At 49.8% G+C, this 129,966-nt stretch overlaps 31 protein-coding genes across 31 annotated transcripts; 15 read left to right on the top strand and 16 right to left on the bottom strand.

The window, feature by feature from the left end:
* Positions 1-6,037: 6,037 nt before the first annotated feature.
* EsH8_V_001090 (uncharacterized protein) lies at positions 6,038-6,663 on the top strand (the record flags this gene model as incomplete). Its single annotated transcript, XM_083273606.1, has 2 exons — positions 6,038-6,307; positions 6,373-6,663. 2 exons carry the CDS (start codon positions 6,038-6,040, stop codon positions 6,661-6,663), a joined length of 561 nt encoding a protein of 186 aa, XP_083126321.1.
* Positions 6,664-9,786: 3,123 nt separating this feature from the next.
* Positions 9,787-10,709, bottom strand: EsH8_V_001089 (uncharacterized protein; the record flags this gene model as incomplete). Its single annotated transcript, XM_083273605.1, has 4 exons — positions 9,787-9,845; positions 9,908-10,033; positions 10,089-10,206; positions 10,263-10,709. The coding sequence occupies 4 exons, from the start codon at positions 10,707-10,709 to the stop codon at positions 9,787-9,789; spliced, it is 750 nt and encodes a 249-aa protein (XP_083126320.1).
* Positions 10,710-12,814: 2,105 nt separating this feature from the next.
* On the bottom strand, positions 12,815-14,573 carry EsH8_V_001088 (uncharacterized protein; the record flags this gene model as incomplete). Its single annotated transcript, XM_083273604.1, has 3 exons — positions 12,815-12,897; positions 13,179-14,264; positions 14,333-14,573. The coding sequence occupies 3 exons, from the start codon at positions 14,571-14,573 to the stop codon at positions 12,815-12,817; spliced, it is 1,410 nt and encodes a 469-aa protein (XP_083126319.1).
* A 6,113-nt stretch (positions 14,574-20,686) lies between these two features.
* EsH8_V_001087 (uncharacterized protein) lies at positions 20,687-24,986 on the top strand (the record flags this gene model as incomplete). Its single annotated transcript, XM_083273603.1, has 9 exons — positions 20,687-20,982; positions 21,031-21,480; positions 21,539-21,722; positions 21,821-21,973; positions 22,044-22,519; positions 22,619-23,243; positions 23,824-23,872; positions 24,402-24,696; positions 24,758-24,986. The coding sequence occupies 9 exons, from the start codon at positions 20,687-20,689 to the stop codon at positions 24,984-24,986; spliced, it is 2,757 nt and encodes a 918-aa protein (XP_083126318.1).
* Positions 24,987-25,498: 512 nt separating this feature from the next.
* EsH8_V_001086 (uncharacterized protein) lies at positions 25,499-26,290 on the bottom strand (the record flags this gene model as incomplete). The annotated part of the gene is made up of 1 exon (XM_083273602.1): positions 25,499-26,290. One exon carries the CDS (start codon positions 26,288-26,290, stop codon positions 25,499-25,501), a length of 792 nt encoding a protein of 263 aa, XP_083126317.1.
* Positions 26,291-28,728: 2,438 nt separating this feature from the next.
* Positions 28,729-33,274, top strand: EsH8_V_001085 (ankyrin repeat domain-containing protein; the record flags this gene model as incomplete). The annotated part of the gene is made up of 3 exons (XM_083273601.1): positions 28,729-28,838; positions 28,895-29,328; positions 29,382-33,274. The coding sequence occupies 3 exons, from the start codon at positions 28,729-28,731 to the stop codon at positions 33,272-33,274; spliced, it is 4,437 nt and encodes a 1,478-aa protein (XP_083126316.1).
* Positions 33,275-33,668: 394 nt separating this feature from the next.
* EsH8_V_001084 (uncharacterized protein) lies at positions 33,669-34,795 on the top strand (the record flags this gene model as incomplete). The annotated part of the gene is made up of 2 exons (XM_083273600.1): positions 33,669-34,106; positions 34,199-34,795. 2 exons carry the CDS (start codon positions 33,669-33,671, stop codon positions 34,793-34,795), a joined length of 1,035 nt encoding a protein of 344 aa, XP_083126315.1.
* Positions 34,796-36,510: 1,715 nt separating this feature from the next.
* On the bottom strand, positions 36,511-41,436 carry EsH8_V_001083 (uncharacterized protein; the record flags this gene model as incomplete). Its single annotated transcript, XM_083273599.1, has 1 exon — positions 36,511-41,436. The coding sequence occupies one exon, from the start codon at positions 41,434-41,436 to the stop codon at positions 36,511-36,513; it is 4,926 nt and encodes a 1,641-aa protein (XP_083126314.1).
* Positions 41,437-42,382: 946 nt separating this feature from the next.
* Positions 42,383-46,852, top strand: EsH8_V_001082 (uncharacterized protein; the record flags this gene model as incomplete). Its single annotated transcript, XM_083273598.1, has 1 exon — positions 42,383-46,852. The coding sequence occupies one exon, from the start codon at positions 42,383-42,385 to the stop codon at positions 46,850-46,852; it is 4,470 nt and encodes a 1,489-aa protein (XP_083126313.1).
* Positions 46,853-46,976: 124 nt separating this feature from the next.
* On the bottom strand, positions 46,977-48,506 carry EsH8_V_001081 (uncharacterized protein; the record flags this gene model as incomplete). The annotated part of the gene is made up of 1 exon (XM_083273597.1): positions 46,977-48,506. One exon carries the CDS (start codon positions 48,504-48,506, stop codon positions 46,977-46,979), a length of 1,530 nt encoding a protein of 509 aa, XP_083126312.1.
* A 3,227-nt stretch (positions 48,507-51,733) lies between these two features.
* Positions 51,734-52,734, bottom strand: EsH8_V_001080 (dienelactone hydrolase family protein; the record flags this gene model as incomplete). The annotated part of the gene is made up of 4 exons (XM_083273596.1): positions 51,734-51,963; positions 52,015-52,379; positions 52,427-52,535; positions 52,596-52,734. The coding sequence occupies 4 exons, from the start codon at positions 52,732-52,734 to the stop codon at positions 51,734-51,736; spliced, it is 843 nt and encodes a 280-aa protein (XP_083126311.1).
* A 1,310-nt stretch (positions 52,735-54,044) lies between these two features.
* EsH8_V_001079 (uncharacterized protein) lies at positions 54,045-54,809 on the top strand (the record flags this gene model as incomplete). The annotated part of the gene is made up of 1 exon (XM_083273595.1): positions 54,045-54,809. The coding sequence occupies one exon, from the start codon at positions 54,045-54,047 to the stop codon at positions 54,807-54,809; it is 765 nt and encodes a 254-aa protein (XP_083126310.1).
* A 2,862-nt stretch (positions 54,810-57,671) lies between these two features.
* Positions 57,672-59,108, bottom strand: EsH8_V_001078 (sodium bile acid symporter family-domain-containing protein; the record flags this gene model as incomplete). The annotated part of the gene is made up of 4 exons (XM_083273594.1): positions 57,672-58,328; positions 58,383-58,469; positions 58,536-58,678; positions 58,736-59,108. The coding sequence occupies 4 exons, from the start codon at positions 59,106-59,108 to the stop codon at positions 57,672-57,674; spliced, it is 1,260 nt and encodes a 419-aa protein (XP_083126309.1).
* A 671-nt stretch (positions 59,109-59,779) lies between these two features.
* Positions 59,780-60,401, top strand: EsH8_V_001077 (uncharacterized protein; the record flags this gene model as incomplete). Its single annotated transcript, XM_083273593.1, has 3 exons — positions 59,780-59,941; positions 60,034-60,148; positions 60,220-60,401. 3 exons carry the CDS (start codon positions 59,780-59,782, stop codon positions 60,399-60,401), a joined length of 459 nt encoding a protein of 152 aa, XP_083126308.1.
* A 393-nt stretch (positions 60,402-60,794) lies between these two features.
* On the top strand, positions 60,795-61,679 carry EsH8_V_001076 (uncharacterized protein; the record flags this gene model as incomplete). Its single annotated transcript, XM_083273592.1, has 1 exon — positions 60,795-61,679. One exon carries the CDS (start codon positions 60,795-60,797, stop codon positions 61,677-61,679), a length of 885 nt encoding a protein of 294 aa, XP_083126307.1.
* Positions 61,680-62,899: 1,220 nt separating this feature from the next.
* On the top strand, positions 62,900-63,727 carry EsH8_V_001075 (uncharacterized protein; the record flags this gene model as incomplete). The annotated part of the gene is made up of 1 exon (XM_083273591.1): positions 62,900-63,727. One exon carries the CDS (start codon positions 62,900-62,902, stop codon positions 63,725-63,727), a length of 828 nt encoding a protein of 275 aa, XP_083126306.1.
* A 3,760-nt stretch (positions 63,728-67,487) lies between these two features.
* Positions 67,488-69,357, bottom strand: EsH8_V_001074 (uncharacterized protein; the record flags this gene model as incomplete). Its single annotated transcript, XM_083273590.1, has 5 exons — positions 67,488-67,567; positions 67,633-67,651; positions 67,705-68,090; positions 68,164-69,058; positions 69,124-69,357. 5 exons carry the CDS (start codon positions 69,355-69,357, stop codon positions 67,488-67,490), a joined length of 1,614 nt encoding a protein of 537 aa, XP_083126305.1.
* A 3,130-nt stretch (positions 69,358-72,487) lies between these two features.
* Positions 72,488-74,123, bottom strand: EsH8_V_001073 (uncharacterized protein; the record flags this gene model as incomplete). Its single annotated transcript, XM_083273589.1, has 4 exons — positions 72,488-73,094; positions 73,150-73,445; positions 73,499-73,966; positions 74,025-74,123. The coding sequence occupies 4 exons, from the start codon at positions 74,121-74,123 to the stop codon at positions 72,488-72,490; spliced, it is 1,470 nt and encodes a 489-aa protein (XP_083126304.1).
* A 461-nt stretch (positions 74,124-74,584) lies between these two features.
* EsH8_V_001072 (NAD(P)/FAD-dependent oxidoreductase) lies at positions 74,585-76,010 on the bottom strand (the record flags this gene model as incomplete). The annotated part of the gene is made up of 3 exons (XM_083273588.1): positions 74,585-74,722; positions 74,800-75,099; positions 75,168-76,010. 3 exons carry the CDS (start codon positions 76,008-76,010, stop codon positions 74,585-74,587), a joined length of 1,281 nt encoding a protein of 426 aa, XP_083126303.1.
* Positions 76,011-77,586: 1,576 nt separating this feature from the next.
* EsH8_V_001071 (NADPH-dependent FMN reductase) lies at positions 77,587-78,207 on the top strand (the record flags this gene model as incomplete). Its single annotated transcript, XM_083273587.1, has 1 exon — positions 77,587-78,207. One exon carries the CDS (start codon positions 77,587-77,589, stop codon positions 78,205-78,207), a length of 621 nt encoding a protein of 206 aa, XP_083126302.1.
* Positions 78,208-82,369: 4,162 nt separating this feature from the next.
* EsH8_V_001070 (HET domain-containing protein) lies at positions 82,370-84,214 on the bottom strand (the record flags this gene model as incomplete). The annotated part of the gene is made up of 1 exon (XM_083273586.1): positions 82,370-84,214. The coding sequence occupies one exon, from the start codon at positions 84,212-84,214 to the stop codon at positions 82,370-82,372; it is 1,845 nt and encodes a 614-aa protein (XP_083126301.1).
* A 1,380-nt stretch (positions 84,215-85,594) lies between these two features.
* Positions 85,595-86,656, top strand: EsH8_V_001069 (uncharacterized protein; the record flags this gene model as incomplete). Its single annotated transcript, XM_083273585.1, has 1 exon — positions 85,595-86,656. One exon carries the CDS (start codon positions 85,595-85,597, stop codon positions 86,654-86,656), a length of 1,062 nt encoding a protein of 353 aa, XP_083126300.1.
* Positions 86,657-91,204: 4,548 nt separating this feature from the next.
* EsH8_V_001068 (uncharacterized protein) lies at positions 91,205-93,123 on the top strand (the record flags this gene model as incomplete). Its single annotated transcript, XM_083273584.1, has 3 exons — positions 91,205-91,342; positions 91,409-92,294; positions 92,354-93,123. The coding sequence occupies 3 exons, from the start codon at positions 91,205-91,207 to the stop codon at positions 93,121-93,123; spliced, it is 1,794 nt and encodes a 597-aa protein (XP_083126299.1).
* Positions 93,124-101,602: 8,479 nt separating this feature from the next.
* Positions 101,603-102,451, bottom strand: EsH8_V_001067 (uncharacterized protein; the record flags this gene model as incomplete). Its single annotated transcript, XM_083273583.1, has 3 exons — positions 101,603-101,955; positions 102,022-102,081; positions 102,271-102,451. 3 exons carry the CDS (start codon positions 102,449-102,451, stop codon positions 101,603-101,605), a joined length of 594 nt encoding a protein of 197 aa, XP_083126298.1.
* Positions 102,452-107,575: 5,124 nt separating this feature from the next.
* On the top strand, positions 107,576-108,184 carry EsH8_V_001066 (uncharacterized protein; the record flags this gene model as incomplete). The annotated part of the gene is made up of 1 exon (XM_083273582.1): positions 107,576-108,184. One exon carries the CDS (start codon positions 107,576-107,578, stop codon positions 108,182-108,184), a length of 609 nt encoding a protein of 202 aa, XP_083126297.1.
* A 1,152-nt stretch (positions 108,185-109,336) lies between these two features.
* EsH8_V_001065 (uncharacterized protein) lies at positions 109,337-110,978 on the top strand (the record flags this gene model as incomplete). The annotated part of the gene is made up of 3 exons (XM_083273581.1): positions 109,337-109,448; positions 109,667-110,268; positions 110,319-110,978. 3 exons carry the CDS (start codon positions 109,337-109,339, stop codon positions 110,976-110,978), a joined length of 1,374 nt encoding a protein of 457 aa, XP_083126296.1.
* A 2,255-nt stretch (positions 110,979-113,233) lies between these two features.
* Positions 113,234-114,086, top strand: EsH8_V_001064 (chromo domain-containing protein; the record flags this gene model as incomplete). Its single annotated transcript, XM_083273580.1, has 2 exons — positions 113,234-113,259; positions 113,324-114,086. 2 exons carry the CDS (start codon positions 113,234-113,236, stop codon positions 114,084-114,086), a joined length of 789 nt encoding a protein of 262 aa, XP_083126295.1.
* Positions 114,087-115,251: 1,165 nt separating this feature from the next.
* EsH8_V_001063 (uncharacterized protein) lies at positions 115,252-116,582 on the bottom strand (the record flags this gene model as incomplete). Its single annotated transcript, XM_083273579.1, has 3 exons — positions 115,252-115,973; positions 116,038-116,272; positions 116,337-116,582. 3 exons carry the CDS (start codon positions 116,580-116,582, stop codon positions 115,252-115,254), a joined length of 1,203 nt encoding a protein of 400 aa, XP_083126294.1.
* Positions 116,583-121,363: 4,781 nt separating this feature from the next.
* EsH8_V_001062 (uncharacterized protein) lies at positions 121,364-122,637 on the bottom strand (the record flags this gene model as incomplete). Its single annotated transcript, XM_083273578.1, has 2 exons — positions 121,364-121,962; positions 122,256-122,637. The coding sequence occupies 2 exons, from the start codon at positions 122,635-122,637 to the stop codon at positions 121,364-121,366; spliced, it is 981 nt and encodes a 326-aa protein (XP_083126293.1).
* Positions 122,638-124,214: 1,577 nt separating this feature from the next.
* Positions 124,215-124,976, bottom strand: EsH8_V_001061 (uncharacterized protein; the record flags this gene model as incomplete). Its single annotated transcript, XM_083273577.1, has 3 exons — positions 124,215-124,340; positions 124,416-124,661; positions 124,764-124,976. 3 exons carry the CDS (start codon positions 124,974-124,976, stop codon positions 124,215-124,217), a joined length of 585 nt encoding a protein of 194 aa, XP_083126292.1.
* A 2,070-nt stretch (positions 124,977-127,046) lies between these two features.
* EsH8_V_001060 (FAD-dependent oxidoreductase) lies at positions 127,047-128,510 on the bottom strand (the record flags this gene model as incomplete). The annotated part of the gene is made up of 4 exons (XM_083273576.1): positions 127,047-127,406; positions 127,454-127,544; positions 127,605-128,413; positions 128,475-128,510. 4 exons carry the CDS (start codon positions 128,508-128,510, stop codon positions 127,047-127,049), a joined length of 1,296 nt encoding a protein of 431 aa, XP_083126291.1.
* Positions 128,511-129,966: the final 1,456 nt, after the last annotated feature.

Below are 129,966 nucleotides of genomic sequence, written 5' to 3'. Positions count from 1 at the left end.
AATAACCAAAGATCAAGTTCCTGGTTCAGAAAGCCCAAGTCGTCTGAGAACTTTTCGTCTCATATTAGCTTGAGGGATGGATTCGGCCACGATTTGATATCTTACCAAAGAGGGAAAAAAGTTGATATCCTCACCAGCAGCTTGAAAAGGTGCTGGCTCGGCTGGATCTAGCACAGCGTGAGAGTGTCTAGGTCGTGTAATTAGTGGTGCGATTATGTATGTTTAGAACAGGGGAATCGAACATTGGCGAGTCTAACGCTGTCGCGGATGACCGAACGAGCGTACCGGCCCGAATAACTCTCTCTGCCGCCTGCTCGGATGACATAAAATGTGATTCCGGCCACAGCTTGGATTTAACTAGGCCGACAGCCATACAAACGACATAGTATTCGTTCAGTCCTTGAAATTGTGTTATCATCCTCTTCGCTATGATCTCCATTGCCCGCTCCGCCATGGAGAGGAATATTTCCGCAAGCTCGGGGATCGTCGACATTGACTGGCTAGGTTCTATGTAAATGTCAGTACTTGGTCAATACTTGTCACTGCGATGCGGCGGTGGCCTAGTTTACCTGGACCCGCGCAGCTGAGATATAAATCGTGACAAATGCTGAGCACAGCCAGATCTAGCCCATTCCGACACCCAGATTCGGGGACGATCTTATCATTGACTAACCGCTTGTAGTGGCTGATGATGGCGGAGGCGGCTTCCAATCGAGCGCGACGAGCTATTCCGGACCTAAACGTAGGCGGAGTTTGGATGGCCCAAGGAATGTTTAGTATCAATATGTTTTGGTACAGTATCAGGCTCAGCATTGTCTTGGCATAAAAAGTTGCCTGCTGATGTTGGAGGCTGACATGGGGGTCATCCCACATGGGGATGTCGCGAATTGCTTGTGTTAACTTGTCACCCAGCTGTAGGATCTCGTCAAATTCCACCTCCTCTCTCGATCCATTGACCAAAGCACATACTTCCAGTCTAACCGTGGCCGAGCGCTGGAGGATAGCTTGAAACGACGTGTCCGTCCACGTTGTGAGCGACTGCGGGACAGGAGGCACTGAGTTCGACTCTTGAATCGCGCTTTCATCTACATGGAGGATGGGATGCGTGCTGAATTCTCCCTTTCTGATGGTTGGGGGCATTCCACGTTCAATTGATGCCTGTAAATCCAATTCAAAAATGGTCGCCCACAGCCGCCGACGCATCTCGCGATGAAACGGCGACAGCCGTACTGTGGGTCCAAATTCACGGTGATATCCCGCGGCCATGGCCCACTTAACCAATGTCCCGGTCGCTGTCCAAAGAGCGCTCTCTTGGATATGATTTGCACGTTTTGCAATGATCAGCAGACAGTGTGTCATGAGAGATGACCAGGACTCCGGAGGCTCGTTATATGCCGAGATGAGCCATGCCTCGGCAGCATCGATCCAACGCACTACCAAAGGGCGAATCGGAGCGCAAGACAAGGCCTCCAGAGGTTCCTCGAGGTGAAAACTTGCCGCTGCAGCCATGACAAGAAGCAGCTGGGCAAGATAGGGCCCCGGTGTAAACTGAGGCTGCGACCAGTGGTTGTTGTACTTGGCCATGAACTCTGGAATATGCAGGACACGATGAGTGATCTCGAATCGGGCCATATATGTTTGTACTAAGATATCAGCAATATCACGCGAGGGAATCTGCTGCCGGAGCACTTCTTCGTGATCCCAGGCCCCAGTGTTGCTCAGTTGGAGATTTCTAGGTCGTCTTGCTGCCACGCTATGTATCTCATCACGGAGCTGATCAATGGCTGGATGGCGTGTTTTGATCTGGGCAATGTACAGCCGCAGGTCTGGAAACTATAATGAGGCGTTGATGAGCCATGCATTCGTCTCATATTTGTGCCGCGGAAGTATCTTACCTGTTGGTAGAGATTTAGATGATAACTGAATCCGTAGAATTTGGTTGTGGTCCCTTGTCCCCTGAGATGGATCATTCTCTTATTTTGGAAGGTCTGAGGGGTCTGTGCATGCGGCGAAGAGTACGATGATGGTTCCATTTGCCCAAGGGCTTCAAGTGTATGGCTCGTCTTCTCGGTCGAAACTGGTGGTCCTGCAATAACACTCGAGCCGGGCAGATCAGGCCGCGATTCGCCCCGGTAGGTGCACTCCGGCCCAAGTCCGGCTTTCATGCAACGGCTGCAGGCGGGTGATTCGCGTCCACACTTGATCTTGCGTTGATAACACTGGACACAGGCCCGTGGAGGCCGTCGCCTTTTGGCCTCCGGCCTCACAAGGCGCCGTGGTTGGCCTCGCACACGGTCCATTGGTCTCGTTGTCCGGGGCTTTGCGCAGGAGATTGTACTCTACCGCCGAGCAAATGGTTTAATTTATTATGGACTTCTTGCTTTTGTGGACTCCTTCGGCAATTTCGGTCTATTCGGCAATTTCGACTCTAGCTCCGTTGGGAGAAAATTTCATGAAAGAAAGCCATTAACTCAGCACAACCTAGGCACCCCACCTACTTTATCAGTAGCCGGGTGCCGAGATGTTCCCTGTAATACATACCGATTCCTTTTTGCACCGATCCCGCGAGACAACACACAGCCAGCTTATGCCGTATCAACACTACCGCCCCAAATCAGGAGGACTAGGCGGTGGCAGCCGGCATTGGCGACTTTGACTGGTTCAGAGTATGCTCACATGTCCAAATTTTCCGATTTCATGCAACGGTGGAAAACGTGAATGACGGAATGGTGACATGGAGGCTCCAAAACGAGGAGGGCCGTTTTTGGGCCCGATGCAAGTGATTTAGCTGGCATATCAATTCAACTGACTGTACAGCTCTTTTGGGTGTTCCATGGCAGATCTTCTGCTAGTATACAGCAGCCAGTGTGATACGGGGTATACCGTGCCGTTGCGTCAAGTTTTCGATATCGCTTCGGGTCCCACTTTGGAGGCACCTCCGGCCCGGACACGGAGAAGTGGAGATCTGAATCGGGCCGGACTTTTGAGTTCTAGGCAATCACTCCCTCTACAGATCTTGTTTTTTTAGGCAGACTGCCCACCTAGCCGCTCTTCGTCTTGTTTCCGTCTTAGTTAAAATTGATCACTTCGGTCAAGCCACGGTGCAATGATTTAATGTCACAGTTAACCCCAAATCAAACTTTTCATTCAATTACATCCTGATGGACGTTGTCTTCGATCCTTTGGAAGCCATAGCGGGACGTGCGAAGCACATCCGGACAACAATTTCTCTTGACATAAATCTACCTCCATCCACTCGTTCCCGTCCTCCTCATCCTCTTCACACTAGGACCACAAAAGATAGCCTGAGGCTCTTTGGCATTTTTCGTCTCCAAGGGGTCGCAAACAGGACCGAACGCATGCAACACCACTGGAATACCACAATCGTCACGATTATCGTTTTTCAATCAAACAACTCCAATGTCATCGAACTGAGGACAGCCAATGCCCAAGATCTCTCCACCTCGGGAAGACTGGCGAAGTCGCCGTTGGCCAAAAACGTCCCAATCATTCTTGCCGTCTGGATCGCGTCTCGGACATCCTCGGAAGCGTGGCCGATCTCATCATAGAGTTTCTCCCAAAAAAACTGACGAAGCTCGAGGTGCCTAGTATGGAAGCACATGCCGGTTGATTTCCGGACGCCTAGAATGTTCTCTAGCCCCCAGAAGTGGGTAGCGAACGGACCTACTTTAGCGTCGTGCCAGTCAACGATGCCAGTGAGGTGGCCTGTTTGTACGTCCACGTGTATGTTATTCTCAATGAGGTCCCAATGATTGATAACCATGGGGTAGCCATTTGTAAAGATAGTCGGAAGGTTGTATTTCAGCGTGTCCAGTAAAGGCGAAAAGCGATCCGGTAATTCGTTTGAAATGCGTTCAAGTCGCGACTGATAATCGCTCTGGATTGAGGCGCAACTGAACGAGGGCATTGAAGACGGCCAATTGCGCCATGCAGAGGCAGAAAATCTCCATTATAGTCAGTTTACACGGAACTTCCTTTGTCAGACTCGATGGATAGACTTACACGGCAAAGTCTTCTACAGTCTGCTTCAGAAGACGGAAATTCTCCGTACGATGCAGAGAGGTCAGTGCGAAAAGAAGTGACTCGCCGGATATATCATTCATCGTATATACGTGCAAAGGATCCAAACGCCCCTTGAGATATTGACATTTTGGTACCAGCCGTCCGTAGGTCTCCTGTGCGGCTGCTAGAAGATTGATATCAAGAGGATGATTGGGATCACGGAATTGAACGATGGAACCATTCGTACCATCGCCAACTCGAACAGTGTAGCTCTGCGAGCCTTGTGCGTGTGTAGGCTTTGCGGTCCCGCCACCAATAGTAGCAGCTTCATTGTCGCAGACCTCTTTGGAGATTTGACTAAACTGTTCAAAAAACTTTCTGATTTGATAGTTTGACAGAGCATCCATATTACCGACGTCAAAGCGGTGTCCTCGAGATCTATAGACTACCGTCAGTGGTTTTGGCACATGGTAATGCTAAGCATATACCGACGCAGAGACAAAGTGTTGGGCATTTTGGTCCTGTGAGGGAGGGGAAAGCAGAAAATTGTGGCGTGGAAAAGAGACGAGGTTGGGGAAATATAGGAATGTCCGCCACACATAACATCTACCTTGCCTAAAAGCCCACACCAAACACTTACATCGCCGGACATGTACTTGGATAGATAGATAGGCGTGCACGTAATCCGGAAATTTCTGGATATGGATCACCTGATATATCTTTTGTTTTCAAGAAACGAAATGACGAGAATAACGGATGCACAAGCGCATTGATTGCTGCAAATGCATTCCACTGTCTGCCAGTTAGTTATCAGGAACCTTTGTGGGAACTTGGAGAAGGCTGCAGCCTGGCGTCGAGCCTATCTCAAAAAAGGCAAGAATGCGGTCATTTTCTTATAACTAGATATTAGGCGGATGCACGCTTTCACTTCGCATTTCAAGACGTCAAATCAAAGCTTTTAGCCGCCGAAGAAGCTGCGCCTGTTGATTTATGATTCATCAAGTGCAGCATAGTAATAGGAAACACTGATACGCTAGTTGAAACATTGTAACCCGATGCAGACCAGCGTTCACATCACAACTCTTTCTCAACACTAGACAGCCTTCTTCGTTGGAATTTGTTCAACCCATGTCGCTCTTACCGACTCCTTGGGTCTTCGGGGTTATGACGAAGCTCCTGCGGAGACTCAGTTGCCTCCTGCACCGCGCATGATCAACCCTGCCCTCCACCCCCACCGGTCCTGTGTTCTGCTTTGAATACGGTACACACTTGCGCAGGATGCATTACTGCAGGCTTAAAGACTATCTAGAAATTTAAATCAGGCCATTTTCTTCTAGTTATATTGTTTTATGTGATCGAAAACCCCCTTATCACTTCTCACACAGGACACTTCCTTGTCCGACCAGGCGATCAATAACAAATGACTTCGCGCAGGCAACGCTTTAATTACACAACAGTTCGTCACACAGTGAAGTCGATTTGTAGTGCTGAGGTTGCGCGATTAAGCTTTTGAGATCCCCTACCTTCACAAGACCCAAGGGTATATTCGTTAGGGTTGCTGCTTGCCTGAAACACATGTCGCTGAGTGAATCATTAGCATTTCCGCTTCTGTCGGCAGCAGAGTGGGTGAAAAAAACAGGGATTATTCTTGGGTTGAAACTTGGATGCGCATGAGTGGAGTTCAGCCTAGCGAAAGTGCCTGTGAGAGGCTCTGACGAATATAGCGGTGAGTTGTCTTTCGCCACTGACGTGCCAATAGGAGCAGCTATTCACTGAAATCAGCCTGCATCCCGCTTATTCCGCGACAATCTCTTTCTTCTGCTGTTGAAAGTACCCACTTTGCCAATTGGCTTGGGCACACCGACATATAACTACTTTAGCCCGAAGAAAACAGTCACCACATAACACGACTATAAGGAAAACATCACAGGGTAAAGAGTTACTGTCCTCAACACAGAACATACAGCTCCATCTGAGTAGGACGAAGTAAACTATCATTAAAATGACGAACACAATGAACGGGTCAAGTCTCCACCTGGCGGCTCTTAAAACCAACGTCCCAAGCGAGTATGCCAGTTCAAGCAGGGTACGACAGTGGCTTCTCCAGCATCTGCAGAACCGCAATGTCGAACTTACGGATGGACCCGAGGCCTTCGTCTGCTTTTGGAACGGCGCCGAAATTCATTCCTTACACCCAAACCACATATTTGGCGCCCTCATTTCCCAAGGAATAGCACCGCAGACTGCCCACCATGTTGTTGGAGATATAATGGAATGCCTAGAGGTAAGACCTGTTCCCACCTACCCCAAGCTGTTCCCACCGAAGCCCTCTGCTGACGATGCTTGAAGGACTACCGCTCCAGACGCGCGGCTTGCGTTGCTTCTGGTCAGGTATGGTTTCCCGACCCGGAATCGGAACTACAGACAGAACGGCAGCCAGAGCCGGAGCAGCGCCAGCGTTTCAGTGATGAGGATCGTGAGGCTCTTTTGAAGAATCCTGAGGCTCCGCAGGGCTGGTATTCTTCATTAACTAGCGCTAGCGGTGTTGTGCTCGCTGCGGGACTTTCTCTTGCTGCGGGACTGGGCGTCGTGGCATGGTGGTTAACGAGCCCCCCTCCTGAGAAGAAAGAGGACAAATAGTACTCTCAACATTTGAAACATAAGTGTGGTGGGATAGGATTAAAAGGATACCGGGTCGTTCACGATACCAAGCATAAGAGGTGTTGCCGGGTGCTTATGAGTAAATTTGTTAAAGTTATAGCGAGAAATGTCACTATCAAGACGGTCTTATGAATCCAGCGCAGTGTACTAACACCTGATACTAGTGATATAAGTATGCTTGCCACCAGTTCAGCTCTAATTCCATGAAAAAGCCTGTGATATCCCACTCCAGGCTTCGCTGGATGATGCATGAAGTCTGGCGACCATCAATACATGCATCGCTTCTGATCAGTGGAAATATTCTATGATATCCTCGCAAACGCTGCCTGTTGCCTTAGTATTGCAAGTTTCTTAGATATCTGGAGTGGTTAAGCTTGGATACTAACAGGCGACCTGTTCTACAACCAATTGCAATGGTTGTGCCTGAAATGGATGATCGCCACGGCCGGTAATCCAACGGCAGACACATGATGTTCTTGTTTTCCCATGTAATCCATTCTCCTTGTGATATTCCGAATCCGCGGATGCAGGGTTGTGAGACTTTTCTAAATGTATTTGACACTCCTGATTTTGGTGATTTAGGGGAGCAAACGAGACCCGAAGTACGACCGTAATTGGACATGTCAACAGTTTCAATACAGGTTCAGAGAGAATGTTCAAATTCGAACTCCGACATTTGACCGAATAAGTAACGTGTGAAGAGAGGCCCTTGGCAGAGTAGGGCAAGCAAAAAAAGCGTCAACTAACGAGTTAATAGTGTACACGCTAGAGACAAGTACTAATAACGAACTTGGAACTCTCCATACAAGCACGCTAATGAATAGAATGAACGCTGAGAAGAGATACCACTGACAGGACTAGTACGATACACTTGCTGACGCTTAGTGATGTAGCACCGCTCTTTTTGTACTTCAGTTCCTCCCTCAGAGTAGTGTAATCAATCCATTCACAGCCTCCTCTGAAAGATTCCTTGGTGTAATTAAACTTCCTTCCCTGGGCCTTAAGTTCGTCAATCCTCTTCCCTGCTGCCTCCACTATGCAGTCCTTCCAATTCAATCCAACTTCCGTCTGGTGGGTAAAGCAGCTATAAGAGTCGCTGCCCCTGCATGTCGTGAATATGTTGCTTCCGTTCTGAATACTCGGACAGCAATGCTCAAAAGTATCAAAGTCCGCGCCGGAGCTCTCGATGTATTTGTTGGTGAGCCACGTATCACTGCCGGTGAAGCAGACAATAGGAATACCAAGATCAGGTGCTGGTCGTCCACAAGCCTCGGGGTAGTTGTGCCATATTTTTTGATGCTATGTGAGATATATAATTAAAAACAATCCTAGTTCATGGACGCAAAGAGTTGGGAGGTGCAGAGAAAAGCAACCAACAAGACATAATGTTCTTGAGGATACGGGTGTAAGGAAATAACTTACATTGGAAGGCCGGGTTTTGTTTACCAGAATGATTTGATCCATGGCAATGTACGGGCTTGTTATCGACGATTATGCAAGGTCTTTCTGTGACACTCCAACGAGCTTCAATAACATGCCATGGCACTCAGTAAAGAAACCACTCTAGTTATAACTGCTCAGGCGATTGCCAGCCTTCCCTTGTCTCATTGCGCAAGCTCTTGGCTATGACGTATTTAGCAGGCATGCAGCAAGACACTTCGCTTTGAAAACAGGTGCTAGAGCTGTGCCGCACAGCAAAGAGATATTAGGCAATATTTGACAATTCGGTTGGTTCACCTCAAATCTTCATTTCGCGGTATTGGTCCAAATCCGACAACGCCAAGCTCACGGTGACGACTGTGTTACCGGATTAGGCCAAAGAAATTTCGCTTACATTTATCCAAGTCCTTCATAGAACTTCGTTTGGATAATATGTAAATGGGGCCAATCAGAGTTTCTGTTTCGAGTCAATAGAGCCAACATCGACCTGGACCAACAGCGACCAACAGCTCATAGCTGCAGCAACCTCTCTTAATGACCCTTGCCTGGCGTCGTCAAATATATTAGCCATGTGGCGGGCCGATGGGAACATTTGTAAACATCGGATATGCGCCGAAAGATGACTTCAATACGACTCTGTACGCGGTTGGAAGACAACATTTCCAAAATAGAGACATAACGATGATTTTGTGCTCGGGTCAGATGTGAACCTAGTTACTCTTCAATCGTGAAATAACGTAGAGATCGACGCAGTAGCAAAAAACAACTTCAACTACCCTATAACACAAGTTTCAACTTAAGCAACATCAATTGTGCCGCCCAACTGTAAATTGGACCAAGCCGCCCCGGCTTTGCTATGTAGCTATGAGCTCATAATGCACCATCGTTCGATTGCTTGAGTAGGTGAGGATGAATTTAACTTGAAGGTTCTGAAAACGAAACTATCCTGCATCTTGTCACCCAAATAGCCACGGTATTGACTAACCTCTGTTATAGGTCAGCCACGCACCTTTCCTCTAGATCCCAGTCGCCAATTGAGTATCCGTGCGGTTCTTCCTGGGGAAACCTACCAACATGTGCATAAGCTCAAAAGTGTTAAGCTAGTGTATAAATATGTCCAGTTTCAGGGCGCCGCCTGAAGGATGCTGGTGATGCATGGTGGCTGGTGGTGGCTGTGCAGCCGCAGTGTGGTGTTTTGGTGTGGCGTTGTTTGCCATCACTCAAGCCATGCAGATTCGAGCCGGCAGGAGACAGTTTCAAGATGAGAAATGCAACCTCTTGTTACCGTATTTTTGAAGGGGTGAAGAAACCAATCTCTGTTATTGCTTTATTTGCAGCTTGATTACTGGTTTATTGGCTCTGTGGGCTCCGCGGTTCCCTCGCTGTGTTGGCGTTAGTTAGCGATGCTCAATCGCTAGAGTGTTGAACTGGCGTAGAAAGGTTCCACACTAAGCAAACAAGCTGAAGTTCAGTCTTTAAAGAATGTGCAATTGAATCGCAATCGATTCTCGGTAATTGAAATATTAATTGTTCATAATCATTGTGATAATTAATTGCGTTAGTCATGAAGTAGCTACCTGGTGCTACGAGGAGTATTTGAAAAAGTACGTGAACTATTTTTCCTAACCCTCCCTGGGATCACCCATCGGCATAGGAGATCACTTATGCGACCAAGCCAGCAACGAAAGCGGCCGCCGCGGGGGCATCCTGCTCGTAGTTTCCTATAGTATAATTAATACACGATCCTTCGGGAGTTTGAGAATTTATTTGAGAAGAGGCTTACGGTGGTCAGCGGTAATAATGATGCCGCCGTCGCAGATGTTGTCGCCATCGTGGCAGATAACCTTGACCTTTGAGGAAGGAATGCTGCCAACGGCCTGGCCGTCGAACGGGTCGCCAAAGATGAGCACTGCAAGATATCCCTTAGAAATTGCCAATATTCAAAGCAGCGTGTGTGAAATTACCGGCGGAGATTCGGGCGGTCTGGGCCGCAGTAAGCTTGGACGCAGCGTTGTGGACAAGCTGGCCACCCTGGCTGTAGCCGGAGAGGACGATCTTGGTGCTGGGGCACTGAGTGACGGCCTGCAACCAATGTGTCAGCTGGATGAAAACTGGGGCTCGAGACTCTCGTTACTTACGCGAGCGACCAAGTTGGCCATGGTAGTGCTGCCCGCCGAATCACCGCCGAGAAGGAAGCCAAGGATGCTTGCAGGGTAGTCGACACCTTGGACAGCCAGGTTTGCGGTTCCGACGCGGGCGGCAAGGGCGTTGAAGAAGACGGGTCCCTCAGAGCCCGCCTCGCCGACGTTGCCGGACTGAGTGGTGCCGCGGGCCCAAATCAGAGTTACCTTGCGGCAAGCAGTGCCATCGGTGAGCTGGTTGAAGGTGTCGCCGTTGTACTGGCGCTTGGAGATTGCGGGGCTAAGAGCAGCGGTCTCCTCGGGCTTGACGGAGTAGGCGGCGCTGTAGTAGGCCTCAAGCTCGGCAATGGGGAAGGATCCAATCTCGCTGCGAGCGACGGGGCGGCTGTCAAGAGGGGCGGCGAGTGCCGTGGAGGCAGCAAGGAAGAGAAGACTGGCCCTCATTGTGACGGTCTGGCGAGTCAGCTGCTTGGCGGGGGCTGGTATAGTGCTTTGGGAAGCAGAGAGGGTCTGTCGGGGCTGGACTTGGGAGCTCTGTCGATCTCTGGTGATGCTCGAAGCTGGGGAATGGAGCTACTTTATATGGACTTGGGCCGTCACATGCAACTGGACATAGCTTCGTAGGAATTAGTGGTCAGGATGTACGCGTCTTTCGCACGGAAAGTTCCTGCGCCAAGTCTTGATTCTCATTGTCTGCATCGTGTCCCGCCAGTTTGCAGTGCGCCGCGCTGCTAGAACCAGCATCAACGTTGCTCCCTCAAACGGTGCAACCGTCCGACTTGAAAGCTTGGCCCGAGCCCCATGTCAGCGATTGTATGACTTTCCGACGCCTGTCGTCCCATTGACCAGTTAAAAGTGTGCAGGACCAGGAACACCAGCCTTCGAAGAGGAAGCTAGAACGCTGAAGCAAGTTTGCTCAATTTATCCTGCAGGCCGACTAGCCCACTATAGCACTTCGGCCCGCACCGGACTCCGTTTGTGCAGCTGATAGAGTTTCCAATGGTTTGATTTATTGGTGAATCTGGTGATGGACCTGCGCAGCCTGCACGGGTGACAGCTGTAAGGGAGTTCCGGAGTTGGGGTTGATCATCACAATTCTGATAGTACCCCATGGACTAATGGTGCGACCTGATAGGCCCGGCAGTTCAGAGGGTGTGCACCAACCTGTAGTTGAGTCCCGTGGCTGCTGGGGGTTGCGCTGGCCGGCTTTTGACGGGCTAATGTGACATCGTCCCGGGGATGTCTGCCGCTTAAGGGTAAGCAAATCGGCACCTGGTCCTGAATCGTAGCAGAGTCCGCCGCTGATCGCGGGGTAATCGGGGCGTTTGTGATAGGAGGTTGGGGATTGGACATGCTGAGGAACACGTGGGTTGCGAGCCGGGATATGACCTTCCACATTAATGACGGAGTCCCGCACCCAAGGCTTTGAGGGTGGGAGCTATGAATAATGATGTGCACTCGTTGGGCGGCAAAGCGGGTGACCAAAAAGCCGCGCTTACTCGACGTCGTAACTATCTGTCTCTGGTATTTGTCCGCTAAACCTGTAGTGAGCCGTACCTCTTGGCTTTTAATAAACCCGGCTTAGTCCGGGATGTCCTACCTCAAATCAGGCTAAGAGTAGGCATAGTGTTTTGTCACCCGCCTGGGCGGTAAGGGAGCTTGGCAACAGTAATTTGTTCCCAGGATTGCTACCTTATGTGGGTCTTTGAGCCGAAGGAGAAAGATAAAGATCGGGGCCCGCCGAAAACTGAATGTGTGAGCGAAGGTAACACGATCACGAAAGTGACCAGTTGGCTCTTTCATGAGGAAGCCGGGAAATGTTTTCTTTTAATTTTACATTACCTGCGAGTCGCAGGAAGAGTCGCAGGGTGTGGTTTGTTTGGTCTTTTCAATGAATATGGAACTAGGCGAGATGTTCTCATCTTTTGACTTCATGCAGTTACCTACTTTGAATGCTCGGGAGTACATCTATACTAAAGTAACCATTTTCAGTGTCGTGACATAGGACGCAAATATTGAGCTGCCTAAACCCGGCCCAGCCACTTCGTACCTGGGGAAGGGAAGCTTTCGAGACCAAGGCCATAGGTTCAATAGGTGCAACCCGTCTTACACCTCTTCTATTTGTCCATTCTAGTTTGCGACACGACTGCCACCGATGGCTTCCATTCAATTGCTCAAGGGCGGCGACATATGGCATCTCTCGTCTCCGATACGTCCCCTTCAGAAACCCCCATGCTTGTCACGCTCGGGGCTCCTCACTTCCTGAACAAGCCATACCAGTGCTCATTTGTGACCAATGGCGCGCATAGACATTCTTTGATTATTAAATGCGCCACACAACGACAAACATTGTAGCTAGTTGTCAGAGATAGGAGATGGGATCTTGAAATATCAAGAGGCATGTCTCCTTTGCGCATGACTCAATACATTCTCCAAAACTAATGCTAGTTTTTGTGCTCCGGTGAGATAGTTGGCATTGGTGGCATTTTGCGTGTAAATCTGACCCCTGTTCGATAAAGCTTAGGCACACCTCAGTTAGAATTGAAGGTCTAGTAATATGGTTCGTCCCATCTAAGACTATCGGGAGACGTATGGATCTGCTGCGTCTCGTCAATCATCCGAAAACCCCAGTCTGGACTGACCAATCCTGTGATTCGCCCTCAAAAAGTTTCGCGGTCTCCATGTCCCCATTATTGCCCGAAGAGGACGCTGTTGACCACTCACACAGCCCCATCCGCTGCCAAACGTTGGGGGTCCCTGCATTCCCGGCTTGTGTCTGGCTAGGAACTAGTAACAGACCTAGTGGTCTCCGCCTGTTGGCATAATACCCATTCTTGTCTTGGATTCCAAGAAGCAAGACCACTGCATCTGGATTCTTGTGGCTAAATCCGATGGCTTCTTTGCGGGCTAGACCCGGCCCATGAATAGCGGTCCAATTTTCCATGCCGTCGAGATCAACAATCCCATCCCCCCACCCCGAAGCACTGTCCCAGGCGTCAACGAGCTTGCTGAAGGTGCATATCTTGCCGCTGGACTGCCCCCACGTAGCCCCGCCCAGTGTGGTGGTGGAAAGTTGCGCCTGTGGCAACATATCTTCGATGGCGCTCTTCCCCTCTCCGTAAGTCTCGTTGACAAGGCGAAGCCGACGAGTCGGCTGGGAATCCTGTGCTATCCTCCATCCTTTCCCGACCTGGGGTCGCTTTGCGAAAACGTGCATTTGACTCATAATAGGCTCGCGCTCTAAAAGCTCCTTGCCGAGTTCGTCCTCCAACTCCGGGAGCGTGAAATCGCGTTTGGGGTCACAGCCCGGTCGGGACTTTCCCAGCCTGAACCCAAATACCTGCATGATTCCGTACACGCGGTCCTCGGGGCGGCGCGTCTTTCGGTGGTGAGCTGCGCCGAGCAGCGTGATCGGCAGTTGCCAGCGAATGCCGGCCATACCACTAAGCTCAAGCGCCTGCCTCAGCTTCAGTAAGCGCCCATCGTTGCTGACGGTAGATTCCGGGCTCTGTTCTTCATAAACGACCATCCTGAGATGTTGATCGCAAAAGTCGATAAAGTCTTCAAGTAGAAACGGATCCTCGGCAGCCGTGGCGTCGTCAGATCTTGTCAGGAATTCTCCCTCTCTAGTTATGAAGATGGCGTGAGGGCAGAGATAGGCTTCTTGAAGCGTCCAGAGAGATGAGAACCAAGGATCCAGGCTCAAGTGTTCCACTTGGGCCGTGGCCATGTCCCAGCTTGACTGTTTTCGCTCCAGCGAATTGGTCGCACGAGATCGGCTGGCCTTCCCATCCTCCTCGTCCTTTTTCATCTGTGCCAAAAATCCCTGGCGGGATAGTTTTGTCAACCAGACAAAGGCCATTGTGGCTCCTTTGAAGATCTTCGCCTGACGCCCAATCTCAGCCGCCATTTCTGCGGAACCTCTTGTCTGGTTGACGCATGCTACGTCGAGCCATATGTAGTTGATGGTTGAAGGCGGTTTGCCGGGATTATTCAGCGCTGCATTTCTGTTAGTTTAGGCGAACCTAGTGAATCATGGCAGTGTGACCATGTTGGATCAAAGTAACCTTCATAGTCGTAGAACAGTTTGGCTGCTGATTCCAAGACGTTCTTAAACTCCGCTACAGAAAAGTGAACAGGGTCTACACGCGGTATTTCCCACGTGACGCCATCGACTGGCAAGGCGTCCACATTTGGAAGCTGTCCGGGCTTGAGTTTCCATCTTCCCCAAGTGTATGAAATGGCAATGTATCTGGGCTCGCAATCATTGCCATAGCAGTTGCCGTGCGTCCATGGCACCGATTTCATTGTTGGGATGTGAAGAAGCCGACGGGGCCAATCGCAGGCATCATCGAAGTTCGGGATGTTGTTCATTCCAGTAGCCATAGTTCAAATATGGAAAATAGGTGTATATAGATGATATACTCGAACGATCAGTCAGTGCATAAACAAGTCGGCCGTGTGGTTGTGACGTGGCTCAATAAAGATAGTTTCGGACGCAGAAACTTGAAAACAAATGGCGGCTCCGACCTTTTCAACTGAATCAAATAGAGACTTGGTCGCACCTCGGTTCTTCTGGTGTTTTATCCGACATGAACGGTTGTGCAACACGAGTGGTAATAACCAATCAATACATTTCCAAGCTCATTTGCGGCTGAATATAGAATTGCATTTTCGTTCTTTTAGAGAAATAAAGTAGCGGTGTGACTTAATACAGGGTAGTACTCAATACCATATTACCTAGAGACCACTCGGCGCTGTGTTAAAATGATTCAACGGTGTATAGGGAATCTTACTCCTTGGCCTCTGGCATTTTGTGGCTCCTGGTTCATTCTCGGTGTCGTTCGCGAATCACGATACTCAATCACCAGGACGGCCGCCTCGAGTTCTATTCAACCGTCGTTCAAAGCTACAGGTAGAGCTGCAAGTAATCTATTCACGAAAGCTTTATCGAGTCACACAAATCTTACTTTGTCGGAACTCAATTCAAGGTGCCTGTTGCGGCTGTCTTGGTAGCTAGTGATGCCTACTGCTGGGAAAGGGGTCTCTTGCTATTAAATTTATTTATCGTAGAACCAACATGAACAGCTATTATAACAGGCTTTTATCTTATCTACTGGCAGCAACCATAGCCTCCTTGTCAGCAGCCAACATCCTCTGTATGGCTGGCCGGTTCATGCAGCGGTCCCACCAAGCCTTCACAGCTTCGCGACTGGCGATGATATCTCCATGTCCGCATGCGAAAAGTCTTTGGATCAGTGGAATATAATAGATATCCACAAGAGTGAAGCTATCTCCAGCCATGTAGTTTCTTTGTTGCAGCAGATGTTCCGCAACATCGAAAAATGTCTCGACCGACCGCAGCGCATCTGAGACAATAGTGTCATCGGCAGGCAGCCCCATGAACTTCTTGGCAAACTTCTCGAAGGCTATTTTACCTGCAGGCTCTGCGAAGTAGAGTGTTTCTACGCATTGAGCCTGATCGAACAGTGCCGTGGCTTCGACGTCGGAGTCGGGTGGTAGAAGCGGGAAGGAATACTTCGTTGCGACGTATTTGCAAATTGCGCGACTCTCATAGAGAGTGAACCCCTCGGCGGAAGTTATTGCCGGTATTTTACCCCACGGGTGACGTTTCATGTGCTCTGTCGACTGGGCAAGACGGCGTTAGCTCCACCAGAATTGCAGGCAAGGCAACAACTATTTGAAGTGCGAGAAGAAATGTAAGGCTCGGTGCGAATCATGATTTTCTCATGTAATGAGAGGCCGCATTGTCTTCCAATAGGAATATGTCCCCCACCTTTTGCTCTCCTTTTTGAAGGTTGAGAAGAACGAGTTCGTAGTCCGTAAAGCCACCTTCAGCGAGAGTTAGGCGGACACGGTCGGTGTTGGTCGAACCGCGAGAGCCGTAAAGGGTAAAAGCGGGCATTTTCGAGATGTATAGTAGTTTCGACGCGAATTCGGAGCTATGTTTGAGTCTGGACATTCTCTAGTACTCATTTCGAGAGAGAGAGGTCGGGGGCTAAGACTCGATATATAAGTTAAACATATCCCGCCGAGAGCAGTAGCGGAGGTATCCATGGATGTCTTTCCCTCTGCCGAGACAAGTGGAACTCGGACGCAGCCGTGGTCGGCGCGTGCTGGACAAAGGACGAAGTCCATCCAACAGTATACATAGTTGGTGGGTTCGCTCTCGATGCCCAGTCGAGCTAGCGCCGACGCCTCCTTTTCGAGTCTCAATTACCTATTTATCAGCATATGCTTGATACGAAGCTAGTCTAACTCCAGCTCGTCCTGCTCATGGTTAGTCCCATCTTTAGAGTCTTACACTTTTGGTTAGGACCCACATTTACGGATGACCGATTGCCGTCATGACGCCCCACTGCCGGCTTCTACAAGAGATATGGTTGGTCGGTTCGCTTTTGCAACCTAATCGAGCTAGCGCTGACGCCTGCTCCTCGAGCCGCAACTGTTTACCAACATGCCTGACAGAAAGCGAGCCAACTCGCTCTTCTCATGGTCCCGGTGATGAATCATGCGCATCATTTGATTTGTCTCCTCGGATTTCTTGCTTGTTACGAATCGTCCTCCCGTCCAAACTGCTGCGCGACACGTTTTGTCGTCCCACCCCAAGCTAACGATGACGGGTAGCGTTGTCGACCGTAAGCGGAACGTTGAACGTCGAACCAAGGTAAAAACTGGCTGTACAACCTGCAGGTAAGTCATAGCGGGATCTTATTACCAGTCTACACCTCAAAACTGTGAATTTACATGGGGGTCAGCTCTGGAGTGACTATGCTGAATCAGCAACAGAATTAGGAAGGTCAAATGCGACGAGAATAAGCCGTTTTGCCAAAAGTGTGTCAAGACTGGTCGTATTTGCAATGGCTACGAGTCCCCTTTTAGGATTGTTACTAGTCAACCCATCAGCAAGGCTCATCATGGCGGCATCAAGTCAGACGTTGCTTTACAAGCCATTCGGCCAAGCTTTCTTGAGATCACCCCTCAAGACATCGACCTTCTCAGTCGTTACTTCTCAACTAAAACCCTGTTTAACGTGAAGCTGGGCTGTAACGAAGAAGCCAAGCAGGTTATCCAGGCCAGCTTGACTGACCCACCTATACGACACGCTGTCTTGTCTCTCAGAGCTCTTCGGGAAGATCTCGAGACGTCCGGAGACGATCCCGCATCTACCGCGCAACAGACCCCGGGCTATCAATTTGGCCTCCAACAATACAGTATGGCTTTGCGGGGTCTTGCGTCAAACCTATCATCTCCGAGCTCCAACGGGTTGAAGTCGGCATTGCTTTGCTGTCAGATCTTCATCAGCATTGAGCAAGTCTGGAAGAATTACGCTGCCATGGCCCAGCATATCATCCGAGGACTAAGAATCATGCACGAGTACCGTGCAAGGCCAGAACTTGATGCGGCGAACAAATTAGTGCCAGCACACTATGCCCAGTTGCCTTTGCTGGATGTATTCATCATTAAGCTATTTGTTGCACCTTGTCATTTTGCGGAGCCTCCAGCAGCGTCCGACGTAAACGGGTCGACGTTGTCTCGGTGTTTAATTTCACCTCAGGAACAGTCTGTGAAGCCCCGCAGTCTTCGTACGATTGCACCAGACATGCGGACAAGACTTGTAAAGATCGCCACATCAACGCTGGAATTCCTCGATAAAGTGTCGCAAGTCGAATCGGTAGGAATCGCGCTTCGACTTCTATCCGAGAAAGGAACTCTACTGGGCTCACTTGAATCGTGGCTCGTCGATCTTGAACTCATTCGAATAGAGGGCGGATCTCCTGGCCCTGAGCCTATTTCAGTGTCCTTCTTGCGCCTCTTCCACATAATACTGAAAACCGTTCTCTTGGGAGCACTGGAATCTTCACCAGATCTTAATGCGAAGCTGCGGACTGAAAACGACCGACTGCAGGACCTAGCCAACAACGTTGGTGAAAGAGTTAGGACTTATGTAACGTGCAGTGGGGTTAGTGCAACGAACTAGCATGATGACTCTGTTGCTAGCAAGTCGAGAGGGAAAAACCGACAGCGCTATCAAATGCGGCCTAGTGCAATTCAAGGCAGAATGAGAAGGGAAACGAATCGGATGGTGTGTGCGCGTAAGACTGCATATGGCTTCCCATTTCAGTATGCGGACCGAACAAGCCAATCAGCGATTGAATCCGCCTCTCACACGGCAATACGTTACTGGTTATGTTTGTCGACACTGGAAAACCGGTCAACTTCATAAAGGGATCAGTAGCCCCGTCGCCATTATATAACGAAGAATATATGCTTCATCATCCCCCAAGTTCTATCAGACTAGTGCTCAACAACACCTCTCATCATCGATAACCATGCATTTTCTCCTCTTCGGTGCCAGCGGACGGACCGGCCAGCACGTCGTATCCGAACTACTCTCTCAGAATCACACAGCGGTAGCTCTCGTGCGTACCTCTGGCAGTCTCGCCCCTCGTCCTGGTCTCACCATCGTCACTGGCTCGCCGCTATCAAAAACCGACATACACAGCGCGCTCCTCGCCGCGTCTCCTCTATCACCATCCGCAGCGATAATCACACTGAACACAGTCCGCGAGTCCGACAGCCCTTTTGCGGCCCAAGTCTCACCACCTCGCTTCCTGGCCGACTCATGTGCCAATGTATGCGAGGTCTTGGAGCATGCTGGCGTTCGTCGCATTGTAGTGATGTCGACAGCAGGTGCCGGGGATTCATGGGGCAACTTACCGTTGTTGAGCAAGGCATTCATGGGCTGGACCAATGTCAAATACGCGCTAGAAGATCACGGCCTCGTAGACAAGGAGATCCGGCTGACATAGATGGACTGGACACTTGTGAGGGCCGTAAGGCTGCAATTCAACGATCAAAAACCAACCGACACGAAAAGGGACGTAAAGACGCTGGGTAGCAAGGGCGATGGAATGAGTTTGACCGATAGCGTTCGTGTTACAAGTGTGGCGAGTTTTCTGGTCAAGGTTGCGGTAGAAGGACTCTTCGTCCAAAGTGCAGTAGTTGTGACCGATTAACGTGGCCGAGGAAGTCGTAGACTTTATTAATGTCGCCCTATTATGCAGGAAGGCTTCTTGAACGAGATTTCTTTGTTTCTTTGTGCATTTCCAGATAATACAATTGGGTTCCAGACAAATAACGTCTCCATGATTGCCAAGAAAGAGCATAGGATTGTACCTGCTGAGCCTCGCTGTTAAATATAGCCACCGCATGTTCTGAGAATGGACATAAGGCAGGCACCATTTTGTACTTTGTTTACTCTTTAGCAGTTTGTTTTACGAAGATGGTGCTCTCCAGGTAGCACTTAGCTAGCATCCGGTGCTTAATACACGCCATCACTCAAGGCCAGACGTAAGAGCTTAAGGGGGGCCAAATTCTCCCTCACACGTACACAAATGATGGCGCACTGTTCACCATCCAGCCGCAACGGCCATGGTCTGTATTGGCCAACTGCAATCCCGGCTAGCTCACCCTTCTAAACTCGTGGTGCAAGACGTGGGGCAACAACGGCAGCTTCAGTGTGAAGGACCACACCGTTTTAGAGCTTGATCGCAGGCGTAGGGGCTCCACGACCCGTGCCGGTGGGAGAGCCAGCTGATCCCAACGGGTTCTCTAAGCATCCCGCGCGGAAAAGGACTAGAAAGTTTCCTGTCGGTTATAGTGTATATGTTTCAAAAGCCTGGGCAATAGATATTGGTTGGCATCTCGGAACGATGGTTGTGGATCCGAAATGACTCGTACCTCAGCATTCTCAGACCATCGCCTTTAATTGACTCTCGGAATGTCCACCGCCGTTTCATCGCTATCGTCATCATCATCATCGCCATCCTCATTCCCGCACAAAAGCCGCCGGTGCGAACAAAAAGTGGACAGGAGTGGGAATAGACAAGTATACATCAGTTCCGCAAGACACACTACTGGTAACACACTACAAGCAACATCACATTTCTGAACGGACTATGTAAGCTAATTTGCGGATGACATACAGGTCGTACAGAAACCGGTTATTGAACGGTGGCGCGACTTTCACTACAATCATAGTTTCTTTTGCTTGTGGTCTTTACTGGAAGCGGAGTATCATGTATATCTTTTCCACAATAGTTTATACACTGTCTGGTGGGGCAGCGCAACGATTAACTGATTCAATACCGGTGTGGAGTACACAAACTCAGGTTTGTGTTGAGGCGGAACCTACAAGTACCCGAGCCCGGTGACGGGTGACGGGACCGATGATCTTCCCGTGAGCGGCCCACAGAAAGTAACAACGCATCTAGATAGGACAATATGAATAAGTCTCACAACCCGGAACTTCACTCGATGAAGACGTACTATCCCAATATTTCGTACAGTTGTACGACAAACCTCCTGAATTTCTTCGAAACTCGACAACTCTCGCTATGGCTTTCAAGATCATCATCGTGGGAGGCAGCGTTGCCGGGTTGGCACTGGCCAACATGCTTGAGAAATTCAACATTGACTATGTAGTTCTTGAAGCCTATCCAGAGATTGCTCCCCAAGTTGGAGCCAGTATTGGTCTGCTGCCCAACGGACTTCGCATTCTTGATCAGCTTGGCTGCTACGAAGCGTATCGGGCCAAGGCTGAGGATCAGATATACCAGCACGCATACCTGAGAGAACCGACCGGTAAGGCTTTCGGGTATCAGCATGATCTCATGGATATGTGGGAGAGAATGTGGGTTAAGGTCCATTTCAAACGTCCTGGCAACTGACATTAGGACAGGCTGGGGTATCCAATGATTTTCGTAGACAGACAGATGCTCATTCAAGTGCTGTACGAAAACTTGAAGCATAAGGAGAGAGTACTCACCTCGAAAAGGGTCATATCTGTTGATGTTGCCAGCTCCGGAGCTAGCGTCACCACTCAAGACAAGAAAACATTCAGCGGAGACATCGTCGTAGGAGCCGACGGAATCCACAGCACTGTCAGAAAAGAAATGTGGCGCAACGCTCCGACAGGATACTTTCCTCCCGATGAATACTCCAAACTTCCGGCTTCCACAATGTGTATTTTCGGCATCTCTGAGCGGCCTAAGACCTATCCTGGAGCTAGCCAGCATAACACCATGTTCTCCGGACATAGCTATTTCGTTATGGCTGCGCCCAAGAATCGCGTTTATTGGTTCCTATTTATGGAGCTGAAAGACACACTCTACGGCCACGATATTCCGAGGTGCGTTTTTTGGCCCAAAGAACATGCAATATTTTGGAGACTGAACTTTATTTCCTAGATATACAAAGGCCGATGAGGAGGTGATTGTGAATCAGCATTTACAAGACCGCATTCTGGAAAACATGACTTTCAGCGATCTGTATGAAAACCGCATTGTGACTACGCTGGCGCCAATCCAGACGTACGTCTTCGAAAAGTGGCATTATCAAAGAATCATTACCATCGGAGACTCTGCTCACAAGGTTAGTACCACTCGAACTATTACTAATTTGGAGAAGGAGCATATGATCTGTAAAATTGGAGATGAAAGAGCATTACTGACATAAAGCGTCTTTCATAGGTCGACCCTGTGACGGGCCAGGGCGGCAACGGTGCTATAGAATCGGGGGCGTTGTTGGTAAATGCGCTTCTGCGGAGCTTGGACCAGAACCCAGACGGTCTTAGCAACAAAAAGGTGGAAAAGGTACTCGCAGAGGTGCACACTAGCCGTTATGTAAGTGATGAACGAAGCCGGCTCATCGACGATTGAAGACGTGAATGAGAGCTAAGAGTTACCCAAATAGGAGCGAGCCCAAGACGTTGTTATGCAAGGTCACTGGCTTCAAGACGCCTTTACGCAACGTTCTAGAATGGGAAAACTCATCGCACGCTACTTTATGCCTGCACTGGGTTCGTTCGGCGTCGTTTACAGGGGTGTCGAATTCTGCGCGCCAGCAACGAGCTTGCATAGGCTCAGGATTCCTCCACGCCCCCGAGCTGTGCCGTTTGAGGATGAGTTGCCTGCGAAACCGCTCAAAATTGTGGGCCAAGCGAACAAACTTGTATCTGTCGCGGCGACCGCCCTACTTTGTGGTGCAGCCGTGGGACTGCTGCGTATGCCCATGAAGATCGAGTTTTTACTTGACGTGTTGTGCTCTACCGGATCAGAGACCACGTCAATGTTACCAGCCGTCGCTTTTCTCACCAACACAGCCTCCCTTTTGGCAATGGCTCTTGTTGAATCGAACCGCGTTGGCAACCAAATCACGTCCCTGGTTCTGTAAGTTGACCCCTTGTGTTCGAAATGCCGGCTTCCATCTCCAGCATTATCAAGCATAACCACCAGTAAGCGTTGATTAATGGCTAACCAATCACCTAGTATCGGTATTTTTGCTGCCGTCAATAGCAGTTTTGGCCCAGGAGCGCTGGCGCCTATCGCTTGCCTTTTTGCTCACTGGACATGCGGCTCCATTGTTGGAAGACACGTACCAGTCGAGGCCGCCAAAATGGTGCTGCCCATAGTCGCCGCAGGCTATGTGGTCCCAGCTGCAACTGCTTTGTATCGGCTGGACGCAAGCTCGATCACGGTGTGGCGCAATGCCCCCATCCTCTGCTTCATGCTGGCCAGGAGTCTTTCCGTACTCGGGAATGGTTCCGGATCAGGAGAAGCCCAGGACGAGAAATCCAAATTGCAGATCACTCGGGAGCGATCTCGCAACATGTTCGCCAAGGCGGATTTGCCATGGGTGGGGCTCGTCCACCATTCTGCGCTCGCCGTCTCTGCGGCAATCCATCTTGCCAACGTTTACTTCCACGGCATTCGGCTCAGTCTGGTGTTTGGTGGCAGCGATGCAGCTCAGGCGGCTCTGGGTTTGTACAAGTATGAGGGCTTGGTCTTCACGTTGTCCTCGTTATTGCTTGCGCTTGGTGCTGCCCCTTGGAACCTGCGGCTGTGTGGGTACATTACCACGGCGCAAGCTCTGAGGTCTGCTTCGGCGATAATTGTGAGTATATTTGCACTTGGTCCTGCAGCGACATTGGCTGGCATGGCTAGCTATCGGGAGGGCGTTCTCGCCAGCTTCGGCCGATAAGAAACAGACTACTGCGGAACCAGCGGTTATATTGCCCCAGATGAGACTGGCAAAATAGATCCGGGGGCGGTGGTGAAATTGTTTAAGCGGAGGTAAGGAAATTGTTAGCAAAGATTATTGAGCAATGGTCTTGCACATTTTGTGGTTTGGGATTTACTGTGAACTCCAGAGATCTGGTTCTGGTCCGAGCAGTGTTTACATTTCAAGGGATGACAATATAGTCATGGCACACCACTTGTTTAAATAAGACGGACAATGAACTGCTTCAGCCGTCAGGCGACAATTCGGTAGTGGTCTTGAAAAGGACTAGAAATCTTGACGCAAGTTATGGTTCATCAAGATAACAATTTTTTGTCCTCAAGCGGCACGGCGAGGCCTCACACGGCACGGCATGTTCCATTAGATATCAGATAGGGATAGTTTCTGCTAGGACGCCGAGGTTGATACTTTAAACAGTAGTCATACGTGATACATGGTATGCTGATAGTTCTAGGCTTCAGAGGATATAATGGTGATCCGCTATATTCTTAACATGATTGTGGGTAAGTGATATCACTAATGAAAGACATTGAGAGTTACGAAGAATGAGTTCAAAATTAATTGCTGAGAAGCTAGAAGGTATTATGAGTTGATATTGTCTTGAGATTTCTACTTGTTGGTTACTTTTGTCTGCTAGTGTACCCTTTGGTTATTAGTCTAACATCTTGATACTAATTTTTATTTAAACGATTAATTGATCACTGATTGATAAGTGGGTGTGTAGAGTGACCAGCTTATCTTATCTGCACATGACTACCTAGTGGTTTATCGTCCTGTAGGAGATATGTTTACCCTCCCTGGGCCTTCTTGCTGCCAGGTGCCTGTGAGGGGCCTCCTGGTTCACGCCTAATGGGTCATAACACGGCCTCACTACAGAGCACAGGCGACAACAACATACTGCTTCAATCCTCAATCCAACAACCATCGCATTAGAGTTCTTCAGGTGAATTAAATCTGGTGGGTACATCTAATCAAACAGATAAACTAAGGCATACAGTTTTCTGATTGTAAGCGTCACCGCCGTCGATCCAGCCCACACCGCCCCATTCCACGCCCTCGGGCCCCTCTCCAACTCGTCGGAATCTGGCGTATACACCGACCTCGCCAAGTTCGTCGGCGTCAGGACCACCGACGGCCCGTGCCAAAATACCGGCGCCAACAACCCGCGCTTCCCCATCTACCTCGAGACCTACAACACCACCGCCCAGAAGCTCGCCTTTGATTTCTTCGCCAGCAGCATTGTGACCAACTCGGCGCTCAGTACCTCATTGGTCACCTTTGATGACTATCCCATGGGAAGGGGACAAGGCCAAGGCAGACGATTCGAGTGCGTATGGGCACCGCGCTCAGAATGTGTTGGCCGGGCCGTTGTTGCAGTACATGCCCAGGGACGCGGCGCTGGGCGAGGAGGTTGCGAGGCTAGGGAAAGACTTCCGCCAGAGTCTCCACGAAGGCACAGGACGTGATTTTGTTCCCGTGTATCTGAACTATGCGTTTGGAAATGAGGGGCCGGAGCAGTGGTATGGGCATGAGGAGTGGCGGATGACTCGCCTGCAGGAAGTGAAGGCGGCGTATGATCCCAATGGCTTGTTTAGCTTTTATGGACCTATTGCTTAGATGAGTTGAGGTGGGGGGAATGTTAGATTATGCATAGCGCTTTGGCGGTGAGCTTGGATTCTTTTCGCTTTGCAGGACGAGTACACTACTTATTTCGGCTCGGAGGGTTTGGTTAATTCAATGTTAAGACTATGAACTTGCTCGAAACACCACGCGCTTTGCCTCGGAAAAAGTACGAGGATAATCTCGCAGATATGAGTCTGCTCGAAGACTACTGACTTTGGAGTAATGAGAAAGGTGCCTGACTATTTGAACATGATGTGGGACATTATAGAAACCAACGCCCAACTCTTTTTTTTTTTTTTGGGGGGGGGGGGGGGGGGGGGTTTGGCATATGCTGACCTAGAAACTCGTCATATGAACCACTAGTAGGAAAGTGAAATACAACTGTCATATTCGCGGAAAGATTCTCATCCTAGCCTTGAGATGGTCATAACAAACGAAGACGGAATTGAGAACAGACGTCCTATTTCCACTCGCAAAAGACAGTGATCTATCGACCATCGGCGCCCTCACGCAGAACCCGGCAGCTTCAGTCCCGTAAAGTCCTCCAAAGCCTTCACCACCGCCTCCTGCAAGCCTACGTCTTCAGTAGCAGGCAACGGCTCGCCCTTTTGCTTCTTCGGGTCAAAGTACCGACCCGTCTCTCCACTCACATCGTATTCGCCCTCGGCCAGCATGACATACGTCTCCAGCCCGTCTTCCATCTTGTCAGGCGCCTCGAACTTTGTGAGCTTGGTGGGCACGTAGCCCGGGTGCATCGCCACCACCGACGTGCCCTTGCCCTGCATCCTCCTCGCGGCCGCATTCACGAGGCACATGACGTGAAACTTGGAGCTGCAGTACGCTTCGAAGTCGTTCCACCCCTTCTCGCCCCTCCCGAGCCAGAAGATGTCCTCGACCTCCGGCTTGGCCTCGCGATGCAGCACCGACGCCACGAACACGATCCGTTTCGGCGGCGTCAACAGGCAGGCGAAGATGTACGGCGACACCAAGTTGACAAAGACCTGGGCGGGCACGCCCGACTCGGTCTCGCGGAAGGGCCCGTACAGCAAGCCGGCGTTGAGGACGACGGCGTCGAACTGCCCGACTGCGTTGGCCTGCTCGGCGAGGGAGCGAGTCTCGGACGTGCTGGTGAGGTCGGCGACGAAGACGCCCGCGGCGCCGGGGACGAGGTTCTTGGCCTCTTCGGCGCGGGCCGCGTTGCGCGCGTGCAGATAGACGGTGTGTTTGCGCTCGACGAGTTGACGGGCGGCGCCGAGGCCGAAGCCGTCGGTGGATCCGGTGATGAGGATGCGGCCCATCTTTCACTCGGGTGACTTGCGATGGTTTGCGGGGGTGGAATTGATGCTGTGTTGGGATGGTGTGATTTTGACGACCAGGAGCTTAAGAGAAATGAGGGAGGGTTTTGTAGGGACCGATGCTATGTGGAAGACAGCGGGAGAGATGTGTGAGGTCCTCACGACTTCAGGGAGTGGAGTTGGGAAATTGGGAAATTCAATCGCGGCGGAAGCAAGAAAAATCCTTGATGGTAAAGTGGATCTGTTCTGTAGCAATGATTGCAAGAGGCATTATGCGCATCATCGGCTTGGATCGGGGTGGAAGGGAAGTTCAAGTCTGCGTGGATATCATCATATTATGCAGCCAAGGGTGGCTTGGCTTCTTCTTTTTTCTTTCTTTCTCCATAGCCTTGCTGTTCCATCTCCGGCAGGCAACGTGAAGTGAGGGGTTTGCCGTGGGGCACCTGGTGGGAACCGGCGGGGTTAGGCTGACAGCCCCGCTGAGCTGCGGATGGCCCGGGCAGAGCCCCGGCGTCGCGTTCGGGCACCGGCCCGTGACACGCGGCGCCACATCGCATCCAGGGCATTGCGTACGACTCATTACGCTTAAAATGCTTTCCCAAGCTCCACGGCACGGCCCATCGTTCGGCCGTACCCGTTCATCCGCACCTATGCCCCGTCCGAGTACGATCTGGTGATTCTGACAGGAGGACCATTCAACCTGTTGAAACACACCGAGGAGAACGAGAGACCGGAGTGGGTGCGGCGAACACTTGGCTGGATCCAGGAGACTGTGAAAATCCACGAAGCAAGTGGGCTCAATGAGCCAGGTAGTAAGAAGAAGGCCAAGTTACTGGGTATCTGCTGGGGTCATCAAGCCATTGCCTTGGCTCTTGGAGGGCGGTTGGGACAGGTGCTGCAGGAGAGAGGCGGGCAATTAATCGGTGTTGAGACCGTCCCTCCCACTTCTCAAGGCGCTGTTTTCTTCAAACTAAATCGCTTGTATGGACCCACCTACCCGATACCCTCCCAATTTTCCTACAAACCAACAGAAAAACTAACATGTGCCTCTATCTTTACCATAGGATATTCAAAAAAATCACGCCCCTGTTGTAACCCACCCCGGGCCATATCTTACACCTGTCGCTTCTGGCTCATCTTGTTCTCAAAACGAGGTTCTCCTCTCCCACAGCCCTCCTATTCTCACCTTCCAAGGCCACCCGGAGATGGACGCCGCTTTGCAAGACTATTTGCCGGATTTGCGACGGGAGGCGCGTCGGACCGTGCAGACTGGATTCAGTTGGAAGGGCTGAAAGGTATCGACGACGTACATGATGGGGAGGCGATCTTGAGAAGGGTGGTGGCGTGGGCGGGCGAGTAGAGGAAACAAGCGAGGCTGAATCGGGGTCTGCTGAGGGTCATATTAGTGGACGAACGTGTCGGACGAAGGATCCACCTTTCTGCCCAGAATCGGTGAGGGATCCAGTTCTTCTGACTGGCATTGATATCCTAGCTATTACGACATAGTAGTGTGTGTGTGCGCCCATGCGTTCCGCATTCGGCATCGACCTAATAGCTACGACAGTTCTCAGACCTGTAACTAACTTATTATTTAAACGATCAGTTGCTGTGCTTCACTGATCACTAAATCGACAAGTGGGTCCTACACAGTAGCTAGCTTATCTTATCACACGTGAATCAGTAGATCTGGTTGTCCTCTATAGGCCGCGTACAATGGCCTTCTTGCCGCCAGGGGCCTGTGGGGCGCCTCCTGTGCACTGCGCCTTCCGGGCTATAACATGGCCTCAGTGTGCAGCACAGGTGACAACAACATACCCTTCAATCCTCAATCCAACAACCATTGCGTTAGAGTTCTTCAGGTGAATTAAATATGGTGGGTACATCTAATCAAACAGAAAAACTAAGGCCCAACTAAGCCAGCCTACGGTTTTCTGATCGTAAGTACCAAGATTACTGAGATATAACAAACAAATCCGAGATGGATTCACAAGACTCAGCTGGTGAGGCATTCTACTTTTACAGTCTCCAAACAGGTTCAAATGATTCGGTCCTCATTTTGCCTTTTGCACATAAGCAGGCTCCACAAACCCACCGAAACACCAATGGAATCCTTGTAGCACCAACACCACCTGTAAGGCCCGCGGTTAATCATGCAGGTGACGTTTCGGGCTTGGTGAGCAGCCTGGCTGCCCTCTATTTTCTGGCGACGCGATTGGCCGTTTCTGACATATTTCTAGAGAAGCCAAGCACTGCAGGCAGCTGAACTATTAAAGCAAGGTTCCCACCCCTCCAGCTGTAGGTAATTAACACAATCAGGCTTACCATCCTCATACATTAGACGAGACTCACACGATGGCTTTCAACGGCATCCAGTGACATTTCCGAAGAAAATTGTCTGCTTTTAGTAGCCTACACATGCTTTCAGGCTTTCGAGTTACAACATGGCAGTCATGAAGAGCCTTACATTCATCTTCGCGATGTCGTTGGCTGTAGGTGCGGTCGCAGATGGTGGAGACGACTTCTCCAACAATTTATTTTCCGACCTAGCGCCGTACGTTTACTTCCTATCCTGTTTCGACTGATGTACTGACAAGCTTTTCCGGCCAGAATTCTGGCTCTCTTTGGGGAACGTTTCACGATGCAATTCATAAGTCAGTCGACGGGCTGGGCCGACAACATTATACTGGCAATGGCCCCCCTAGGTATAATCACTATTATCGTTAGTGCGATCAGGGTTGGCGGCCCCTCATGGCTCAAGGCTATTATCGGAAGAGCTAGGGAGAACCTGGCTGCTGCTGAACAGGATGTAATGTCGTCCACCTCAACGGAAGTCTGTGAGCTCTGGAATGGCAGGGAGGTGGTGAAATGTATGGGATCAGCATCCATTGCAGAGTTCATCTTTTTGTTGCCCAGCAATCGACCCACAAACGGAAACAGGCGACATGGCGATTCAGAAACAGTCGTTCCAGAGGTAGCGGTAGTGACAATGACACTGCAACAAGCGTTGGAAAACGGGCACATTAAGATGGATGACTTTAATGGTTAGTAGCTTCGCCTGATGGATTGGTTGGACCTAGCCTCACATCTCTCCTAGGGTCGAGCAACCAAGACAGCCACGTTGGGAAGCATACTTCTCAAACTACCCCCAACGACTCGACTGTAGAAAAAGGAGAAGCACCGGCGACTTCTTCGACATCGGACATCATCATCGTACGAAATGTAACTACCAATGCGCCGAACATATCGCTCAATTCCCAGCGCCAGGACAGCAAGGCAGAGTTATGGGCGGTGGCGGTCATAGGGACCATCCTCCAGCTAGGTGTTGTTGCTTTTGCTGGATTCGCCACCTACTACCCGACGCTGAAGTTTTTGAAGGACGACCGTCCCATTGTAGGTTATGCCTTTCCCTGCAATGCAATCGGCACACTTGTCTTGGTCGCCGGCATGCTACAATGCGCCCACATTGTAGACAGTAGGACAGAGGAAAAGCGGTATCGACCAGCACAGGGGAAGGATACTCGGTTGGTTTGGCTGCAGCGGACCAAAACCGTCAGCGATCAGGTTTTTGCTTCTTTTGCGCTGTTTGCAAGGGACAAGCGGGATTTGATCACCACGTCTTACCGAGAAAACAGCCATCCCCACGTCGTGGAGCTGAAGACTATCGTTGCGACGGTTGTCGGCCTTTGCGGATTCATTGTGCAGTTTATCGGTCTACGTGCGATGCACTGGTCCGCTTCGGTCGCTCAGCTAGGTGCAATCGTTGTGATGACGTGCTTTAGGGCATGGGTTCGTCGCGAACTTTCAAAGCCTCTCCAGTTCCAGGGTCTCGATTCGGAATTCGAGCTGGATTGGTTTTCTATATGGCTGAGAGATGTAGGGAACGCCCGTTGGGGAGATATGGGAAAACCCACCATAGCGGACTGGAGCCTCGAGAGTCCTAGGATGCAACACGAGAAATTAAACAACGAGCCAAGCGAATCAATCAATCAAATAGCTTCGAATGCGCACAGAATTATGAAGATAAGGCGAGACCTGGGTAAGCTAGCGGGTTGGCCTGGGCCGGCTTCCGCAGAAGCCATTTCTGTTGCAAGGGCAATGGAGATCACGATGGATGCTCTCTTTGGTTCTTACGACAAAAGCTTTACTTGGTCTATCAGATCAACTGATGCACAAACCGTTAAGTTCCGTCTAACACGAAAAGACAAAAGATGGAAAGCCCACTCAGACGAAATCGAAGCAGCGTTGTCATTATGGCTTTACACTGTTCACCGGCACGAGCACGACGAAGAGGGGGAATCTACAAAGGCGCCTGCTGCAAGGAACTCGGACTCTGAGGATGATGATACGTGGCTGCGTGAAAAAGGTCCGGCTGCAGAGTCTAGTTTGCGGCTTCTTGGCCCGGATACCGAAGCTCTTCGTCAAGATCTTAAGTGGTGGATGCCTACCGAGGCTTCCCGAATCATGACGGTTTCGGAATGCGATGACGGCGAAGGATTGGAAGTGAGGAATAACAGAATCATTGGCCATGGGAATCTTTCCCGCTCGACTAAGGAGTCGGGCCCGCACGCTACAAGTCGTTTTATGACTGGCGAGCTGGCAAAGCCCAGCGTGGATTCTGGCAACCATGTTGGCGGGGAACAAAATGCAAGATCATTTCTGGCCACAGAATCACACAAGCCCCTAAAGTTGCTATACGCCCAAGACATGTTTTCAGCTTTCATGTGGGCTGTGGCAAAGACGCAGAGCGAACCTATCGAGGGCAGTGCCGACTTGCGGCCCGATGACTCGAGCGACTCCAACGCCTGGCAGTCCTTCACACTCCGAAATGATAGGCTGTCGGCGATGGCTCAGGATATCAAAAGCACCGGACTTGGCAGCCTGGAAGAAATTTACTTGAATATTATTCCGCCTCTCAGCGGGCAGCAAAAGCTTCCTCAAGTTGATACCCCCATTGTCGAATGGGCACGGAAACACGCTAAGCGATACGAGCAGTTCGGAGATTGGAAAGAGGCCGGCGACGCATACCTTTGGCTCTTCCGGACAGCCGGGACATCCGGCAAAAAAGCCTTTATCGTCAAGGCCACAGCCGTATTGATGGAATGTTTGAGACAAGTTACCTTGGCCGTCGAATTGAGTAAATCTCAACAAGAAATAAATAGATTCGAGCAGCTAGAGAGGCTACAATCAACTCTCGTATACAAACTGAAATCCACAGACCAGGAGACATTATCGAACCTCATGGGTTTGTATGAGAAACAGGGCCGGAAATGGGAATGCCCCCCTGCACTGGAACTTAGGTCTTCCCGCCTGGAAGAAGACATTTGCTCCAGGTTGTTTAACTTCACAAGACTTCATGAAGCTACGTATTCGGACGGGCTTATTACTACCCATGGCGGAGAGAATGTTAATGTGAAGGACATTCATGGTTGGACGCCGCTTCACTATGCTGTCATCAATACTTGGAATCACATGTACAAGCGGTACAATATCGAAAAACTATTAGAGGGGCAAGCAGATTGCAATGCATGGGACCTACTCGAATGGACACCACTACATTACGCTTGTCAGCGCGACGATCCTCTCATCGTTCGGATTTTACTCCAAAAAGGCGCAGATGTTAATGCCCAGGGCAGAAATGGAGTAGCACCGCTTCACTGCGCAGCAAGAACGTGTTCTCTGAATGTGGTGACCGCGTTGGTTGAGGCAGGGGCTACTATTGATATTCTGGACGCATCAGGAAACACACCTCTACTCTGGGCTGCATACATGGGGCACAAAGACGTTGTCGCCTATCTTTGGGAAGACGCTAACAGGAAGCTGCGAAACAAGAACGGCAGGACTACCATGCATCTAGCAGCCGTAGCGGGAAAGGAAGAGATGATAAAGTGGCTACACAATCAGTCTCTTGCCGACAACAACGTCAAGAACGCCGAAGCCGCCTTGGACACCAAGGACAGTGATGGGAGGACACCGCTGCACTTGGCATCTGCGAATGGGCATGATCATGTCGTAAGGCTGCTTATCGAGCTAGGTGCCGATAAGGAGGCCAAGGATAATGATGGCCAAACACCGCTGCACTTGGCATCTGCGAATGGGCATGATCATGTCGTAAGGCTGCTTATCGAGCTAGGTGCCAACAAGGAGGCCAAGGATAATCATGGCCAAACACCACTACACCAGACTTCCAGAGAAGGAAAGGAGGCTACTACAAGGCTTCTTATCGAGCTAGGTGCTGACAAGGAGGCCAAGGATAAGAATGGCCGAACCCCACTACACTGGGCTGCTATTGCATATGGAGGGGAGACTACTACAAGGCTGCTTATTGAGCTAGGTGCTGACAAGGAGGCCAAGGATAATGATGGCCAAACACCGCTGCACTTGGCATCTGCGAATGGGCATGATCATGTCGTAAGGCTGCTTATCGAGCTAGGTGCCGATAAGGAGGCCAAGGATAATTATGGCCAAACACCACTACACCAGGCTTCTAGAGAAGGAAAGGAGGCTACTACATGGCTGCTTATCGAGCTAGGTGCTGATAAAGATGCCATGGATAATAATGGCCGAACCCCACTACACTATGCTGCTACAGAAGGAGAGGAGACCACTCTAAAGCTGCTTGTTGAGCTAGGTGCCGATATAGAGGTCAAGGATAATATAGGCCTAACTGCACTATACTGGGCTGTCATGGCAAGTAAGGACACCACTATAAAGCTACTTATCAAGCTAGGTGCCGACATGGAGGCCAAGGATAATGATGGCCGAACCCTACTACACGGGGCTGCTATTGCATATGGAGGGGAGACTACTACAAGGCTGCTTATTGAGCTAGGTGCTGACAAGGAGGCCAAGGATAATGATGGCCAAACACCGCTGCACTTGGCATCTGCGAATGGGCATGATCATGTCGTAAGGCTGCTTATCGAGCTAGGTGCCGACAAGGAGGCAAAGGATAATGCGGGAAGGACGCCGACTTTGAACTGGCTGTGACACAGAAGTATGATACTTGAGTAAAACTACTTGGGGTTTGTAACCCACCAAGATTGTTGTAATTCTTTTTCTTCAGATATCCCTCTATATTCGTCACACCTACAGAGTCTTTGTTACACGGCATATCGCCGCTGACGCCATCATCCCCGGCTAGCTCATCTTTACCGCCCCAGAAAATTATAATTCTGCAAGCTTTACCATGTATCTTCAAAGATTGTTTGCACGGTTGACCGACCGCCTTCGCAACTAAACCGTGATTCTCCCCTTTGTAACTTGCGGGCTTTGAGTATCACATATTTACGACCTGAGAAGATACGGGTGTAAGATGACCCACCGTCCAACTGATCATAACCGCCAAGAGCGGCGAGCATTCGCAGGACCCACACCTTACCGAATGTGGGAGTTGTTTGCTTACGAAACCGCGTCATGCAGGAGGAGGGCTGACAAAGGCGATGGCACCCAAATATCTGGCCATCGGGATGAGACGCTGTGGAAGCGGGCAACGAGAACGACGAGCCTCCCCCGCGAGAGCAACGATGGGCGGCTTTGGCGCCGATCCACTGCACCGTCCCACCCGCCACCATTTCGCCCGCCTCCTACGACCATCGGCCTCGTGGTAATGGCGATAATGAAGCGCCTACGGGTCGAGAATCCAGAGCCGCCATCCGCTCTGGCCGCGGAGTCCAGCGCCGACCCTGCCTTGCCCCTCGACCCCCGCTTTTACGACGTCAACACGGATCCGGGAACGCGCGCGAGGAAGACGTCCGCCTCGGCCTCGTCGAGGGGCTGGGGTTCGTCGTACGGCAGAATGTCTCCAGCGGCACGGGCTTGGGTAAGTCAATTGCCCGCCGATGGGGTGGGGGGGGAGTGGAGGTTACTCGTATCTTGTTTCGTCTCACGAAGCTAACCGTCGGGGTAAGATAGGTTGACCTCAGCAAGCACGCGGGCGACACAACAGCTCTACGTTCATTCCTATCTACGCGACAAGAAAGCCTCGAGGGCGTCAGGCGGGAACTCCAGATGCTATCGAGCCTCGTCCCGCCCCAACCCGGCGACCTGCCGCCCAGCGTGATTGCCCAACACCTGTGCGTCGTAGCGCAGGTCCACATCGAAGCGACCGAACTCCGGTGGATGATATGCCAGGTCGAGCTGGCAAGCAAGGCCGACCAACAAATCAAGCGGATGGGGTTTTCCAAGGACCTGGATCCGGCCGCGACGTTCCTGCAGTGGCAGATGGACAAGAAGAAGAAGCAGACCGAGAGAGGCGCGAAGTGGGCGCTGAGGGAGCTGTGCACGTGCTTCGCGGCGCTGTCCAGGGTGTTTTCTGCCGCACCGGGCGAGTATTCCCTCGACTCTACCCTCAACCAAGCGGTTCCCTTTGACGGCTGCAGGTGGCAGGGCCCTTTGGCGCAGGCGGTCCCCAGCCAATTCCCCGCGGAAATCGGGCATTCCGCGGTTGACTTGGCCCTGCGCAAGCTGACTTTGGCGGAAGGCTTTGTACGCAACGTCTTGGACCTGTGAAAATTGGCCAACCCGTCCGCAGAGAAGTGTTTACTTGCTCGAGTGAAAAGAGCAGGAACTGTTGCATACCAGAGACGTGCACATGGGAGAAGCGGGAAACAGTAAAAAAATGAAATAAATGTGAACATTGACGACCAAGAGTAAAGCGCCGAGCCTCTGGGTAGAATGTTTCCTCGAGCACTCCTGATGCACAACTAAGCTGATGCACGTTCTACTTATTCATGCTTTTTCGCACTGAAAATATGAGACTGCAGGTTATCGCCTCCAAGACTTGTATCGCCAACGAGATGAATGCGCAGCTCCCAAATGTCAACTCGACCAAGTCCGCCTCACCATCTTTTTTGCATCATCTGCGACGACCACAGGGGCTGCAAATACCCCGTCGTCAAAGTAGAGTCATCTGCCAGTGCTAGCGTTATAAAAATCAATAGTTTGTCGGATGAATCATGAAGCAGACAAATCTCAGACGCAGATTGTCGGCTCGTCCCGGCGTTGTCATCCAAAGTTAGGGCGCCACCGTATCCACTCTACACATGGTGTTCAGGGAACATCCTTGGAAGGTAGAAGTTTATTACGAAGGAGGGTTCAATGGTATCGTCGACTTTCCAAGCCAGCCAGCCAGCCTGATGATTTGCGACAGGAAAGCAATGGGAGATAGCAGCGCTTTCCCCTGCGGATATCCGCAAAACGCTTTGCGCCCAGCACCTGCAAAGCGAAATGGTCCATCACGAGAAGGCGGGTAGATTATGCATGTATGCGGGCCGATCCGGGCAGCGCTGACGAGGCACTCGTTCGGACATAGAGGGTGCTGGCACCGCCGCGCTTGCGCCCATGCTGCTGCTGCTGGGCGAGTCCCGCGGTCCCTCTCCACTGCTTGTCCTATTTGACTTGCTCAGTGAGTTGATGGCCGTTCCGGGGGATTTCACTTCATCCTTGGCAGCCCGGGCAACGGCGATAAGCGACGGCCACGTGGCAACAAGTTGTCGGGCTGACATGGCATGGTTTTGCCGGTAGATAAGCCCCTCACAGCGCCAAGTTTTGTTCGGCTGCGAAACCCAGCCAGTCGGGGGAATCCATCGGTGCGCCACGCGGGAAGATCCGGTGCTAACAATTGCATGGACCCGCGATATCGAAGCCACAGCGACGCCACACCCGAGACTGTATCCGGACATCGACGGTGATACTGGTCACATTTTGTGCCCATTTACATGGCCAAATTGCCTGTTTCCATGTATTACTCGAGTAGGCTGACTATCAGCCGCTTACTGGAAGCATTGTAAGTTTACCACGCGTCTTCTAACGATCGGACAGTGTGTATTGTATCTGGTTGATCAGGACACCCCATAGGGTAGTCTGCAGCAATAAAAGATGGGGAATTCAATGGTGTTATGGTACAATACGATTGAAAAAATTAGCAAAGCTTTCGTGAGCCAGTAAACCCTGTTTTACTCGAAGAAAAATAGACTACGATACATTAGTTAAGTCATTCAAAACATGATACATACATATAGCTTGTTTCGCCTGTTATCCAAGGTAGCTGGGTTGGCTAGTTTTTTACAGTCATCCAAATTATTAATATTCAGGTACGATACTAGTAGTGCCGAAGCACAATGATAACTCTATCTTAACATGCAAGCCTGTTAATACAAGTTTTTTTTGGTCCGAAAGCAAAACAGGCTGCAGGCTACATCTCTCTTCAATCCCGACTCACACCATCAGGCCGTTGGCGTAGCCGTCTCAGAGGCAGTGGAAGACTCTGACAACGACGACGACACCTCAGGTCTTGCCAACGGGTCCGCCCTCGCAGCATAGATGTGCGTGGCCGCCGAGCCACCGCAGTTCATGTTTGCACGTCCCGTGCACACCACATTGCAGTCTGTGTCGGGGTCCAAGGCCGTCGCGGCACCATCCATGCCCGTTCCGCAGTGGCAGATGTCGCCGTTGGCCACTCCAAAGTACGGGTACGTCGGCAGACAGAACGACGCACAGTTACTGACGGTGTTGTTGGTCGCCCACGTGGCGCTGGGCCCGGCCCCGGTGACGAGGGCCGCGTTGGCGAAGCATCCGACGTCGGTGAACTGGAAGGTGAGTGTTGAGTCCTCCGAGAGGCCGTACAGAGAGACGGTGCTGTTCTGGCTGGTGTCGCAGGCCGAGGTGGAGAGCTGGACCGAGTTGATCGACACCTGGTCGCCGCACAGACACGTGGCGGAGCCGCTGAGGCTGGCAAAGTTGTATCCGTCCGTGAAGCAGGCGTTGGCGCAGGTGTCGAGGGTCATGGCATCATCGGTCCAGATCGGGCCTAACAAGACCTGTGACGAGTTGTCGAGGTTGGACCAGCACCCGAATTCTTTGGTGGTGTACGTGAGATTGCTGGAATCAGCATAGGGGTTGAAGACGGGGGACATGCAATACGCGTAGCCGGGCAAGACGGAGGCTGAGCAGCCGCCCGAGGTTTTGGCGTCGATGGAGGGGTTCATCTTGGCGAACAGCGAGAGGCCGATGGAGTAGGTCATGGTAATATAGGCACACGTATCGCCTTGCTGGGCAACGTACCAGAGGCCGCATTCTGTGGTAGTCTTGTTTGCGACCTTGGCGCCAGTGGGGGGATCCACGGCGACGGAGCTGTAGTTGGCGATGCCGCCGCCGGGAATGCCCGAGGTGTTGGTTGCTGTGCCGGGGATGTAGGTGCCGCCGAGCGGCGAGGTGCAGAGGACGGAACCCAGCGTGGCGTTGGCCTCGTGGAGGTTGTCGCAGCCGTCGTCGATCCACGAGTTATACAACGCGATGTCGTCGATGCCGGCGGTGGCCGAGGCGGCGAAGCAGTCGTCGGTGGACTTGACAAGATACGTCGAGCAGGTAAGCGGCAGGCAGATGGTCAGGCCTGCGGAGAGGTCACTGCAGCCGCCGGTGGCTCCAGCCGCCGTGGCCGCGTAGAAGACGTTGGCCGATGAGACTTCGTTTGCCAGGGCGATGGAGTTGCAGGTATCCCCAGCCTGGGTGGTGTAGTATTTGTCCGACACGCAAAAGGGCTCGGGCGTGGGAATCACAATCAGGGGGTCCGGTATTTCCGTCGACACCTGCAGCGAGCACCGCGTCTGGATCTCCTCGAGGGCCATTTGGTACCAGGGAACCGTGTTGTAGACCGAGTAGGTGCTCGCCTGCATCATGCGGACGCGGGTGGTGAAGCATCCGGAGCAGAGCTCGTTGTCGGGCATGTCATCGAGGGTCTCGGTCTCGCTGAACAGGTCAATGATATCGTTGCAGTACTGGCCGGTGCTGGTGTCGGTGAGGCAGCTCTCGTTGTATCCGTACCAGATGTACCCTCCCGCCATCTCCAACGGGGCACCTGAGTTCCACGTGTAGTCGGAGCAGCTGGCAGCGACACCCTGGTACCACGACGAGAGCGAGGTGCGGCAGCCCACATCACACACCTCGTCCTGCAGGGTAGTGTTGCCCAGCGAGCCGCGGTAGCCTGGCGAGGTCCACTGCATTGTCTGGTTGACGCAGGCAATGGTGGCCGTCAGCGCCGTCTTGCACTGCTCTGAAAAACTGTAACTGGCCACGTCGTCCCGCGTATAGAGCGTGTATCCAGTAATGTTCCTGCCGCCCACCGTCTGGTTGGCGCCGCCGAGCCACGCCACGATGGACGAGGCAAAGCCGTTGCGGTTGTTCACGGCGGTGACGGGCTGTCCATTGAGTGGCGTGACCATCTGGACGGCGCCGATGGTGATGAGGTTGTAGATCCAGACATCGTAGCTCTGCTCGACATAAAAAGTGCTCAGCTGGCAATCATTGGCGCCGCTGTTGACACAGTCCTGCGAGTAGTCCTGGAACCACGTGTACAGGCCGCCGCTGATGACATAGACGTTTGTGGAATCAATCATGCGCAGCGACCATGCCATCGCGCAGGTCTGGGAGTTGGCAGGGCAATCTGCAAAGGTCGGGTCGTCTTTGAAGACGAGCCCATTCTCAAAGGGAGCCGGTGCTTTGGGCGAAGACTGGAAGTAGGGCCCCTCCGTCTGGATCAGACCCATGACGACCTGCTTGGCACCGGAAAGCTGGTACTGGTAGAGCACGGAATGCTCGGCCGCGGTGCCCCATAGCCACGTCGGGCCCTGGGATTCGATGAGGATGCCGCGAGCTGAATACACATTGATCTGGATCTGATCGGCATCTTCCATATCGTGGTCGGCCACCCACATCCACACGTTCTCGAGATAGCCGGACGACTTCTCCGTCATGTGCATCAACATGGACGCGGCAATGCAAGCCTTGTTCTGCGCCGTCTTGGGACACTCGGCGCTTTGCAGATCGCTGCCCTTGGCACCTCCCACGCGCATGTGCGAGTCCCAGAGACCGGCAGACCCCTGAGTGGACTCGTGGACGTTCCACTCGACAAGCACAGCGCCGGCGGTAGGACCCCTGACAGTGAACATCATGCACTGGATCTCCATGACGCCGGTGGACCCGACGGCGCCGACACGCACGGCGGCCCGCGGGTTCGCCATGTCTTGGAAATTGGTGCCGGTGGCCATGATCTGCGGCCAGGCCTGGCCGATAATGCGCGAGCCCACGGGCACCTCGAGCGTGTCCTTGATGATGTAGATGCCGTGCGGGAAGTAAACGATGCCCGACACGTTGGCGGCCACGTCGAGGATGTGGTTGAGGATGGCCGTGTCGTCGGCGGAGCCGTCACCCTTGGCGCCGAGCGCCTTGACGTCAAAGACCTGGCTGTTGCCCGGGTCTGCATAGCTGGGCCGCGTGCGGTGGAAGAACTTGGCGCGCGGGTGGATGTCATCCGTGACGAGGAGCGACGCTGGGTACTCAGGAACCGGCATATCGGCGCCGTTCACAAAGCCCGTTTCGCCGCTCGGGTCGGCCACCTTGCCGAAACCCCACGACATGACGTCGGTCTGGCCGGCGGCATTGCCGGGGTAGAGCACGGTGCCGGCCTGGCTGTCGAGGACGATGGTGTCGCAGTTTGTGAAACCACCGTTGTCGATATGCAGCGCCGTCGAGTTGTCAGCGAAGAGGGACGTCTCGACGGCAACGGGCACACCATACATGTGGACATCGACCAGGGACAGGGACCCCACGCCCTGGCCGGTGCTGAAAGGCCCACCAGCGCCGCCGACAATGACGATGCCCTTTTCGCAGTTGTAAAACTCCGTGTCCTGCATGGTCCACCCCCAGTCCCAGTGGATCTGCAGCCCCGTGCGGGAGCTGTCAAAGAGCAGGCCGCTGGTGGTGAACTGCTGGTTACCAAAGTAGGCGCCAAAGTTGCCGCCCACAAATACAAGGTCGCTCATGAAGCCACCGCTGCCGTTCTCCATGTAGATGCCCTGGTGCGTCGTGTTCTCGTACTCGGACGGCTTGGTCGAGATGAAGGCAATGTTCTCGAGCGACGTGCCCTGGGCCACCTGCCAGTGAATGCCGCACACGTACGCCCACTGCGGCGTCGGGCGGATGTCCACGACGAAGTTGCGCACGCTGCGGAGGAAGTTGTTCTGGTTGAGGTACCACGTCACGTCGTCATCAATGTAGACGTCCGACGTGATGACGCCCAGACCGCTGAAGCTCTCGGACGCCCGGATAACGGGCGGGTTGAACGGGTCGCCGAGCATCTCGGTGTTGTAGAACTGGATGATGGGGCTGCTAACGAGGTAGGTGCCCGCGGGGAAGTAGACGGTGGCAGGGAACAGCGTGCTGGACGGGCAGCCCGCACCGCAACGGCCGCCATCCGAGATGGCCAGGTTGATGGCGGCCGTATCATCGTGGATGCCGTCGCCGTAAGCGCCATAGTCTTTGACGTTACGCCACACTTCGTAGCCCGCCGGCGCATACGGCGCGCTGCCCCGCTGCGTCATGGTCTCCATCCAAAACGTCGTGGCCGCTCGTTTGGCGAGTTTGGCGCTCGCATCGGCCTCATCAGCGTCTTTCAGACTGTCATTTGGATGCTCGGGGCCTGCCACCTGGGTGCCGTTTTGGACCGTGATGGCCAGTTCCGGCGCAGCCACGTACTCAACGAGTCCCGAGGGCCGTTGGATCTTTTGCGGCATAATGTTGGTGTCATTGAAGTGCACCTTGCGCTTGGCCATCCGCGCCCGGACATCGGAAAGAAGAGCATCGTAGTCAACAGGGGGCAGCGGGTTCGCCTCGGCCAAGACGCGTGCTGCTTCGGCCACATCGGCCGGGACCGTGTAGGACTCCCTGGTGAAGGTGGTGCTGTTGCTGCCAGGGCCCGAGGTTTCGTTGGAGGCTCTCCGGAAGACAGTCCCGTTGGCGTGCTTTTGGAAGTCTCCCGAGTAGTCTAGCGGCTTCGCCTTTGTCCTCTTGCGCCGACGCGTCGTCGAGTTCTGGACCTCGGGGACATTCACCTTGGGAGCCTCGAGAATAGCCTGGTTGGCAACAGCCATGGCCTGCTGGAACCGGGCAATGATGTCCTTGGCCGATCCCGGGACTGCAGCCGCGGTGCCGTTGCTTGCCTGAGAGGATTCATCGGACCTCGCATGATGTTCATGAATGAGTTGGTGGGCCTTCTCATGAGAGCGGTGGTTGTGCGAGTGAGCCACCAGCGGCTGGGCGACAAACAGAAAAGTGACAAGGAAAAAAACTAAAAGTTGCTGAAGAGCGAGCGCCATGATGGCGATGGATGTCCCAAGTGTGTGGACGTCCCGGGAAAAAACGAGTGGACGCACTTGTTGCTGCGGAAGGTTGAGTTGGACGATGCACTCAACCCGTACGGGGGGTGGGGGAGGCAAAGATACTAGTAATGGCGAGTCTCTCCGCGATGCCGAACTGCCGGTCCCGGAGAGAAAACTACATGAGATGTTCAGGGCTCATTCATTCGGGCCGCCGAGGTCCACCGGCATCTCCCATCAGTCGCCGTCTGCCTAGACTTGATAAAGCAACTAGCTGAATTGCCGCTATTGCGAACAGCAAGGATGTAGCTCCTACGCGTGTGACTTGATTGTCCTAACCGCTAGCGGTGCTAGTCAGCAGGAGTAATTTAACTTTTAAGGGTTTAACTACTTTATAAAGTTAGCCTTAAGAGTTGGACCGGGGCAGGGTTCAACACTCCACCCACCCTACAGCATGTAAGCAGTAGGGCCACTTTACCACTATCTGCAGCAACAATTAAGTAGATATTGCCTCGCGTTAGAGTCCAATTAGTCTAGTCAGCATGTCCAAGTGGATTAAACAGTCCAGACCGTTGCATTCCCGTGTAGCGAGACCGAGGTATAGAGTGAGTGTACGCGGCCAAACGACCCGTTCCCTGTGTAGTGTGTAGTCTAGACCGAGTCGGACGGAATCGGGATACCAAGACGGCTCCATATCTTGGCAATGAGCTTATGTGCTCATCTCCCGGCCGCATGTAAGTCCCATATATGCAGGGGGGGCTGGAGATGTTGCCTCCCACGTTTGTTCGAGTCGGGTTTACCATGTCGAGAAAATATCATAATCACTCAACGCCCGCGCGCAGACGCAGAAACCAGGTCGAGGGGCACAACCACCTTACCTTTAGTCACTCACTCTTTTCATAATTGGTCCGCCAGCACCAGAAGCTCGGCAAACGACGCAGTGACGATGCGTTCCACCACCCTCCTTATTTTTCTCCTTTCACTCCTCTTGGCCGTCCTGCCGGTGGCGGCTCAGGAGTGCAGCGCCACGAAGAAGTGCGCAACGGGCTGCTGCTCCAAGTTCGGCTTCTGCGGCACCGGCGACGACCACTGCGGCGACGGCTGCCTGAGCACCTGCGACTTTAAGCTGGGATGTGATGCCAGCAACCCGTGTGCCGACGGCACATGCTGCTCCAAGTTCGGCTTCTGCGGGTTCGGCAAGGACTTCTGCTCGCCCGAGAACTGCGTGGCCGGCTGCAAGGCCAAGGCCCAGTGCGACCCGGGCACGTACGGCGCCGACTACGTGGAGCTCCAGAAGTGCCCCCTGAACGTCTGCTGTTCCAAATGGGGGTACTGCGGTGCCACGGCCGAGTTCTGCGGCGACAAGAAGGTCAACCGGCCCTCGTGCACCGTCGACAGCACCAAGTCGGTCAAGCGCGTGGTCGGCTACTACGAGGGCTGGGCGGCACGCCGCAGCTGCCAGGCCTTCATGCCTGAGGACGTGCCCCTGGGCGTGTACACGCATCTCAACTTCGCCTTTGCCAGCATCGACCCCAACTCGTACAAGGTTGTGCCGGCCCAGGCCGAGGACATTGCCCTCTACTCGCGTCTGACGGCGCTGAAGAAGTCCGACTCGGCGCTCAAGGTGTTCATCGCCATCGGCGGGTGGACGTTCAACGACGACGGCCCGACCTTCCACACCTTTTCTGAGCTGGCGGCCGATGAGTCCAAGCAAAAGGTCTTCTTCGCGTCGCTCATCAGCTTCATGAACACGTACAACTTTGACGGCGTCGATCTCGACTGGGAGTACCCCGTCGACAAGGACCGCGGCGGCAGCGATGCCGACTTTGCCAACTATCCCAGCTTCGTGAAGAACCTCAAGGCGGCCCTCGACGCCAGCAGCGGCGGGCGCAACGGCATCTCCATCACGCTCCCTGTGTCCTTCTGGTACCTGCAGAACTTTGACATTGTCGAGCTCGAGAAGTGGGTGGACTTCTTCAATGTCATGTCCTACGACCTGCACGGCCTGTGGGACAAGGGCAACAAGTGGCTGGGGGCCTTCCTCAACTCGCACACCAACATGACCGAGATCACCGAGTATCTGGACCTGTTCTGGCGCAACGACATCAAGCCGGAGAAGGTCACGCTGGGGCTCGCATTTTACTCGCGCACTTTCTTGGCCGCCGACAAGGGATGCACCAAGGCGCAGTGCATGTTCGACTCCGTGGGCGAGGCCGGGCCGTGCAGCAAAGACGACATCGGCGGCACTCTGACCAACGCCGAGCTGACGGACCAGATCCGCGCGGCGGGCGTGACGCCGACCCTCGACAAGGACGCCATGGTCAAGGTGGCCGTCGTCGGGCGCAAGTGGATCACGTATGATGACGAGGACACGTTCAAGCTCAAGGTGGACGCGGCCCGCAAGCTGTGCCTCGGCGGCGTCATGGTCTGGGCCGTCAGCCAGGACTACACGGACAAGACGGCCTCGGTGGCGGCCGCCGTCGGGAAGAAGCGCGCCGACTCGGGGCTCTTTGACACGCGGTACTCGGCGCAGCTGCAGTCTGCCACGCTGTACAAGTCTATGAAGGCCGTAACGGTCCACGGCGACACGGCTGACGTCGAGGAGCCATCGCCCAGCATCATCCGCAACCAGTGCTACTGGTCCAACTGCGGCGCCGGGTGCGACAGCGGCTACAAGACGGTGCCCCGGCTCGACACTGACGGCCACAAGAACGAGGTCATGCAGGACAGCTCCTACTGCCAGGGCGGGACGCTGCGCCACTTCTGCTGCCCCAACTCCAAGACCATCCCCAAGTGCGGCTGGTTCGACTTCTTCAACGGCAAGTGCGGCAAGCGCGGCGGGTGTCCGGCCGGCAGCGAGGACATCGTAGCCCCGTCGGACCAGCAGCGAGAGGTCGGCTCGACCCAGGTCGCCTGCAACAACGGCAAGGCCCAGGTCGCGTGTTGCCAGACCGAGACCGATTCAAGCCAGACGCTTGACTCCATGATGGGCTACGACATGTGCAAGTGGTACGGCACCACGAGCGACAAGTGCGATGCCATCGGCGCCACCGACAACGACCCCGACGTCCCGCGTAGTGACGCGTGCAAGCTCAAGGACAGCGACCGCTCGTACTACATGATTGAGAGTTTCTGGGGCAGCGGCGCCACGTACTGTCGCAATCCCAACTTCTACAAGGACACTGACCAGTACCGCCCGCTGTGCTGCAAGTTCCCCCAAGGCGACGTGCAGTGGCGTAGCTGCACCATGGTGTTCGCCGACCGCAAGGATGGCAACTTTTGCCAGGCCACCTGCCCGGCCGGCACCATCCGCATGGCCATGGACAAGCCCCAGGCGTACCAGAACTGCAAGGGCGGCGCCAACGCCATCTGCTGCGAGCCGCGCTTCCTTACCGAGGCCAACAACGCCGACGAGGTCCATCACGGCTACGTCCTCGCCCTCGAGAACGTGCTCCAGAACCCGGACCAGTGCAAGTGGGGCGACGTCGACAAGGACTCGCTCCAGGCGCGTGGTGTCATCGACTACGTGGCCGACTGCAAGATCGCCCTGCAGGGCACCTTGAACATGCTGGGGTCCTCGGACGTTGGCATCCGGCAGAAGTACAGCAACGACTGGAATCTCGCCGCCAACCAGGCCGGCATGTACGGCATCCCGGCCTCGACCATGGTATCGCAGCCGGAAGGCTACGCTTATAGCACCGCCTCCTCGGGCCCCATCCAGACCGACATTGCGGAGGGCCTGCTCAACTCGGCCAAGGATCTAAACACCAAAAAGACAAAGCCCACAAAGTACCAGTGGAACTGCCCCGTCCAATGGATCTGGGATGCCAGTCTCGATATCCGAGTGGATCCGGACGATGGCGGCTGGGAAGTGATTGAGCCGGATCTCCAAGGTGTACATATCCAGCTTCGCCGTCGCGATCATCTTGATCTTGACGCCCCGGTGTCGACTATTGAGGAGGAGGACGAAGATGAAGCACCGTCCGACACTCCCTCCGACTCCGACTCCGATTCCGAGTCGACTAGCTATCCAAGACGTGTGAACTGGCTCGAAGGGATCAAGAATCTGCGCCGCTTTCATCTAAAGGACGAGGACAAGCTCAAGGATGAGGACAAAACGGCCGATGAACCTAGCAATACGAAGCACCATCGTCGTGGCGCTGACAGCTGTGAGCAGAGCTTCCGGTGCCGCGCCCAGATGCTGGGCTTCGATCTCTCCAAAAGGGAGGATAGACTGGCCTATTTCAATGTCACGCTCGCCGAGGCCGAAGATAAGCCCAAGCGCTATGCCGAGGCGTTGGACCGTCGGAACCGATGGAAGAACGGGACTCTGGAGAAGCGCCAATTTTACCAGATGGGTCAGCCGAGAGCGTACACGGTCAGGTCGTCGCGGTACTCGGCCGGGCAGTGGCCCGGCGACATCATCGAGTCGTCGCAGTATCCCAACGGTAACCAGGGAGACGACCTCATAATGCTCAACAGCGACACGTCCCGCTACGTCGTCAAGTCGACCGGCTGCGGGCCGCAGGACTACGTGCTCAAGACGCAGGCGGCCAAGAACGAGGTCAATGGCATCTGGGTCACGGAGCACATCCTCGAGCTGAACAGCATTGGCCGCTTCATGACGGCCTCGCTCGACGGCGGCCTCGGCGGTCTCGGCGCGCCCAGCCACTTGCCCGGTTACTACTTTGGCGAGGCGGCCTCCCTCCACCAGGTCCAGATGTTTGCCTACAACTTTGTCGAGTGGAGCAAGCACACGGCCCTCACACCCGCCGACACGTGCCTGCTCAAGCTGGGTTCCATGGAAGACCGTTCCGGACTGGTCGTGTGCGACTCGAGTCTCAACCTGATGAAGACAAAGATCTATAAGCTGCAGAACCCCATCGGCGAGACCACGTGGCTGGCTTATTGCATCGCGCCCCTTCCCGTGAGTCTGCAGCGAGCGCTGGCCTACATCCAGACCATCATGGCCGTGTTCGACTACTACGACGACGTCAACGTCAAGAACCGGCACGCGACGGCCTACCAGTCCGTCCTGGAAGAGATGGCCTACTTTGAGATCTCGTACGACCACCAGTTCGGCATCGACATTTACGGCGAGTGGCAGCAGCGCTGGAAGGAGTTCATGACCGCGCACTTCCTTCGCGTCACCACCAACACGCGCGTCTGGCTCCTGGGGAAGCTCAATGACCTCTACACCATCTGGCACACCGCGCTTCAGGGGTGCGCTGTGGGCGGCTTCGACATGTGCGCGTATTGCATCGCTGCCGTGGTGCTCATTAACAGCCACTTCCAGGCCGTTTCCCAGGGCCAAAAGATTGTCTTTGACAGCAGTATCTTTGAGGATCTGCTTACGGACATTCCGGGGGGTTCATCGGACAGTGGCGATGATATGGACACGTCTTGGAAGTTTTAATCCTCGCAGATGTCTTCATGTACCCTCCATATCTGAATTTATACAAGTTACTTAGCTATTAGACAGTATTAGAATAATCACTTGCCCAGTTCCCAGCGCTTTCGCATCATGCCGATCTTCGGATCTAAAAGCTTCTCCCCTGCCGATACGCAGACCGGGCAGCGGCATTAGCTGCTGCGGCCCTCGCCGCATACGCCTCCCTCTGCCCCTCGGCCAAGGCCTCCCATCTTCTTAATACCTCTTGGAACTCCATCCCCGCTCCCAACTCGTCGCGAAACACTTTGAGTCCTGTGATAATAGTCGGCATCCCCGGCACCCCAGGCATTCTCTCCCCGCCGCTCTGCAATCCTGCTAAATTCCCTGGGCGCGGCTGCTGCTGCCCTCTCTCCTCTCTCCTGGGAAGGGCAAAAGGTGATGTACCCTCAGCCAGGGCTGTCTCGTGCGCTGTCCAGGCCTCGCGACGGAGCATCTCAGACCGGGCGCGGTAGGCTTCCTTTTGGTCTTCAGGAAGGGCAGACCACCCAGGCATGACGTTGAAGCCCGAGAGGTTCGAGTGGTCGCGGAAGAGGCCGATGGGATCGCGCGGTTTGGCGGCGGGTGGCCAGGGGCCGGATCCGTAGAGGTCGTTGCGCGACGGAGGGGGAGGTGCCGCAGGCCACGGCACGGGTTGAAATGGTAGTGTTGATGGGAAGCCAGAGAAGCCGGTGGGAGCCATCATAGGGGGGGCAGGGTAGGCAAGTCGGGACTGGGAGGAGGCGGTTTGAAGGGCAGCGAGATACTCCCTGTTGCGGGCGGCAGCCTCTTCTTCTGTCACGTTACCGAGCTCAAGCTGTTGATGGAGAGAGGACATGGCGCCGATAATGTTGTTGATAGGCTGCTGTCCTTGCCCGAACTGACCCTGCGGTGCTGCCACAGGAGCAAATCCAAGTCCTGGCGTCGGGAAAGAAGGCACATTAGCAAATCCGGGGCCAGGACCGGGGAACGCCGGCGCCATTTGCTGCATTTGTTGCATCTGTCGCACCTGGCGCAGCGCAGCAGCCCGAAAGACTGCAAGGTCCAGTCCCAGCCGGTTCGAAAGCAGCGCCATGGCCTGCCCGGTCCCCGGCGCACCAAACGCCCCCATTCTTGGTCCTGCGGAGAAGTTTCCGTCGTCAATGGCGTGGAAGCTGCGCGCCAGCAGCGTAATCTCGTTTTCGTTGAGCATCGTCTCCAACTGGCCGCGGTCCATTGCGTCCTTAGCCTTGGCATATAGCTCACTGGGCGTGCTGAGCCTCCCGCCTGTGGCTCGTTGAATGTTGGCGCGCACCACGTCCGGCGGCGGCCAGAGGAGGACTTGGTGCATCTCGTCGGCAGTGAGGGAATCGGGATTAGCGAGCGCCTTGCCCACAACATCGCCGCGACTGAGGAGGAGACGGCGCTCCTCCTCTGTAAGCTGGTCTTGGTGGTTTTCTGCCTTGTCATAGAGGGCTTGCGGGATAGTGTCATGCGCCGACCGCTGGTGTCTTTGCTGGATGGAGCGCTCAATGGTCGCGTGCATAGCGGCATCGGCACGTCGCATGGCTTCGGCGCCTTCCTCGGTGTCGGAATCCACGTCGACCTCGGGCCAGTCCTCCTCTCTCGTTCCGAAGGTTTCCATGTTGCGCGAGTCTGCCATCTCGAATGTGACCGGTACTTGTACGTGGGTGGAAGAGAAGTTATCCGGGATGGAAATAATGCTGCATTGAGTTGCAATGAGGGGCAGCTTAAAAGAGAAGAAGGCAAGCAATTAAAAGTTTACGGACTAAAAATGCGGAATAGCGTCGGTTATGAGTTAAAATCGGGTTCGATTGAGTGTATTAACCAGATGTGTGCCTGTGAAGCTGCTGACGAAGCGCAAAGGCTAGCAGGGATAGGATGCCCGTTAGGGCGAAGTGCCTGAGGCACAGATGGCAGCGCCAATCATATGTAAAGCTGGTTATTTATTCCCTAGTATCTCCCAAGGTTACTTGCTTATAAGCTGATAAGAACGTAAGATTATGAAATACGGAAATAGTGAAAGATTTCTGACGTTGTCAGTTTTAATAAACATTTTGGCAATCTCCCTAAGAGAATACTTTGTTCTGTACTGTCGCTGTTGTGAGGGTGAACTTGCATGCTGTACATCTTGAAGCCAATTATTCGTCTTAGTTGCGGGCAAAGCTAGACTTTACCCTCGGTATCTTAAAGGCTGGTAATCTTATCAAGAGAATGGAAAATGGCTTTGGCGAAAGAAACAGAGAGGGTGTGTACGGGGTTCATGTTGGGGCAAGATTTGGGGCATAGTTGAGAGTCGGTGGTCGTAACTCATTGCTGCATGCACGGCGACACTCAGCGTGAGAGTCAAGAAGAGTCATATTGAGTGCGAGTACAGTTTCACTGACCGGTAAATCTCGACGCAGAGTTCAAGACTGACTGAGTGGTAGTGGTCACAACTAACTTCAATCCGAGTCAGATCGCGCTGACATATTCTCTACCTTGTGCCTCGTCTCCGTACCACTTACGCCTACTATAGACTTGTTATAAGACACATCAACTGAAATTACCTGTGTCATGACTTTTAGAGCTTTATGCACCAGTGTTTCACTTATTCTTTTTGACGTGGCACGTCTCTCCAACCGGTTCAATGACCCAAATCCATGTTAATAAGGTATAGTTGACTGCTACAAGCCTCCATCAACTTCGGCCAAATACTCCAGCTTTTCTCTAAATGCCTGCATTTGTGTTGGCTTCACTGCAGCAAGATTTTCCATCAAAACCTCGCATTTCATTGTAAAGTGATATCAGCTATTACGTCTTATGCATGCATCTGTGTACTTCCACATTGATTACGGACACAACTAGTGATGTAAGGGCTATCGTGAAATAAATGGCCAAAATCTAGTCCCCGTCCACATCTACTCATTATTGCGAAATAGATAGGGAGTGAGGCGTACCTTGCAATCTTCGTTCCACTCCTGGTTTTGTACAGCTTGAACGGCTGGAGCGATATTTGCAGAGAGATACACCACGAGTAGTATCAGAGCATAGGAGAGAAACACAACGGGGCCCTGCCACGCCAACACAACAACCCAGCGTATGTCGAAGACTGGATACCTTTCACACCCAACAATAACAGTCACATCGTCCGTCAGAACGCCTGAGATTTGGTTAGTAACAGCCTTGCCTGGATTAATCGATTCCATACGCGTATCCAATAGAAGCAACCGAAGGTTGTCGATCAACAGGGCACTAGTAGCGCGTCAGCAACAGCGAATTCATAACATTTTCATTTTCATTCCGACTAACCTCCCTCTGGCAGCGTGAGTTGCATGTCCAGTGATCATCGCTTGAGCAGTTTGCAGGCTAGTAATGGTCAATTCTGGAATAAAATGGAAAGTTGCCAAAACTCACACCCCATTGACTAATTGGCGGCCGATTGTTGCACAGCATCCGAGCAATTGAAGCGGATGCGATACTGTTCAGCATCAGAACGGAGGCGACAACGGTTAACTTCATGTTTGTGACGTGTGCTAATGATCTTCAATGTAATATCATATATGAGAGTAAAACAGGTTTCTTACGGCCTGGACATGCTTCAATTTATACCCAAGCTTCAAGGTGTTTTATTCCTGTTATAAATGGCTACAATGTCAAGGACCCACAAGCGTAATATCTAAAGTCCCAAGCATGATTGAAGTTAAGCACCGATTGAAATGTGAGCCCCCTTTAAGGTTTAGAAAAGGTTTGGCGTCTATATCATTCAGTGACAAGATTGTCTTGGCATATGATTCAATAGTGGACCTTGAAAATAGTAAGGAGGAAGCCATGTCTAAGCACAGCACTAGTCTGTCACGCGCCTGGATTTCCGCCTCAAGTGCACCTGTTACGCAAGCCACCGCTATTCCCAGTCAAAATCTCTACATGCTCCACCTCGTCAACACTAGGAAACTGGGCAGCTATTTCTTAGCCTCTCGGTTTCGCATTTCAAAACCCTTGGAACGGAGTATTGCTAAAGCACCTAAATCTAAGCTCCACACATCTAAATGCATGGGGCAACTTGTTCATCAAGCGTCGAAATGAGGGCCCATTTTAACTTGCGCTCATTCTGACAAGTAATGGTTAAACTTGGTCATGTTCCGGACTATCCTTACCGCGATTGTAATTTCCCTCAAATATTCGATGTTGACCGCTCCATTGAGCTTCTTACATAGGAGTCGAGTAGAAGCAACAGAACCTTATTCAACGCATTCAAACTTGTGTTTGAGTCAGATCAATGGGCGAGTAAGTCCGTAATATCAGTAAGGGAGCTTAACAAGTACCAAGAAGAAAGCGTTCTGCCGAGTGATAGCTGGCTGGCGGCTTAGCACCGCAGGACACATCTTGAAGTACTATTAGTACAAGGTCAAGAGTCATGAAATTGTGCGAATTCATTTAAGAAGAGAAAATAATTTAACCAATCAAGTACCCGCATTTCAAACTGATTGCTAATTATTCTATGATGTATCACTGGACATGGATTGTACTCAGGTTCTGGAATTGGTCGGATGTTGTTGCTGGTCCGGCACGATTGTAAGCCCCACATGGTGAACTCCGCGGAGCTCCGAGCTCCGTGAGCCGTCTAAATATCCGTATCCGTACAACTTAAGCTTTAAGCCTAACAGGTATTCGATACACAAGCTCCTCAGCATGCCAAGAAACTATGAAATAAGATAAACTAATGAGTGAAATGTACTGGTTTATAAGCATTTAGATACTTTCAACGCTCATTGTCGTGTTCACGTCCGGAATGGTCGCAAACCAGAAACCGAACTGATGGCAGATCACACCAGATAAATTACACAGCGATGCCGCGCAACGATACTAGGATGCATATTCTATATGAACTCATATCACAATGCTATCGGTCTCGGTTTTTGCCCAATTGTTAAAGAAACGAACGGCTTGGAGAAAAGCCTCCTCCTTGCCAAACTTCTGCCTGGGGTCTGAGATGTTTGCGCGAACTCCGAAACCGTGCGAAGTACCACCATACAGGGTAAGCGAGAAGGGTTGACCACTCTGCCCGAGAAGAGATTCGACTTCGGCACGGCGACCAGGAGGCATAAGGCTGTCATTCTCTGCATAGCTATTAACACATGTTCAAGTCAGTTGATGATTTATGCGCTTACCAGCAGCAGCCACACTCGCAGGGCCCGTAATGGCTTTGATCTCATCGTCGGTAACCAAACTTGGGTGCGCAGCAAAAGCGACATCGACACCCTTGCCCTCTGCGAGGACACGGAATGAGTAGCGGCCGCCGAAGCAGTATCCTGTGGCGGCGATCTTCGTCACGCCTAGCTCATTGCGCAGGTAGTCAATCGAGTTGGCAATGATAGGGTCAATATAGCTGGCGTTATGCTGCTCGATGAATTGCGTTGCGTTGAATTCTGGGACGTCGGGGCTGCCGAGTTCTATGTCGGCAGGGGCCGGGCTGCCATTGAAAAGGTCCGGGGCGACAGACACGAAGCCAGCGCGAGCGAAACTATCAGCGAGCCTAAACTTGCATTAGCGTATCAATCCATAAAATATGCCCAAACCTACAATCTATTCTGCGGCAGCTGAATGCCGTAGACATCGGTGAGATAGAGTACGCCGACGGTCGGCTTGCCGCGTGATTTCCCGCCCTTGGGCTTAGAAACATACTGAGTCACTGCGTACAAGTAACCTGAGCGTATATTCACATAAGTTCCAGGACTGTGATTTGACTTACGCCCATTAAAAGAGACCTCCTCGCCGAACGAGTTGCCCGTATGGGCGATGATGGAAGCATCTGAAATAGGGCCCTTGTTCGCAGCAATGACCAGGGAGGCAAGGCCCAAAAGGTTGGTGATGGCTGTCTTGCTAAGCATATTGTCGGGCTTTGTCCTGAGGTTTTCAAATATTTACTTCAGAAGATAAGTTCGGATGAGGTGAAGCTAGGAATAAGCTGTCGACAAGCCAATGGACTTATGTACCAAATCTTTTTCAAGCTCACAACCGCCCAACGCTTACATGAGGCCTACAATGAGCCTGATTTCAAATCATGGAGACTTTTCCATTTCATTCACGGAAAATCGGACGGTGATAAGACTTATTGCCGTCAAGATGTCTTCACCCCAGTCGGGACTTGGGGACCCTAGAAATGAGTCGGTAAGGGCGGGTGCAAGGTTGCAGGCCAGCCTAGGATGGACATAGAAGTCCTTCTCCGCCTACATACAGGGGTTCGTGACTGTCTTCGATGGCTTTATTCGGACGGCTTGTTCTTTCCATTCTCCTGAATTAAGGTTTAGATGTCAATTACCTCGGCGACTGTAAAGATCCTTGCACCTAGGAGAAATGGCCATCGCGCGATTATTGCGTGACTAACTAATCGGGGATTCGCTGCCGATTCGGCAATGATTCACTTGTTCTATTTTAGTAGGCAATTCTCTAATTGCACCAAGCGCAGTCGTTATATCTGGCTGAAATTTCCATCTTCACGTTTCTAGGTGTATCATGCCTGTGCTTTATTCTGTTTTTCCTCCTTTTTAGGTATGTCATCTGTCGTATGCAGCTGGCTGTTCACGATGGTTTGGTGTTTGCAAAAGCCAACGCAATGTCTATTTAAATGTCATAGCACTAAATCTGATATATACATTGATAGCCAAAAACCAGGCTTGTTCGCACGAGTTAGATTTAGATGTTGACGAGGGATATGGTGGCATCCTCAGACTTCGGGACCTTGTCCCCGGGAGCGGTTGTCTGTGAGCAACTATCCAGCCCAGCGTTCCAGGTAAATGTAGCTCTTGCTCCGGCAGAATGATAGAGACTTGATTAAACCCTTCCGGAGAGTTCCACCGCTATGTGATGCAGACTGTGGCTCGAAGCTGTAAGTAGTGAAGGCGAAAGGTGATTATGCCCAAGGAATTAATTCGTGGCTGCACAGGTGAGGCTGATGACTTAGGCACCGCCACATCTTAGACCCGTCAGTACGTCATTTCAAGCCCCCAGAGCTCGCTTAACCAATCATATCGGAAGTTTGTAATTATGCAGCTTTAGATTTGCGGGCTTATGCATACCACGGTGTCTGAGACAGCCTGCACATCCCCAATTATGCAATCACTGGCGCCATGCACCCGAAAATTCGGGTCCATCATCAACCGAATCCGCGAAGCGAACTTTGAGCGCATATTTGCCCGTCATGATGAACCACGAAAGTACCGACCCTTCGACTCCCCAGCGCCCGCTGCCGGCCCCCCTCGACGAGACCGTCGTCACTCCGTCGCGTCTTGGCCTGCTGCAGACTCCGCCTCGGAGGCCTGGCCGCGGTCTCAAGCGCCCGATTGAGGCCGAACCCGATGATCTCGGGCATGGCGAGGCCAGCCCTCTTCGACTTCTCCAGACACCCCCACAGCGTCCGCCGCGTCGTGCACGATTCTCCACCGGACTCATTGATTCAACAACTCTCGATTCGGCAGACGCAATATCTGACGCTGATCGACCTGTCTCAAGTGGCGAGGACGCACCGCGTTTCACTCCCGATAAGGAGCAGGAAGAACAGCACCAGGAAGAGCATCGTGACGCGGACGCGGCAGAACGACGGGACGAAAACAGCGAAGATCATAGGGATCTCCAGCTGGATAAGGAAACGGATGAGCGGCCGGATGATAAAACAGTAGAGCAAGAGGAAAATCCCGAGAAAAATCCCGAGGAAATGCACAAGAAAATGCACAAGGAACAGCAAAAGGAACAGCTTCCAGAAGAGCTGCCTCAGAAAGAGCTGCCGCAGGAAAAGCTTCCCCAGGAAGGGCAGCAGCATGAACAGCCGGGAGATGATGACCACTACGATCTGGAACTGCATCACCCGGAACTCTTCCAGCTTGATTTTGAACACAAGCAGCTGGAGCCGTGGTCTGATTTTGAACAGACCCAGCTGGAATCTTACCAGCCACAATTTCCAGAGTGACAGGATTCGGGGGCGGAATGGAAACACAGTGATTCAAGAAGGGGCAAACCATATCCCAGGGCGCACTACATGGTCGTTCTCTTTCGTCAGATGCAGAAGCATCTTTCACGAATCGTGCATTCTGAGGGGATACTCCACATGATTAGAACCCGCCTTTCGAGTCTCGGTTCGCCCGAATTTTTGCTCGGCGTTTTTGTCGTCCATGATGTTCCATTCACAGTTGCGCGGCTGAACCCAGTATGCCTATGTTAGCGGCAATCCATCTTGTAAATGCGCCGACCTCGTCATATCCATATTGTTCAAGTCAGGCCCATATCCAGCGACTCAAGATACCATCATCTAGTCTATATCTTCTAGTGAAGGCCTAGTTCCAAGCATCTTCCGTTACATGAACCACCTAGACGCGCTACCGACGGTTCAATGCAATTGCCGTTAGGCCAACACGAGCAAGATGGCAATCTGCCACCTGATACTGCTGCCGCTGAAGAAATTCTAGACGATCTTGCGGACCAGATTCATTACATTCAGTCGCCACCTAATATTTAGAATATGTCGTTAGGGACTAGGATGTAAGACCGGGCACCAAGCAAAGTGAGAATATATATTATTCTATAAACTTGCGTTGAACAGATTCCCGATCCAGCTTTGAGATATACCTTTTTCGGGCGGGCATGGAACCATGTCCGAATGGTGAGATGAAAGGGGGCCTCTTGTAGTCGATGTGATTCAAGGGGTAACGTCGGGCACCCACTTCTGGGCACCCCCACATCTGGGCACCCCAAATTAACAGACGTTGCCACACAACCCATCGACTTCAATTATCTATCTATTCTACCCACCACCAACCACAATACAGTCGTCAGCTTCACTAGGGTAATCAGAGTCGCTGGATTCAGCTGCCGTATCTACAACTTCGCCAGATTCTATTTGAGACCGTCGGATATCCTGGATGTTGGCGAACTTCGTGTTGGGGTCTATTTTGACAGCCTTCCGTTTCCTCTACCTTAAACTATCAACCTGTGCTTGCAGCAGCTTAATTTCCTACTTGGCAGCAGCCAGTTGGTAGGCCTTCTCCTTAAATCCTTTCTAGACCTTTCTAAATAACAGTCGCCGTATACTGTTACAACTATCCAGCTTACTAAACAACTGCAATTGATTATATAGATTAACAGTCTTTCTAGGTGTTAACCACGCTACAGCAGATGTAGTAGAAACCTAACTATTAGTCTAACTAGCAACCTGGCCAGCCTGGCTAGGCTGTCCAGCTGTTGACTGCTTATTCCAGGCCCTATCTATCTGTCTGGCTGGTGTTGATGGGGCCTAGAGGAGCAGGCGGCTTATTAGCAGCTTAGTAATATATATAGGCTACAGCCTAGTTGCTTTCTAGCTACTTTTAATATTCCACTTAGTTAGGGCATCTAGGCGGGCCTTTTAGTAGCAGCCTAGAAAGTTCCGTTTGCCTATAATTATAGAATTATTCTATTAGGTAAGCCAGCCTAGCTTCTTTCTATAGGCCGTTTTAAGTAGGCTAAATACTAACTAATCTAGAGGCTAGAGGACGTATAAGGTATATAGTAGTAGAAAGAGTAGATAGATGTTATTAGTATAATATATCTATATAAAGTCTATTATCTTATAGCTACTATAACCGTTAAGAATTAATAGTTTAGGCTTATCTATATCGTCTTATATAGTCTAAAGGATAAAGACCTTCTATAGCTATTTAACTATAGTTGTATCTATTATCTAGCTATTATCTATTAATATAAACTCCTAACCAGCATAAGGTTAAAGATCTAAAGGGAACTACTACTATTATACTAACTTACCCTTATATATAATAAGTAGCAGTAAGGAGCAGTAGTCTATAGAGATACACTTAATAATAGATACCTAAGCTTGTAATCTAGGCTACTACTTCTATACTAACTTAGTCTTAGAGGATCTAAGTACCAGCCTATTAGATCCCTTACCCTTAAGGATCTCTATTTTATCTATATTGTATCTATTAGCTGGTTTAATAGCCTTAATCTCTAGAATAAAGAGATATCTAAACTAGTCCTAAAGAACCTTAGTAGAAGCTCTATTAATACGTCTAGAGTTAATTACTCTACTTCTCTAAGTTGAGATAGATAGGTTTTTTTTCTAGAATCTATTTATCTAGTTCTTTCTAAGTGGTTAGGTATCCCTATTAGCCTGTAAGATACGCTTGGCGAATTCCTTAACTTGTTGATAGGTTGGTGCAAGCCTAAGTGAAGCCTGAATTTATACCCATTCAGCCAGCTTGCTTTCTTGGCTTTAAGATAATCGCTAAAGATCAGTAAATGCTAGATCTTGTGGTTAAACACCTTTAATCTGGTTCTAAAGTGTTGATTGTGGTATCCCCTATTCTAGAGCTGCCTTCTTGATTAATTGACTATTGGTAATAGCATCTAAGGCCTGGCTGACCTTAAATTCAGTATATTAGCCTATTAGGCCCTTAAGTAGACGTATAAAAAATAGGAGGTTAATTGGATAAAAATCAGTAAAGTTGTGTAGATTAGATGTTGAGGGGTAGTTGTGGTGTTGAGGCATTTTTGGGGTGCCCAGATGTGGGGGTGCCCAGAAGTGGGTGCCCAACGTTATTGATGGGACTCTTCATACGTGCCAACCAGCATCTCAACTTCGGCATACCTCCAGCCCACATACGACTCTATGGTACATCATAATACTCATCTAGGCTAACTGTCAATAATCCCGGCTAACTATGCGAGATGTCTTGCTTTGCTTTTCACCCTCTTCCCCTTGCGATAAAAATATCTCCGTCCTATGATAAATCCCGACACGTACTCATGAACGACACGATCCAGACACATTCCACATTTACACGTTGAAATGCCATCGTTTAGATACCAAGCGGACCAGGTATACAAGCGCAATCAGGACTGGAACCTCAATCAAGGGCCCAACAGTTGAGGCAAGAGCTTGCTGGCTATCCGGTCCAAAGGATGCGACAGCCACAGCGATGGCTAATTCGAAATTGTTACTAGCGGCTGTAAAGCTCTGTGTCGCTGAGAGCGAGTAGTTGAAACCAACGCGACGTGATAGCCAGAGGGTCAGGAAGAAAATGACGATGAAGTATACGATCAGTGGTGCAGCAACGCGAACCACTGATACAATTTGCTGGACGACGTGACGACCCTGAGATGCGAATAAGATGAGAATCGTGTACAGAAGACCGATTAGGGACCACGGCGAGAGAAAGCGCATGAAAACATTGTCGAACCATCGTGGGCTAGCGAGTCGACGAACCAGAAATCGGGTAACAATGGCCGCGCCGAGGGGGATGCCGAGGAAGACGGCAACGCTGGTGGCAACTGTCGAATAAGAGATATCCCGGGCCGCCGAGTCGCCACTGATTATTCTGATGAAGAAAATGGCCATTGGGGCATAAAGGACCATTTGGAGGATCGAGTTGATCGCAACGAGAATGGCACAATATTCAGTGTCGCCGCCAGCAAGCGCATTCCATATCAGAACCTTTACATTTTCCAAGTTAGTTGCGGAAATCGAAGATGGGAGCGCTCAACATACCATGGCAATACATCTTGCGAGCCCAACGAGGATCAGACCTTCTCTGAGTCCATCCTCGTCTGGAAGAAAAGCCCAAGCTAGGCCAAGCTGATGGACGTATTGTTAGCACAGCTTTGTTAAAGCAATGACAAAGTAACAGACCGGATCACGTACCATGAGAAAGGGGGCCACAATCCAATTGATAAATACACTAAAGGCGATTTGCTTCCAGATCTCGCGGTGTGCGAAAACTTTGTGCAACGACTCAAAGCGCACCTTGCATAGGATTGGGTACATCATAACAAGAAGGCCGACGGCTGTTTATAATTAGAACTGTATATTCCATCCTTCGCGAGTAGCTCAGATACACGTACCGACAGGAATTGAAACGTCAGTGAATTTTCCTTTTTGTAGAGCCGGACCAATGCCAGGGACAAAGTTGCCCAGAATTATGCCGACGGCCATGGCAAGGAAGATCCAGAGAGCTAGTAGCCTGTCAAGCCAGCCCAAAGCCTTGAAAGCGGAGCCTCTATCGTCAGCCGAGTGTTTGGGTGTGGCGGGCTCGGCCACCTGTTTCTCCCCGTCTCCAACTTGTGCGAGGCCTGGTTCAAGATCATTCTGCGAGTTCTGATCTTTGGGACTGCCGGGCGGATCAGTGTCGTCTCGATCCTCGGTCGGTATGGTGGCTTCAATAGCGATGGCCACGTCAGGGTCTGTGGGGCGGAAGGTCTGTCGTGCCGTAGGCATTGTGTCTGTCGAAGTAGTGTGCGTAACCCGGAAGTGTTTGAGCCAGTCTTGTTTCGTTAATCTATGGTGCCGAGGAAGACTTGCCTGTAGTTCAGCCAGTGTTGAACATCTGGATGAGCTTATATACGCAGAACTAATCGCCATTCAGACGGACTGCGTTCTGATGGTTAATCTGCCCATACCGGTGCTCACCTAGATGAACCAACAAAAAGTGAACAGTGACATGCTGCTCTCGGACTCCTCTCCAAGAGATGTGGAACACTTACAAATTATCGATGATGCTGAGTGGCTAAGAAAATTACGTTAGAGTTGAGGAAGAATCCGGCGCAAGACGGAAGGCAGAGAAATGATTGGTCAATAATCATTGGCCAATCAAAGATGGATAGTGACGTATCACAAACGACACGCCGACTAGGGACTACGGTGGTCCCCAAAAACTGAGAGCAAGCTTGGCCTAGGTTCCTATAATACAATATCTCCCTTACTCGTGCCTATAAAAGGACTAGATGTAATCTGTATACTCTTAGCTACAAATCAAAAAGTCTATAAAAGCCGGTATTAACTGAAGCATGCGGGCGATTCCAGCCATCGCTTCTCTCGTAAAACCAACTAGAACAGCTTTGTCAAACCCTCAGCAAGTCAAAGTAGCATTTTGCACCCGAGCTCTCGCCATGAACGCGACGGAGGTGCCGTGGCACGCAGCATACCCGCCTCCAAAGAACCCCAACCACGGCTGCATGACGCCCAGCCAAGTGATGAGTGCCATCAAGAATGCCGACAGCAGCGGACTGAAGAATTTCGCTCTCATCGACCTGCGCCGCAACGACCACGAGGTTAGTAGTCCACATGTTGTCGTCCCCCACCATCGAGAGAAAATAGAAGCGTTGCGTTCTGGTCGCTGACAGGTGATTGCCGGTCAACGAAGGGCGGCACGATCCGTGGATCTATCAACATCCCTGCTCAAACCCTCTACCCATCTATCCCGACGCTGTACGGGTTGTTTCAGGCAGCTGGCGTCAGCACCGTCGTCTGGTACTGCGGTAAGTTTCGCTCATGTAGATTATTGTCGGGTTCGCAGGCAGATAGTTTACTGACGAAGCGGCTCCCCAAGGCTCGTCGCGAGGTCGTGGTACACGGGCGGCAGGATGGTTCAACGACTACATTTTGGATCAAAAAAATGACAAGATGAGCAGTGTCGTCTTGCTCGGTGGAATCAAGGGCTGGGTGGTGGCCGGTGAAGAGTACATCAGCTACGTGGACGAGTACGACCCTGCAAAGTGGGATCGATTGTAAGGAGTGAACACAAAAACAAATTCGAAATAGCCCACTCGGCCTGTATTCATTCGTGGGCCAGTGCAGCCGTGGCTAGCAACAAAAATTCCAGAATGTTATTTAAGACCGTCCTAGGTCCTCTATGTAACCCAGTCACTCAGTTGCCACCTCTTTGCCTCATCCCTATTTCTATAAGTCTTACCTAAGGAATAATTAGGCAGCCTGCACCAAGCAATGCGTTATTTCTTCCCTCCGTCATTCAAATTGCGGTTGCAGGGGGCTTTGTCTTCTGTCCTACCCTCTTCCTCAAGCACCTCCGCTCGTCGCACTACTTGGATACCTCCACAAAAGCTTTTTGACAACCTTCATTCAATTCACTCCGCACCGCGAAACGGGCTACAGCTTCAGCTCAAAATGAACAGCCACGGTGACATCAACAACACCTATGCCGCTCGGCCTCTGGTTGAGATACAACCGGACGAGGCTTACATCGGACGGTCGCTGGGTATTACCGCCTGGGAAGATGACGCAGAGATCCGGACACGCCACCGTCCATATATATTACCCGACACTACTACGGCAACCAAAAATGACTGGGTGGCCCAGCTGGAACTCTTCACGGTTTTAAGCCTTGTCGACCGCGAGATCTTGCAGCGTGGTGCTCCGCGTCTCCGGATCCTGGTGCTGTTCGGCAGTCTTCGCAGTCGTTCTTACAGCAGGCTGTTGGCATTTGAGGGTGCTCGCATCCTACACCGGCTAGGTTGCGATGTCAGAGTGTACGACCCGACGGGGCTGCCCCCAAAGGACGATTTGAGCCACGAGCATCCCAAGGTGCAAGAGTTGCGACAACTTAGCAAGTGGAGCGACGGACATTTCTGGGTCAGTGCGGAGCAGCACGGCACTCTCACGGGGCTTTTTAAGACCCAGATCGACTGGATCCCCCTAAGCGAAGGGTCCGTCAGACCGACGCAGGGCCGCACCTTGAGCATCGCGCAGGTCTCCGGCGGTTCTCAGAGCTTCAACGCGGTCAATAGCCTGCGGATTCTAGGGCGATGGATGCGCATGTTCGTCATCCCGAACCAGAGTTCCGTACCGAAGGCGTACATGCAGTTTACGGCCGAGAGTATGGAGGATGGGGCAGGCTCCCGCATGATCCCAGGTCCCAATCGGGACAGACTAGTCGACTGCATGGAGGAATTGGTTAAATACACCGTCGTTATGCGCCCGCATTTCGATTTGTTTGGCGATAGGTTTAGCGAGCGAGTAGAAAGGAGGATAAAGGCCGCCAAGTCTCCTTGATAAGGAATGTGTTGTGTAGCACAAGATGATGCTGCGACATGCATCAACTTAGCAAGGCTTTGCTGGAAACTCCAGGCGTGTCGCTGGTGGTACAAAACGTTTATCACTAACCCTTATTAAGAGTTCCAAAGGGCAGTGGAATTCTTTCTAAAACTTTGGCCTTAGACCCTCACGCACGTGCAAGTTCAGATAATTATTGAATGCTGGCTCAAATAACTCGCGGGCCAACTGGTGAACACCCCATCAAAGGCAACGCTTCGTCTTATCTGTCCTAGGTTCATCTTGTGATCTGGCGCCAGTTGAATTGCATAAATATAATTGTTTTATAGTAATGCCTCCCATGATTCACAAAAATGACAAATATGGCCCGTTACCACCGTATGTGCCGCCGGACGTCATGTGGCCTGCTCGGATTCGACTTCAATGAGGGCAGCAACTCCAATTTGTCTGCAACTGTCCATGTTCGAGATTTATGAATTTTTGAAGGCTCTGCAAGATTTCTCGGAAATTGAGAAATAATATCCGCCAATGCAATGCGCGTGTCTTCTAGAGAAGGCTTATGTCCTCGATCTTAGTGCCACAAAAACTAAGGCCGTCGGTTGAAGTTCGGTCAAGCTTGCTTACGGCTGTCACAGCTGAGGATCTTTAGAGACAGTGAACCCTTGAAATTTAACTCATCTGGCATCCAGTAACTGTCAATACAACTGTTGCAAGAGGCGATGCTGTCACGAGGCTTGTACGGTTGGTGGATTAGCTACGCCACGTAGCCCGTGCGTTTCAACAGTCGATTGCGACCGGAAGTGAGTACTTAATATTTCCTAATACGGAAATATATCGTCGATCAAAAGTTCTCGTCAGCTTGCCCCGTAGCAAAGCTGCGCTAGTTAGGTTGGATGCAGTAGCGCTAGGGATAAGCCTCAGGGGTCCACGACTGATTGGTTAGGGTTATTAGCTGGGCATTGCGTCACATCTTACAGCTGCCTGGCGCGATCCATGGGTAATGCGGGCTCCCCGATTCTTCTCGTACAGCCACGATAGTCCATAATTAGCGCTCCCTATGTGACAAGCTTGTGCTTCGGGGGGTAATACTATAAGTACCCTATGCAACATCCTACTCTCCAAGCCTTTGAAATGGTGTGACAGTTTGATTTTTATAATACATCGTATCGCATTCTATCACTAGTTAAGACACGCGTCAATTCGACCACTGCAAATTCATTATGGATTACGAGAAGGGCCAATCAGTCGATGCCACTCGCTATGGCCCTCCCGCCTACTCTGGCTACCAAGAAGACGCGCCGGCATATCACGCGCCAAGATTCAATGACGCGGGAACGGGCTCAACAAGGCTAGTGGCTGCAACTGCAAGATTTCCTCCGACATTCAACTGCTACGGTCAGTGGAAATGGAAGCAATTATACACCCTCGGCCCGTCCTCGGACGACAAGATGTTTACCGTTTCCTTCGACACCAAACTCTTCTCCAAGAAGCAAACGCTTTTCCTCCATAGCGGCTCGAGCGAAAAGGCACCAATCATCGCCACGGCGAGCAGAAAAGCCGTGGGGTGGCATGACCGGGCTACTATCACGCTGCATAGGGAAAACGGAGCCGAAAAAGAGATCGCATTCGAAAAGCCCGAGATCACAAGTTGGACAAAGAGCGAAGTCCGTTGTTTCCACTTTGAAGTCCGCAAAGGCGAGGTGGAGGAGTTCCAGTGGAGGAACTCGCATGGAGACGAGATCAAGGAACTCGCCGGCCACTCCTACGGATGGAAATTAGTACGAATCGGACGACCGCGGCCTGGTGGGCAATCATTCGGCTACACAAGCGACGGGCACGAGGTTGTCGCCGTTCTGGCTCACAGCATGTCGTGGAGTATGACCAAGTCATTTAACTTTGGCTTTGTGGGTGCTGGGCAAACGGGAATTTGGGGCGAAGAATGGGAGACGACCGCAGTTATTTCCGGATTTTGGCTGTGGTATATGCAGATCTCTAAAACTGGCGCCGATGGTGCTACTTCTGCTGCCGTAGCGGCAGCTACAACCTAAAACCAGCGGGTTATTTAGTGTCCTTTTGTATCCAAGCAAGGTTGTTCTATGTTTAAATATAGTGCTGAAAGCGTTCCTGTTATCTGTAGTCTAATACTAACTTAATGTGATTTGCTGGCTATTTAACGATTAGGGTGGAAGGTTGCGGGGCGGCAGTTTAGGTGTTATGAAGCATGGAGGCACTTAGCGGAACAAATGTGTAGTTTCATTGGCTTCATTATCCCTGCAGCGATTATCAACCTAAGCTGCATGACCAGGGAGGTCTGTTTGCCACATTGGTACGAGCTGGTCTCTGAGGACGTCGGGAAGACCTACACCGGCTTCTAGAACAGTTGGGATAGCGTGGTCGCCTCCATCGCCGACTAAAAGTCCTACAAAGAACCCACAGCCCACGCCTGTTGTGGAACCGCCCTCAGTCCAGCTCCGAGATACAATTGGTGTCTCGGCTCTGGTGATTTAGGGGTGGGAACAGACCACCGAACCCCGAAGCTGCCAGCAGATGGCGGGTTCTCTACCGCAACTTGGGCAAAGTATTTCAGGGCGGCGCGCTTATTTTCAGTAGCATGGTCTTAAGGCGGAACACTAGCGTCCAGTACCACAACCACACTTTCCCAAAGATCTCCGTTGCGGTTCTCGAGGTGTATTAGCTTGGATGTTTCCATCGTTGCCCCGGCGAACGAAAAACACTTGAGTATAGTTGCGTATGGCTGTGGGTCTTCTGGTACTGCGCTTCGGTGCGTAGACGACGACGAGCAGCTAGCGGCGGTTATCAAGATTGTGGCTAATCAAGCCAAGCAGAAGGATGTTGGGCCATTGACAAAAAATTGTCTTGCAATTTCTGCAACAATCCTGCGTTGCGTTGACTGGCACGGGGTGCAGCTTTTTTTGGTCTATCGGAATGCATAAAAAACTCGATAGCTCTCCTAAAAAAAACCTAAAGAAAACCTTCTATTACAGTCTAGTGGGGTCTTTGGATATTTTCTCATTGTAATAGCATAAGTAAATTGGGGTTTCCTGACATGACCTAGACGTGGAATGAATCAAGCAGCATGCATCCCATCAATACTTGTTCAGAAGACAGTGGCACTGGTTGCTGTAACATAGGGTTGGTTGCATTGCTGCCACTAGTAACTAACTGCCTAATTCAGGGTGCATGTTTAGTTCAATCGTTGTCCTCAAAATGACCAATTCGGTTGAGTCCTGGAAACCTTGACCAAATCAAGCAGGGCATCCACCGCCATTGTAGTTGACGCAAACAGCCCTGATCCTCTCCGTCGGATCGCTACCTCCGACCCAGGTGCGGCATTCAGCATCAGACCAAGCGCGGTTGGTTATACACTACCCCAATTGGTGTCATTAGCGTTACTGCAGGCGTAGAAGCAAGAACGAAAGCAGCTAAAGCATGCAGTGTAGAGAAAAGTGGCTGGGTATACACGCACAACATTGTAGTTTCCCTCGGCATTGTGGCAGGTTGTTCCCCCAACTTCTTGACAGGGCCTGGCTCCAACAATGACAGCGTTTGACGCACTGGCGACTTGGCAATGGCAGGAAAATTGGCTTGCCACTAGAGGTGCCCTGTGTTCTTGTTAGTACGCCCTGAGTACCATGCCCAGAGAGGAGAATTACCAGGCCGCAATGATTGCAAGAGGGATGATATCGAGCTTCATTTTTTAAGTATGAGATGTCTTGATAGGATAAAGTTGAGCAAAGGTGATGGGATTGAAAAATGTTATTGGAGATGATATTGGGGATGATGATATATATATTTATGTAGCAAATCTGTATCGTTCCGCTTTAGCGCTGTGCTCTGTAGAGTCGCTTGTCACCGCATAGCCAACAATGGCTTCACGAAGACGAAATTGGGATCAACTCTTGTGTCTGCTATCAACTTGTTTGGGGGAAAATAAATGGAGATGAAAGTCTAAAGAGGACTATTGAACGCCAAGTCGGCGCAATTAAGCGAGGATACCACAAAATTATGGATTTCAACTTTACTCTCGTTCTCGTATTGATTTTCGTTTTCTTCTCCCTACCGTTAAGATAGAACTACAGAATTTGTTGTCACGACTTCCCAAGGTAAATCGAGCGAATTTGTTAGAGTTGGTGGTATCGCGCGAAAAGGATTCACGGGAGTCATTCATGAGTCGCGTTGAGTTGAACTTCAGGGGTACTGCGGACTGAGTGTGGGGATACTGTTGATCACTACCTTACATAGTGGTCATCTTCCATTCCAGGTTGGATCTTCTGCCTCATTGGAAATGTCCAAGCAAACGTTATTATATAGTACAATATATTGCTCTCGTACAGTTACCGAGCATGCCGCTACCTCTTGAGCCGATTGCGAGATTGTATCTGATGGAGAATTTGTCAAACATGCAACATATCTTGCAGATTCAGACATGTATATAATACTACTCTTCCACTTACTAGAAGTATTACACAACGATATCTTCCATCCTCATTGATCTCTAAAAATACCAAGTCTGAGGACCAACGTTATTTGAAATTCGAATATAATAATTCATATTCTACAGTCATGCAGTTCAACGTCAACACTATCGCCCTCTTGGCCGCCCTGCTCCCATTGGCGGCCGCTGCTCCTGCCGACGGGGCCGCTGATGCCAACTTGGTGAAAAGGCAGAGACAGTACCAGTGCACCACCCAACCGTCGCATATGCTGGGTGAATGCCAGAGTGCAATCGGCAGGCTTCGAGGTCATGAGGCTAGAGGATGTGACGTCTGGGGTACGATTTTCTTCCCTTCACTTTCGCTCTCGTAGGAGGTAATTTCTTGCAGCAATTACTAACAACATCGTGTTTTCCAGGTTGCATCGGTGCCTTTGCGGCTGTCATCCCGGCTTGTGGTGCTGCTGTTGATGAATTCTTTCTCAGTAAGTTGCGGATCCCCACGGCAGATTCAAATCTAACCAGCTTTTAGACCCGCTCGCCGACGTTGCCTGCATTGGGGCTGTAGCCAACTTCCAAGGCCCTTGCCAAGGCTGCGAGCCTTTTTAGTGAAACCAAGAGCTTTGTTAGAATTTGAGGCCGATAGAGTCGGACACCGTCACGAGTGGTACAACATGAACTCCCGCATAAGTAGATAGCCACCACGTTGAGATATCTCGCCATGGGGGCAGCCAAGAATATTCTGGATACCGTTGCCTATGATGTTACATTCTCTGAGATTCTAATTTAAACAAAAGTAGTGCTACAGTAGAGCCTTGAAAATACACTGTTAGACCCTTTTGTGTAACTTCAACAGTTAGTGAACATAGTTCTGCCCTAAGATTGCAGTGTGGAGTGCCTGGATATGTCTGTTCTTGGCTTCAATATTTGGTTTCTACAAGAGGTGGTGGCCTTCCGTCGTGTCGATTCTCCCAGTCCACTACAAGAATAAACTAAACTGCACAAAACATGATTGTTAAGCGTTAAGTGGTCGCCACCGACAGAACTACTACTTAGAACTTGTAACGAGCCGGAGGCGCATGAATAAGGTTCTTATAGTCAAAAGTGGTTCTTTGCGCAGCGGGCAGGGGAAGATGTACAGGTCCAGGCGCAAAGTTATAGGCTTGGCAAAAGTGTCCCACAGCCATACCGCGCCACGGAACTTTAATGATCTGTCCGAATAGAGAGGAGACAGGTTTTATTATACAATTTCTCTTTGATATCGTTATTGTTCATGAGGAAAAACACCTAGATTTTGCACTTTCTCCTTCTGTGCAGGAGGAGCCTCCAGAGATCCTTCCGGAGAGGCTTTTGTTTTAGATGTTGCCGGGATTCTCTTCCATTCTACACCAAAAGCGAGGCAGAATGCGATGGCAGAAGTAGCACATGGGATATACTATAAATAAGGTCAGCTACCGGCTCAATTGAGAATAGTGAATGCGATGGATGATGATGACTTACAAATGTTGAGGTTATGGACCTGTTGTAGGCTACCAGCACCGGACGTAGCAGTTCGGGAAAGTTTTGACTAACAATCGGTCGGATTTTGGATATACCGCCCGTGTACAGCAGAACTTTTTGTGTGGCATCGAGACCAGCATTGGATAATTCTTTATCCAGGACCGAATGGAAAACGACACCAGCGATGATTTGAGTCAAAGTGGCCCCAAGGTATTGAGAGAATAAGTTCAGGGCAACGACGACAGGCAGGAGCTCTTCGCGGTCACTGATGACTAGCTGAATGATGAGATTAGGCATCTGCTGGGCCATGCCAACCCCGAGTCCCTCAACAACCTGATAGCCAATGTAATGGGTCGCAGGTGTGTTGAATGTCGAAAATTGGGAGTACAGAGCAGCTGCAGTAGACATAAGGATTGGGCCCACAAAGAGCCACGGATTGTAGAACCTTATCTTGAGGGCTAGCAAAAGGATATTTGTCAGTTTCTGGTGAGGACGTTTTTGGGTTCATGGGACTTGTAAACATGATCTTACCCAAAACAGCAGCAAAAAGAGTGCCAAATATCTGGGTTCCAGCGGTAGTTACTGTCCTTGTGCCACTTTCCAACGCGTTTACGCCCTGAACAGCCTGAAACCATTCCGGTAGGTAGTAGCCCATGACGGCCACAGACCCCATGTGACAAAAGGAAAACAGGACGCTAAAAGTTATCGATCGCCTCCTGAGCAGCATGCCTGGGATCATGGCCTCCTCGCCCTTATGGTGTTCCCATATAAAGAACATGACAACCATGACACCTCCGCCAACGAAGAGGCCGATGATGGTGGGTGAGTTCCAGGCTTTTTGGGTGCCACCCCAGGTTAACGCTAGGAGTATCATAAAAATACCCGGTATGAAGATGGCGCCTCCGGTGAGGTCTAAACTCTTGATCCTCTCGCCAACGCTCCAGTTGCGGCTCTCTGGAGGTGGCCTGAAAAAGAAAAACATGGTAGCCAGCGTGACGGCGCCCGAAGGCAAGTTGATCCAAAAGCACCATCGCCAGGTTGCCTTTTCGGAGAAGACACCAGACAAAATGGGCCCAAGGATGACGCCTAGTGCAAAGCAGCTACTGCAGATGCCCATGAACAAGGGTTTTGTTCTAGGCGAGGCAATGAGCAAAACGATGGTCATACCGCCAGTGGCGAGGCCAGAAGCACCAATGCCAGCGACAGCCCGGCCGACAATGAAGGCGTTGCTTGTCTGGGCCCAGCCGCATACGATGCTTCCAACGAGGAAAATAGAACAGAAGGTGATGTAGACCCAACGGAGTGGGAACGCAGCGGCGAGTCTGCCAGCCAGCGGGGTCAGGACGCATGTCGTCAAGGAATAAGCGGCCGGATACCAGGCCAACTGAGAGGTATCGCGAAATTCGGATGTGATTGAAGGGATGGCCTGTTTGCGAAGACGTCAGAAAATTTCTGGACGGAGAAAACTCTACTCTTTGGTTTTCAGCTAACCGTTGCCAATATGAAGATGTCCAGAGACATCACGAAGGCGCCGAAGCAGACGCTCAGGAGAATGGCGTAAAGCTTAAAGCCTTGTACTACGAAGGCCGCAGAGGTGGCGGTCTTGTCCTCTTTTTTGTTGGTTCCGGATTCTAGTTTGGAATCCGAGACATTCTGGGCTGTGTTATTTGGGGATTCGGTCTCGAAATGTTGCTCGTGGCTACCGGGAGATGGGGAGGTTGTCATGATGAACGCAATATTTGGGCTTCGCATTAAAGAGGACGCGGACTTGAGACCAAAGTCGCGAAATGGACTATGCGGCTGCTGTAGTCGGAGTTTTATGGCTCCAGACCTTTCTCCCTGATTCATTCTGAAAGGTCATTTCGCTGCGCCGCGGGAGTTGCAGGGGCGGTACGGCGCAGTTGGCATGGGCGAATACCGTTGGGTAGGAGTTTGAAATGAGTGGTCCAGGAATATGACAGGACGGGGGCAGCGAAATCATTACGGAATCCTTTCATATTCATTCAACCGGCCTTCGCCGAAAATAGGGGACGGTCGAAATACCAGCTCTCATGTTGCGCAAATGCCCGCAAGTCTTATAAATTGTCGTGACCTGCAGTAAAACCATGACTTGCGACTTTTCGGTGTCCATAAACCCGAGCTAGATGTTTTACCTGCGGTGGAGCTCAAATGTTTCCGAGAAGCATGACGATCGTCCACTCGAAGGAGTGTATAAAACCCCGTTACAGCCAGTTGCAATTGCTGATCCGCCTTTGAGTCATAGCTAATCTTAGTTGCCAAATACTAACTTTGAAAACCCGCAAACACCACTGGGTGCGGGTGACTGTTCCCAGTCCAATCCGTTACTCAGCACAACTGTCGCCTTTGGGGGGTCGTCGGCAGACCCTTGAGTGTTGCCATTCTAACTTCCATTTGCCATCCCATGACACCGCCATTAGCGTGTCCGTGATGTCCCATATTACTCTGAACGTCGCTTTCGGTTTGGCCATTCGCGCTGTCGTCAATAATTCCATTGACTGTCCCGCCATTCGTCTGGTCAGTAGTGCCGATGCGAATGCTAACTGTAGGCTTGCCTTGGGAAAAGGCCATTCACGATGCCGTCGGTCTTGATCCCGCTTTCCCCGTGCAAATGATTTGAAATTCATCCAGACTGGCATTTGCAGAAACGCCTATAAATCCACTTTGAATGAACCCCTTGACAAATCTTGCATGTTGGGTGCGTAGCCGCCGGCGAGGCTTACATATACTCAGTCCGTCAACGGGCCTCAACCTCACGTCGCAATGCAATTATCAATCCACAGACAGGTCAGCTATAAGTATCTATGCGAGATGGTGTTATCAAGGAAGTTCCGTTGAGAGCAACATAATCCAGTCTAGTATAAAGATAAACCGGACATTGCGAAACACAGGGGAAACAATGGGACAATTGGTGGAGGTAGATTTCTCTCCGGGTATGTTATGACCAAAAAATAACCGTTCACAACATCTTCATTCGCCAAATATCAAACTCCGACTCAAAATAGTTTTCTTGAAACCAAGGATTCTGCATTTCAAGTAGTGCGATTAAAACGTGAAGGTTGCATTTCCATCGCAGGCTGCCTTTGGTAACCCTGGGTGACTGGATTCATCGTCTGGCGAGCAAGCACTTCTCTTTCGTGTTGAACAAGAGCCGAGGAGAAGCACCAGTAAGATGCACAGCAATCTGTTGCGTCGCTGCCTTTTATGCCGTAGCGCTGGCGAATCTGGAAACGTTTGCGCATGACAATCCTGTGTCGCATTCCTTAGTGGTCGTGCTCATTGGCCTCACCTCGTGAAATTGCGGTTAAAAATGACGTACATCCAGCCAAAACCAGTAAGATAGGTGATTCCCATCATAAATAAACAGTCGCTATTGACCTGGTTATAGTTTTCCATGGATGGGTCTTTGATTCGGTGCGACGTCTGGCCGAAAACTTCGGAGCCCTGTCAGAGAAATGCCGTAGTGAGCAATTCAAATAAACGACGTACGAAGACAGGGTAGGAAAGTGCCCAGGAGGCAGAGTTCGCAGGAAGCGCAGCAGCCACACAAGCCATGGTGCCATCTATCGCTCTGGACGTTTTGGTGCTCGTCATATCGATTGTGGATGTCATGGGCCGGGGCTCGTTGAGCGCCGTTGTCGTGTTGAACTTTTGGTTGAGACATGGCTAAATACGGTGAGGCGTCGTTAACTTGGGCAGAGATAGCTTGGGCCGCCTTGCAAGATGGAGCACTAAAGAACGAGGGAACCGCAAACGCGGTGGATGTCGCAAAAGGAGTAACAAGGCCCCGGCTCTGCGCTCTATATAGCATTTACTCCAGCCCGTGCCCGCGCGTCCCTGCAACATTGGGTGGCTTTTCAAAATGAACCGCAGACGATTATGTCAGGAATCAAGGCAGTGGTGCTGGCCGGCTTGCTTTTCCGAGTTCTTTTCCATGGCGGTCTTGGCCTACACAGCCTGTTTCGGGCTACGTAATGTTGAGTGGAGCCGTCGTCCCAATGAAGAATGATTCGTGCGATCCCTGAACGCCTCACCAACCACATCACCCAGGAGCAACGACCCTGTGTATCTTATCACGACAAACGGGCTATGCGGACTTCATAGATTGTTCAATGAAATATCGCTCGCGCGATCCCTGACTGCAATCCTGGGTTTTAGTCGCTCGATGAGGAGGGTGTCAGGTGGCTACCATACCCTGGCCTGAACGCCCGGTCTCTTCTCAAAGTCTGTGCTCGAGAACGGGCAGTTGCTAACTCGTTGAGTATATTGAAGGGCTCCAGCTGGGTGTTTTTTTGGCAAAGACTATAAGTTAGAGTCGAATCCCGTTTTCTGGTCCGACCAGTGAAAAATCTCACTCATTTTCCTTTTGATTTCATCGACCAACCCAACCCTCACAGTAAACACCGAGATACCACTCAGCCAAACGCACATTCAACAGAGATGCAATTCTCTATGGCTACCGGTAATAAAATCCACATTATGCCTTGCTTTATACGAACATTGGCTTCACTGTGCGATAAGTGACTGAGGGACTATTTTTGAGTTGTTTTGGTGTTGTCAATTGGTTTCGTTTCGTTGTCCCTTCAAGCAACTCTTTGTAAGTGTATAATTCAACCTGTGCCTCGTATTAAGAATTAATTTGACCACTTGATCAACTCCCCATGACTCTAAAAAATCCCTCTTGGCTGTTGACCTCCTCGTTCGAAAATGCATGTTTCATGTCGATTATTGGTTGTTGGAGGAATCATAGACAAATCTACAAAGACGTTGCTATTGGTTAATTTGAAATGCTTTGTGACACCCGGATCTCGATCTCGCCATGCTGTCACTCGTCTGCTTATTGTGGTGGAAGCAATTTCTGAATAACTTGTGGACGGGAGGGGGGGACAGCCTTCCAGGCGAGCTGCAAATCCTCAATGTAGACCTCGGCGACGACAAATCCTCGACGCTTAATATCGTCCAGCAACGACATGACGCGGAGTCTATCTAGGGATTGTCGCATTTCAATGCCAATGGATATCAGATGATCTATAAATATGACGGCTTCCAAACCCGCGCGCGGCATTACTCTCTCAACGTGGTCCAAGGCGGAATGTGCGTGTTCTAGGACCCTTGATTCTTGGAACATTTCCTTGGAAACCAGGGTACTTTGCCAGGCAGGGTGGGCAAAAAGTCGGATTGTGCCTATCTTCAAGCAAAGGCAATGCGAGAGAAATATGTCGTAGCACGGGTCGTCGGTAGTGAGGGACTCCTTCGTAGTCTTTTCGAATTCGTCAAGAGACTCTAGCAGTTCCGAAGCTTCTCGTATAATCCTCTGGCCCATGGCAAGATGCTCTTCGCAAATTAGCGCTATGCCGTCGGCGGAGCAGCTACAGTTCATTGGCCGGGGATTAGAGCCAGACTCGTAGGTAATATCGCTGTTCCGGTCGAGCCACGCATGAGATCTGGTGAGTAAGTCAGCAAAGTGAGACACCCTGTTACCCTGAATGGCAAACTAACTCTGCGTTGATCTTTGTCATTGATGCAATAAAAGTGCATATGCACTCGAAAAGAGATGCATTGTGCGCTTTGTCGCTCTTCTGGACGTCAACAACCGTCTTGCGCCATTGAGGATCTGTAAGTGCTGTGCGGCGTTCGCGCATCAGAGAGCCTATTCCTTCGAAAATGCGAAAGAGTAAAAGCGTGGATTTGTCTAAATCTGTTGAGAACCCTTGAGGGCCGCGAGGCTGCACAATGTAGCAGGTCACCTGATCGAGTAGATGTAAACCGATGTTGTGGCTCCGATTACTCATCAGCTGGGTCGAGTCAGTCAAGAATGATGGCAATCTTGAGCCTTTAGGTGAGGTACCTGTAATACGCAGAACAAAACCGCGAGCAGCAGCAGGGGCTGATCCAGATGTGGATCAGGCCTTTGAAGGCGCGTCTGGATAGTGGCGTAGAGCTCGCGTTGCTCACTTTCCATGAACATACCATTATTCTGAATGACAGCCGAATATTTTCCTCTAGACTTGTATGCATTGGCGATACAAGCGAGGGCTGTTCGAATACCGCTGTCTTCTCGGAAGCATTGGAGAAGGCTAGGGGTTGAAAATAAAGCGCTGATGGGCGAAGGGGACTGTCCCACAAATTGGCGGACAAGGGCTAGGCATTCCATGTTGACCACTGTGGATGTGAAACGCCTCTCAGGTGTACTGATTGGAGTTTCCGGGCCGTCCTGTCGGACGAACAGTCCAGCCTGTGTTGCATCCCGAGAGACCTGACTTCGACAAGTAGTCGAGCGCTCTTTGCAGGTCTCGCATGGCCGTCTCCCATCACACTGTAAAGTCACGTCAATACACTGTGCAGAACCCCGGAAAGGCGTGGTTGCGACCTGCCTTGGTTCGTCGAATTCGACATGGCTCGCATCGACGCACCCGAAGGCGCTTGTCCAAAGGCCCGATGTTTGTAGCTCTCTGGCGTCGGCATGGATTCATGATGAGGTTACTTCTGGGTGACTACGGTTCACGGAGACAAGGTTTTTGCAGAAGTAGGAGTCCGCGGAGGACATTAAATACAGTATAGGGTATGTTAAGTAGTTGAAATTGGAGGGTTTGACTCGTTGCGGTGCTTTTAATCACCAATCAGTATCCAGTTGACGAGTCACGTTTGACTTTTAACGTTTCTATGCGGAAGATGGGGTCACATGAAACCGAAAGACAGGAAATCCAATCAAGCTACCGAAACGCACTCAGCCTTGTTCAAACTAACCGTTTTTGGTAGTCTTCACGCGATCCCTGCGCATCGGAAGTCGCGGCAAACCTTATCGGTATGGCCGGAACATGCCCCGGCACTCCCGGGTACGTGCGTAGGCATCCAAACTCAACACCAAAACAACCACGAACAAAACAACAAAACATTGACCGCTTCTGCACTATTTTCAGACTGAGTCAATCCTCTAGTTGCCGGCTTCGGCCTTCATGTTTCCATTGAGATACCACCATGCCTGACGGACCTCCAGATCCAGATCCTTATTTTTACCTGGCACCATGATGTCTCCCCCCTTTCCATCTTCAACGTACATAACGTTATCTTCCTGTTGGCGTGTTATGTCAGTTTGATCATACGCGCAGCCTACAGGGACCTGAGGAAAAGGGCATCTTCAAGACTTACAAGTCCCAAACTCAGCTTCAGTAGGCCGTCAATCACCTTAGGCTTGTATTCGCTAGGCAAGGCACCTTTGATCATGGCCACCATGTTCTCACTCACATGCTCAGCCTGAGCCATGGCTGTTCTGCCCATCTTTGGCCCGTTCACCTCTGCGATGTCGCCAAGGGCGAAGATGTTTGGATGAGCGTCATCGTCGAGTTGGAGAGTAGGCCGAACTTTGATGCGACCTGTCGTACCCGACAAGAGCGAGGGAATAAATGTAGAGAGAAAGCCTGTGTTTGGGGTGGCGCCTGTGCAAGGGATCTTTTTTCGTGGAAGCTTGGTTAGCTAGATATGTTGTTTGGAGACGTGGCTGGGGAGAAAATTCTTACAATCAAGTCAAACTCCTCTTCCTTGCCGTTCTGGAACCTTAGTGTGCCGCAGCCTTGGGTGATACGAAAGTCAACTTCCGTCCCTTCAGCTTTCTGTTGCAATACATCAGGTCTCTCATTGAGGACGACCTGTATACCCATGATTTCTAGCTTCGACTCCACATATTCGCTCAACCTCTCCCCGAACCTGTTAACTAGCCTCTCCCTCGAATGTACCATCAAGATATCCTTGTCGGGAAAGGCACTCTTAATGTCGGTTGACAGCTGTATTCCGACAGGCCCCCCTCCCACAATGGCTATTCTTTTTGCTTGTTTGATCTTTGATCTGAGGGATCTTAGATCTGTGCAGGCATCGTCTCTGTTGGACGAGATCATCCTTGCCGGGAGTGGTTGTTGGAAACCGGTGGCGATTGCCAAGTAATCGAATGACAGTTTCTGCCCTGACTCTAGCAGTGCCTCCCCGTCAGCAACGCCGACTACGGTGTCCCTAATCAACTCCCAACTCCCCTCGGGGGCTTTGCCAAATGCATCTGTGTACGGTATGAATGCCTTCTTCTCGTTACCGACAACGGAATAGCGAGGAAAGTTGAAGGTGAAGTTGAAGTGCGAGTTCTTTTCCACGAGCACTACGCGGTATCCGGACGGCAGCGATTGAGAAAGCCTCTTCGCTAGCTGTAGGCCGGCGAAAGAACCGCCCAGCACCACTACGTTGCGGGAGGCTGGCGAGGCTTGGTAGGTGAGTCGATGATAGGTGGCGTGGACTTGCTGGGAGACTACCTTGGCACTAGACTCGAATATCGCGGACGTGAAGTTGGTGAAAATACGAACGGAGTCGGGCGCCATGATGTAGTCGGCCAGGTAATATTCTGCTAGCGATTGAGGCGGGAGAGAGAGAAGCATGTACGGAACACTCTTCACCCATCTCGGACACCTGCGTACTAGTCTTGTGGTTTTAAATATGTTGCAAGATCTATAAACATACAAACTCTTCTCAATCGATCGTACAGCCTCCCGTCTTCGCCGATTCGTCGGTTTCTTGGAACACCTCCTAGTCGAATAGTGGTAGTGATCTGTATGAGGCTCCGACAATTAGGGGCTCGGACCCGGTGAATATTGGAGGGCCGAGGCCGAGATGTTCTAACCTTAGTATCCTCGTCTTAGCTAGACCTTAGCGCAGTTAATTAGCATGGGCTCTCCCCACACATGCCGCAGTGAACAACCAAAGTCACTATACTAGTATCTCCACCCAATTCCCATGACCAAATTGGAAGAGGTACTTCAGCAACAAAGTCTAACATCCCAACCCTTACGCAGAACTCCTAATTCTACTAGTTCACAATATGGGTACACTGTATCCCATTATCTTAGTATCAACGTGGACAAGGCACGAAGACCAGGCTAAACATAATAGGGAACAAACGAAATACCACTTCACCGTAAGGTTCAGGTCTTATTATTTATGGGGCGGGTCTCAGTAAACTGGGGAACGTCCGCTGCCGTTGTGAGCAACGCCTCCCGTTGACTTGCTGAAGGACTGATTCCGATGTTTCGATGATTTTGCCTGGTACAATCACAGGGTTGCCAAAGCCATCCATCCTCTCAGTAAGAAGACCGCTTGAATATACAGTGACTGATGGACATACTGCCAAACATTCTTCGGTCGTTCACCGGTGTCAGGAATCATCTGTTGTATCCGGATTGAGCCTATCTATAGCAATTGACTCACAATAAGGTGAAATTAGAGTGAGTCAATGCATTCCAATATGATCAGTTTGGCAACTTGCGCTGGGCGTGCACTTTCCCTCGGATGGTCCAATCACTTATTGTTCGCAAATACTGGCAATTGCCATAATGTGGCATTCGTCGTTACTGTCTCTTGCAATCATCATAACCGCTGCTATGTTTTATGTCCGTAAATGATGAGTTGTAATGTCTATTTGTCATACATCCCATCTGTGCCGACATCTTTTACACGCATCCCACTCGCGCCGCTCATATCCCACTCGCGCCGGACAATGACTGCTGACCCACACCATTCGCATCTGGTACAGTGGCTGCGGCCAATTCTCGTCTTGGCAAGCCACTCCGATCTCATCTGTATTTGTAAGTTATCTTGCGCAAAAAGCAGGCCAGTCCGTGCTTGTATTATCGCGTGGATATTTGGCCTAGCCAGGTGCCCTGTTCACTTTCAGGATCCTCTATGCTTCTTTAGACTCAAGTAGGCACTCTCTGAATCACGTGGGCCACCGTAAAATACCTCGAATGTCTCTTACCGCACTCTGCAGGGTAATCATTGGAAGGGTCAAGAACATATATATATGTGCTCGCGTTGCCCTTGATCAAAGTGGCAAACAGCAAGACACCCCCAGCCCTCATTGACCAACATACCACACATCCAGTATTTCTTACGTTGATAGCAATGGCATCCTCCACCAAGAAGATTGGTGTCATCATTGGCAGCACTCGAGTGAACCGCATCGGCGATCAAGTTGCCGAATTCGTCAAGGCGGTTCTCTCCTCCGAACGGATTGGCATACCAGTGGCGCTCAGTCTGGTTGACATCAAAGCCTTCAACCTTCCTCTGTTCGACGAGGCTGTGATGCCCGTGATGGTGCCCGCGAAAGCCCAGTTCTCCAACCAGCACAGCATTGACTGGCATGATGAGATCGAGAAGTACGACGCCTACGTCTTCGTCACACCCGAGTACAATTTCGGCATCCCGGGTGCGACTAAGAACGCTATTGATTATCTATTCCATGCATGGATTGGAAAGCCTGTACTCATTGTCACTTATGGAATCACGGGTGGAAAGAGTGCGAGCGAGTCTCTCAAGACTACCTTGGAAGGCATGCGTCTTCAGGTTGTTGAGCCTCGACCCGCCTTTGAGTTCCCCGACCGGAACCCCGAACAACACAACATGAGTCCGGGTTTAATCGGAGCTATGGAAGGCAAGCTCGTTGACTCTGTTGTCGCGGACTGGCAGAAGAAGACAGACGATCTCCTATCAGGATACCAGGAGTTGATCAAGAAGCTACGATGAAGCTTGGGTTGCCATAACATCATTATAAATAAGCCGAGGCGTGGAACGTGTAGCCTGAGTTCTTCAAAGTTCTGAACATTGGGCTTCCAGGATGATCAATACAATATAACGCAATCTTTCCCGGCTAGCATGGTCATAATTTCCCAGTTCATCAATTTGCAATCCCCAACGCTAGTTGTTCATTTTCCGGAAGCCCATACATCATGCCGCGACACCAACATCTCCCCACTGCAAAGAAGAGCAGCAAGACTAAGCAACACGTATGATTCGTAGTAAGGTTGAGCACCAATACCATATAGGTCAATAATGCCGAAGATAAGGAAACCGCTGCATTGTTGATATGCGGGCATCCATTCTGTCTCCAGAAGGCTGTGGGAATGTCTGGGGATTTTGCGAAAGGGTAGACCGTACACTCGGGTAGGAATGGCGCCACAGCAAAGCCGAGACAATAACGTTGGTAACCCACTTCTGGGCCACCCCCACATCTGGGCCACCCAAAAAAGCAGGGATCCAACTACCACCATCAATTTCAACCTATTGATCTATTTCTTCCTCTGCAACTACAATACAGCTGCCACTATCACTAGATAAATCAGACCTGGCTGATTCATCTATTAGATCGTCAACTTCGCCTGCTTCCACTTATGCCTTGTATATAGCCCGGATGCTGGCAAACTTCAAATTAGGGCTTTGCTTGACCTTCTTCCTCTTCCTTGCCTGCCCAACCTCAACCTGTTGCTTCAGCACTTAGATCTACTATTATGCAACAGCCAGCTTATAGTCCTTTTCCTTAAAGGCCCGTTTAACCTTACGGAAGAGCAGCCGTTGTGTATTGCCACCTTGTTGTAGCTGGTTGAATTAATCAAGTTGGCTCTGTAAGTCAACTGTCTTCCTTAGTGTTAACCAAGCTACTGCAGACGTATCTACAGCCTAGTTAGGAATAGGCTTGCTATTAGTAGCTATTAGTAGGGTAGTATTAACCGTTCTAGTTGGCGTAGAGATATTCTTAAGTAGTAACAGGCTTAATAGAGGTTAGGTAATAGAGATAGGCTACAACCCTATTGCTTTCTAACTACTCTTAACGTTCTAGCTAGTAAAAGCTGCCTGCCTGGCCTTTTAGTAGCAGGATAAAAAGTTCCGCTTGCTAACTACTGTAGAGTCGTTTTAATACTGTAGTTAACTAAGCTGCTTTCTGTATACTGCTTTTAACAGCCTAAATACTAATTAATCTAGTAGTTAAAGTATATAGGATGTATATAGAGGTAGAAAGAGCAGGTAGACGTTATACTTAAAGTATAAGTATATAAACTCTATTGTTTTATAACTACTATGCCTATCTAGAATTAATAGTCTAGCTGGGCCTACTACTGCTAGGCCAGCTGTTAGGCAGGTTAGAGGTAGGAATACCTTCTCTAACTATTTAACTGCTGTAGGATCTATAGTCTAGCTATTCTCTATAGAGGTAAACTGCCAGTTAGTGTAGGTAGATAAATCTAGTAGGAACTACTACTATTATACTAACTTGCCCTTATATATTACAAGTAGTAGTAGTAAATTACTAGTTACTAAGATATACTTAACTAATAAGGTCTAGGCTTAAGATCCAGGCTGGGATTTCTATAGATTACAACTTTTAGCAGCCTTAAGCACCAACCTATTAGTTCCTCTACCCTTAAGAATCCCTATTTCATCTATATTCTAACGGTTAGATAAAGCAATTACTTTAATCTCTAGAATCTTAAGGTATTTAAACTATAGTCTAATTATATTAGTAGAAGCTCTATTAATACGCTAGGAATTAATTGCTTAGCTTCTCTAGACCTTAATTAATAGGTTTCTCTTAATAAAAGATTAAACCCAGTTTCTACTAATTGTATCGTTGCTACCTTTCACCTGGAGGATTCTCTAGGCGAATTCCTTTAGTTGTTAATGTATTGGTAGAAGTCTTAAGGCAGCTTGGATCTAAACCCATTCAGCAAGGTAATTTTCCTAGGCCGTAGAGAGCTTCTATAGGTCTACAAAGGCAATATCTCTAGGTTGTACCCTATTAATCCTATATTGTAGAGTAGATCATGGAACACCCCATTCATAGGCAGCCTTACGTATGCTCTTTCCTTTAGCAATAGCGTCAAGTGCCTGGTTAACTTCATCTTCAGTATATTAGCCCATTATATAGTAGGCAATAGGTGTGCAAGAAATAATAGGATTCTGTTGGGTATTAGTGAAGCAGATGTTGAGTGTGTAGGAGGGAAGATGCTGTCGTTGAGGCATTTTTGGGTGGCCCAGATGTGGGGGTGGCCCAGAAGTGGGTTACCAACGTTATAGTTTGGTTCAAACGCGCAAAAGACGACACGAGGAATATGCGAGAGAGAAGCAGCCATTATGAAAGAGATTAAGGGTGAAATGGGACATCCAATGTAAATTTGAATGCATGTGGCCTACCTACATGTGGCACTGCCTGTGTAATCTGTTTTTTACTGATGAACTAACCAAGAATCTGGCCTGGCTTCACAAGCATGACCTAAGGATCAGGTCAGTCTTGATCTCCATAGCTTATGCGAATCTGTCTTGAGATGATATCGGTTATCAGTAATTTCACCCAATTCTGCTTCACTTCCTAGACTAGAAAGCGTTAGTGGCGCCTAACTAGAAGGTTCAAGTGAAATCAACTCACCCAGCTACTCACCTTGCTCTGGCTGCTTTACTGCCTTTTCGGGTGATGTTTGTGGTGAGCTGGGTGAGTTGGGTGAGCAGGTGCATGAATGCGGGGGCGCTTATTATTGGCGTATTAGTGTAAGCGCTAACCACTAACTGCTAAGCATAAGATAGTATGTATACACTCCCAAGGCCAGGATTTGATTTGATGCATACGCGGGTGTTGCTTACCTGGAGATAGTATGAGTTTAGTAAACAAGAAACAGAAAAGACACTTATAAGACAGGTGTTGAATAGTGGAATAGCCTATAGGCTTGCGTATATTGTATGTGGTCTAGCTATTCTCAACTGCCCTGCCGCGCGCGCAGCCCTTTTGGCAAGCTCCGTGAGTGCCTCAGGCTGCTAGCAGCGCGCGATCCGGCGTGTTCCGTGATCGCCTGACTGCTGCGGGGCGCGGGCCGCTCGCCGGGCACTTCGTGCCGCCTACTAGGCACTTCATATAGCTAGCGGGCACTTCGTACGCCTGGCGGGCACTTCGGGTACATCATGCCCTCCGTACGCCCTATTATTCGACACCTGTGTCTTGTGCGCTATCTCTGAGATAACTAGGGTAATGATTTAGACGCTAGCGCAGAGTGTAGTGCAGCAGTGATAAGCGTGTAAGCATAGCTAACTGAGGTCAGCGCTGACGACGACGCAGGCCAGCAAAGAGCAGGGTTAGAGAAGGCCTTTGCCATCGCTCTGAGCAAGCTGCTTAATATGGACCTGGCTACGATTAACCTAGCGCGGCCAGTCACTAGCCTGGGTGTTGACTCACTGGTGGCGATCCGGATCCGCGAGTGGATGCTGCGTGAGATGGGCGTTGACTTGTCAGTGATCAAGGTCATGTCGGACACGTACCCCATGTTGCGCATGTGCGACGACGTCTTGGTCACTTGGCGCAAGCAGCAAAGAAGGTTAAGGATGTGTCAACTCGCTAGGTACCTGGAGGTTGTGGGTCCTCTGGTCAAGATTCATTTTCTGGGTAGAACTTGGAGGTGACGGGGCTTAATATCGAGATCTCAGGGTCAGAGGACGAGCTACCTTGATAGGTACCTGATTGTAAACTCTGTCTTTTCTGAACGACTAAGGTATATTGCCGCCTCTGATCACGCAGGGAAATTATGGCCGTACTTTTGAAGTTTGGCATCGTGTAATGATGATTGCGTCAGGCTAGAATTAAGAAATTCCTGGAGGTGTGCTTGCCCAACAGCTAGTTCTGACGAAACGATGAGGGTGCGGTGCGTGTCAAAACAAATGGACTTTTCTTTAGTAATTGAAAGTTTCTTTCCCTAGAAAGGTGCCAACCGAAACTCGAAGCTATATTTCACCGCGTTTAATGTTAGTCTTGGGATTCGATCCGCTATTAAAGAGTGAACATACACAGTGACATTAACAAGCTCCACCCCCCTCCCCCCCCAAATTTTTTTTTTTTTAGACCTTCTGTAATCATAGCCAGTGTTACCTCTCATTCAATCTCAAGTCGCTCAAACTCCCGTTCTTGAAGTCCTTCTCCGAACATGATGCCCCGTACGTAACTGGGACCAAGAATCTTGTATCGGCCCACACTGCCTTGATCAAGTAAGAATGGGTACTTGGCGCCCTTGACCACGCAGACCAGAGTTCCAACCTTCAAGCCATCAGGCCCAATGCCCATCCGCCCGTGCTCTGTGATGAAGAAGCATCTCTCATCAAACTTTTCACGGATAAACTCCAGATACGGTGACAGCTTCTGCATCTCAACCTCCGTCAGCACAGGCGTCTCTGCGTCAGGTCGCTCTGCAAATCTAGCGGCTAAGTTGAGTAGCTGCTCCCATGAAGGGAGAAGACCAAGGTGACTCTTTCCTGATAGACTAGCAATGGATTTTTTGACGCACATGGAAACTTCACTCTCAGTGTTCGAGATAAAGATCCATTTGGCGAGATAAAAAGCCAAAAATGCTGTGAAAGATGGTCCGAAGGTCTCTGGGTCTGGATGAATTTGCCTCGTCATATCAGACAGCAGCGTCCGCCAAAACCCCTCTATGATGTCCTCGCTTTTTTCAGCCCATGGCAAGTTGTCCAGCACTGCCAATGCATCTGCGAAGCACTTCCCCGTGCTCGCGTCCACTGCCCTTCCGCCTGCCTGTGTGATAGTATCGACGAAGATGCCTGGTACGACGAGGATCCGAGGGTCTTCAGAGGGCAGCACGACTGGATTTGCCGTAGTTTTGTCATCGTTACCGCCTGCGTTATAAACGTTCCCACCAATGTGAGTCCAGTCGACGGGCCTCCTTGGGGCAGCAAAGTCTGGTACCCACGATGGTAAGCCGGGAGTGATTCGCCAGGATATACCTCCGACGTCGTACAAGAATAAATCTAGTTGGGCCGCTCGCACGTATTCAGTAAACACGTCAGCCAGTTCTTTTGTGTAGTCTACAGAGACCTGTTCCGTGACATCATCCCCAAGAAAGCTAAGAATGCTGTACACGCTGTCGTGTGCGTCGCCGGAGCACCGAAAACGGGCGTAGTGAGGGGCCAATGAGCCGATGCGAGCGTGCAGCTGTGGCAGCCTCATCAGTCGCCAGAGCACGTTGGGCCATACGAACCAAGAGTCTAGAACGCGCTGAGGTACAGCTGTACGGCGTTTGAGGGGGTCGTCGGGCACCGTGACTCCCCGCCACAGTCGGGTGTCAGCTTTGCTGATCGTGTGCAATAGATTCGACCGGCTGAATTCATGCTTGCCGCACCAAAAGACAATATGTTGTGGGAGTACAGTTTCCTGAAGGGTCCATTTTCGATGCCACCAGTTCCGATTCATGAATCTAGCCAACGAAAACCATTCTGCGTCGACTAGTTTCAGTCGATAGCCGACCTCCTCTATTGTAAGGCAATCCAGCTGGTCGTCGGGAATAGAACCGATCTTCGCAAACGTCTTGGCACATGCCCGACTGTCAGCGTCCTCGACCCCAAGCCATGCAATAGTTCGCTCGCAGGAGGAGAAGATCCGGCCCATCAGCGCCACCTGAGCTCCTCGCTCGGTCAGGTCGTCCTGATTAATGCATAAAGCGTCGATCCAGAGGTAATGCACGTCCTTCAGGTTGCGCCTACGAAACTCAACGAGGAATTCTTGGAGGCTCGGGGTAATGGGAATTCTTGTTTCATGACGCGTTGCATCCTGCGGGGAGTAGTTGACGAACCAGAAGGGCTGTTTCCCTTCATCACTTTTGACATGCGTGGTCTCTTGTAGAGGAATTGCAGGTCCCCAAGTGTATGAGAGGCACTGGTAAACTAGTCGATTTGGGTTATCCAGATCAGTTTCTACTAAACGCATGCGTTGATGGCACCCAGGCTGCTGCACGACCTCTATCAGCCGGATGCACGTCCCGCTGCTGAGCGGTAGGTACGGGTAGGGATGTTGCTCCAGATTACTTGCGGCCATAACGAACAGAACTCGAACGGTATGATACCAAGATTGAATTGTGAATAAGACTGGCTTTGCGTGGTGATTGAAATACTTTCATACCATAGATGAAGCGGAAGTGATGATACTACGGTTGAAACTGTTCTCCACCTCGGCTGAGGAGGTTATGTATGAAAAGGAGACAAGTGCATATGGCTGCCTAATCTGCAGTATAAGCCGCCAAGCCTGAATCTGGTCTATCAAATTGAGTGGGAGTGGGCGGCAGTATGTGTCGGCACATGTCAGATTGCAGCAGAGGCTGGTGCAATGGAGTTTGGGGCTCACATCCAAACCGTGTGTTTTGTATTGGATAGCATTCGTCTTATTCAACCATGCCAGCAGTAGGTTCAATACGTGGTTAAAAGATTGTGTAGTTCTTGCTTCACCGGGAGAGGCCCCTTGTCAGAAAAGGCGCCCTGCCGCACATTGGCCAACCAGATTGTCGGCGTTAAATAGGGGCCATTCCCATACTCATGCTTGAAGCCAAAGAGGGCGAGGCCAAGAGCGCCGTGCGAAGAGCAGTTCAGCGGCTGCAATGAGCGGCTTTGTACCATGACGTCGGGTCTGATCTTCCGACCTAGTGTTGTAAGAAGCAGGCCACGGGCGCTTCGAGAGTTCTGCGACGAATGAGATGACACCAGAAGCGAAGTAGGAGACACTAGAGTTTCTCGGTAGGACAGGTCTGCTTCGTTGGGCGTGGAAAGAAACGCGCTAGTTCTACAACAGCCTCCTCTAAATTTACTAGAGGACCCTGTAGAGCTTCCCTGACACAGCCCTTTCAGGCAGCCATTCTGGTCTGACATGATCCTGAGGTTTATTAAGTTTACGCTTAGTTTGAATAAGAAATGAACACCAACAAACCCTTCTTTAAGGTGCGATAAGGCTTTGAACCGCTCGCTTGTCTGAATGTCACGCCGTGGCTGGAGGAGGCGCTCAGACCGCTGTGGCTACAGTGGGTCTGCAAGAGTGCCGATAGGCCACGTGACCAAGGAAGGCTGGCGCGCCCCCACAAGCGGCAGAGGACATCCCACCGGATGCAAAAACGGGTTGCGCGGACAGGAAACCGAAAAGGAGGACCAATGAGAAGCATGAATGAATTAGGTGGGATGAAATTAGACACACCGTTCCATTTCTAGTCTGGTCAACAGAACATAAGGTGTATAAACATCGACATCACCCCAACTCAAGGTGATAATTTGAACTGCTCACTCATCACCATTCCCTATCGTATCAGCTCTCCCACTGCCCCTCATGCCGATGCTTGCACTTGCCGGTGGCACCTCGCCTAGCTTGGGCCGGGCAATTCTTACCGCTGTACTTGCCGATCAGCGATTGTCTTCCTGGGACATGGTAATTCTCTCGCGATCAACCAGACTCCCCACATGGCTTCGTGCGGTTGACGGTGAAAACAAGCGTCACACCATTAAAGCCGTTGACTATACTTCTGTCAACTCAATCGCCACCGCCTTGAAGGGGGTACACACACTCATTTCAGTAACTTCGGCTCAGGACGGTTCGCAAGCACAGATGCAGATCAACCTGCTCCATGCCGCCGTGAAGATGGGTTGCAAGCGCTTTGCGCCCTCTCAGTGGGGCTTTGGTCCCAGAGGCTGGGCCGATGTGACCTCGATGCAATGGGTCAATCAAGGTGTCCATGAAGAGTGCATCAGGCACAGAGATGTCATCGAGTTTGCCAATTTCAACCAGGGATCGTTTATGAACTATATCGGCCATGGCATGTTCGTTGGTACCGAGCCTGCCACAGACGAGGGGAAAAACCTTGCCCAGTTGCAAAAAGGCAGCGGTTATACACCTGGCGAAGACGAGGCCTGCCAGGGCCTGCACAGACAAGGTCCTCTGGGAGATGGATCGGGAGGATACCTCATCGGTCTCCACAATGGCATCGCGGAACTTCCAGTCAGAGAAGATGGCCAATGGCCACGAATCACATTCACGGCTTTGAGAGACGTTGGCCGCTTTGTCGCTGCGTCCCTTCGCTTGCCGAGATGGGAAGAAGATATGAGCATGGTCGGTGAAACCTTGACTATGGGTGAGCTTTTGGCTCATGCTCAAGCCGTCACCGGAAAAGATTTCAAGGTACAAAAGGTGAAGAGGGAGGATATAGAGAAGCAAATGGCTAGTCTCTCCCATGATGACTTCATGGGTCTGCTCTGGGCCGACTTTAATCTTGCCTATGTTCGGGATAGAGAAGGTGAAGTTGTTTTACAACCGGTGGTAAACACCTTGTGCCCGGAAGTGAAGCCTATGGGTGTAAGGGAATACATGGAAACATTTTGGGCTGATAAGCAATAACCAGAGTACACAAATCGGCAGGCCTAACACAACATTAGCTCCGGTAATACCAAGGGAGATGAAGACATTTTCCAATATAGGCAGATTGCAATGCGATCATCGAGGCAGTGGTACGAGGTATCCTACGTAGAGCAATTGTGGCCTTGGAAACAATAAATACGACCATACCCACTGAAGAGTTCGGGATCCCGTCCGCTCTCCCAGGGATAAGCCAGTGAGCGCAGGCTCTTCCAGAGGAACGGGATCCTCTGCTAACTAAGCCGCTGTCCAGACGGTCCCGCCACTAACCTTGCGGCTCCGAGCAGAATCGGCGCATGCGCAGGGACCTGGTACGATGTAGCTTATTTTAACGGCGGTAGCTTGAATTACTGCGATGCCCTGGGTCACGTCGGTCATATTGCTCATGTCAGTCACGTAAGCTAACGATTATCGGATCATTTTCGTTAGGTAAGGTATGATAGGTTCAACAGACACACGCTCTTCAACCCCAAAGAGATTCTCCCAGAAGTTGTGAGGCCATGCAATGAGCTGTACTGACATTCTCTAATAGAGCATGTCTCCAAGTTGACCAAAAGACGCATACACCAGCCACAAAATCGGGCCAGACAAGGTCTGTGATGCTCGAGAAGCAGCGGAAGACACTCCGGACCTTCCTATTGAACCATCATTATCTCTATCTCTTCCAGCAGGCGTTATAGACCTTTCCCACTCTGGGCCAAGAAGGCACGCAGTCCAGGTGAGGGAGGAGCGCGGGGAACGAGCTGGCCAATCCAAAAAATCACTGGCACCACACCGCCAGCCCCACACTCTCAGGCGTGTCATTTACACCCCAGGACCGCAGGCGCCTACCTGCCTCTCTTGCCTCGTGTGATCCTTCCTTCCTTTCTGTACCTGACCTGCGAGCGAGGTCTGAGTTTTCGGGTGAATTTCTTGCCCGCTCGCTCGCTTAGCCCTCACCTGCCCATCTCGGTGAATCCAAATGACCCACCTCCGACTTATTTCGAGATGAGGCCTCACCTGCTCGTCCTTTTCTTCTTCACAAATAACCTCTTCTTCACAAACAATCTCTTCCCATCTTTCCATTTCTCTCACTCTCACTCCCACATCCACACCCACACATACTTCCTCAGACACACATACACATACAAACACACACTCTCCCTTATCCCCTCTTGCTCAACCTCGCTCTTTCACATTCACACTGCGCTTCCTGGACTGCAATCTCGTGGAGGCTTCACTCGAAAATACCCTTGGCGATGCCACTTTCTCCAGGGAGCTTCTTTCATGTATGTCTCAAGTCTCCGTCTTTTGGCGAGGATGGTTTGTGCTGATGAAGCACCCAAGTTTTGCCCGGAGTCTGTCCATCGACATCTCTCCAAACCTTCCCTCCAGCGGCTGCAATCATGATTCGGCATAGGAGGACGTGGCTACCACAGGCACCGCAAGGTATTTCAGACAACCCTGAATGACAAGACTTTTTGTGTCCAAATCAGGACGCGGCTTCCACAAACCCACCCCAGGTTGGTCTCATTTCTTGGACTTTGAGCTGAATGCTAACTACCGTCTACGGCAGGTTTCTGCACATTTAAGATGTGTCTGCGCGTCATACCAGCTCGCAGCTGATCCAGTCTATTGCCGGCTTCTGTCTGCATGTCTTCGCGACCAAATACTTGCTAACAAGCACACCCATCCCTTCCTCCATGTCCTCCATCGTCAGCGCTCCTCCCTTGCGTGCCTACTGCTCTGACTGTGTCCTCCGGGCCGGCCGCAAGCTCAACCGCAACAATAAAAATCACGACAAAGGAGTAGCCCCGAAGCGCTCCTGGGGTTTCTTGACACCTAGCAACAGAAGTCACAGAAGAGGACATCATGTGTTCTCGCGGGCGTTTGATATGGGACTTGGCGAACCAAGCAGCTCATTGTTGGGCTTGCAAAGCCTGCAGCCATCACGTTGGACATGTTTCCAGGTGAAATTTCACCAGCCTGCCTTTTTCGACGAGGCTCTTCAAGCAAGAGCCTCTGCGAATCCCCCCACCCGAATGCATTTTGCCAGACATACCATGCATACTCCGCTTAACACTATCCGTAATCCTACACCAAAAAAACACCAAAGGCAGCTTTGGCCTTCCATACCCGATCCTCCCGCACTGGAGCCGGCAGCAGCCAACAGCCAGCAACAGCAGCGGTGGTGGCCTCAGGAGACCGCAGCTGCACCAGACAACATGATGGCTTCGATTGACGGAAACAAACACCACAAAACCGTGTTGTTCACTACAGCTCAATCTGTGGAGCTTCTACCTCGAGCGCACAATGGTTCTTCAGCTACAATGTCCCTCGCCGTCGTAATATCCTGGCAAAGCACGATTTAGAGGTGGGATGGTTTGGGTGAGCGGAAGAAATGGGATAGAGAGATGACCGAGATACGTGGAGGGAACTTGAGCAGGTTGAGTTGGAGGGGGAATGAGGGGGAAAGTCTTCTGGAGAGCTCACTGGGCTTTGTTGGCGGGCGAAAGGCATGGGTGTTGGATTACGTGACCAGAATACGGGCAGGCGGCCAGCAGCAGCTGCCGGCCGCCGGCCGCGGTAGCGGCCGCAGCAGCGGAGCCCGGAGATTACGTCTCCGGGCTGCCAACAGCTATATCTACACTTCCGCTGCTGCTGCTGCCAACCTTCTACTTTCCCTTCTACATACCGATTTACAGCTTCCGAATATACCATATTGATATTCGGCGAGCTCCAGCCCATACGGGCAGTCCTGTCGTATACAACAGATACCCTGTGATTCCAACAATGGGATAGGCCGTGTGCAGGACAGCTACCTAGGAGAAACAATGCAAAACAACGGAATGGAAGCATGTACCTCACAAATCCACTCAAGGAGCCGTAGATCGATCATCGACGCTTAAATAATGATGGAAGTACAGATTAAGACATCTTTGGATAGCTGTGTCCACACCATGATTGCCGCGATGACTTTTGGCTTCCGTCGCCTGCCACAGAAGTCTACCGAAAAAGTTTACAGGTGCTTTGCGACCCAGGGTTATCAGACTCTTCTGCATCGCCAACCGTCACATACCACCATACCCATTGGAGAATTCGGGATCCCCGTCCGCTCTCCCGTAGACAAGCCAATGAGGGGAGGCTTATCTAGAAGAGCTGGATCCCGGCTTTCCAGCTAACTCAGAACGTCAAACGGTGGCCGCCTCTGGCGCCGCCGTACCGTCCCTCCGTCCGTAAACTACTTTAATTCGCCCACCCGCCCCGGCGAAATCGGCTGTCGCTCACGCCCCCGCCATCTTCCTCCCCGGCCCTCTGGACGTCGCCTCGCTGCCACCTCTTGCGTTGTCGCTTCTTCGCCATGTTCCATATTCTACGAGGTATGGGCTGAGTTTCAATCGAAAATGCCGACTTGATCTGCAGAGCACTTAAGTAGTATCGTTCCCGATTGACGGCTCCTATATGGGAATGCTTGGGAGGGGACCTTCGACAAGTCGCTAAAGGCTCAATATTCTTCGGGACAAGTACGCTACAAATGAATAGTGCCGAGAAGTTGATATGAGATCCGAGATCTTTTTGGACAATGTTAGCTCAGATAGGCTCGTGTGGCACGGGGAATATGGCGACGACATCCTACCTGTCGGAGTTGACTGAATTGCTTTCGGCTAGCTGCTACCAGCCCTCATACGATGTGGCGAGAAGCACATGAGGGTAGTCTGAGGAGCTTCTAGTTCCAGGACCTGGTCGATCATTCCAGATCTCTGTGGCGTTCATTAGTTGTTACTCAACGTGGGCGACTTCAAGAATGCGGTAGCAAGAAGTCGATAATCTAGAACTCGAGACCCATTCCGTCAGCAGACTGAAGCGCTGGAGATCGTCAAATCGAAGCGTTCATGTAGCTAAGTATAAGAATGGATAGGCAAGAATGCCTCCACGTCGCCGTGGCAACGCTTCATGCTCATTCCAGTGTATCCAAAGAGACCGCCACACCATGCCACGCCTTCCGCATAATCTTCACGATAAGGAGACTTAATTGGGGATGTTCCGTGAGAGAAAGTCTCATCAGTCTCAGCTGAAGGACTTGGGGAATTATGTCTCGTGATTCCGCCAACCTGGAATCCACATGGTCGCTTGACTAGACCGTACGGTTGCAGCCGCTGATTCTAGTTGCGTGCCGTCCCGCTAGGCACTGGTGCGGGGTTGGCACAACCGGCAATTGATTACTTCTGTGCATAAGGTACCTATACAATTTTATCAGCGAGTGAAATGGCTGGCTGAACCTCTGATGACCTTAGCCATATCCGTCGATGCGATGCCAGCCTGCACGCGTTGCAAGTCTCGGAACCGTCATGAAGGGGGTTCACCCACGCGCGCTGAACCTTCAGCTCAACGCCCATTTAGTGGCACGGTGACAGCTTCTCGCGACTTTTTGCATATGAGCATTGCTCCAAAGACTATAAATAGTTGAACCTGACCAAGATCTGTTGACCATGTCAGAAAATCCGTACCACTGCCTGAAGGTTCAATCTCTTCTCTAATTGTGCCCTCGCCATGTTCAGGAAGTTGCTCGTGTGCAGCCTAATGGGCCTTGCCCATCTCCCGACTCTGCATGCAGAGGCTGCATTGCCACCAACACTGGTCCTGCCCTGGGGAGTATACGAAGGTCAGCCTATGGTAGATGATCCAGAGGTAGGCGATTGACTGATAGGGACACGTTTCGTACACTGCCAAATTCTCTACTAACCATTTGAATAGATTTACCTATTCGAGAACGTCCGTTTCGGGGCTAACCCTCCGCGATTCGGGGCCCCGGCCTTCCCAACGTCGACAAGCACAGCTATTCAGCCTGTCAGCGACGGGCGCAACTGTATTCAGATTGATCTGAAGCTTCTCAACAACACACCAGGTGGTCAAACCCATGTCAACACCCCCGATGACCAGGTCACTCCTCAAGATGAAGACTGTCTCTTCCTTGACCTCTACGTACCAAAGTCCGCAATTGAAACACCCCCGCCGAAGCCTTTGCCGGTGGTCGTATGGATCTATGGCGGCGCGTTCGCATATGGCAGCAAGAACCAGCTCGGTCCTTTATACACTGGCCAATCAGTAATCAAACAAAGCAACTACCAGACAATCTTTGTCGCTGGCAACTACCGTCTCGGTGCTTTCGGCTGGCTCTCGGGAGACTATATGCAGAAGAATGCTCAGCCAAACGCGGGACTGTACGACCAGGCTCTTCTGTTCGAATGGGTGCAGAAATACATCAACAAGGTGTCCGGCGATGCGTCTCAAGTTAGTGCCTGGGGCGAGTCTGCCGGTGCCGGGTCTATTCTCCATCACCTAGTTCGCGAAGACGGTGCTGTCGATCCCACATTCAAGACCTTCGCTGTTCAGAGTCCAGCATTTGAATGGGCCTGGGACAATGGCCCGATGGGCAAGTTGGACCAGGTCTATCAGAACTTCTCAAGTCTTGCCGGCTGTGGCTTGGCCTTCAACCTCACCTGCTTGCAAGAGTCCACGAACCTGACGAAGGCGAATCAGGCGCTCTTTGGCACTGTCAAGCAGACTGGTCTGTTCCCAGTTGGGCCAGCTGTGGACGATAAGTGGATCACCACGATTCCTACCATTTCGTTCGCGAATGGTGAGTTATCAACACTCTCAACTGAGTTTGGCGCATGTTGGCTGACACCGATTTCTCAGGTAAATACTGGAAGTCTTCCATCCAGTCGACAATCATCTCGCACGTTCTGAACGAGACTGCTTCATTCACGCCGTCATATGTGACTTCGTCCGACACATTCGCCGAGTTCCTCGAAGTCTACTTCCCGGGAGCCGAGCTGGCGTCTCAACGACAAAGGATAGCTGCCCAGTACCCCTGCACCGAAGACCCTTATGACGGTGACTATCGGCTCTGCATCGCGACCGTGATCCGCGACGCCAGCTTCACCTGCAACACCCGTGACCTGTACTCCGCGTTCCCCAGCAAATCGCACATGTTGCGATACGGGTTCCCGACTGCCTCATTAGCCCGCCACGCGTCGGACTTGGTGCCTCTGTTCTCCAATCACCGCACCGAAGCTGAGGCCATCTTGGAGAAGAACAATGTCAGCGCCTTCGAGGCTAATGCCTATGCTTTCCTCGTCATCGATAGCAAACTGGCCGAGGCATATCAGACTTACTTTGCGTCCTTTGCGCTGTCGGGTGGAAACCCTAATGCACTTTCCATGTCAAGGGTTTGGCTCAGGGAGCCACCGACTTGGACCGTGGCAGATGGTAGCGGGGACGAGCTGACCAATGTGCTCACAATCGGGGCGCCCGAAGTGTTGTTTTCTGCGTTCACGGTCGATGTTCCCGACGACCAGAATACCAAATCAGCTTGTGGCTTTTGGACCGAGATTGCCAAGGAAGTTGTCGAGGCGACAAATGTAGCTGGCGATAGATTGAAGAGGGTAGGCTCTGAAGAGCTCTGAAAGGGGCACGATTTAGTTATGTTGCGATCAGTGCCTTTCTATTAGAGAAGACGACATGCATTCTACACCCGCGAGCGGCTGAGTAGAAGAGGAAGATGGTAAGGGAAACAGACACAGATGCATTATCATAGACAATCAAGTACCGAAGAAAAAAAAGTCCATGTCTCCATGTCGTCGTTGAGGTCAATAGTGATTCGCCAAGGCGCCCAAACTATCACGTAGTCACGGACTGGCATACCTTAAGCCTTCAGTTTATTTCACCGATCAGCTTACTGAGACCAATAGGTTTAACAGTTTCATCCATGTCCGAATAGCGGGTGTGACCTATGGCAAAAGGCTGGTCACGGGAAAGCTGGGCAGGAATGCTGGCCTGATGAGTGCTTTAATTAGGTAGGCTGGTATGGCCGGGACTCGCAATGTGACGACGAAAACATTAGAGGGAATAGGTCAAAGTGAAAATGTGTCGCATGCCTGAGGTTACTCGTACTCTGCGGCAGAATAGTGTGAAATAGACGGCTTGTCTTATTAACTATGGATCAGGGGCGAAGGTCTATTTGTACTTCGCCTAGGACCATCGCCGTGGGGCGAATTAGTCGGCCCGGATAAGTAGGTCTCTACAGCAGGCTGCGTAAGGCTGCCCGGAAGGGTTGCAGCATTACGACATACCCCCCCAGACGGCGTAGAGTCGTCTGTAATATAGTAACGGCTGTAATCCTTTGTTTCCTACCTACAGCCTTAAGAATAATATAAATAAAAATAGATAAATAAAATAATAAGTAAAGAAGTTGCCTGCCAGCTTGTTTGCTATTTAATATTACGTAAAAAGTATATTTACGTGTTTACCTATTAAGTTGTTATTCCTTCCGTTTAGTAAGCTTGTTTATTTTAGCGTAATACCTAATTTAAAAGCAAGCTTGTTGCTTAGAAATAATATTCCTAGTTATATAGTTCGTCTCTTTTCTTCTCCTCTTTATATATAAACATACATATATATACGTATATATATTTCTAGTATTACAACCTATATATATATACGTTTGCATGTAAATCTTTACCTGTAATATTAATAAGCTAACGTCGTTTATTTAGATGCTACTAAAAAGTAAAAAAGAACAGGCAGCTGCTACCGCTAAGGTGTATACAGCGCTTGCTGCTAAGTGTAAGGTGAGGGAGGGTAGCAGCCCTTCTTTAGAAACTAGGCTCCTGCCTAAAAACAGTACGTTTTTATTAACTTTACTTCGTCTTTTACTTCCTTTCTAACTTCTTATATAGAAGAAGATAGTACTACTAACCCAGGTGGTAGTTTAGAGGGTAAGGGTTTACAGCCTAAGCCTCTAGAACTACCGCCTGGTAACAACAGGTCTAGTAGCATAAAGGGTGAGGGTTTAAAGCCTAAGCCTAATAAGTTACTAGCTTCTAAACGGCAGCACTAAGGCTGTAAGCCTCTTTTAGGTACTACAGGCCTTAATAAGTATACCTATTATATAAAGTTTATCTTAGTTTCTAACTTGTAAGTAGAAGGGTAGAATAATCCTACTGATTTCTAGAATCCTTAGTAGCTGCTACCGCTTAGAGACGCTATCTACATCTAGTGTATTTATAGTATACTAGTAGGACTATTATACAGCAAGTATACATCTAGTAGCACCTTATAAAAGTACTAGTACTACTAGGAAGTTAAGAAGCTGTACGTACTAGCAACCAGTAAGGTGCTTCATCTAGAGCTAAGGTTCCTAGCTGCTAACAGGACTCTAGGTACACCCTAAAAGGTATATATATTTATCTACTACCTTATACTAATCCTAGCTAACTGTATTTATAGTCTTTTGCTTGTATAAAAAGTGCTCTTTATAAGGCCCTTAATGAAGCTAAGTACAGTAAGGGTAAAGGTTAAGGTGAGGTAGTAGTAGTACCACCTGGTAGTTAAAATAAGGGTAAGTCTTTAGATAAGCCTGTTTAGCCTCTAGGTGGGAACGCGCCTGTTAATAGCGGTTTAGCAGCTGGATCGTCTTCTAAAGTAAAACCTTTATCTATAGAGGCAGCTAGTCTTTAGGCTGTAATTAACAGCCTTATTAGATTATATCTACCTGCTAGTGTAGTCCCTATATATAACGTCCTAATAGATATATATACAGCTGCTCTCTAAAAGTAAGAGCTAATTTGTATTAGGAACTAGGCTTCTAGAAGCTACTTATACCTCCTAGCTATTAGGGGCTAATACTTTAAATAAAACCAGCCTATAGGCCTTACTTGCTCCTACTTCTTACGCTTTATTTTGTTGTATCTATAACTATACGTCTTACAGGTTTAAAAGTACTTTAAATCTCTTAAACTTTATATAGGAAAGTAACTTTATAAGCCTATCGGCTGGTATTTCGTCTATTAGTATAAATACTATAGAGAACAAGCCTTTTACATGCTTCTAATGCAGCTATATATTCTAGATATCTATATAGTATAATCTAGTTGAGATACATTCTCTATTACCTACTACAAGGCGAATCGTCTAGCAGTTGTTATAGTAGATCTTCTATACGTCTTTAAGGTTGAAATTAATATCTTAAAGTAGTTGTTTTAGTATAATTATCTCCTTTATAGTATTCTTAAAGCTAAAGAGCTCCGCTTCGGTTGTTAACGTTATAACTGTATTCTAGCATGCAGCCTTCTACTAGATTAGTCCTCTAAACAGTAAAATTACGTATCCTTAAGATAAACGTTATATCTCTTTATTATCTATAAACGAAGCGTTACCTGTAATTAGGAGAACTTACGCTTCCTTACCCCCTAAGATACTAAAGTACGGGGCAAGGTATTAAGTATAGTATAGATAACAGATCACCTGGTTTACTACAAAATAGTACTAAAGAGACGGGTTCGTTAGGAAACACAACAGTATAGTATATATAAAAGCAACATCTAGACGGATTATTACTATAGTATATAGGATTAACTTAATCTTCTCCTAGTAGGTCTTTACCTTAGCAGGTGTTGCTTATCCCTTATACTTCTTAAGTAAAGTTAGAGGTAGTAGGGTTGTTAGTATATAGTAGTTAACTACATTAAACTTCTTTACTATACGTTTAATATACTAGTTGTAGGCAAAGTAGATCTTCTAGGCTTTATAATTTCGTACGATTTAAATCCCAAGATACTATTAGACTAGTCCTTAGTCCTTAAGTTTATAGTTGTGTTTAATCCCGTTAATTACTTCCTTACCCTTATTTATATAGTCTCTATAGTACAAGATGAGAATATCGTCTATATAGAAGAGGACTAAGACGTACTTGTTTATTATCTAGAATAGGTATAAGTCCTTATCTATAGGTCTAAGTTTTAGACGATAGAGTGTTAAGGAAAACTCCTTATACTATAGTAATAAGGCGTCTTATAGTCTATATAAGGCGCGTTGCAGCTTAACGTACTTCCTACACTATTTAAAGCCGTCTAGTAGATAGTAAACAACTAGAGGATTATTTAGTCCTCTTTTAGCGTTAAGAAACGCATTTATAACGTTAAATTATTAGACCTCTAGATTAAATTACGCAGCAATCGCTATTACTACCCTAAACGTTCTAGCAGTAAGTATTACTACATATATCTATTTAAGGGGGTGCTTTTCTTAAAGGTCGCCTTATATATAGATTCTTGCTTTACAGCGCTTAAGGTATCTATTCTAATTAATCTTATACGTAAAAACCTATTTTAGAGGTATAGGCTTCGTTTTTACCTCCTTCTAGTTAATAATTTTCTAGGCGGATATTTCCTCTAATTTACTAATTTCTATACGTATAGCGTTATAAAACAGCTTTTAGAGGCTAGTTAGCATCTTCTTAACGTCCTTTTACATCTTTAGAAGTTTAATAAGATTATTAGAGTAGATCTTCACCTTCTGTATTTCCTCTTGTCTAGTCTGCTTCATCTAGTGTATTAATACCTATATAAAGCAGTAGAGGGAAAAGTATCCTTTAGTTGCTTCTTTATACGCTTTACCCTTATCTAGTAAGTACGTATTAAAGAAGGTATTCTAGTTATATTCTATATATAGAAACGTAAAGTAATTTACAAACTATAGCAAGCGCTATAGTTTGTATTTATAGCCTTAGTCTTTATAGTTATATACCTGCTCCAACCTATCCTAAAGGTTGCTTTATTCCCTATTTTCTAAGTATAGCTATACTAGGTGAGTCTAGAAGTCTTTACTTTAGACTTCTAAATATAAATCGTCCTCTACATCTAGGATTTATAGAGTACTGTATTTAATATATACTACATCGTCTGTAGCAGCGTATATAACGTTACTAGCTACTAGATTTAGGTCTAAGTAGTTGTCTTCTAGTGTAGGTATTACTTCGTTTGCTTTAGGAGTTGTAATACAAGGCGTACCCACCCTACTTTCCTTATCCCGGTTTATATTGGGTTGAGGTGTAGGTTCTAGAAAAAGCAGCCATCCCCCCTACTAGTTAGATCCCGTTGCTCTACTTAGAGGCTGTTTTACTAGCATAGGGGTTTATAGTAATAGTTACTTGTTTTTAAGTATTAACGTAGTCTTACTGTCATCTAGTATCCTAAGAAACTAGAATTTAAGGTTAGTATAAGAGACTAGCTCCTGTATCTTATCTGTAATAGTACAAGCCTCAGCTCTTGTAATTATAGATTTTACGTTATCCTTTAAGTAGAAAGTACTCTCGTTAAACGTTATATTACGTATAATAATTACTTAGTTAAGTAAAGGTATCTAGATTCTATACAGGTTGTAGGCATTTAGAATGTAGCCTACTAGGTATCTAATATGCCCTTACGGTTCCACTTTAAAGTTGCATCTATTTCTATTTACCTTATAATCCTTCTTTAACAGGTAAGCCTTACAGCTATATATATAGATCCATCCCTATTACAGGCGAAGTTTGTATTCCAGGCTGGCTTAGTAAGCAGGTTGCTACTAGTAAAAGTATTACTAGAACTACTGCTCTTTAACTTAAACGGGTAAGAGCCAGGCTCTTTACTATAGAGGGCTTATGTTATAGAGGTAGGCAGCTGCTATTACTGCTTCAACCTAGAGAGAGGTTAGGAGGCTTACTAAGTCTAGCATCTTAATTACTTACGTAATAATTTCTTAGCTAGCCCTTTTGCCTCCCCTATTTAGTTTCTTTATATATAGTAGAGTTACTTTAATTTTAATTCTATTATCTAAGGTCTAGACCTAATATTCCGTATAACTATTAATTGTAATTACAGCTTGTTCTACATCTTGCTGTATTTTATAAATAAGTACGCCTTACTATCTAGCTACCTAGCGTTTAAAAGTCTAGATAGCTTTAAATACGTTGTTATAGGTTTTACTTATATATAGGAATATAAAGAGCCGGCTAGTAAATTCATCTTTAATTACTAATAGCTAGCAGCTTTAGTTATAACCTCTTAAGTAGTTAAAAAGGTCCTACAAGATCCTATAATATAGTCTTGTTGCTCTTTACTCTAACGTTCGCCTAGAAATCACCTATCTAGTATAGGTCGTTACGTAATACTAGTAATTAATACAAGCTAGGCCCTTAATCCTCACCCCCCAAGCGTTAAGTATAAGTTTCTTAAGTGCTGCTAGTATAAAGTATCTAGATTATAGGTACTAGAGCTAGGTATTATTACTCCTCGTTTTAGGGGTCTTATATAAAGGTTGCTTTATTTTCTATATTACTAGTACTAGGGTGCTTATAATTCTAGTATTACTTACTGTAATCTATTTATAGGAAGAGTATATAGAACTAAGTTTATATTTAAAGAAGGTAATATTTACCTTCCTTATAAGCTGCTTAACTATAGAATTATCTTTATATCCTCTAACGTAAAGGGTGCTATTAAGGCTAGAGTACTAGATCCCTATCTTCTATAGAAGTACTTCTAATATAATGTTTATATAGAAGTTCTCTACGTAACCTACATTTTAAAGTGTTAGGTCTTATAGGCCGTTTAGCCTATTTAGTACTCCCTTTAGAATCCAGGTTCCCGTTGTAAGGATAAAGTATAAGGCTGTACCTAAGTTAACCCTCTCTTTACCTATTATAGAGTAAATTAAATTAGGCTTTAAAAGATTAAGGTTATTAACAAGGTAAGTAGCTCTATAGTTATCTAGAACTATACTTTATAAAAGGAAGTATAGTCCTATAAGTAGAGTTATAAAGACTAACAGTTAATTCAGCTTAGGCGTAGCATCCTATATAAGCTCCCTTAAGAGAGGCTTACTTATTATAACTGCTACAACGTTCGCTAGGAGTATTACTTTTCTAGTTAAGTCGTCTTAAGGCTTCTTTCCTTTATCTTTATTTAACTTCCTTTAGGGTTAATTTAGAGGGATCCTTACGGCTTTCAGCCAGCCTTTTTAGGCGAGTTCAGCTTATAGGTCTAAATAGTCTCTAGAATTAATTATTTAATAAATCTATCTGCTCTTTTTACTTAAGACTATTATATTTAGGATGCAGGTCTTTCCTATAAGGATGAGTTTAAGGTAAGTATAATTAATTAGATCTACTAGGTGAGAGTAACTATAGGTATATAACTTACTTTTAGTCTTTCTTCTAGAGGTAAAAGGCTGTTTAGAGATTATAGAGTTAGAGCGCCCTACTAGAGTTATATAGATTCTAGTTAACTTACCCTAATTCTTTCTATAGAGAGTATCTTTATAAAGCAGGTCCTTAAGTATATCTATATATTAGCCTACATCTAGAACTCTATCTCTACTCTACTCTCGCTTTAGAATATTAGTAAGCTTAGAGGTAGCCTATATTAGGGTAAACCTTTATCCTACTGCTTGTAAGAACGTTTTTAAGGTAAGAGTACCTTAAACTTCTAGAAGCTTTAGTTGCTTTACTTTAAGATAGACGCCTTAGAAGTCTTTAAGCTAAGTACTTAGGTTTATACTTATATTAGCTTAGTTAATAGCAGCCTAGTATTCTTTACGTATAGTAGTAAGGTTTATAGAGTTGCTTAAGGTGTATCTTTACTTTAAAATCCGGATTAAGGCGTAAAGCGTGTAGTCTCCTAAAGCTAGTAGCTCTATTTATATAGGTGTAAGGATATCTTCTATAATAGTCTCTTTTACCTATCTATTAAGAGCTTTATATAAGCGTTCCTTTTTAGATTTCTTTACGTTGCAGCCTGCCTTTCTAGTAATATAGTTTATATACTTCTTAAGGATCCCAGACGATTTCTTTATTAGGGTCTCTAGGTTGTCTAGAGGTATAGGCGTAACTAATTCGCCTTCTGCCTCCGCTTGTACTTTAATAATTACATTATAGGCAGTATAGGCTGCGTTGTAGTCCTATCTCTATTACAAGTTCGTATAGGAAATCTACTCTCTAAGCGAGAGTATTTCCTCTACTTCGCTTAGGTTAGATCTAGAGCTGTAGTCATCTAGGTTGACGTATTACTAGACGTCCTTTACCTTAGCTTCAACTTTAAAGGTTAGCTACCAGGCGGGAAAGTCGCGTCGGCAAGTCAGCTTCCAGTTGGTAGCAAGATTTATAGTTGCAGACGACATCGTTACAGAATTAAGCTAGGGAACAAAGAGATAAAGATAAAGGCTTAGGAATTTAGTACTAGCGTCGTACTTTCGCTCGGGTAGCTAGCTAGTCAGGGTTGGTAGTAGCTAGGCTTATAACTGTCGCATGCCTAAGGTTACTCGTACTACGCAGCAGAATAGTGTGAAATAGACGGCTTGTCTTATTAACTATAGATCGGGGGCGAAGGTCTATTTGTACTTCGCCTAGGACCATCGCCGTGGGGCGAATTGGTCGGCCCGGATAAGTGGGTCTCTACGGCAGGCTGCGCAAGGCTGCCCGGAAGGGTTGCGGCATCACGACAAAATGAATATCCTAACTCGTCGTAGTGAAGGTGGAGAGAGGCGCGTGGCAAAGATTGTAAGGTGATGTCGCGACCGATTCGGCAATATCGAAATCGAAGGCAAGATGGCGGGCCGCGGGCGAAGGCTCTTGTCGGGTTGTGGGGGCGGGGCACATCCCTGGAAGGGGGCGACAACAAGGCACTCCCAGGATCACGAGATAGAAGCTACAATGATATCCTCATCTTCAATCCCAGATAGAAGGTTTAGTAGAGGAATTTCGTCTTCTCAAAGGTCACCTTATCAATAATAAAATCTCGGCACTGTGCCTCTTCGTGGATACCTTCTGCAGTTGATCGACTATCAAATGTGTGGTTATTGTACATTGTATTAGTAGTCTGACTTTCACTTGAGGGCTGTAAACCCGTGATGCTAAAGACACTTTCAAAAGAAGATCAAATGTTTGAAAAAAAAAGTCTATCTGCACCATCCTGAGCCTTCCACCTTTTTGCGCCGTTGCTCGGCCGAAACCTCTTTAACTCCTTAAGATGACCACAATTGCGATCGGGGCTAAGATCTATCAAATCGCAAGATAACACCCGCCTGACTCGTACCGACTACAAACAAAATTCCAGGATAGCCGAAAACTTAGTTGGAAGGAGCAGTCCTTCTCAGGTTGAGAATGATCTTGCCATCAGTGTCATCGCCGGTCTCGTTCCACTTCAGGTTGTAGATTCCATCAATGTCGGTGGCAGTGGCATACCACCAAGACTCAAAGCTACCATCCTCTGCCTCGACAAGGACGAAGTTGCCGTAGAAGGTGAATCCGCTGGTCTTACGATCGGTCGTGGACGAGTTGCTGCTGAGGAAAGCGACGTTGTGTACGCCAGAGTCAGCGGTCGGGATGGTGAAGGTCAGGTTGGACCAAGTGGGCGCGGTGGTGACGGCGGTGGTGTTAGGGGCACCAAGCCATGTTTCGGTATCATTCTCTTCAGGGGTGACTGTCATCGATCGTCCGGTCAGTCCCGCATTCGCCAAGAAAGGAAAGTGGGGATGCCGGTACTTACAGATCACCGGGGCGGCATTGGAGTCGTTGAACTGAGTGTAGTCTCCGAAGTAGGCATCGCCTGTGCAGATGAGTGTTAGTCTAACGGCATGTCTCGGCAGTGAGGGGCTAGACCGAGCCGAGCTGGTGGTAAAGTTCCTGCACTTGAAGGGACACCAGGTGATGACTTGGGACGATCTTTAGGTAGTATCAAATTTACAGTCTTGGAGACAAACTCAAAATCGAACTCGCAGTCGGAGAAATAGCTTACCTCCAGCAGTGAACAAAGGCAAGCCACCAATTCCAGTGCCATAAGCGTAGATCTGGAAAGAGCTGGTGTCGGCGCGGCGAACGTGAGAAGACTTAGCAGACCTCACGCTAGCCGGGGCAAGTCCTGGGACAGCGGCGGTGAGGGTGGCAAAGGCCAAAAGAAGGCTTCCAATGTGCTGCATTTTCGTAATATTGTTTTCGGTGGTTGTTGAACGATGTTATGAAGCTGTATTAAGCTTGTGTTCATGAAGGACTGAGGTAGGACGATTACTCTACTATGATTAAGAGGTGATGAGTGTGAGCAGAACTTCTTCAACGGGATTTAACTTCCTTATATATCTAGAATCAAGTGACCCAACATTGAAAAGTCTCTTTCCGGGATATCCGTGGCACAACGTGATCTCCCCGCCCAAAAACCTGGCAAAGAAAAAGCTTCTTGACAAAAAAAAACCACCAAAATCCATCCCCGTCATCCCATATCGCGGCTCAGGCCACTGAGGCTGAGACTCCACCGATGTACGTAGTTGCTCATCTATCATCGCAACTTTCTTATGCAACCGCGCGGTTGGTGGGTGTCTAGAAGAAGAAACAGGCATTGACCTTGTAATCATCAACGGCAGTGCCTTTTTCGTCTATTCCAGAATGAGGTCCATGCCAGATGGTCCATACGCCAGCCAGCACAACTCGTTTCGGAATGTGGGATGAACATGCAGGAGCCGAATCGAACCCTGAAAAAGCGCACAGGCATCGGGCATCCGTAGGACAAGGTGGAGCGGGATTTTTTTTCTTTTTCTCTTCGTCTCTTTTGCGGACAGCCCGTCACGTCACGTTCACCCGTCCACCGGCTCCATCTTCAGAAGAGGCCGCGCGCCCACCGTTCCGGTCGCTCGGCTATACCGGACGTCTCACGCCGATATTCATATGAGGCCCTTTGCGGCTGGACTCCCATAAGGCTACTGCGGAGCTACTCCAATAAATATGCATTGCACTGTTCAGGAAGTTTCCTAGAGTATTCTGTGGGTTTAGATCCTGGATTGCTATCTCATTGACAGTCAAAATCCGTCAAAATTTGATCAACAACGATGTGACGCTGGAGAAGCCCGGAATTCCTGGCACAATTAATTACTCTTCCAATGCACGTTTTTGTCAATTCCCAGCAAAAGGGTTTTCCTGGTCCTGATGTGCCCAACATTCGGAAGCTCAAATTATCAGGATCGGTCGAATGAATGAACCACGCGTACGGTGTTATATAGCACACGCGGCGGCAGAATCCGGTGGGATGGTCTGGGCAAAAGATTCCTTGCCTCCTCCGCTCCGGGCGGGGTTAACTAGGCTGAAAAGGCATAGATGATCACCGGAGCCCCTTATTGAACCGCCTCCGCCACGGGAAGTGATCCCTGACGAGCCATATTGTAGTTTCTATTTCTACTTCCAACGAGGCTGAGTCGGTGTGCGAAGCTTTAATGGCCTTTCCCAGCCCTTCTAGCACGACATAGCAACGGGCTGAGTAGTATTTGAATTTCCAGATGCACATCTGAATTGTATCACATGACAAGATAGCGATGCGACAACCACTACTGATGAATCACTCTCCAGCGTCAACGCACTTCTTCTTTTTGCATATTCTGTAATTCTTTCTTGTAACTGGAGTAAAGCCTAGGACTTTTACCGAGAGTTTCGAACAATCAGTAATCCGCCTTTCCGTGAAGCTCATTGGGTGAGTGCCCCAGCTTTGATAAATCGCCCCCTTTTTTTTCTGCCTATTGCTCAGACTCTCACGCTCTTAAGAGCGACGTTATGTGGGCAAGCGGGAGAGATTACAGGGAATTCCGGGAAACCGAGTATCTGAAACTCTAGTACAATGCCATGTTCTTTAATTGGTGATTTTGTACGTCATCCGTGCCCTGGAAGAATCTGAGATGGGATGGAAACATCGGGTATTAATAAACGTCACTTCCGTCCCGTTCAGCTGCCAAGCCTTAAGCGAACTTTCCCCTGAGTCGAATACCGGAAGTGCACTCTGCGTCTTACGTTCCGTTCCCACGGAGCCCTGTACAGTTCAACAACGAAGCAATCTTAGACCAAAGCACAACAAGTTGAAAATACTCCTCGCCATTGAAGAGCCCTAGCGGGTTATGGTAGGCCCTGTTTGATACAACACTTTCAATAGCGGATGTGGAAGAGATTAGAAGAGATAATCGAATCCAGTAAAACTAGCAGCGATTAAATTTAGCGCAAACGAACGTTGCTAAAATAACGCCATGAATAGCAATTATTCCAGTCCAAGAATTGACAATGACAGAGTACTTGGTCCCAAAGTCTGCTGACCTAGGAGCATACTACCGCGGAGGATTCCTAGTCAGATCGACTACTGATCTCACAATAAATACATGTAGTCTTGTTAAAGGTGGCTTAGGCTTGAAGATTTCACACGGGTTGCTGCGTCCTGAGTCACGTCAGACTACTTTGTTTGGCAAGAACATTTACTTCTCTCCGGCGGTATCTTTGGATTCACGAAGCACTTGCGGTGGGTAAAGAGATGTTGTTTGTAGTGCTCGACGGACTCTGCCACATCCAATTTGGTGTTTCCACGTCGCCCAGCTTCAGATGAGGCTCATACGACTTCATGATGGTGACCAGGCCCAGCGGTGCGGCGGGGAACGCACACTCGCATCGACATTCGTCTTCGAGACACTGGAAGTTCATCTCGCCACCAAAGAAGGTGAGAAGTCAAGACGCAAGAACTTCCTCTTGGAAACACCAGCTGCGGCTCAGTGTCCCGCGAGACTTCGGTTCCGCCAATATAGACCAGCCAAGCCAACTGTGATCCAGCATTGCTCTGGCAAAAACGTTCAAGGCAGTGCCTTGAATCCTATTCTCCGAAGTCTCCAAGCCTGAAGTCTCGAACTCGATGAGTTCTCGTGGCAGTTGTGGCGTAGAGAGGAAACCGTCTTCAACACTATTGGAATCAGCAGCCACAATCACCAGAATCGCGCTCCCGTAAATTTCCGCCATCTGTGAAGACTGCTCTGCCCAGTCCTTGGAGTCGGTATTGCCTTGAATAATACAAAGGCCATCAACCCACAAAAAGGGGATTTCCAACAATGCAGCGACCGTGACGGCGTTCATATAGGTCTGTGGAAGAGTGTCGAAAGGGAGGTCGTCTAGGCGCCCATGAAGGTTCTCTGAGGTCGTTACACCAGCATTTCGCCGACCCCCAGTATAGCTCAGACAAGCATAAACGCCAAAGTTTCCGGTAGACTCCATGAGACGCAGCCCTTTCTCTGAAGTAAATTCTCGAAGATCAATCACTCTTCGAGGTAATTCGGGATTTGGTGTTGCGTGTTGCACTTCAGGACCTGGGTTGTCATGAAGCATTGCGCCCAAGCTTCCCCAATCTGAGAATAGAGCCAAAGAGTTCCTTCCATTATCCTGAGAAGCACCACTGACTTCATTTTGTGGTATTCATCAAGGGTCTTTACTGCTAATTCGCCGTTGCAATTGTGATTTTTGAGGCGATACTGGACCCACGTCCTCGCTTGACGTAGCCTCACCTGCCAGCTCTTTTCTGAGTTCCGCCCTTGAGTCAAGAGAATGGTTTCTTCAACAGTGAGTGGCCGCCAGAGATGAAACTTGTTAGCTATAAGATCCCACTCTTCGAGCATCCAGTGATCATTACCTTCTCTAATGAAAAGCTCGAGATTTTTTCCAGGTCCAGCAACTAAGTCATCGAGTATGTGAAATGGGTAGCGCAGCTCTATCGTTCCCTCCAGTGGGAGGAGAGCGAACGCCGATTTGGCGCAGTCGCATGTCCTGTACAGTTTAAATTCTTCCGGTCGACACTGATCACACTTCAGACCAGCCGTGCAGTTTCTCCATTCGGGAGACAAGTGCGTCAATGGTTTTTTTTTTTTTCCAATGATGCAGCATCCAGAGCATCCGTCAGTCGATCGACTTCACACTTGGCGCAAGTCAACTATAACAAGCTTCGACAGGCTTGAGCCCTGGTCCTGATTGGACTTGCTCAGCCCAAGGCCGCGGCAGAAAGCGCATTGAATGAAGGTAGGACTGCTCAGTTGAAGCTGCGATGTTTGTGACATCGTGTGATGTCTTGAGAAGTGGGGTGGAAACAGGGGTGTTGTTTCCGCCTGTGCCCCTGACACGAGCAGCTGGGTAGAGGGCCACTATCGGTACAAGTGTGGAAACAAAATGGTATTCTGGAATGTTTTGTCGCAAATTGGGACTGCACTTCAACAGCATGAGGCAGGCAAATTGTGAGGTACAAGAGACATTTTCAACATTTGATAGGTGAGAAATTCGTCCTTGTTTCACAACTACTGCTCCAAATTCTTGGCCGTAATGACCAAGGCAAAGGATGTCGCCGATGTTACATCTGCTTCCACTCATTTTGCTCATCTACATACGCCATACTTGGGCTATAACAGAAAATTCGGCGCCTTTTAGGAACCAACGCATACGTAGCGAGAGATCAGGTGGCATCGAACTTATGACAATCTCATCCAGCGTATGCACATGTAGTTCCCGATTTTTCAATCGAATTGATCGGACCTAAGCCAAGACTGCATCCACTCTTCCAGGCTTCTGTAAGCCTCAGCCACTCACCAAGCCATCCAATGAATCCTTCACACGCTAATGCTGACAGCTAAATTTAGACCCTAATCCTTCTCCAATTTGTTTGCTGTGTACCGTCTCGCACTTGGCCCCGCATTTCCCCTCAGCTTTCATTTCCAGCACGTGCATCACCGAGATCCTCTGGGGTTCATCGGATCCTTCTGTGGACCACAGACTGTGGTTCACCGTTCATCCGGAGCTTCTGTGAGGCGAAGTCGGGAAACATTGACGGAAGCCTATGTTTATGCTTATTTGGATGAAATTGCGATCTTGTGCTCATTGCTGCGGATCCCTTGGCGGACTTGCTTATGGATTGAGGCTTGTTTGAGCCCTGCCAGAGCCGCAATACAGGCTAAGCCTGGGTCTCGATCCTAGGCCCGCCATGACACTTTGGCAACGGAAGCCTGCCTTAGCTCCAGCTCCAGCCCCGCCGGGAAAAGCAATCTTGAGGCTATCGTGACCGCCTCTGTCATTTTCATGTCGATGGTAAGTAGATATAAAGCTATGGCTCTTTTGCGAGTCCAGTCCAGATTATCCACCACCACCACCATCGTCTCAACAGTCTACATCCAAACCACCGTCTCTAAAATCAGGGCACTGTCGCATCACATCATTACACCAGTCGCCTATTACATATTGCTACTCTTTTACCGGCATTTCTCCCCCGCAATAAAATGTCTTCCAAACTCTTCCTCGCTCTGGCAAGCATCGTTTCTCTTGCTGCGTCTTTGCCCCACGCGCCTCGCGAGTGCTCTCAAGCCGTGACCCCGGGTACAATCGATCATCCTCAACACTTCAACGTCTATCAATCCGCCTCCCAACCAAACCACCCCACAGACAACGTCCCGCATCTCGACCTCCACACCAACATCACACGTCAGGTTGTCATTTTCACCGGCATTCCGCCCTCAGCCACGACCTGCTCTCTCGGTTGGCGCCAGGGCCCGATCGAAAACCGCGTCTTCCGCGTCGATGGCAGTGGCCTCGTCTCCTCGCGCCAGCTCAAGTCCGAGGGCTTCCCGACATGGACTGCCGGAAGCGACGTGCTGATCAACCCCACGACCATTGCGCCGTTCCAGGGGGGCAGTGAGTTCACCGCGGGTATGGATTTCACGTTCTGGGACCAGCCTGATTTCTCCGCTCCTGCAACGCACGGCGGCCCGATTGTCAAGTGCCAAGAGAGAATTATCGTGGAGCTCGCGGTCAATCTGAACAACGGACAGGATGGTCGCGTGTTCATGCAGGATGATGCCGAGAATGGGCTGTACATTTCTTACTCTTAGAAGTGTTGCATCAGATGGGTTGTGGTAATGGGACTGTTATTAATGGATGAAATTGGAGACGTGGAGGTTATCTTTCAACATTGCATAGACAAAATAAATTAATGGCGCTAAAAATACTATACATATTCTAGAAATTTTCACCTGTCTTTCACTAAACCTCTCTAGCTTGAGATTTCATTCTGCCTATCTGAGCGAAAAAAGACTGTTCGCGTTCTTTGTTCAGAGAATTTGACCCACATCATCTGTAAGGCAACTTGGAGAGCGCGCAGAGTCGGCTGGGGAAGGAGACTGAAGATGATGTAGGCGGAAGAGAGCTCTAGAAACAAGAAATTGAAGTGATGGAAATAGAATGGTGTAAGATAGAGGAAATAGATTGGAGGAAGGTAGATTGGAGGAGTCCAGGGTTAGGAGTGAAGGATGCAGCGGATAATTTCAGATTTGTTAGCATCCGGGCTATACAAGGCAAAAGTGGAAGCAGGTAAAGTTGACTATCGAATAGACGAACCAGCAAGGTCTGATGTATTTGGTAGTAATGGCAGCAGTATTGTGGTGGCAGCAGAAGAAATAGACATGGGTTTAAATTGATAGCGATGGTTGAATTGCTGCTTTTTGGGTGGCTCTGAAGTGGGTCCCCGACGTTGTGGCTTTTTCGGGCACCTTCTTATCGCCGTTTGTGATTCTAGTTGGAGATATTTGGAGAGATCCCGAATATTACATGGGTTTAAATAGGTAGCCACAGTTCAAAACTCTTATCAACTCGGATGCCTAACCAATTAGATCCTAGATCGTACATCACGGACCAAGGCGATAGCGATATCTTCCCCATGGGAACCACCTCAACGAACCCCCCACGCTGACCCAGTTGCTCTTGTCGAGGGGAACGCAACAGCCGGGCGTCGCAATGCCATGGGGAAACCTCGCCTCCTATCTTGTTGTCTGCAGCAGAACGATGACGGCCTTATCATTGATGAGAAATTGAATCTACATGTTTGTAATTCCATGAGTCTATTTTATGACGACCGCCGCCCTGGTATACTCAGAACACTTGACAACAACTATCCTCGGAAGATCTTTAGCAGAACACTTGCGTTTCACTTACACCTTTTGCCTGGCTACAGATAAGAGTTAATCAGACGTTTTTACACTTACACGATGAATGAGGCTCCTGAAAATACAGTGGTCTCTACAGACGACGGCAGACCTCTCTGGAAGCGTGGCTACCTGCTCAAGCTCAACTTCATCACTCTGTCTATGGTCTTGTTCTGTACGTGAATCCCCACTCCTCAAAGCTTGCGAGAATATCCCAACTGACATCGAGCACAGCCTCCGCCAACGGTTACGATGGATCAATTATGGGCGGTCTTTTGGCCCTACCATACTGGAATCGGTTCATGCATTATCCTTCCGGTGCCTACCTGGGTTGGATATCTGCAATCTATTGGGTCGGAAATTTCGTTGGCTTCCCCATTGCAGCATAGGTAGCAAACCGCTATGGCCGCAAAATTGGTATCTACCTTGGCTTCCCATTCCTCCTCCTTGGCGTTGTTATGCAAACAGCAGCCCGGAATGAGGCGACTTTCACATACTCGCGTCTGTTCATCGGATTTGCGTCTGCTTGGCTTGGTAACGCAGCTCCTCTGCTGATTAACGAGATCGCACACCCCAAGCAAAGATCCGTCGCCAACGCTATGTTTATGGTGGGCTGGTACTTTGGTGGTACCCTCTGCGGCTGGGTGGTCTTTTCCTGTCGCTACATTGCATCGGATTGGTGCTGGCGCATCCCTGTGCTTGTACAGATTACACTTCCTCTCATAGCGCTGCCTGGCTTTTTTATGGCGCCAGAGAGCCCCCGTTGGTTAATCAGCGTTGGACGAGTCGAAGAGGCGACTCAAATCCTTTCTATACACCATGTTGGCGGCAACAGAGACGACCCTCTTGTTACACGCCAGGTTCATGAGATCCAAACGGCAATCAACATGGAGAAGGAAGCATGTACAAATGTCTCATACGCAGACATGTTCAAGACGCCCGGCAACCGCCATAGACTTTTCATATCTGTTACTCTTGGGGTGTTTTCACAATGGGTAAGTCATCCTTCTGATGTTTTGTGAAGATGGGGTGCTAACACTTCTAGGCCGGCAACGGTATTGTGTCATATTACCTGCCCCTTATACTCAACTCCATTGGGGTCACGTCAACCACTAACCAGACTCTGATCTCAGCATGCCTCAACGTATGGAATCTACTATGGGCTATTGCTGCCGCAACAAGTGTCGACAAGCTCGGCCGCCGTTTCCTGTTTTTAACCTCTGCCAGTATCATGTTGGTCAGCTTCATCATCATCACTGGTCTCAGTGCTATATTCGCTCAGACCGGAACAGCCGTAGTTGGACTGGTGGTTATCCCATTCTTATTCATCTTCTTCGCCGGTTACGACATCGCCATGACGCCTTTTTTGACGGCCTACCCTTGCGAGATCTGGCCTTTCACTCAACGCTCTCGCGGTCTTACAGTTACGTGGTGCTCTTCGGTTGTCGCTCTGTTCCTAAACACCTTCGCCAACCCCATCGCCCTGGAAGCGATCCAATGGAGATACTATATTGTCTACATCATAATGCTTACCCTCCTTTTAATCACCGTCTACTTCGCCTACCCCGAGACGCGTGGTCATAGTTTGGAACAGATGGCGGTCATCTTTGACGGCAACGATGCTGATGTCATTCTGGCGGCGGAAACTAGGGAGAAAACTGATAGTCCAGTCGTCGGCGGCGACAAAGATGCCTGGAAACAGTAAGGTCGGAATGGGGTGGTCAAGTTATATGCCTCTTAACCCTGCTTATTGTTTCGTAACACTGTGCTAGCGAGTTTAATCAATTCCTTTTTACCCATCTATACCTGGTAACTCAGAGGCCTGTGATTTGTACGTATTTTGAGTCATTTTCCAATGGAACAGGGCATTAGATGTTCCTTCTGAGAAACACATGCTTTGAATAAGATCCTTGGGGCCATGAGTTTGACACTCAGGTGAACAGTTGTACCAGCTTATTTCAACTTCTTCATTAACTCCACGCTGGTCGATGAACTGTTTCTTCTTGTCTTCCAAGCAAAATATCAAACCGTATGATATGGCTAGTGCGTGTGATTGGTCATGGCCAATGTCCAGGGCCAGGGAAGCAGCACCGTAGAGTCGGAGGTTCCGCCGTTGGATCAGCTATGAGAGGCGAGCGTAGTTGTTTGTTTGTATGGCTTCCTTGAACGAACGGTGCGTCTCGACTTGAGCGCTGTCGGCATCCTCAAGAGACAGGGCACTGCAAGGCTCCTTGTCAGGCCTTTATGCATTTGTTGTTCGGCTGGAATGAGGCGTTGGTGAGGCAAGAGCGGAATTCCCATCGCCGTCTTCGTCGCCGGCGTCTCTAGCTGAGGCTGCGACTTCACATTCCTTTTTGTCCTCTGGCCCCTAGGAACTGTGGAAGGGAGGAAAGAAAGCGGCGGGGAATAGTAGACGCGTATATCTTCCATCTGTTGAGGCCGTCAAACTCCAACTTGACGTGCCGTAGCGTTCGCCCCTTACTCTCTTAGGGTCAACTAGCTCCCATGCTCCTCCCACCTCCTCTTCCCATGGCTTCTGTTGCTAGGCGCCAAGGTGCCCCGGAGCTGCTTCGGGACAAACTCCTTTGTCGGATGGCAATGATGCCACGGTGGCTCGCTTATGCTTATCGTGAACACTATGGCTTCCAGGACATCATAATATCGGCGAATGTTGTTTGAGGATGTATGCTTCTGGTTCGGACAAGGGAGTGATTACGTAGGCAGAGCAGAATATGATTATTCTAGCCTGTGTGTTGTGTGTAGTGTGGCGCCCTTTGGCCGTTCTTCAAGCCATCAGGTAGAAAAGACGATCGAATTTGGTTTGAAGTGAAGAAAAGCGGGACAGGAGAGTCGGATCTACTGGGAACAATATGTGTCAGTCAGTCATCAACAGATTAGAACTGAGGGCTTGTTACATTTGAGATCCGTCGTGCCAAGCGTAATACAATGACGTGTTGCAAAATCGGCCAATCGCATTAGACGAAGCCGAATTTAAGGCCAGGAAATGTCGACGGCTCAAGAGTTGGTGGAAGCGGAACGTCTCTCTCAAGCAAGCGGGCGTTTTGTTTTTGGAGAAGGGGAAATGCAGCAAGCTTCTTCATGACTGGCGAACTTGATTTAGACGGCCACGGTTCAATGGTGATAGAGGGGGCGTCTTGGTCTAAGAACATTCAACCGGTCTCGCAGGGTCTTGGTGGCATTAATAATTGGAGTCGAGAGCTTGTGAAGAGGCCAAACTTCCTCGTTCAACTGAGATGTGGAAGTGGATTTAACGGCAGAGCAGCCCTTGTGAGGCAACTTGGAGAGCGCGCCAAGTCGGCTGGGGAGGGAGACTGAAGGTGGTGTAGGCGGGCGAGGGCCCTAGAAACAAGAAATCAAAGTGATGAGAATGAGGAATGATGGAGGGAAATAGATTGGAGGAATCGCGGGTTTGGAGCGAAAGTTGCAGCTGATGGGCGGGGGGCAGGAAGGTGATGGATTCGACAGGCAGGTGCGCGCTGAGCTGCGTGGGTAGAAATATGAAGAGACACAGGGTTGTACCTTCCTCAACAACTCGAGTGAGTTTTGCCAAACGAGAAGCAGTTCTGGTACGTAGCTGATGACCCGCCCAGCTACGTACCTACCTGCCTTGTCCCAAAGTACCAGACCTGCCTCTCGTTTGGCAAGACCAGACCCATGCACCTGCATCAGTTGTGAGTGAGGACAGTTTTGGCGCTCACTTACACGGTCAGCGAATCACGGTAGGCCAATGACACTCAGACTACCTTAGGTAAGCACTCCCCCCACCACCATTATCACTCCGCAGCCACCTCAAGCTCTAATCGCGCGTTACTCTATACGGACGCGACGCGTTCAATTCAATTTATTGTCGTCGTCGTCGCTGTCACAACACGGAACACGGAAGATCAAGTGACGAGACGATCTGTCATTGTACTCTTCCCGTCTCTTTTTCACGCAAGAATGGATCGTTGGACAAATTTCCTCAGGTAAGTCCTACCCAGTACCAGGAAATGCACGATTCGGCTCATACGCAGACCTCATTCGTCGCAGCAGGAAGAGTCGCTCCGCCGACCATGGCTCTGATCGCGTCATGCACTCCGGCCCGGTCCCCGAACCCCATGCTGACATCCCCTCCCGGTTGCCCGAGTCTCCCAATGATCCCGAACCAGTCAATGCAACGCCCCACCACACCGTCAATCGACTTCGGGACCAGGAAATGAGTGGGGCGGTTGAGATGCAGCACAAGAGTGATTCGAATGTCACACACCAGCAAGAGAACACACGCAATCCAGAGCAGGCTGATAAACGCCGGGCAGCCGAAGTTCAACCCGAGAACAAATCAGAAAACAGGTCGAGTCGTGACAAGGAGGACGACGAAGACAACGATGATGACACCAGATACCCCGTACATAAATTACTGAACCACCGCGTCGATGACGAAAACGAGGTCGCGCTCCTGGTGCAATGGGGCGGCGAGTGGCTCGATCATGAGCCCACCTGGCTGCCCGAGGATGAGCTCTGGGAAACGTGTCGGGCGATGGTGAACAGGTACTGGAGCCCGCGCGATCGAAACCAGCGGAATCGGATGCTGGGACTTGACCCCGTCAACGGGCCGTTCACCGTCCACCGCATCCTTGGCGAGAAGACGGTCCGCATGCGTGGGCGCAAGGCCAAGGAGACGTGTTACTTGACCGAGTTCGTGGGCTATGCCCAGCCCGAGTGGCAGCTGGCAGACTGTCTCCCTGCGGCCATGGTTAGGGACTGGAAGAAGGCTTCGTTAAAACCCGTCAAGGAGAAGAGTCGGGTATTGTAGGTGGGTTGCTGGTCTACGAGTCGGATGAACAAAAAAAAAAAGAAGTAGTTAGGAGGATGTTTCTTTGGGGCGATTGACACGATGTTGAACATCTCTTTTTGAATCATTTAGCCATTCTTTTTGTTACCATCTTCATCGAGTCACGAGAAACGGGAGGGGTCTTTGTTTTTTCTTTCTTCTTTTCTGCGGGATGCATCATCGCATCGCGCCATATTCATGAACAGGCGTTTACAGTTAAAAGTCTATCAGGCATCTCTACGTTTTACACGATGGAGGAGGCTCCTGAAAATACAACCGTCTCTCCAGACGACGGCAGACCCCTCTAGAAGCGTGGCTACCTGTTGAAGCTCAACTTCATCACTCTGCCTATGATCTTGCTCTGTATGCGAATCTTCATTCTTCGAAGCTTGCGAGACTTTCCCAGCTGACAGCAACCACAGCCTTCGCCAACGTCTAAGAAGGATCAATGATGGGTAATCCTTTGGCCCTGCCATGACGGAATCAATTCATGCGTCATCCTTCTGGTGCCTTAGCTTTCCATTCCTTCTTCTTGGCGTTGTTATACAAACAGCAGCCCAAAATGAGGCGGCTTTCACATACTCGTGTATATTCATCAGATTTGCATCTGCTTGGCTTCATAACGTAGCTACCATATTGATCATCATGAGAAGTCGACCCTGCGACTAGGACCGCCCTTAATATGTTGGTTCACCCCTATTAGACTGATCCTCGTCTTACTACGTTCTGCTCTCTCCGTTTCAAGGAGCAATGCCCACCACTTCAGGTTGTTGAAGCCATCACGAAAATACTGCCTCCGCTCCATCTAGAAGAGATAGGTAATGAGGGCCGGATTAGTAACTGGGTCGGTGACGAACAGCGAATACCTAGTTTATACCTTGTTTGTAAAAAAAATTTGGTCATCATCAGATGTGATGAATCACTAATTACATAGGTTTGAGTTTTGTCTTTGTTGAATTCGGCTACACTAAATTAGGAGTGAAATACTCTCGGATGACTAAGAGAAATAAGAGAATTTGGAAATGAAACCAACAATGTCTGCAAGAATAGTAGGCCCTGCACCGCTGGGTATACAATAGATAGTGCAGGCGGTTGAACCGCTCTTCACTTCTCCATTAGCCATTTTCATGAGCCAAATACAATAGAATCACATCACCCCGCAGGGATTACAATTTTCGCAAATATTCGTTCTTCCCCCCGTTGTCTTTGGATCCTCTGCTTGTGCGGCGTCTTTCTCCTTTTTGACTGTTTGAGCAGTTAGAATCCAAAGTTCTTGCTTGGTTTTGTGCGTAACTTCTTCCCGCCAACGTTCCACTCCATCGCAGATGTACTTCGCCCCGTTGTAAGACTCGTGTCGCTCATGCAGATCTCCAACAATGAAATTCGTTTGTTGTAGAAGTCTTAACTGTAGGTAGCGGGCATGATTTAGCTGCATTATTGACATGTCGCTCTGTTCTTCAAGCTCCCGAAGGTTAATGGCACACCGAAGGATGTGTGAAGCCCGTAGAACTTCACAAAGGTGTTCATTCAGCCGCTCAATTGCCCACGTCTCGACTTTCATGATTTTTTCCTCGTCTTCTTTGCCCTTCTCAGCCATCTGCAGGGCGTTCTCTCTACTTGGCAGGACGGCGACGATAGCCGCTAATGCGATATTTGCCAACATCACATTGAGAGTCGGTGAACTGAGAAAGTTCAAAATCGGGGTGAGCATAGCCATTATCATCGTCCCAAGGGTCCAATTATTCTTCCGTGCCTTTTCAGCCTCTTCAAACTTGCTTCTGTAGTCATTACCAGTGCGGAAATGTTCCACGGTGGTGATCATTTGCTGACCATTTTCTGTGGCTTCAAGAAGGGTAAAATGTTGTTTTACTATCCCAAACATTTCAGTAAACGACGAATGCTTCACAAAATCTACGTCTGTGTAGCTGCTTACCCATTTCTTCCGGTTCGTGAGGTGCTAATATAACTTGGCGATGGCGCATTGTTGGTGTATAGTTGAAGAAGTTTACTGCACTGTGTGCTGCCTCCACCAAGGTGGCCGAGAGCTCTATCCACTCTCTATCATTATCACCAGAGAACTTGCAGATGGTTCTATGATCTCGATTGGCTACTCGCCATGTTTCTCGGGATGGTGGTAGACCAATCTTTGCCGAATCTTCCGGGACAATCTGCAGACGATAACCTGTCAGGAGGATAATATCCTAGCAGAGTTGTAACAGATCCCCAACTTACGATACCATGGTATCCCAATCCAAGTCCTTCAATCCAGGTGTAGAATTTATAAGCCTCAAGAAGGGGCTCAAATCTAGCGTTTAGACTCTTGTTGTATTTGGATTGAGGTGTTACACTCTCCAGAAATGAGTTACCGGACTTATAGAGAAGAAGAATGTTTTTCAACAACTCTTCCCATTCCGCATGACTAGAGCCTTGGTGAGGTACTGCGAGAAAGAAGATGCCGTATGTAAATGTCCAGATCATGGGATATGCCCTATGCTCTCGAAATGCAATAGCTAGGGTCTCTTTGACTATGATTCCTCCCAGGCTATGACAGATGAAGATGATCGGCCGTGCGGGGTTTGTCTATGAAGATTGTTAGTGACACGTAACATGGGCCGGCTGTAACCGTGATCTAGAAGAGATAGGACCCTGCGCTTAAGATTAAGACAGCCAAGCAGGTTGTAAGCTTGCTGTTCCACGCCGGCTATTGACGTTCCGAATACAACATTTGCATTATACTGGAACGCCAAAATTCTCGCAAACGGAAGCCGCTGCGGTAGCAAGCTTCGAAGCCAGTTCACCTTGGTGTTATCATCTGTCCAAGTATTTTCCGCGTGACTTATACTGCCTCCAACGTTCATTCCATGCACGGCGACTATGCTACGGAATGCTTAGTTCATGAAACGAAGACATGATATCAACCAGCGCTTACTCGAGCGTTGGCTCCAAGGGGGTCGAGATAGCGATAAGCGTGTTAGCGCTGGATTGAACAATATCTGGGGAGGCCTAGAAATACAGGATATTAGCTACGTCCTGATAAAACGTCCAGGAAGAAATTCAAAGTTGCCATACCATGATCGGTACCAGTTGACTGGTGGCTCTTCGATGTTATCGCAAGCTGGACTAGAAGCAGCTTTGCAGTTCGACCCCGCACATAGCTACCCAACGATATCACGTGGTGGTAAGGCTGCGAGAAACGATGCGGTGTTACACAAGCCCCATGTAAGTGGCGCAACTGGCATAAGTCACGAGTGCACCTGCTGAAGGCCGATGATTGGTAACGCTTTACTAGACATACATATAGTCTATAAAGCAACTAAGAAATCACTCTGGGCTTCTTGACGGATACATCATCCTTATTCTGCAAGTATCTCCGCTGTTTAATGATGGAGCTGATAAACGCCAAGTCTTCTGGTTTATATCAACCGTGTAAAAAAAACTACGATTATAAACTCAGATACTCATTTTATTAGTTTCTGCAGTAGGGTATATCTGTCAAATTATTCATAATGATTGTATGTAATTTTTGAAAAACTATCTAGAACAAAGGTTCACATGCAAAGTGGTCAGACCAGTTGTTAGCCTTGGCGTAGTCAAAAATAATTTGCATCAGTATGGCGGGATATGAATTTCCGATTTAAAGCACATTGCAGGCCCGACACTAGCTGGACGTATGGAACGAAGGAAGTCTGTGGAGGCTGCCGCAGCAGAGACTACGACTGGGCCAGGTGCCCGGACGATAGCGACGAGGAGTAGTGGTTGTGTACTCCGGCAGACTGCCCGGCCGGAGCTGGAGGGGATGTACCGCGGCCGACTTCGCCGGGCCTGGCTTCTCGTTGCATCCACTTGCCAGGGGTATATATACACACCTATATATTGTATCTCGACTTTCTATAGTCAACCACACACTCAGATGTTTGCTCCGTGATCGCGATGACCTCAATCATTTGGAACTGAACATACCAGTAACCAGAAGAAACTACTTGCATAGATATATGCAGGGGTAAAAATATAAAATGTTCCAGAGCAGATCGCTTATGTGAAACTGTTGGGATCACAGGTTACCCGTACGGGTGATAATCGAACATAACCAAAGGATCAAAACTGGTACTGTATTCTTCTGTTGTCTTGTGTGTAGAAGAGTAGGTAGGTTGGCAGCAGCAGCAGCAGTAGTGAAGATATCACTATTGCCAGCCCGGAGGTTGGATCCCCGGGTTCCGCGGCCGGCTGCTGCTGCTGGCCAGCTCCCTGTATTCTGGCTGAGTAATCCAACAGAAACGTCATTGTTATTTTCATCTTCTTCTTGTCCTGGGCTGAAAATCTACAATAGAGCTGCTCTTATAACCGTATCTACACATAAGGTATAGCATGTTATGTTGCCTAAGCAGCAGTGCCTAAAACTGCTCTAACCTCTTCCTCCAAGTTTGCCTTGGGAAGACCAAGCCGATCGTTCCAGACACCACCCTCAACCTCAGTGTGGTCAGTGGAGATGTTTCTACCAAGAATGAGAGCTTTCATAAGTGCACCGCCTCCTGCCATCGTATTTCCTTCTGCAAAAGCCTTGGCACTGAAGGCGCGCAAGTCGTCAGAGCTCTGCTCAATAACTTTCCACTTTTCTCCGGTGACTTTCTCAACAACAGGCAAGAGCTCGTTCTGCGTGAGCGTAAATGATTCCACAAAAACGGCCTGGTTTTTCGTTATATCCGCGTGCTGAAGCACGGCATTGATGGCACAGGCAATCTGTGGGGTGGTGCTCGTAGTGAACCGGACATCTCCGCCGTCAAGAACAGTGATCGTCTTGGTGCTCGGGTCAAGACCCTAGAAGTCAACTGGCATGCCCTAATTGCACCTTCGTCAATACGCTAAACTCATTTTGCGAATAGACCCTAGCTGAAGAAGCTCACCCAGTCGAAAAGGGACCAGTGATGATAGCAGTCCAGCTGATGATGTCCTTCTTACTCTTCAGGAGATGAAGGGCTTTCGCCTTGCCTTCGAAAAAGGGTACCGCTCTGATGAACTCAGGGTTTTGGACACAAGTAGATAGTCAGAAACAGCCCAATGATATAAGTGAAGTTTTAGGGGTTTCATACAGTTGAATCGTTGCCATACTCGCTGGGAATAAACTGCCTAACACCAGCAGCAAATGCCACCTGAATAATTAGGTCTTGTTAGTTTAGAGCGTCAATGGACAGCAGTGAAATGACGACATCTTGGCATTTGAAGACCTCGGTAAGAGACTCTACGCTGAAGTTTGATTCGGCGACTTTGACACCCGCTGGCGGCTTGGAGGAAGAACCAGCACGTTTTACCACTGTTATGTTCAAGTTGTACGTGAGAAGGTGAGGGAAGATAAGTGAGCCCAAGTTCCCAGTGGCCTAAGAGATCACCAGGAAGCGTTTGCTCGTTTCAAGCGTAGACAGATAATATATGTCACAAATTATACATGGCTCTGTGTATCCATAATGGTAGTTAAGTTTTGTGTAGTAAATCTGGGCAAAAATTCAGTTTAAATAAATTGTTTGTCTCGGCGGCCCCTGGAAGTTGCTAATTCATTGTTCAGAAGCACGGGGCGGGGGGTTTTTTTTTTTGCCTAGCCAATACAAGTTCGGGCACAGCTCTTCGACATCACTCGGGCCCGTCAGAAAGGTGTAGTTTCTATACACCCAACCAAGCACCCATTTCGGCAGAAGAAAAAAAGAGAGACAGAGAGAAAGAGAGAGAGAAAAATAAAGACTGCAAAACATTATATGTAACAAGACTCAGGAGGGGGAGAGAAGGTTGCAAAACCGGACCAAGACTTAAATTATGACTAGTGTTGCATCGTACAAGTCGACTACCATCTAGGGAAAGAACCAAGCCCGAGGCTTTGAAGCGGTAGTTCAAGGACGATAATGTTTATAGCTGAAGCATGGCTGTGCACCGTCGGCTTATCATGATATCATAGGTTATAAAATACGAAGACTTAGACACCTTTTGCCAGCCAAGCTTCGTACGATTGCCCCTTTCCACATTTACGTAAGCGTGCATCAAAAGTCACCAGTCCTCCCAAATATGATGAGATTACTCAAGGGGAGGTCAAAAATGAGCTCCCGCTCAGTTGCTTCGCAGACTAACTACTCTTCTACACCATACACGGAGCCATAATATATAATAAGCGAATGCAGGGGTTTAGCATTAAGATTCTTAACGTATCAAGGACCGATTTTCGATTGAGATGAACTTCTATTCATGATCCTGAGTCACTCAAAAGCTTATATACAAAATTTATTTATATGCTGAAGGAAGTCAGTAAGTCGGGTGACGCACTGTCTGGGAGGAATCAGAAATTGACAGCTACCCGCATTTACCACAGGTCTTGAAATCTGTGGAGACAGTCAAATGGCCAATATGACGGACTTGATAAAATTGACATACAATTAAAACCCCGGGCGCAAGTATTCTCTCCATCTCTTTCTCAATATCAGCCTGTCCTTAGTTGCCCAACTCGGCATTTTCAGCATGCAAGATCATTGGATCCTCCAACGGAAGGGTGGCCGAGTTGGTTATGGCGCCAGGTTAAGGTCAGCTTAACATCTGTTTCCTGGTGGGGCAACCCGCGCGAGTTCGAGTCTCGTCCCTTTCATTTAAATTTTTTTTCTTGGAGGGCAATTCCGTTTTCTTCCCTCCACATCACTTTTGGCTATTGGCAGTCCTCTCCGAAGATTTCGATGCTTGGTGACCCGCTCAGATCTTCAGACGTCAATGCAAGCGGTAGAGCCCACATCACACAACCCTGCTGATTCTCGGCTTATCTTAATCGCCATGACCTCGATAATGCCGACTACATTCATCCGTTGCGCTGCACCCACCTTGAACTGTTCGATTCCATCACTTTCTTCTCAAAAAGGCTGCCTCAGATGGCTGTTTACTCTAAATAATTCATATTGACCTAGTAGTTAAGCGGCCCTAGGCCTCAGCAGCAGGCTCGCCTCGGCATGACCTCGGGGCACATCAATCACAGCAGCACATTATGATTACATGTCTGGAGAAGGTGTCATCTGGACAGTATGTTGCTGGACAACGTAGGCCTTGAAAAGCAACAAGTTTTGCCGCAAAAACGACGCCGTTGACTGCGGGCGGCAATCAACGCCTTGTATCTCTCGTGAAAATTTCTTTCTCCTACGGTTTTCTTTGAGTTGTCCGAATATTGTTCAGCATGCTTAAACTTACGAACACCGTCCATTTTCATTTTATAATTCTCATATTTACATGTTCATGCCACTCTAGGAAGATGTTCTAGCCTTGGAGGCAGTCATATGGTTCCGGAGGAATTTGTCAACGCCGTCGGCTGCATCGTCAACATTCTCAGGTTTATCTTCTTTGAAACTCGCGCATGCATCCTCAAAATTGGCATCGTCGAGATCTCCCGGCTCTGAAGCGTTCTTTCTCCGAATGAATATGTTCTCAACGGAGGCACCAAGAAGCCGGCCTATGAGAGCCTTGTGATCGCGATCCTCCGCCAGCATTTGCTGGACAGCATACTTCTCTCGTTTGTCGAGCTCCTGTTTTTGGAGACTAATATCGTTGAGCGTGGCAATTGTACGGTCTTCTAAAACATTCTTGGTGAGCTCCATCGCTTCAATCATGTTATCGATCTCCGATTTCATCTCCACTAATTGAGCAACCCGGATTGGATCTTGGAGAACCTCGGCCAGCCGTGTTGCCCATCGGAGCAGGTGGCTGATTTCGCGAGCTGTGGTCGGCAATCTATGTACTGCTGTATGCCGTAACTGGCGGTTCGGAACGAGCACCTCGTTGATGGAAGAACCAGTGAAGTTGACCGCTAGCGTCGGAAGTTTGGGCCATTCCTTATCCAAAATGTCTATCCACTTGGTGAGCTCCACGGCTGCTGCGCATTCCCACCCGTTTTCCTGGACAACATCAGGCAGCCATTGGCTTGCGAAGTTGAAACAGCACTCTTCCAAGACCTCTTGAGCCGTATTGAGTATTTTATGTTGCGTGCTGTACGGAAGAAAGCAAGGATAAAGCGACGGGAGTTTGGAACGCGACGAATCTTTGTAATGCAATGTGGCTTTGGAATGCGGTAGACATCGTCCTTTAATCGAGTCTAGATTTTTAGTGCCCGTTTAAATCGGCCCGCGACGGCACACGTACCTTCGTCGCTCTCTCCTTTCACCGCTATCGTTTCGGTGAGCTGTTGCAGGTCTACCTGTGAGAACGCGGCACAGTCCTGCTCAGAACGTGTGATCTCGTCCAAGGCCTCCGCAGTTGATCTTGCTGCGTCGGCCTCCGATGCCTCCCGCTGCGCGTCGCGCTGCGGGGAGGTGCGGAAAAGTTCGGGGAATTCGATTTTGGCTCGCAAGGTAGATTCGAAGATCCGGGCTTCCAACAGCTGCCGCACAACATCGACAAGCTTTGCTTCGCCCAGGTCCTGAAAGAGTGGCATCAGAGAGCCCTTGTTCATTTCCAGGATCTCACGGATCTTTTTCAGCTTGCGTATCTGAGCGTCATTGCCGCTGAACACTGCCCTGCACATCTGGTAGACTCGTTGGCGTTCCCCGGTTGGGTAAATCATGTTGGATTAGGACGGTTTTTCGAATCAAAGATTTCCAATTTGGCAACAAGGCTACCTGCCTGAATTGATGAAACTCGGACGGCGGAACGCGACGTGCTGGCATATTGTAATAAATGGAGGGATTCAAATACCGTACTGCGACTTTCACGCAATGCCAAGCTCAGGTGACACTAGCGCTGGTCGGCCTCCTGCAGCTGCATTGCCCATCTTTGACTACGGGGAGGGGCCGATCAGCGCCCTTCTGCATGGCGACACCTAACGCACCGTTGTGCTAGCCTTATTTTCAACGGTACAGCGCAATAAAACGGTATGCATCTGTGACACCACCCTTCTGATAGCCACCCCTAGTCGACTGTTTAGCCCAGTACCATCATGACATATTAGCGTGTGTGACTTCAACTATTCAGGGTGACCCCGGTCATGGCATGAGAACCATAGATGATTGAACCTCGTTTTGGACTGGCTGTAGCCAAATCCGCAGTTGTGGTACCCAGCCACCTACGCCACATCTAGTCTAACCATTTCCACGACTCAGAGGTCCAAATGTGAGAAGCATAAACGAGTCGTTATCAGGACATGCCTACCATCCGGTGTCTTCTGTCCTATTTTAGCCGCTGTATTAATATCTCGGAACTCAGCGTCGATCAACGATCAAGGGTTGTTTAGTCTGAAGAGAGTGATATTCAACCAATCACTCAATTTCTATGGATCGTCCTCCGGGCGGCAGATATATGTCGTCTCTGATTTGTATAATGTCACCAGCACAAGTCGCCGACAGCATCTCTCTGGGGGTTTATACAGGAAATTCTACTCAAACTTTTGATCAACATCTCGCCATATTATGTGTGGCATTTTCTGCGTGGCTGGCTTTAGTGAAAGCAACGGATATTCACTTCCGTCTTTCACTGAAGATGAGGCATGCCTACATTTCCTATAGGTATTGAACACGTAGTCGGGTCGTTGCAAGTAATGTTGACCACTGCACCATTGGGTGATAGCCCGCAAAGTCTGACACATGTAGCCCAAGTCACAATTGGGCTCTGGCTTTGTGTCTGATAAGGCTCCGTCGGAGTTCAAAGCAACCAATTCCCATTCTTCTCTTTTAAGCTGCACTTGAAACTTTTATTTTATCGTTGTACGTCTAATTAGATGCATGAAGCGCCATGAAGAGTGGAGTAGGGGCGTGGGCTAGTTTGATTAGATTTCACTGGGCCGAACGTGATCACTAATGGAACTTATTGATATGGGAAACAACGATAGAATTTGTCTGCCTGAATGGCGCTGCTCCCGTCGATGTGTTATCTTCCTGCAGCTCGATCTCTAGCCGACGGATTGCTTATTAAAGTAAAGCATTCAAGTGAAATTCTGTGGGCAAGCATGGTTGCGCATGCCTTCTCAACCCTAGTCTGCAATGCCTGTGGCGGGGTTGAACCCAATCATTCTGGTTCTGTTCTGATACTAGGTAAAGAATCTAATTAGAATTTGATCCAATATTTCTACGGCACTGCATTCATACGTACACCTTGTTGGCTCGAACATTAGTTGAGAGAGAGGCCGTCGTAGCTGTTGATAGCAATCGTGATAGTGCCCGAGAGCTTGTTGGCCTCGGTCTGGAGGTCATTGGCCCTGGACTGCACCAAGTCGATAATGCCCAAAGCAACGGTCTTTGGTTCAGAGCGTGTTAGCGAACTGGTTTGTTCTTCTTGATATTAGCTTCTGGGGTTCAATTTAAAACCTACGTCGACAATAGCCTCAAGTTGGCGGAGTACGCCAGCAACGGGAGCTCCGATGAGAGGGACAGTCTGGAACAGGCCAGCCTTGCCGATGAGAATGTTGAGGAGGACCTGGTGGACGCGCACAAATTCTTTGAACGCATTGAAGATGGCATCGGAGGGGGCGCCGGCCGGAACTGGGGAAGATCCCTGCATGGTTGCAATGGCAGTAGTGGTCGTAGTGATAATGTCTGCGAAGCCAGCGATGATTGGCTGTTTAAAGGGCACATTGTCAGCTGCGGTTCCCGAAACGCAGTAAAGAACGGGATTGCACCAAAGGTAGAATATGCATGGATGGGGAGAGATTCCACATACCGGGAAGGGACCGAGGCCGACAACAATCAACGGGCCGTTGATAATGTTGATGCTCTGCGCAGGAGCTTGAAGGGCTTGCGACTTGGAGGTAAGTGACTGAATGTTGGTAACCATTTGTTCAGGGGTAATGGCTCTTTGAACAACAGCTCCAAGCACGGCGTCGGAGCAGACAGCCAGAGCAGCAACTGCCAACTTGATTGTAGAGAACTGCATATTTGCTGCTTGAAAGAAGATTGGGTTGTCAGAAAGTTTCTGAAGAAGAGATTAGAAGAAACGGGTCAAGAGAGTATTGAAGATGATGGTGATTGCTGTTGTAGAAAGGACGATATTGTCAAGAGATGGGCTTCCCTTTATACTTCAGCCGACACTGCAATCACTGCAGTCATACTCCGTCCTCCTACCTTTCTTTCTGATATTTTGAGACTCGTTCACGCATAGTCAACTAACCACATTGAAACTCCATATTGGCAACCACTAGCCGGTCCTCCCATCAAGAAATGCCAAGACTCTCAACTAGGAATGATCGTCAGGGTCTCAGCCCCATGCGCCAAAAATAAGATGCTATTGGCCACCAAACGCCGAAGCAACCTTTCAGCTGGTCCCCGAAGCCGGGGGAAAAGGAACAAAAGGCGAGGCGGCAGTTCCCGCTTGTCAGACACTTGAAATCTAAGACAAAAAAAGCTCTTGGCTCAAGATTAATATCTCCTAAAAAGGCAACCCCTAGGGTCTCCCTGCCAAGTCATTACTACTCGAGAATGCAGGATGAACCACCCAGCATGCAAATAAGGGTCAGGTGGCAGAGCAGACGCTTAGAAGCTTCGTATTAAGCTAAAATTTCGAGCTTTCTCCCTGAGAAAATTACCGCGAAACTGCCCTTCGTCTCGGCAAACATCGGGTTGCATGCATGGCCTCCGGGGGTTTGCCCGGACGCCGACCCAAAGTAGAGGCGCTTGTTCCAAGTCGACCCTTGTTCAATATTAGCACAGTCACGGCCACCACGGCCGAGGGAGCCGAAAACGAATATACATCAACGTTAGCTGTTTAAACAGGCGGCTGGCGAGGGGCAAAAAAATGCAATGACGATGCTTCCGTTGCGGGGCTCCAAGTCTCACGATGGCTAGCTCCAAATGTACTTCCGGAAAACAGCACTAAACAAGCTTAAGGCCCCTAGTGCAGGGGGTAAATTCGTATTTGGACATGTCTTTCATTATTTTCATCTCCAGACTTGCGGTGTATCATTAAGACGTGAATCGGAACGGCGAGCGCGATATGCGGGCAACAACCTGCCTGGCGAATAATATCGCCCATCACTCTCCTCAACCATATCACGTTGCAACGCGGCAAGAATCCTCGATGTCTTTGACTCAATGCCGTCAGAGTATCACAGGGCCTTGAGTATAACCATTCTTCCCAGCTTCCCTCCAAATTCCTGTCCTGTATGAATAATCTTTTGACCCCTTCACATGCCTGCCGACGGCATTGTCCTTCTGCCAAGTCCCGTTACATCTGTGAAGGCATCCGCAAGCGGTAAATTACCAGTTTTCGGGAACTGCCCGTCCCGAAATCATGACGGCGGGTGAGACAGCCCCGCCTTATGTCTGTCTCTGCCATCGCCTAAGGAAAGCCTCCCTTTTTTAACTGTCTCAGTCTGCTTGTCACTTGACGATCCACTGTCAAGACTCCCCTCTTTCAACCACCCCATTCCTAAATCGTGGATCACGACACTCAGCCATGCGTTCGGATTTTTGATTGTTGAATTTTTGGTGTTTTTGGTGTTTTTTGTTTTTGTTTTCAGGGCCGCAGTTTGGCCAGCCCTAATGCGGATATCAAACGCTCATAGCTTCGGGGACTAACAGAACCCGGTAGGGCACGTTAGCTTCTCCAACAGCAACCCCGCAGCCAACGGCGTCATTCCGTACGCCGCCTCCATCACCGGTGCCTAGCAGAACGTCTGAAAACACCATTTAGTTGCCGCGCCACCTGAGCGGTGTTGTCAAACTTTGCGGTGGGCGCTTGGTACGCGCCGTCGCGCAATTACATCATCGCAGGAAGACGGCGAGTCGGGCACGAGAAGTTTGAGCCCGACGGCAAGCATCATCGGGAGATGGAAGTGAGCGTAGTGACACAAGTCAAGACATGAAGACTAACGAGTTGTGGACGACTAATGATGCCGCCAACTTTTACTTACGCCGAAAATCGAAACCGTACATTGCTCGGCAATGCAATGTTGGGCCACCAACATCATTGCCCCTCTCTTACACACGGAACTGACAACCTGCTTCCTTACTGGGGCTTTTGCTTGTTGTTGGACTCCATGCCCAGTTGGCCAAGCATGGCGCGGACGTTCTCGCCGTGGTACGAGTACATCCACTTGCAGCCCATGTGCGGGCCAACCATCTTGATGTACCCCCAGATAACCATCTCCTTTGCCCACTGGTGGATGAAGGAGGCGGACGTCTTGCGTAGGTTGCCGTTCTGGGTGGTGAAGGTTACAATCTTGGACACACGGTCCTTGCGGTGGTCCTCCCACGCCTGGATGACCCGTGGCCGAGCGATATCGTTGAATAGCGGCGCCTTGATGTGCGCGAGGGTGTACCCCAGCGTCTCCGCATCCTCAAAGGACGTCGCGCCGCCTTGCCCGCCCTGCTGATGTTAGCCGTATTGTCGTCGGTTGTGAGAAACACACTTACGGTCGGGGGCATAGCGTGGGCAGCATCTCCGACGAGGAGCACGCGGCGGCTGGCAGAAGACCAGGACTCTAACGCCGAGATCTGGTAGAACCTGGAGACAAGCATTAGCATTAGCATCGAGACGCACACTTAAGGCTGCCTCGTCACTTACGGCCACAAGGTCAACGACTCTGGCGGCGCCCGGTTGTACAGCGCGCGTACCACCTCGGGCCAGCTCGACTCCAGTGGGAACATGTCCTTGATCATCCGTGCCAGGGTCGTCTTGTCGGCGTCGAGCGTCGCCCACTCCTCGCGCGTCCGCTCCTCCATCTCGAACGTGGCGAAGTAGCTGACCTCGTCGCCGTCCGCGGACGCCGGCATGATTGCGAATGAGCCTTTGGCGCCGTACAACATGCACGGGTAATGCACGTCTGTATCGACGTCTGGCAGATCGCTCAGCTTGAAGGTGCCGGAGATGCCGGCGAGCCCCTGGAAAATGGCTCTGCTGCCGCGTGGGCGCACGAACGGCCTCACGCGCGAGTGGATGCCGTCGGCGCCGACGATGAACTCGGCCGTCACGGCCTCGCCGTCCTCGAACTCGGCAGTCACTGATGCGTCCGTCTCCTCGGAGATTCGAGCGCACTTCTTGTCGTAGTAGATAGGCACGCCCTGCACCTGCAATTGGCGGAGGAGCTCGCCGCGGAGGGCGGTACGCTTGATGCGCAGGGCCGGGTAGTTGTACTCGTCGTAGCTGCCGTTCAAGACCGTGGCCAGCAAGCCGCCGCGGCCGTTAAGCATGACGACCGACTCGAAAGTGAAGCCCTGCGGGCGGAGGGTGTCGTAGATGCCAATGTGATCTAGCACGCGCAGGGCGTTGGGCGAGAGGGCGATGTTGCCGCCTGATATGAAGTCTTTGGACTTGGCTTCGTAGACGGCGGCGGAGATGCCACTCTTTTTGAGGTAGAGGGCGAGGGTCAGGCCCTGGTGCTGGTGTTAGTAAACTACAATGAAGATGAGGGCGTGGGAGAGTGTAGCTTCGTACGGAGAGGCCACCACCGATGATGGCTACTTCGAGCATCGTGGGACTATGTTTTTGTGCAGATGAGTGTGCTGGATTGTGATGTCCTTGGTCGCTAGTCACTCTGGCGATCTTTTGCGCCAGTGATGTTGAAATGCTCCGTGATGAGTTTGAGCTCAGAACTTGTCTTAGCCATCACGTCGTCTCGTCTTATACAAGGCCAGCTCTTTCTATTCTTCTGTTTCTGTCCGCTACGACACGGGATTGAGTTTGTCAACGTATGATCATTTGCCTGAATTGCCAGTTGCTTTGGTGCAACTCCGCGCGTGTCCAACGCGGCTACACTCATCTTCAACACTCCCACGACGGTTTTCCGATGGAACGCCTTGTCTGGTGTCAGCCCAACCGCTCGCAGGTGGGTGCGGAGAAGGATGAAGCCAACACAAATTAACAAAAATAACTACATTATGTACCTCTACGGCGCATGCAATGAACTGGGGAGCACCTTTGCTTGCCAAACACTTGCCATGTGAGGACGATCTCTAACTACATGGTATAAGTCCACGGAGGATACTTTTTCAAAATAGAGCTGCGGCAGGCATGCACAGAACCATTATTAAGCAACCTCAGCATTGCACCCTTGGCAGGTTTTTGCCGGGAAATCACTTATAGCTTTTTAGAGTGATGACGGCACCGATTGGTGTCTCGCTAGGAAAAGATGCGTTGGGATGTGGCTGGATTGTGGGGAGCTGAGTGTCTCGCTCACCTCGGATCTGACCCATCTGCGGTTAATCAATTGCTCAATCGAGCAATTGAGCCCGTCGATTTGCTGAGAGCATCGCGCATTGATGGTGCGACCCCTGCATTCCACGCAAGGGTGCGGCCCGCAGCCGCCGTCGGCGTTCATGCTAGCGCCGTTGACAAGCGGAGGTCGGCCATCCAGCCCAGCGGCAAGGACGATGAGGGTGGGAAGGGAAGGGGGGGTTAGGCCGGTATAATATAATTCTCTGCGTGGCTTACCACCTGTAGGCAGACTGAGTTCATATTCTAAGTACTCTATCGTTGTGGCAAATGGAGCATAGTAGCCCGACAGGTACTAATATCTAGGGCGCGGGCACGCTGAAGGCGCTTGCTATTGGGCCTCACAGCCCTCTGATTTACGGCTCGACACGGACCGCCAAGTTGTCTTACCTTACCATCCCTCACATTGTGTCTTGTGTGGTCCCTGAAGTTGCTAGTGGCGGTACGGTCGTCAACGAAGGAGGCTGGCTGCTCGGCGTGTACAGCGTGCTTGAAATGAAACGCGGCCACACTCTGCCGTCCTTGAGATGGCGATACAGCGGAGCTTTGTCTTGCTGCTTCGTGGTAGAGATGGTAGCTTTAGGAGGCTCAGCACAGAAGTTTTGGCGTGGGGTTTTTTTCTTTTCCTTTTAAAATTTTTATTTAAAAATAAGAATAAAAAAAAAGAGGCAAGTGAGTGTATGAATCAAAGTCATTGGCCAAGGTTTATATTTCA

Source organism: Colletotrichum jinshuiense, chromosome 5 (genome assembly GCF_051148585.1).
Source record: "Colletotrichum jinshuiense chromosome 5, complete sequence".
NCBI lineage: Eukaryota > Fungi > Ascomycota > Sordariomycetes > Glomerellales > Glomerellaceae > Colletotrichum > Colletotrichum jinshuiense.
The sequence above is the reverse complement of the archived record's forward strand: the minus strand, read 5'-3'. Positions and strand labels throughout refer to the sequence as shown.